The sequence below is a fragment of the Engraulis encrasicolus genome, chromosome 22 (genome assembly GCF_034702125.1).
Source record: "Engraulis encrasicolus isolate BLACKSEA-1 chromosome 22, IST_EnEncr_1.0, whole genome shotgun sequence".
Lineage (NCBI taxonomy): Eukaryota > Metazoa > Chordata > Actinopteri > Clupeiformes > Engraulidae > Engraulis > Engraulis encrasicolus.
This window is the reverse complement of record NC_085878.1, coordinates 5,586,518-5,729,017: the sequence shown is the minus strand read 5'-3', so window position 1 is coordinate 5,729,017 and position 142,500 is coordinate 5,586,518. Positions and strand designations below refer to the sequence as shown.

The window sequence follows — 142,500 nt, the reverse complement described above, 5'->3', positions numbered from 1 at the left end:
GTGTGTGTGTGTGTGTGTGTGTGTGTGTGTGTGTGTGTGTGTGTGTGTGTGTGTGTGTGTGCATGTATTTGTGTGTTTGTGTGTGTGTGTGTGTGTGTGTGTGTGTGTGTGTGTGTGTGTGTGTGTGTGTGTGTGTGTGTGTGTGTGTGTGTGTGTCTGTGTGTGTGTGTGTGACTAATGTTTCATATTTCTTTTATGTCCCTGGATTCATATAGAGTGCATTAGCATTCCACCTGTGTGGGTTGTCTGGAGACGCTCGCCACCGAGAATTTTATGATGTGAAGATGAACTCAAGCACAGGCTGAGGAGAGAGAGAGAGAGAGAGAGAGAGAGAGAGAGAGAGAGAGAGAGAGAGAGAGAGAGAGAGAGAGAGAGAGAGAGAGAAAGAGAAAGAGAGATGAGAGATAGTATCACAGAGACAAACCAAGGCTGCATCTGACTCCATGGCATGCAATGCTTTGTTGGAGCTGGCATTGATGACTCTCTTGACTCTCTGTGTGCATACCAACTAACCCTGTTCAAAACTATCAATGGCAGGTCCTCCTCTGTACACGAACACCGAGAACACATCACAGAACCTCCTCCTCCTTGACTTCAAGCAGACCTATTAATATCCAGCTTTGCTCAACACCACAAGTGTCAATATCGGTGTCAGGAAAGTCGTGGAGCCTCTTACTGCAGCAGATGGGCCCTGTCGACAGCCCTATTTTCTCTTTGCGGGAAACACTCAGCTACATCTTAACAACATTGCCATGACATTGCAAGGGGTCATAGGTAATGCATTAATACCTGGTCACAACCATGGTTTTCTAAGTGAGAAGTCCGCACACTTAAAATTCTTTTATTATTTAATGGCTGGATTACGTTTCGACTTCAATAGTCTTCATCAGGTCCTCAGAGAAGGTTCTCACTTCGAAAACTACAGTTGGCCTTCGTCCTGCACCTTTTCCTGGAATGTGCACAATCCTCAACTTCAACACTACCATTCAACACTTGTGTTAAGGGGTTACAAAAAACCTTGCCCTGTGTTCCTTCTGCCTTATATAGCACAGGGCATTTCATATATTAACTGATCTACTGATTCATGTCATTGGTAGGAATATTGAAAGAGGTAATGGTTGGATTACTGCTAAATGTGTGATGGCGTTGTCATTGGGATGCTCTGATTTAGTGATGTGTCGGTCACAAACCGTTCGGCTCTAAGACTGAAAGTCTCTTTGAAGTGAACGACAGGAACCGGCTCTGCAATGGGAGCCGTTTTGGGATTTTTTTGGGAGCTGTTTTTGTTTTTTTGTTTGTTTTGTCCTTCCCTCCCCCTCCCTCTCATTGTGTGTATCCTCTAAAAGTGCCAGTGGATAGAGCAGGTGTTACAGACACACTCACAGCGATCAGAAATGCATAGTATGTATTAATACCTTTTTAATTTACTTTGCATTTGGGTATGTTGGGTCATGATTAACGACTGATTATGATAAAAGTGTTGTTCATAAAGGCTTTTACACACTATACACTGCCCAAAGTGCTTCACCATGTCAATAATGAAACAAAATGTTGTAAAATAAAATTTAAAAAAAATAATTATTAATTATGTAAACATATATATAGGGAGCCGAAAGAGCCGGCTCTCCATAGTAAGAAGAGCCAATAGAACCGCATCTCAAAGAAGAGACGAAAATCCCATCACTACTCTGATTGTCACACCAGCGGCACACACAATGCCTATGGTACATCCTTTACCTATTGTAGGAACTTGCCTTACCTATTGGCTAGTGGTGTGGATCGTCAATGATCTCACGATTCAATCCAATTACGATCCGGAGGGTAACGATTCGATTCGATCCGAGCCGATCCGATTCAACGATGCATTGCGATGCGCAGGGACGGAGCACAAGTTTGTGACGGGGTTATGTCGAGGTCCTCTACCCATACGCTATGCTTGATGTTACAAACGTCTAGCCTAATTGTCTGTTATTGTTCACAACATTCGCACCCCACCAGCCAAACATTAATAGTATTGTAATGTGCAATTAAAGAAAAAGAAAGAGGCGACTGTGTGTGGGCGCAACCGCAGCCAACAGTAATTCGTTTGTCAACCACCTTATCCAAATCGACCTCAATAGAGCTCGAAAGTGACGTCACTTCCCCCGATTTCATGGGACCTCAACGGCGTTTTTAGCCGAAAATCGTAGCATGTAATCCAATGGCAGTATTAAAATGGCATTTCGATCCCCTTCGAGTTGTGCCACGAGCTCCATATATGTTGTTTCTGATATTTTTGCCTAATTTTTCGTATGAACCCCTAAACTTTTTAGAAAGCTGTGTTTCTTCACATTTTTCATGCCGACGGCCTCGGAACAAAACATTGATACTTCTGCTTGAATAATCTTTATCTATCCTCTTAAACAGCATATTTGGAGCCCAGCGCATATCATGACTGAGATCAGAAGATATTTACTCGCTACCATGTTGTTAGATGGTCAACTGAGGTCCCGTGAAACGCGGAACTAAGGGGCGGGACTTTCGAGCTCTATGCCCTCCTCCCATAGATTACTAACACATTCTATACCTCCTCCATATCCGAGATAACTGTCCGACCAAGACGCGCGGCCCCGATCGTTGTCCGAAACAGATTCATTTTAAACTGCCAGCCTTCTCGTCGATAGGCTAGAATGGTTCCGCTTTGCCAAGGGTGAAACTTGGGGAGACATGTGGAAACGGCCTGGGATCACTGCGTGCATATTGGCTATTCAATTAATGTGATGAAGGATGGTCAAACTTTAGATGCTGCATGCCACGAAAGGGGCAATTTTTCGGGAGCAGCTAGGTAAAATGTTTAGGGGTCGTCGGGAGGGAGGAACTGAACAGTTGTCAAATAACTTGGGCCCTACTTGACTATGTCCTGAAATCGGCAACGGCGATATAGCCTACACACTGGCCCAGAATATGTAGCCTAGCCTATCTGCTGAATAGCCACTGCGCAGGGCTAACCACCACATAAATGCATTTCACGAGCTTGTTAGTTCAATGCTATTTGCCAAAGTTGGTTGGTGCACCAATGCGTTAAAAAGGATTCATGGGGGAACAACGCATAATACAAAAAACCCACAAAGCCTACCTTGGCGCTTAACCCATTATTGTCTTACCTTAAGTTGTCTTATTTCAACGAAGCTTGTTTGATATAATCAACGTAGATCCATGCAAACAAATATTTGACTGCCGCATGCCTTCACGTCGCGACCATTATAGACACCTACTAGACACCTGACCTGACTTCAGCCATTCGTTAGTCTCGCCCCCCTCCTACCGGCAAAGCTGCGCTAGAGGTTACATTTCGAGGGCAGAGCCAGAGGGGCGTAAGTGGCATTTTAGCTCTAGTTCTAATGCAAACACGAGCGCGGAGAGCTTTAACTGAACCGTGTGATGAACAGCATCACCTGTTTTAGGCTATAATTTATTAATCCCGAGGGAAATCAAGGACAATATAGGCCTATAGATATTTTGTAAATGCATGGGTCTACTTTGTGTTATTATTCAGTGTCTCTTCTGGAGGTCGGTATCTTAATTTGCAAATATTTGGTGCCAGTTTCTCAACCTAAGATGGATGCAATAAGAAAAGTAACCAGATGTCAGTAAAACGCCTGCGAATTATTCCATGTGATCGACTCGAAAAATGAAACCAAGCCGTGTTATCCCATTCGTCCACAACGGGGGAAATTAAACACGTCACCCATCATTGAAAAGCATGGGCACCAAGGGCAAAACTTTGATTTTGACAGGGAACACAAAAGTGCTCCAAGACAAAGATCCTAGAAGCTTTTTTGCATTATCAATCATAGGTTCATGTCATGCAGATGTAGGGCTGCCTATGAATATGGTCATTGATCCACGTCGATTTATAAGCACGAGCGGTGCTGTCCCCTATTTGTTTCAAACGTGTATGACGTGCAATGTCGATTTAATGTCACGCTTTCAAAGACGTTGATTATTGAGAAGGGAGAACGAGACACGGAATAGGTTCGAGGTAGGCCTAGGTGAAATTAATGTGGAGAGCACGGTCTATGAATATGGTCACTGATCCACGTTGATAAGCACGAGCGGTGCTGTCCCCATAGCCTATTTGTTTCAAAAATGTATGACGCGCAATTCCGATTTAATGTCACGCTTTCAAAGACGTTGATTATTGGGAGAACGGAGAACGAGACACGGAATAGGTTAGAGGTTGATGAAATTCATGTGGAGAGAGAGAAAGAGAGAGAGAGAGAGTGGGCAGCACCAACCCTTTCGATGTAGTGATGCACGCGCAACCGAAATTGAAAGAAAAGACAGGGAGGGAGGAGAGGCATAATGGGAGGCGAGGGTATGATTATTTTAAATTTATTAATACACCGAATCGATCCGGCTTGTGGCCGAATCGATGCTGGATCTTCAATGCCCTGGATCGCGATCCTTTGCCGCATCGATTACTTTTGACGGCCCTACTATTGGCTGTAGTTTTACTCTACATTCAGACCGGTACCCTCCGTTGGTGGTTCACGGAAGGCGTGTGTGGCGAAATGGGGGTTGCATTTTCATGTGCACCAGTGGTTCTCTACCTTTTTTGAACAAGCGCCCCCGTTGACCTCATAATACGCCTTCCAATGCCCCCTTGACCTTATCATACGCCTGCTAACGCACCCAATAGTGTTCAGAAAGTCAAATGGACTAATGTCGACCAATGGCAACAGAACACCCACCCTCCTCAGCTGTATCCCTCTCAACACCTCCCTAGGGCTCCCTAACGTCCCCTGGGGGGCAGGGTTGCCAGATGAGACTGACAATTTCCAGCCCAAGAGATGCTCAAAACCCACCTGGAAACACTAAACCCTGCCCAATTTGAACTAAATTCTGTTTTCTATGGCCATACATTTGCAGAAAAACCTGCCCAAATGCCCCTTTTCCCTTTTTTAACCCGCAGATGGCCATCCCAAGCCGCCCAATCGGGTGGGAACCTGCCCAATCTGGCAACACTGCCTGGGGTGCTGTAGCACCCTTGTGAGAAACACCAATGTAACTGTAACACGGTGAGTATGCATCTTACATTCAAATACATTTACAGTGTTTCTCTTAACTCATTCAGTGCCAGCCATTTTTAAATTCAGACCGGGGGGTTGCCAGGCTTTTTTCAACATTTGAATGTTTTTCAAGAGCCATAAAAATTTGAGTTCTTTGTCCATGTGAACAACAAACATACCAGGTCAACGTGTTGCCCCACTCCCATAAAAAAACGCAAATTACTTGATATCAAGTCTTTGGCACTGTGCCACACATTCTGAAAAGACTTGTTTTCAAGTCTATGGCACTCAAAGAGCTACGTACCATGGGTGCACTTGGTAATATTTTCAGAATTTTTTGAGACCTAAGTGCGCGGGCTCCTGTTGATTTGACGTGGAATGACCCCAATGTACACGGTCTGATTGGCGAATGGATCCATCAAAGTTGAAAATTCTGAACTGAAAGTGACAGCCATGCAATGTGGTGTGGTGATGCAGAAAGTTTGGGCGAGACCTGGATAGTGTAGTGTGTCTGCGCTGCACAGAGTTCAGCTCCTCTCCTCTCCTCTCCTCTGTTTTGTTCTCTCTCCTCCCATCTCCTGTAATTATGCATCCTCCATACACATAGTACACACCCAGACACATATACTGTACATGCACACAAGCACACACACGTACACACATACGCACATGAATGCACACACACACACATACACACACACACACGCACACACACAGGCACACATACACACATACACACAGACACAGACACACGCAAACACATACACACACACACACACACACACACACACACACACACACACACACACACACACACATACACACACACACACACACACGCACGCACACATGCACGCATGCACACACAAACGCACACACACGCACACACACGCACACACACACTTACCACCATAACCCCCAAGCCCTATTCCCCTTCACTGCCTTTTGTGTTTAGGCTGTCTGCCCATCTCCAGCTGCTGCTCTTGCCTCTGCCTGCCCCCACAGCCTCCACCACCACTTCTTATCGGAGAAGCTCCTCCACACACCCTCCGCCCCCGCCTCCCTCTCTCTCTCCCCTCTACCTCCCTCCATCCCTTTCTATCTCTCTCTGCCTCCCACCATTCCACACTCTTACTCTCCCTGCCTCCCTCTTTCTCTCCTCTGCCTCCCACCCTCTCTCCATCCCTCTCTATCTCTGCCTGCCTCCCACCATTCATCCCTCGTTCTCTCCCTCCCTCCCTCTCTCTCCTCTACCTCCCTCCATCCCTTTCTATCTCTCCCTGCCTCCCACTTTCTCTCCCTGCCTCCATCTCTCTCTCCCCTCTACCTCTCTCCATCCCTTTCTATCTCTCTCTGCCTCCCAACATCTCTCCCTTCCTCTTTCTCTCCCTGCCTCCCCCTCTCTCTCTCTCTCCTCTGCCTCCCTCCATCCCTCTCTATCTCTCTCTGCCTCCCACCATTTCTCCCTCTTTCTCTCCCTGCCTCCCTCTCTCTCTCCCCTCTACCTCCCTCCATCCCTTTCTATCTCTCTCTCTGCCACCTAACATTCCCCCCCCCCTCTCTCTCTCCCTCCATCCCTGCCCCTCTCTCCATCCCTTCCTCTTTCCCTCCCTCCCTCCCTCTCTCCCTACCACCAACCTAAGCATTTAATGGGATGCTGTATTAAGAGGATATTAATTTGTTTCCATTTTCAAGCATTTATTAAAGAAGGGCCCCAAGCTGGCCAGAGGCTATTAACAAATCCTCTTTAATTTCATTTGAGTCCCCCATGCCTGCGCTGGCTGCCGCCGCCGGACCCCTCCAGACCTCCGTCCCTCCATCCCGCCATCCACAGAAATATTTTATGGACGTTAGGGTGTTGTATTGCAGAGAAGGGATATTAAGGGTTTTAATCGAAAAAACCAAGTCTAATAAATAAAAAAAATGACTCATTGGGCAAAAATAACCATATTTTGATGTCATTTTGTTGTGGCAGTAAAAGAAATACAGTGTGCAAATCTTCTTTAGTAGCAGAGTGGTCCAAGTTCCTGTTGTAGCAGATTCTGATTGCCCTGTGTGGCAGCGCCGTTGGAGACCTTGGAAGAAAGAACAATTGAAACTTGAGAAAAGCATCATCACAAACAAGCCTCCTTTGATTAAAAAAAACCCATCAATTCAAATATTTTGATTAGCTTGCTAGCATATCAGGTGCTGAACTCTGCTTCACAAAACCATCAGATAGAAGAAGAAAAATATTCTCCCTGTGATGAGGAGGCAGTGAGGTGGCACGCGACTATTGTTGGAGGTTTTACATTGCAATCCCATGATCCCTTGTCTGCGTGCCCATCTGGCTGGCATAAGCCTATCAAATTAAGCCACCTCTAGCTGCCTCCTCTCCATGCCCACCCCATACCCAGGGTCGGATTAACGCACAGGCCAGATATGGTTGAAGCCTAGGGGACCCCACTTTCCAGGGTCCCCCCTGAAAGTGAAAAAGTGTAGAATTGTGACAATACACAATATTGACACTCATCTGTCATGTTCAGTGCAGTTGGTTTACATGGTACCCTTAATTCCTAGCTCCTAATTATGACACTGTCTATGTAAATTTCCCACAAAATTTGCCTGCCGGGGGCCCCAAAGCAGCCTGTAGCCTAGGGGCCCTAGGCCATCTTAATCCGGCCCTGCCCATACCCACCACCAGGACCGTAACCAGACATTTTCAAATAACGAGGTGAGGTCAAGCACTGCGTGCTGTAATGTAAACCGTACATTTAGAATGCTTGAAACAGAGATTCTTTAAGTAGGCCTATAGAGATATGCCAACATAATAGATTTCTATGGGCACCTAACATGACCAGGTTCCGGTCTGCCTAAAGGGACGTGTCATAATGCTCCTAGCATTGAATAGAACAGTCCTCAGGTCTGCCTAGGTCTGCCTAAAGAGGGATTCCCCCCCAATAATAGAACCCGGAAACAATGGGCCAATGGAGCCTCTCTCTCTCTACTCTCTCTGCTTGAAATACTTCAGTCAAACTCTGAAGTTTGTTTTTATTAATCACTGCCTTGAGGATAAATGGGGGTCTTGTGTACAGAGTGAATTTATCATTGTTGATCATATATCAATTTTCATCATAGATACATTTTACATTACTGAAAAAAATACAGAGGACATGAGTTGACCTCTGTGTCCTCAATGGCAGTTACGGCCATGCCCACCCCATACCCTGGGGGCAGTCGTGGCCTAGTGGTTAGAGAGTTGGTCTGTCAATCTAGGGGTTGCCAGTTCAAATCCCCCCTGACCTCTCCCCACACCTCCATCCATGACTGAAGTGCCCTTGAGCAAGGCACCTAACCCCACATTGCTCCAGGGACTGTAACCAATGCCCTGAAAAATAATAGTTGTAAGTCGCTTTGAACAAATGAAAGCGTGCAATGTATAATGCCCTCCGCCACCCGCTGAGTGGGCTCTGCTGGCCTGGCAGATGCCCACCCCATACCCACCACATGCCCTCCGCCACCCGCTGAGTGGGCTCTGCTGGCCTAGCAGATGCTGCTGACCACCAGGGGACCCAGAGCACTGCAGGGTGCCCAAAGAGACGAGTGTTAGTGCACTAAGTGTCCACACCATTAAACTCATCCACTCAGCTCCCTCACAGGCCACTGAATAAAAGTCAAACCAACTAAACCTTACTCACTTGGTGAATGACACTAAGGCTGAATTCTAAATGTTCACCCGCTCACAATATTGTAGGCCTCGGTAATGCACTCTGCACATGGTTCCTGTCCAAATAAACTGAATAAACTTACTGCACTGTAAGGGGCTAAGCAATGCATTTCAGACTACAAGTACATACAGTATGAATAGCATGTGAAATGTGAAAGCTATTGAAAATACAAGCTTTTCCAATAAAACAATTGTGTTTCAATTTGATGTGCTGGCTAGATATGTAAAGAACTAAAAATCTCATACAGTGTCCCTTTAACTGACATCATAGAGTCATAAAGTTTTTTTGTCTTCATTCTTGTTTTGTCAAATCGCTGGCTGTGCAACCTATTCCCCGGTTATGGCCACCGTTGGGTTGGTTGACTTTGAAATGACCATGCCTCCCACAAGTGATATAGGCAGAGATACTGGATAAGGCCGTTTACAAAGTAGGGCGGTAAAGCATCGCGGGACGGAAGCGATTTTTTACCGGGGTTGGTGAATATACATGGAAACATATCTGTCCTTCCACACCAACCGGCGGTAGTAGGGCGTCATTGGCGCAGGAGCCGGCTCTGCTCCGCGCTGCATTTGGAAAATAGAACTCGAACGTATTTTTTCACGCCGGCGACCGGCAGTTTCCCATTCAAACGAATGGCAAAGTAGCGTGCTAGCTTTAGCTGTGGAGGGGATTTTGAATTGGACTGCCCGCGCACGCTGACGCTGTCAGTGTGAAGAGTAGAACACACCTGCCCAAACTAAGCAGAAATACCTAATTCGTCTCGCTTCTGTTCCTTGGTATGTCTGACGCCTAATACTCCTACAATCTCTTATATAGGTCGCATGACTTCACCAAGATACCTGTGCCAGATAACAACAAAGTCCACATATGATAACATCCCCCACCCCCCCACCCCCCGACTCCCAAGTTCTTTTCAGCTAATTCTCAATGCCTTGATTTTATGGCTGTAAGGGACAATACTATATATTACATTTTCACTCTCCATTCAATGTGATATACAGTATATCCAGAATTCATGCTGCCCATTCACTAATGTTACCTTTTTCATGAATACTTACCACCAGCATCAAATTCTAAGTATTCATTATGACTGGAAAAATTGCACTTTTCATACATGAAAAGGAGGATCTTCTCGATGGTCGGCCATGTTGAATTTTCAAAAATAGCCAAATTTTAGCTGCAAAAATGACTCTACTTGGACCATACTATAAAATATTTGTTTATTACTTAGAAAACTTTCATGTAAAGATCAAATTTGGCAATTGGCAGCCCAGTTTCAATTAGCAGCATAGTTGCAGTACCATTTTTGACCATTTCCTGCACAGTGTCCCTTTAATGTTATTATTATTATATTATACTGCGCATCTGGCACGTGCTTCCACAGAGGCCATCTTAAAGGTGGGGTTGCAGGTATGACATCACGTTGGGGGTCGTGACGTCGTCCCCCAGGATTCTAAGGTTCTACATAGACTCCTATGAGCCTGCGGAACCCCCAACGTGATGTCATGATAGTACATTTTCCTGCAACCCCACCTTTAAATAGTGCATGGTACACCAATACAATACAAGTAAAGGTCTTATTGATTTCTGGCACTAATGTATGATTAAGTAAAGGTAATTCATGCATGTTTTACTCTTGGTATAACCAGTGGTCGAGTTGTAAAATCAAACCAGAGGGGGTGGTCAGAGATGTATTCTGATTATTGGTGGTTCTGGGGTTTCTGGGGAAGTTAAAAAGTGCAATTTTAACACTATATGTGATGAAGGGAGGTCTGTTTTAGAGGGGGATGATTTTTGACCATTTTCATGAAGGGGGATGATTTTAGGCCATGTTCATTGTAGGGGGGATGGCATCCCCCCACTTCCCCCCACAACTCGAGCCCTGGGTATAATTGCATGAAGTTTTTTCAGCCGATGAAAAACTGTTGGGACATGCTGTAATGTTTAGGTGATGAACAAAAATCCTAGTCTTCAAAAAATGATGGGGTCTGAATGAGCTTTTTCAGACACAAGAACCATCCTGTGAAGTGGGTCACGCACAATAAATATTCGAAAGTGGTGAACACACAGTGTACTACAGATGCTAAAGGTGCACACACACGCATACTCTCGCATATTGGCACACACACACACTCATGCACACGCACACACACGCACACTCTCGCATATTCGCACACACACTCATGCACACGCACACACAAACGCACACACAAACGCACACGCACACACACACACACACACACGCATACGCACATGCACACACGCACACACACACACAGACACACACACACACACTCACAAACGCACACGCACACACACACTTACAAACGCACACGCACACACATGCATACGCACATACCCACACGCACACGCACAAACAAAAACATGTACAAAAAAGGTGCACCAGAACAACACCATTTATATTGCACTGATGCAATCCTCACCATGAAATTGTAAACGGCCTGGATAACCACACACACACACACACACACACACACACACACACACACACACACACACACACACACACACACACACACACACACACACACACACAGACACACACACACACACACACACACACACACACACACACACACACACACACACACACACACACACACACACACACACACACACACACACACTAAGCCTACACTACACTACACAGACAATCAAATTACCAGGGCCAACTTTGCAAAAACATAAACCAAAAAACTGTCCCCCTGGGCGAAATCTGTGCTGCAGAAAGGAGCAGAGGTCTACTGCCAGTCATTCCTGGCCAAATCACTCGCTGTCCACGTTCTTTATCAAATTCCGCCCCGAGGACCGCTGACAAGTAGAGAAATGAGGAAATTGACCTCGTGCTCAGAGACAATTGGGAGGAGCAGGGAAGCAGGGAGGGTGGTGGTGTGTGTGTGTGTGGGGGGGGGGGGTAGGTAGGGTGGCAAAGGGATTGGTGTCACACATGGCCGTAGTTACATTTGAGGCTACCGAGGTCCGGACCTCGCCTATCGTGAGAGGTTTTTTTAATTATTATTATTATTTTAACGGCAAATATGACCAACTGAAACACACAAAAACATCTATAAACCTTTTTGAAGCGTCCTTCGCAAACTGTGGTTAACATCCATGTGCTATGTGTTCTAGTTTTGCCTTTGTGTTTTCTGTTTTTGAGAGTAAACAAGATTGATTAATATCGCAAGTGGTGCGACTCGTGGGAGAGAACGCAACTCAGCCGACATCGCAAGTGTTTGGTCGCGTTCGTGACAGAGCATTGCGCAAAGCAAAATTACCATGCTTTCTGGTTGGAAAAATGCATTGAAATGGCAAAGTGTGCGTGTGCAGCCTGCGCAGTAATGTGCCGTTACGAACGCGCCCATTAAGCACGCGCTTGGTGAGATCCCCGCTATCAGAAAGCCCGCGCTTGATGAGATCTCCGCTGACAGAAAGCCAACCGTTGTATAGCCTACATAAAGCTCATGCGTAACAAGTAGGCTATGGTGTCTTAAAAAGCCATTTGAGTCATTATTTTAAGAAGGCCGGCTGCTGCATCAGTTGCTGCATAAAAGGTAAAAGCAGGATATCCGTGAAAGGTAATTGATTGTAAATTGGAAAGCATGTGATAAACACTGACAGAGGAGGTCACCGGAACATCTTCAGGTGTGGATATTTTCCTGTTAATTTGGACAAGTGCCAAGACTATCGACGTTGCCACGTCTTCGTCAGAGTCAATCGCAGTAAAATATCCACACCTGAAGAGGCTCCCGTGACTACTGTGTCTGCATAGCCGTGACGCATCAGATGGCTCAGGAGCGCGGAGGATAGGCTACTTTTCTTTCTCGTTGAAAGACTTTTGTCCTCTGCGCTTGTGAAGAACTATAACAAGTAAATAAAAACAAAACGTTTGGTGCGACTCTAGGAAGAAAAAAGTTTACTCCAAAATAGGTGGTTTGCACTACAGAGATATAGCTATCCCTGTATCTTTGGAGGAAAACAGCTGAAGTGTAATTTCATTGGGAGAAAAATATGAATGGCTGAGCAACTTGCCATCTGAGGATGTAGCTTATTGTGCAACTTCAGGGTCAAGCCTTAGTTTCCTTTCAAAGGGCTTTACTGGGAGGATGCTGTTTATAATAAAAGAGGCATGATACCAAAGCATAGTCATTCAAAGGGAATAGGCTGAGTTGGCTGAAAACTACAACATATTTATTGTTATACATGTCTACATATTTACTATTTCACATTAGGCCTATACATTCATAGAGGAGGGCCCTATATATAGGCCTGTGTAGCCTATATTTATTTATTTTATGAATTAATTTTTAATTTATATTTTATATTAATAATACAATTTCGCGAGCGCTTCGCGTGCGCATCATGGACCTCGGCTACTTCACATGGCTGGCTACGGCCATGGTGTCACAGGCCCAGGGCGAAGAAGAGGGGGCTAAGAACTGGGTGCTCATTACAGCATATTGCATGAATTGGTTGGAGGGGCCCTTGTAGATAACTTTGTCCAGGGCCAGTCCAAATCTGCCAGCAGCCCCGGGCCTTGTGCACAGAAACAATGGAGAAGAGGAGGAGGATATACTATACGAAGCGCGCTAGGCTAGTGAGTGGCAAAGGGTTTGGCGTCACGGGCCCAGGGCGAAGAGGGGGCTACAGGAAGAACTGGGAACTCATTATATTGCATGAATTGGTTGGAGGGGCCCTTTTATATGACTTTGTCCAGGGCTGGTCCAAAGCTGCCAGCAGCCCCAGGCCTTGTGCACAGAGACAATGGAGAGGAGGGAGGAGGATATATTGTGCGAAGCGCGCTAGGCTAGGCAGATTGGAGTGAGTGGAGCGACCATCAGAGCAGCAGCCACTGTAATGGCTTCTTAGTCAAGGGTCATGAGACGCATATAGCCTCAGCCACACACACACACACACACACACACACACACACACACACACACACACACACACACACACACACACACACACACACACACACACACACACATAAACAGGGAAGTTGACAGGGGAGGACAAGGGGGTCAGTTGTCCAGGCCCAGAGAGAGGGGGGGGGAGGCAGAATTGGTTTTTCATTACATTGTATCTATTTGGTGGAGGGACCCTTACATGATTTTGTCCTGGGCCCAACCAAAGCTATCAGCGGCTCTGCACACACACACACACACACACACACACACACACACACACACACACACACACACACACACACACACACACACACACACACACACACACACACACACACCAGGTAGTCAGACACTATAGGCATGTTTGTCACTATAACCGTCAATTTCAAATCCACTTGCCAGTTGCCAACCAGAAAATGATAAACCTTACATGGGGGAGAAATGCTCTTGGGGTAATGTTAGCACAGTTTATGGGATGACAATGTTTGTGAGGCTCAAAGGAAAACTTTTCGTGCAACGTTAAAAAGAAAAAAAAACGAAGAGAACAAAAAAAAGGCCTCTGCATGGCATTCAATTACATGCATGCCCACCTTGAGACGGCGTCGGATTGATTTCATGTGTGCCGCTGTCTTCTCGATCAGCATCGTATAAGCCTTTTAGAAGTGCTATGGTGCCTGTGTTCCACACCGACACGCCTATCGGACCAAAACGAATCACTTTAGTTCAGATAGCAGCCTCGTCAGTCACCACATATACTGTACTGTACTGTAGATTGCAGGGGTGCATTTCTGGAAAGCGTAGTTGCTAACTATGTCGGCTACTTTGTTGGTTGCAATGCAATTTCCCATTGGCAACTACCGAAGTTGCTAACTGCTAACAACTGCTTTCCAGAAATGCACCCCTGAGTTGTACAAAATAGAAGTAAAAGCAGAGATTCTTTAAGTATATAGAGATATGCCATCGTAATAGGTTGCTATGGGCACCTAACATGACCAGGTTCCGGTCTGCCTAAAGGGGCGTGTCATAATACTCCTAGCATTGAATAGAACAGTCCTCAGGTCTGCCTAGGTCTGCCTAAAGGGGGATTTACCCCCCCCCCCCCCCCCCCCAATAATAGAACCCGGAAACAATGGGCCAATGGAACCTCTCTCTCTTTACTCTCTCTGGTAAAAGTAAGTTGCAGTTCTAATTACAACACTAGTGGTATGATGTTACATTTTTACATCTAGAGTACTTCTACTTCTACTACTTCTTCTTCTACTTTATTTTATGTATTATTATTATTATTATTATTTTTACCTTGTGTTTTATCTTAATGTTTGAAATGTTCTTTGACTCTAATTTATTTCCTTCTTTCTTCCCTGTTTCCTTTCATTTTGCATTTGTTAATTTTGTGAAGCACATTGAGTTGCACCTGTGTATGATATGCGCTATGCAAATGAACTTGCCTTGCCTTACTTTATACAACTGAAAGTCAACAGTCTGCGTGTACAGTCTGTGCTGTATGTGACATTGACTGCATCACGCACACAGGCTACGGGACACTGGCAATCATGGCCGGGTCCTCAATCATGGCTGGATTGGCATATGGCAGTATTTGGTGTTTCAACTGGTGGGTCGCGACCCAAAAGTGGGTCGCTGAGGGGTCATGGGTGGGTCGCTGAGCTGTGGTGTAAAAAAATCGTAATTCATTGATTCACTAAAAAAAAAAAACGAAAAAACATCCAACTTTTCATGCAACAATTCACCACTTTTATTTTGATAGGCGATTGAACTCGTGTCATCTGTCGCCATAGATTAAATCAGAATGTTTTTGCAAGATAGTAGCGTGCAACCAGTCATGCGAGTGTTGCTAAAAAAATTGGGTCACGACTGAATGAGAGTGGAAAATGGTGGGTCCCAAGACTGTTCCAGTTGAGAACCACTGGCATATGGTATACAAGGCATTTGCCCGGTGGAGTGTTGATGATTTTGGATAAATGCCAATAGTGTCAAACCTCATGCTGCTACAGCAGGCCAATCAAAAATTCAGATTCACCATATAAATGAAGCATTTTCTATTTTGGTCCCTGTCCAGCCCTGTTTTCAGTCCATTTCTGTCAGTTTTACTCATATCTAGCAAACATGATTTCAGTAGCAAATCCGGGAGATTTGTTAGGTGGCGGCTAAACAATTGTGAAATGAAAGAGAACGCCCACCTGGGAAACTCCCATTGTATAGTTGTGACACAATAAGCACACTAGAGCACACTTTGCTCATTGCACACAACCACAGGACCTTCAAGACTGATCATTTGCATAACAAATCACATCTTCAGAAAATTACCGGATCAATTAATATGCAGACTGAGGCAAACCATGGTATCGAGAATGTCATGTGCTCCTTCTTCCTGAGCTCGCTAATTAGCTCATCGATCTGGCTTACGTAAAAGTTGTTCTGGTTTAGTGAATTGGTTGGAACAAATAGCTATGTGACAAGATTTGTATTGCCTGAACGCAAGATGTCAGCCACTGCAAATATTGAACAAATTATGTAGACCAATATGTGGAACACCACCTCTTCTTGTCATCAGCCTGCACTGCAGCTGTTTCAATGTGTACAGGCCACATAGTAGAATACAGCCGAGTAGTGTAGAGTCGAGTTAACTAGAGTAGAGAGTAGAATAGAGTAGAACAGAGTAGAGTAGAATAGAGTAGCTTTATTAATCCCAAAGTAAAATGTAATAATATTATATAAAATATAATATTAATTTCATAACAGATTAAAAAACACCACACATTTAAAGGTACACTGTGTGAGATTATTAGTTGTTTATTTCCAGAATTCATGCTACCCATTCACTAATGTTACCTTTTTCATGAATACTTACCACCACCATCAAATTCTAAGTATTCATTATGACTGGAAAAAAATACTTTCCATACATGAAAAGGGGGATCTTCCCCATGGTCCGCCATTTTGAATTTCCAGAAATAGCTATTTTTAGCTGCAAAAATGACTGTACTTGGGCCATACTCGAAAATATTAGCTTATTACTTAGTTAGCTTTCATGAAAAGATCGCATTTGGCAATGGGCAGCCCAGTTCCAATGAGCAGCATAGTTGCAGTACCTTTTTTGACCATTTCCTGCACAGTGTCCCTTTAAACACAGCCAAACATACGGTACTGTATGCAGTGATGCTGAAGAGAGGATGCAGTAGCTTACGCTACATGATGGAGGGAGCTGTTCAGATGCTTCAGGTTCCCTGTGTAATCCCATTTGCCACCATTACAGGAATGCCATGCGAGACGGTCCAGATGTCTGAAGTGGCCGGCCGGCGCTCCTGAGGGCCCATAATCCCTTTATCCCTCATTATCGGGCCTGCTGATCTGCAGACCTGCCAGTAGGCAGAGGCGATTCTAGGGTAAGTTAGGGCCCCAAGCAGAAAATTCAAAAGAAGGAACATTCACAACAAATCGCCACTATTGTAGTTTAATCCATTTTGTCCTAAGGCCTTTTTTGGAAAGGGTGCCCTCTTCCTATTAAATCCTACATATCTCAGCCACCGAAGCACAAACAAACATGAAATGAGTTACATTTAAAGCCCAAGACCATCCCCTTGCATTGTAATGTGTTCATTCAGCTTTAACATACCCACATAGTTAATAAAACAGCTAACATCTCAAAATCCTGAAAACCCTTTATATGTGTCTCCAGGACACGATGGGTTAATAAAGCCTTAGCTGTAATTCACTATGTATAGGCTTGGGGGCCCCAAGCGGCTGCCTGCCTTGCCTGGTGGCAAGATGCACCTCTGCCAGTAGGGCTGCAGGACTGTTGGCCTCCACACCACACCACACCATGCCAGCAGTAGCAGTAGCAGAAGTGGAAGGACCACACTGTATAGTATAAAATGTCAGGTAACACTTTATTTTAGGGATACATCTATTAGCACTAATACATACAATATTGATGCCTTAGTAAGTAACTTGTAAGGCATGTACTAAGCAAAATCAGACAGTTGTTAGACATTTATTCGCAAATGTCTTGTTCATGCACAATAAGGGATTTATTACCAATATAACCTTAGTAAGGACCTAGTAGAAAATGTCACAAGTTTACCAGCTGTCTCAGAATTCCAAGTTAATTGAAATACTTACCGTGCGGAGTCGGACAGATCGCTGGAAGAGCTAAAAACGCTGCAGAGTCCCGTCTGGAAAGCACAGGCAGGGACGCTGACAGCTTTGGCTGGGCCCGGGACAAAATCGAAAGAAAGGGCCCTCCCATCAATACATATAAGGGACCACAGATGTAAACTATAGCTTCTAACTAACTCTGGTACTAGATTCTGTCTTGTACATGGTCCCTGTCAAAAAAGCAATAAACTAAACTAAACTAAACTAAACTAAACTAAACTATAATGCAATGATGAACTACAGTAGTTCTGGGCCCCACCTTTGCCTGGGACCGGTACAGCAGACCCCTTTGTCTCTCCCTGTCGGCTCCCCTGAGCACAGGTCAGGGGCGATGAACGCAGCAAACGATTCAACCTAAAGCGTTCGATCAGGGAGAGCGACCAACCGAAGCTCGTGTTTAGAAAATGTGAATATTCCATTGGCTGCCGTCTGCTGGCGCTGAGCTGATTACATATTTTTAGCTGAAGTTCAAGTTTTCTTTTAACGCTTTTGATGCCTTCGAAGCTAGAAATGCTTTTGCAGCTTTTGACCCTTCTGCCGCTTGCTCTTCCATTCTAAGTAAATTACTTCTGCCCCATTCCTCGCGTTCAACGCCGGTCTGCTTGCACGGTTATTGTAAGTTGTGTGACGCTTTGAATTGCAGCTTTGTGTTCAAACAACACAATTTACAAAAAAGATGCTACATGCTACAGTGATCCATTGACTTTCACTAGCTTAGCGACATGCTCCCTCTTTTAACTTGTCTTAAAGCAAGACAACAGCTTACATGAAAAATAAGACACTTTACCACCTTTATAAACCCTGGCCAACGATTTTAACTGTATTAAGCCCCAAAATAGTGGCATACCCCCTTAAGGAAGAAAAATCCGCACTCACAAACTGTGTCTCATTATTTATTTATATTACCACCATGTCCAAAAAGCAAACGCGTTTCGGCTATCAAGCCTTCATCAGTGCGTGGTACCACAATGAAGGCTTAATAGCCGAAACACGTTTGCTTTTTGGACATGGTGGTAATATTAATAAATAATGAGACGCAGTTTGTGAGTGTGGATTTTTCTTCCTTAAGTTGATACATTTTATTGCGCACCCAAAGACTTTCGTTTTTTCCAAGAAGTTGAGCGCGTCCTTTGCCAAAACTTGAAACCAGCCCAGCCCAGCCCAGCCCAGCTTACTTCCACTCATTGGGGCTGGATGGAGACTATTCAAAAAAACGCATGACTGGACACTCTTTTGCCCTCGTGTCACAAACATTGGCACCAGTAGACAGTCTATAATTACATCACTGCTGTCACTCAGTCCAGTCCAACCCAGTCCAACCCAGCCCAGCTCAGCTCACTTATTCACAGTTGGGGCTGGGTGGAGATTTCGCTTTTCTCCAATTGACTACATAACTTTTGCCCCTGTGTCACAAACATTGGCACCAGCGAAAAGCCTACTACCACCTCACAACTCCCTATAGTCCAGCCTGGTCCAGCTCGGACCAGATCAAAAAACCACCACTCATTCACATTTGAGGCTAGATGGAGACTATTCAAAAACTGCATGGCCAGACAATCCTTTGACACCAGGGTGAATGGGAAGGGGAACGTGTGCCTGTTTCTCTCGTCTCCTCTTTCTTTCTCATTCTATTGTACTTGTTTACTTGCTTCCCCAGGCACCAGGCCCATTGGCACCACAAAAGAAATAGCCTGCCGTCACCACACAAGAGCCCAAGCGCAAGCCAGACCAATCCCTTCACTCAGTACTCATTCACTCACTCAGGTCCCGAAATTAACACCAGCCAACCGGCCAAATGCTGGTGAAAATTCAGTTTGGCTGGTGGACAAGTTCAACTTACTAGCCACTTTGACCCATTAGTGAGTGTGTGTTTGGCCAGTAAGATTAACATCTACAAGCTGTGTTGGCTGGTGGTGAAAAAAGCTAATATAATAAAGTTGGCTATATATTACCATCACATGCTGAGGGGACCTTAACTAGTTTTGGCAAAGGACGCGCTCAACTTCTTGGAAAAACGAAAGTCTTTGGGTGCGCGATAAAATGTATCAACTTAAGGAAGAAAAATCCGCACTCACAAACTGCGTCTCATTATTTATTTGTATTACCACCATGTCCAAAAAGCAAACGCGTTTCGGCTATCAAGCCTTCATCAGTGCGTGGCGCACTGATGAAGGCTTGATAGCCGATACGCGTTTGCTTTTTGGACATGGTGGTAATCTAAATAAATAATGGGACCTTAACTAGAACTTTACGAATTACAGTACTGTACAAGGTTGACTAATAATTACAACATTGTGTTAAAATTCAAAAACTGCCATAGGCCTACCATTAGGTAGGTTTTTTTAAGTTTGAATTGATTTGTCCTATGTTAGGCTATATAAAAAGACACTAACATTTCAGACTGATCAAATTAATCTGACTGATTAAATTTCCAATGGCTATAGCCAGGTGTTTTCCTAAAGGACAGGACAGTCTTGAGTGGTTTCTCTCCTATATGCTAAAATGTAAACAGTTTAATAGGGAAAAAACCCATCTCTTTTCCTCTGCTTTAAAGCTGTGTTGGACTCATACGGTGACAATATGAAAGCAAAACATGCATTTGCATTGAATTCTGCTGCAAATACGACACCCCTATTCAATTTAAAAGCTTCCAAGCACTCACGGGAGGTGGGAAGGGCTGACATGGAAGCGCCCCATAAATTGCATTGCAATTTTTCATCTCATCTATTGTTTGGATTTAAAGCGTTCAGCGCACTCGCCACTTGTAAACACCCAGCCACTCACTCCCCCGCGTATCCATTACAGCGCAAGCCCATGTCCATTTGCTCCCCCACCCCACCCCACCACCACCACCACCACCACCACCACCAACACCAACAACACCACAAGATGCACACAGCTCCCCCACTCCCTCCTGAAATGCTCCCTTCTAAGTTGTCTAATCATATCTGGGGTGTATTTCTCAAAACCGAAGTTGCTTACTACATTAGCTACTTCGTCGTTTTCAATACATTTTCCCATTGGCAACTACCAAAGTTGCTAACAGGCTAACAACCTCTCTTTTGAGAAATTCACCCCTGAGATGTAAAGTCCGGATGCCCCCCCCCCCTTACCACCACTACCACCACTTCACATTTCCTCCTGTTGGTGACAAATACGTATCGCAGGCCTACAGTACATCCTGAGTAAAAGCATGGCCCTCCTGAGATGCGTAATCATGTGGAGATTATTAGGTTGTGAGAGGAGAGGGGGAGGGCCAACATGGAGGATGGAACAGGAGAAAGACATTAAAAGCAACCTTTCATTCAGGTGGCACCGGCGGGACTGGAAAGGCCAAGCAGGCGGTGCGCACGTGTGCACAAACTCTCACACACATACACACAGACACACACATACACACACACACACACACACACACACACACACACACAGAAAAACACAAACACACACACAGACACACACACAGACACACACACACACACAGAAAAACACAAACACACACACACACACACACACACACACACACACACACACACACACACACACACACACACACACACACACACACACACACACACATACACACACACACACACAAATGACTCAAGGGTGGGTAATACATCCTTTCCAAGGAGGTATTCATTTTATTCAAAGACAAAGAGAAGGACTCCAAACAGCTTACGTAAGCAACTTATGGGTTGCCACGTTTGAATGTCGTTTCATTTTATCTAGGCGTACTTGCATTTCTTTTTTCTTTTTTTAATTAATTTATTGTTTTCATTGTTAGTTTTATTTACAGGATTCGGCCCCACTCGAGAGGAATCATTTCAACTTATAAAACAAAATGAAGAAATTGCAAAAGCAATAGACAACATATTTCCTTAGGCTAATAAGTTGATTTAATAAATCTTGACAGTTATTTCATCTACATGTATATTCAACAGTCTTGACTGTGGAAGCGGCCTGTTCGCCTCAGGACTCTGACAGGAAGGTCTTTATGAATGCTGTAAACCAGAAAAATCTTCTGTTTACCTCCAAGCCCACCATAGTTCAGAGTTAATGTCTCCTTTATCCATCAAATAGGTATGAATATATATTTTAAAATACACATGTTCCTGTTTCGCTCCTGTCCTCCAGATCCTCCCTCTCCTGTTGGATTTGCGGGCCGTGGCGAGGGGGGCTTTAGGACTAAGCTCGCTCTACAAAGCCATTCGTTTGTCTGAAATATGGTAATCCACAGACTTATCCGTGACTACATCAAGCACCCAGGAACCCGGCTGGAGTAGGCACACAGCAGACATCAGCATGGAGAGAGGTAGAGAGAGAGAGAGAGGTAGAGAAAGAGAGAGCGAGCAAGAGAGAGAGAGAGAGAGAGAGAGAGGTAGAGGTAGAGAAAGAGAGCGAGCAAGAGAGAGACAGAGAGAGAGCTAGAACTAGAGAGAGAGAGAGATCGAGAGAGAGAGAGAGAGAGAGGTAGAGAAAGAGAGAGAGAGAGCAAAAGAGAGAGCTAGAGATAAAGAGAGAGAGCGGTAGAGAAAGAGAGAGTGAGCAAGAGAGAGCCAGAGAGAGAGAGAGAGAGAGTTAGAGATAAAGATAGAGAGGTAGAGAAAGAGAGAGCGAGAAAGAGAGAGACAGAGAGAGAGAGAGAGAGTTAGAGATAAAGATAGAGAGGTAGAGAAAGAGAGAGCGAGCAAGAGAGAGACAGAGAGAGCTAGAGATAAAGAGAGAGAGGGAGAGAAAGAGAGAGAGAGAGAGAGCAAGAGAGAGAGCTAGAGATAAAGAGAGAGAGAGAGGTAGAGAAAGAGAGAGCTAGCAAGAGAGAGACAGAGAGAGAGCTAGAGATAGAGCGAGCAAGAGAGAGGGATATAGAGAGAGTGTGTGTGTGTGTGTGTGTGTGTGAGAGAGAGAGAGAGAGAGAGAGAGAGAGAGAGAGAGAGAGAGAGGGAGAGGGAGAGGGAGAGAGAGAGCGTCTGGCTGCTCTGTGTAACTTCATCAGTGCCACTTCAGCCTTAGGCACGTGTTCAGTAGGCTATATGGCAGAGCAGGCCTGCCAGGAGCAGGTATAGTCAGGAGAGATAGACAGGGAGGTGGAGAAACAAAGTACAATAGAGAGAGGGGAGGGGGGAGGCAGAGACAGAGACATACAAAGGTTTTATTTTTACCATTGGAACAGCAGACACACATACACAAACTAAAGGTGCAGTGTATAGGATGGTCTTTTGATTAATATTTACTAAATAATAAATTGATATTTACTACTATGACCAAATCAGAGTGTTTTGCAGCTATGAAAAGTACATTTTTTTCAGTCATAATGAATACCTAGAAATTGATGCTGGTGGTAGGCTATAGGCCTACTTGTAGGAGCGGGAAAGGATCTGCACACTGCTTGCAACTTGTGTAAGATGACTGAAGAAGATCTATGATCGAAATGTTGCTCCAAATAAATTAAGTCTTTTGCAAGCAGTGTGCAGATCCTTTCCCGCTCCTACATGTTTTTTGATTTGGCACCTGCTGATGCTTTTTTGCTGGATGTGCAAACGCTTTCCACTACGCAGTATAGGCCTACTTACCTGAGAAAAAAAGGTATTTCTGAACTGGCAGCATGAATTCTGGAAAGAAAAAATGCATACACGTAAAATGTATAAACATACATACACAGAGTACCTTCTAATAATAGCACTATTGGATGGAGTAAATGGAGTGGCATACTTGCCGCACTCAATAACAGTGTGGGTAAGAAGGAAGAATTTGGGAATTTGGGCAATCATTAAACAGTGGAAGTCTTTATCACCCCCGCCGAGAGACAGATGATGCTTCCACACATCTAGGCGAGAAGATAAATGCTTTGTGCAGTGAGGTGTGTATCGTGCCCGACAAATGATGGATTTACAGTCATCTGTCAGTAGGGGTGTATGTGGGGTATCAACTAGTGGATCTGAACGCAGGCTGAGTTTTAAAAGCACTAGAGGTTGACGACTGCGTCACTAAAAATACTTGGATTATTAAAAGGTTTTTAAAGGTTATGAAAAGCTATTTAGAAGCCTAGAAGGCTTTTAATTGGTGGCACACACCGGTATTGGCACAGACTGTTTAAAAGGAAATATTATATTATTTTTCTTAAAGGTGCATTGTGAAGAACGGTGGCCAGATTAGGTAAAGTACGGTATGCTGCAGATTGAAACTGTGCTGCCTATGGCCAGATTTGATCGTGTCATTCATAATTTCTAAATAATACATTCATATTTACTAGTATTCCCAAAGTATAGTAAGTTTTACTAATAAAAATGTCTATAGCTGGAAATTCAAAATGAAGGACATGGACAAGATCCACCTTTTCATGTATGAAAACTGCAATTTTCCCAGTCTTTTCCCCAACTTCGAATTTGATGGTAGTGGTAAGTATTCATGAAAAAGGTAATCTATGTGAAAGTGCAGCTTGAATTCTGAAATAAGCTGCTAAAAACATTACACAGTGCACCTTTAAAAAGAGAACAGGCATATGATACAAGACTTTGGCCAACAACCACAACAACAGCAAATCAGTTAGTTCCCATCTAATCAGCTACAGCACCGTATATCGACATTTTGGAACTTTTCAAAATGTGTGGTTTTGGTCTGCTGGTGTACCAGTTGGCATAGGCTTAATGTGTTTTATTGTGTGAATATGTTCTTTGACAATGTTATTGTTCCAAGTTTTTAGTGGCTTTGTTTCATTTTCAGTGACGTTTCAGTGATGTTCCTGCACATATAAAAATGAAGACGTTTTGGTGACACTATACTTGACACCAGGCATGTACGAAATTCCGAATGGAAAGAATTTCAATTCAAAATAATGCCATAATACGAACACTAGGTGGTGCCATTACCTTGAATTTCTTTGAATTTAAGCTACACCACCCATTGAAAGTACATAGAACACCACCACCTAGTGTTCGTATTATGGCATTACTTTGAATGGAAATTCTTTCCATTCTGAATTTTGCACAAGCCTGCTTGACACTGGCATCATACGCATGACATGAGTCATGACAGTGTCATAACATTGTCAAAACAGTGTCATGAGACAGTCGTGGACCAGCCATAAACATTGGGCCCTTCTCAAAACCTAGGACAGTGCACTTCCAAGTGTATCAGCCTAATTATAGTCACACCCAGTGAGTGGATACGCGTTATTAGTCACACCCAGTGATTGGATATTCCGTAGAGTTCACCAAAGAGTATCCAATCACTGGGCGTGATTGGGCTGATACACTTGGAAGTGCACTGTCCTAGGTTTTGAGAAGGATGTCAGTTTCATAAACCTTTTAGGGTCATGACAAGTTTGGGCTGTATTTGCTATAATCGAATGTCACTTAATTGCAACAAGTCATAAAATGACTGTGCCACAATAATGTTATGACTGCATGAATGGCGTGATGTGTTACGACCTTTTTTGGGGAAAACATTGGGGGGGAAGCCAATGCAAGTCAATTGGTGGTGTTGGGAAAGAATAAATGAAAGACCATTACCTGTAGACTAGCGTTGTTCACGCTCAACACACCGAAAACGTGTTGTGTTGCCGGCTGTTCAAATAATAGGCAAACTGCTGTGACTGAAGCATGGACTGTGTTCATTAGGCTAGCCGATGTAGCATGTAAGTTACGTGTAATGAGACATTCGGTTAGTTTTCTCCAAAAAATGAGCGTAATGCACATTCACGAGCAAAATACCCAGATGGCCGTTCATGCATACGTATGACGCCGGTGTCGAGTAACCCTTTTATCATTACATCAGCAGCCTAATAAGATTCGTTTCATGCTTTTCAGTATTCCTGACACAAAATCTTTTGACTGACTCAGGGCAAATAAATTAATGTTTTATTCTGCACTTGGATTGTTGACTTGAGTAATATTAAAGCGAAATGACAATCCACAAATTCATTAAAGTGATTTTTGGATAACATATTCAGCATTTTGGTGTCAGGCTGATGTGCCCTGACCTTGTATGGGAGAGTGGAATGGGCAGTTTACTATTTGTCATTTCAACATCAAAACGAATTTTTGACACCCCCACAACTCAACACAGCACAGCACTACGTCCATCCCCCACAATCCCCTTCACTTCCTATTTGCTCCTTTTGTTTTCTTAGCTTCTGTTCTGAGCGGTGTTTTTTTTCCCGCCCCCGATGAAATTTAACTGCTAATGAGATTACCACTCTCCTTGCTTTTAAGAGAACAAAATTGAATTCACTGAGCACACTAGAAGAGGGCACAGTTTGATCTTGCCACTTTTTTAACACTGATGTGGACAGTCAAGGTTATTTTCCCCTTAATTGAGCATGCAGTGTTAGCAGATTGTGGAGCAGAATTGTGACGAAGCAACAGCACCCCTCGGCATCTCTCTGTCTCTCTCTCTGTCTCTCTGTCTCTCTGTCTCTCTCTCTCTCTCTGTCTCTCTGTCTCTCTCTCTCTCTCCGTCCACATACCACCAAAATTGCTTTCTGTTCAATTTCCTTTTCTAAAAGCTTCCAAAGTGACCATAGGACACTATTATCTTTAATGTGTCCATTATCAACATCATCGTCATCATCATAAGCATCATACAGCAAAGAGAGAACAGTAGAATCTAGAGCGTGCTGCGTACATTTGTACTGTTATCTTTGAGGGAGAGGGCTGTGATGGTACACTATGCTGAACGGAGTCATCTGAGGTGAATGCCTTCCCAGGTGAAAAAGTGGTTCAATTTAGTACAATAAAAGTATGACTGAAGTGTACTTAGCATGTTAAAAGTGCACTCGTGCTTTTTGTGCTACGAAAAAGTATGTTTACAATATGCTTATTTAAAGTGTACTTAAAATTAGATGTAATTAAGTTGCTCTCAAAGAAAGTACACTTAGCGAACCATACTTCAAGTGGACTTCGAAGATGTTTGGCTAAAGTGTATTTAGAGGAATATACTAATAGTGTTCTAATAGTGAACTTACTAAAAGTGTATTTTTTAATAACATATTGCAATTGTACTTTTTTAAAGTGCAATATGATTACACTTCACCCAAATGTCTTTGAAGTGTGATTTTCTATAGTGCGCTTTAAAGTAAATCGTTTTAACATATTGCAAGTACACTTTTTCTAAGTGCACCATGATTGTACTTCACCCAAATATCTTCAAAGTGTCACAGGTGGGGCGCGCGTTTGCTGGCCGCGCCCACTTTGATACTACTACCCTAGGAGTTCACTGCACAACACCAAAAACCAAGACACAAGATCCAGTTTTCGTTCTATTTATTTACCACCACTGGATTAAAAGTCAAAGGGGTAGGCCTAGTTGTCTCTGTCCATTACCCACGGGGGAACCCACCCACGCCCAAGTCTGAAGTCTCCAATGGAATGCTTGGACAGTCCAGCCACCAAGTCCATCCGTGCGGGGGTTGCGAGGTGAATTACACTGCAACGGGGGCATGGCACACACGTTCAATCGGGAGCAGCTGGCGGTGATGAGAAGCGATGGGAGTTCTTCTGCGTAGGCCCGGAATAGCTGGTTGGTCTTCAGCAGTCTTGGGTGCGAGCGAGAGGAAAAGAGAGAGCGAGAGAGCGAGAGAGAGAGAGCGGCGCACTCACGGGGGCCACAGTAACCAGGCGAATACGAGTCACTCATCTTCACGGTGGGGTGCATGTCCGTCTCACCCCTTTCCATCGAGGCAGGTTCACCTGGCCGTCACTCTGATTGCGGACTCCTTCTGGGCACTATGCCAGTCGCGCTCTCCTCCGAGCTGCCAGTTTGCCTTCTGATCCATAGGATCGCGTCCACTTCTCATCCAACTTCTCGTCCCTTTCGCCTGGCTCTGTCCGGTTACCGGTGTCCGACGTCTCCCATCTTGCCGCTCCACTCTCGCCTCTCTCTCCCCTCAGGATGGCATTCTCGCAGTCATCTCTCCTTGCGGCTTCCTCCTCACAGTCTAGTTTCTTGCCGTTTAAAACTCACCAACCCACGTGCACCAATCACCTCCATCCTCCTCACCTGCGCTCCATTATCCTAATCATGCTCCAGGTGCATTACGTTGGGAATGAATGACATCTAGTTTTCGGTTCACTTGGGCCTCAATTCGGTTCAATTGGGCCTCAAAGTGCATTTACCCATAATGCATCATCATGCATGTCCCATCATGCAATCCACTTCTTGGAGGTAAATTTCTCAAACAGAAAGCCATTCATCCTGAAGGAATATTTTTGGTTTGCATGAAAATATTGCTCATTGTTATATTCTGTGTTTATTGTAGGGGTTTTTAAAATTTAAATTGGTACACAAAAAATGACCATGTTCCCACCGTCATTATGATGGTCACGTATATGTTCTGGTATATATAGGCTCACACTTCCTACAGTGTCAAAGTTGGAGGTAAGTTGTGTCTAATTGTTCACACATTGAATGCTGTGTCACCATGAATCATCAATCCAAGTAATCAGTTGCAGGAAGTAGGAGCAAGATTGAAAGAAAGTGAATTGTGTACCTGAAATCTCTGTAACAATGCAATGATTGTAAATGTCAGTCATGCGAAGCATGCATACTGTAACACTACTGTGACTGTGTGTAATGTACAAGCTCTGAGAACCAGCATGAATTGTAATATTACATTTATATTATTTCATGTACTTGGGAGTGTACTGTAAATACACTTCAAGCATACCTGTTATATATTTACAATACTTCATATGATATACTTTTTACAGACTTAAAATGTTCCAATGTAGTACAAAGAAGCATGAAGTTAATATACTTTTATTGAACTTCTAGTAACAATAAAATGTTATAGAAGTGTACTCAAGCACACTCTTAATGCCATACGAATGCATGAAAAGCGTGTTTGGAGCATACTTTCAAAAGTATGCTTGTAGTGCACTTAAAGTTGTTCAAAAGCGGTGCCAATTTAGCATCCTCAGTGTGCTGCAAGTGTGCTAACGTACTGCTTTAGTAGTGCTTCAGCGCACTAAACGTGCAATGAAGCGCACTTTAAATCGCCGAAAATAGTACACTTTGTACTAAGTACGGACAAAAAAAGTACACTTTAAGTATATGGGTTTTTCACCTGGGTTCTCTTGGACTCAAGCAGAACAAGTGTGACTAATAACATTGGGACTATTCAAAGAATTCTATCTATTCCAGGTTGAACATTAAGCGTCAGCATACACTTCAGACTTCCGACAGCAATCTTCTCCAGAAGACTGAGATAGAGATAAACTGAGAGAGAGAGACGGGGAGAGAGAGAGAGAGAGAGAGAGAGAGAGAAATAGGCAGACAGACAGACAGACAGACAGAGAACAGACAGACAGAGAAAGCGACAGAGACAGACAGACACAAACACACACAGACAGATAGACTGAGAGACAGAAAGACAGATGCAGAGCAATAGGTAGATGGAAATGCAAGAGAGAGGAAAAATGAATTTGTATGCATGAAAGTAAGAAGAAAACAGAAAGGGGGAAAATGTTCAGTCTAGACAGACTTTTCCACGCTCCTCGCTTAATCTCTGTATTTTTTCTGTCCAACCTAACATAAGGTTTACCCATGGCTTTGCCCCCACACTGGCTACGTTCACTATAGCAGTGGTTCTCAACTGAAAGTCTTGGGACCCACCATTTTCCACTGTCATTCGGTCGCGACCCAATTTTTTTTTGCGACACTCGAATGACTCGTTGCACGCTACTATCTTGCATAAACATTCTGATTTTACTGAAATGACACCAGTTCAATCGCCTATCAAAATAAAAGTTGTATATTGTTGGATGAAGTTGGATGTTTTTTGGGCTTTTTTTTAGCGAATCAATGAATTACGATTTTTTTTTACACCACGGCTCCGTGACCCACCCATGACCCCTCCACGACCCACCAGTTGAGAAACACTGCACTAAGGCCTCTAACCACCCACTTCCCCCACCCCCTTCACGCTCCCTCCAAAGCGACCTTGGCTCCCATTAAAGGGACACTGTGTGAGATTTTGAGTTGTTTATTTCCAGAATTCATGCTACCCATTCACTAATGTTACCTTTTTCATAAATACTTACCACCACTATCAAAAAATACACTATAGAAAATATGAGTTTATTACTAAGTAAACTTTCATGAAGAGATCAAATTTGGCAATGGGCAGCCCAGTTTCAATGAGCAGCATAGTTGCAGTACCTTTTTTGACCATTTCTTGCACAGTGTCCCTTTAAAGGTGGCATATAAAATTAAGTAATGATTATGGTGTCTTCATGACGGAACGGGACAGCATATCTTCTCCGTGGCATCCTCATGACTGGACAAGACCCAATCTCTTCTCCATGGTGATTTCATGGTGTCTCCATGGTGTCTTCATATCTTCTCCGTGGTATCTTGGTGACACAGCATCTCTTCTCCATGGTGTCTTAGTGACATAGCATCTCTTCTCTGTGGTGTCTTGGTGACATAGCATCTCTTCTCTGTGGTGTCTTGATGACATAGCATCTCTTCCCCATGGTGTCTTGATGAAATAGCATTTCTTCTCCATGCTGTCTTGGTGATGGGATAGCATCTCTTCTCCATGCTGTCTTGGTGATGGGATGGCATTTCTGGTGATGGGACGGCATCTCATCTCCATGGTGTCTTGATGACATTGCATCTTTTCTCCATGGCGTCTTGGTGAAATAGCATTTCTTCTCCATGCTGTCTTGGTGATGGGATAGCATCTCTTCTCCATGCTGTCTTTGTGACGGAACGGCATTTCTTGTCCGTGGTGTCTTGGTGACATAGCATGTCTTCTCCATGGTGTCTTCGTGACGGGATGGCATTTCTTGTCCATGGTATCTTGGTGACATAGCATGTCTTCTCCGTCGTATCTTGGTGACATAGCATGTCTTCTCCATGGTATCTTGGTGACACAGCATCTCTTGTCTGTGGTATCTTGGTGACGGGACGGCATCTCTTGTCCGTGGGGTCTTCGTGACATTGCATCTCTTGTCCGTGGTGTCTTCGTGAAATAGCATGTCTTCTCCATGCTGTCTTTTTGATGGGATAGCATTGGTGTCTTCGTGACGGAACGGCATTTCTTCTCCATGGTGTCTTCGTGACGGGACGGCATTTCTTGTCCATGGTGTCTTCGTGACGGGATGGCATTTCTTGTCCATGGTGTCTTCGTGACGGGACGGCATTTCTTCTCCATGGTGTCTTCGTGACGGGATGGCATTTCTTGTCCATGGTGTCTTGGTGGCATTTCTTATGGTGTCTTCGTGACGGGACGGCACTTCTTGTCCAGGGTGTCTTCGTGACGGGACGGCATTTCTTGTCCATGGTGTCTTGGTGACGGGATGGCACTTCTTGTCCTGCTTTGCTAGTGGCTCATCTGACTTGCTGACTGGCTCTCTGCCCAGTCCCCGTTTCTGCTCACAGACTGTCAGCCGCAACGAATGTGGACAGTGGGTACACTCATTCTCAGCATTTTTTGTCCTTTCTTTCTTCCTTTCTCTGTTTTTTTTTCTTCTTTTTTCTTTTTTTTTCTCTCTCCTAGGCGGACGAAAAGGACAGAGTTTCTCTTGGAGTCCCACTAGGCGAAAGTGAGGCCTGCTACCGTACATTTGGATCTCAGTTTCACTCAGCTGTCGCTCCTGTAATGGTCCGACTGTAAAGTTGGTGTGACAACATCACACTTGGTTAGGGGGGATGGATGTCTTCTTTCTTTTTCTAAAGTAGAGGTGGCTGAAACGACTGCTGAGACGACTCTGCCTCTGGATGTTTGGCCACAGCTCTCCAGGGGCTGGACTGGGCAAGAAATAGGGCCCGGGCACTTTTGTCTTAAAGGGGCCCCTCATAATTAGCCGCGCAGTACTGACTCAACGATGTGCCCCGCACCCTGGTGGGCCCTTATTTTCAGAAATGCTATAAAAAAAAGTTAAAATTGCGGGGCCCACCGGGAAATGCCCGCTATGCCAGATGGCCAGTGCATCCCTACAGCTCTCTGCAGAGTTGAGTTGACCTTCCCTCTGCGTTGAGAGAAGAGATGAGATGTCGTTCCCTAACAGGGGCAAGACTCACTGGGGTGAGAGATCAAATAAATACATGCCCCTGCGGCCTTGTCACATTACACGTTATCATTTAGTCTAGAAAAGTGGTGCAAGTTGTTTTCACGTCAGAAAATGACATTGTTCTGTAGTGACAACTCAAACTCAGAAGCAAGTGTGTGTGACAAGTGTCTTTATATCACTTCTTTATCGCTACATTAAAGTCATGTTTACACATATGTAGATACTGTATGTAGATATATATATATATATATATATCTTCAAAAGCTGACCTTTATTCATTTGTTTTAGAATTTCATTTACATGTATATACGTAAATAAGGCATTGACAATAATCTCTCTCTCTCTCTCACACACACACACACACACACACACACACACACACACACACACACACACACACACACACACACACACACACACACACACACACACACACACATACACAACAAACTAACATACTCACGCATGAATTTACAATTTCTCTGACACATTCACTCACAACACACACACACACAACAGTTTTCAAACAAACGCACTGATATAGACATGTAAAACACACACACACACACACACACACACACACACACACACACACACACACACACACACACACACACACACACACACACACACACACACACACACACACACACATACACACATCGGTGGTCATACAAGTGAAGTGAAGTGGTGTAGAGTCTGTATACAAGGTGCAAGAGTAAAGTGCCAGAGGCATGGTGAAGACATGTTCATGTTCATGTCCTCCAGTGACCTTGGAATGTTCGTGTGGTTTACTTCAGTGTGTTGAAGAGTCTGATGGCTTGTGGAAAGAAGCTGTTACTCTGTCTACCTGGTGGTAGAATGGAGAACAGTCTGTGTGCTGGATGAGTTGTGTCTTTGATGATGTCCATTGCCCTATAGCAGTGCTTCTCAAACATTTTCAGACCATGGACCACTTTGTCCCTCCAGAAATGTTAGGGGACCACCTGTCAACTGAATTGACAGTTGACACGTAGTACTAATTTGACACTGCTAATTTCGATGCTGGTCACCTTACTTTTTATTCACATTTCAAGCCTGTCTTATTGTGGTGAAAATATGACTTCAGTTAACCCTAGCTAATGTTATAACTATAGCCTACTGCTAGTTTGTCTTGGAAAAGAAGAAGTCCCCTCGCGGACCATCTGAGCCCTGTTGCGGACCACCAGTGGTCCCCGGACCACACTTTGAGAATCACTGCCCTATAGGAACAGTGTGAAGTGTACAGTTCCTGAATGGCTGGTAGGGGTGATCAGATGATCTTTTCTGGCCTCCTCACCACCCTCTGAATAGAGTTGGGTAGAGATAGACAGATTTGTACACACTCAATAAATAGCTCAAGGACACAGTATATCATTTTAAGACAACTGAGGCAACTTTCCATAATGCTTTCGTCCAACTCCAAGTAAATTCAACTCCAATTAGCTTAAATGCATTTTTTAAGTGTCACTCATAAGTATTGAGTATCGTGTGTGTGTGTGTGTGTGTGTGTGTGTGTGTGTGTGTGTGTGTGTGTGTGTGTGTGTGTGTGTGTGTGTGTGTGTGTGTGTGTGTGTGTGTGTGTGTGTGTGTGTGTGTGCGTGCGTGCGTGCGTGCGTGTGTCTTCTTTTTTATATGCCTGTCCAACCCAAACTGCTGCAGGATGTTTTGAAGGGAAATCACACATTTTCAAAGAGACCTGACCGCATTAAAATAGCAAGCTGGAGGGGAGAAAAACACGTCTCTACACTGATAACCAAATTTCTTTAGTCTGAGTCCACCTGTTTTCACAAAGTGCTGCAAACACTTTTGTTTTCACTGAAAAGTTCTGTGAACCAAAATTATAAAGAATGTAGGCCTATTACAGGGATTAAAGCAAAAAAAAGTAATCTGACTGAACTTTTTTACCGGTTAGGCACCCGATCGAGTATCACTCCGTAACCCTACGAAAACCAATGTAGCCAGGCTCTGCCCTCATGACGAAACATACATGCAAGGAATGGTGCCAGAGCCAGCGGCATAGGCAGACGGGGCAGTCGCCTAGAGCAGAATAGGCCTATGTCTTGAGGGCGCCAGTAATACCAAAAAGTGCCACAAAATCAGAACTTCAACCAACATAAATCTTTACACTTCACATGAACAATGAATATTCATTATACACTCAGTAGACCTATATAGACTCAGTATGAGTGTACCTGTAGGTACTAGATCAGATGTGCTCAATCAGATGTAGGCCTACAATGCTATGTTTACAGATGCCAATTTCTAAATACAAAAAAAGGAAAGAGGGCGGGCAGGCCTAGGCCGCTCACCAGATTGACTAGAACTGGCCGAGAATGGAGGGATAATGGATACTATATCAGACTGCAAAGATTGAACTGAAATTTGGGGCATGTTTTGGTTATTTCCTCTTATTTCTACCCATTGTTTATGAATTGTTCACAACATCATGCAGAATGGATTCACAATGAATGCTGCTTCAAAATGGTAGCTGATCTCACAGAATTATTGACTTGGAATTGCAATGTGTTGATACAGTGAGTGATCCCATTATGGGGTTTTTTGTTGTAGTAGTAGGCTATATTTTGTCTTTCACATTAGAATGGGCAAACACTGTTCTGGTGAAAGCACTGGTGTGCATTGCTTGCAGTTGTATTTCTGACATTTAAAAAGCCCTGATCATAGCATTCAGAGGGAGAAAACTAGCTTTAATTATTTGTATGTTTTTCACCCTTAGGCCTTTTTCAGTATTCATCCTGTTACAAATAACTTGTTGGCGTTTACAAACAGGGTGCGGTATGTCTACCTCTGTGTTCTACCGTTTTGAAAACTACTGGCTACTTTTTTGCTTCTCGATGTGCGGTGCCAAGCACACGCTTACCATTGATTTAAAAAACGTCCCCGATTCTTCCTATGCGCACGTGTTCTACAAGCTGACAGGACGCAGCAGACACGACAGTCACAGACATACGTCTATCGTTTACAAAAGTAACACACTTTCCCAAGCTTGTCGCGCAGCTTTCCACTCGAATCAAGGCAAATCACCCACCCATCAGTCCTGAGTGCGCAGTGCGCAAATAGGCTAGAACTGAACTCAAACGAAACGCATAGTCCGAGAAGATGGGCACAGACATTGAGCCTCTCAAAAACAAGCGCACACACAACTGTTGCTGCTGCACACTATTCCAGTTAGCAGAAATAGCGTCACACAGTAACAAGCCTTGAAAGTGAAACAAACGTCGAAACGGCATTTATCGACCATGAGTCCAACCATCAGAACACTGCTTCCCAGAACAAGACGTGGCATAAATTGGCTCTGCCAGGGATAGCCTATCCGTGACCCAAATGCAACCCATGTTTAACTTATTTCTTGAATATATCGGCAACAACAAAGTTAATCGGTAACACTTTATAATAATGTTCCTTAGTAAAGACTCAGTAAATAATTAACTAATGATGAATAAAACATTAACAAATGTTTTTATTATTAACTAAGCTTTATTAATGCTTTATAAGATATCTACAAATGATATCTGCAAGATTTTACACACCTTATAACAGAGTATTTTATTCATTTACAAGCAACTTGTAAATGTTTCATAAATATAAAATATTAACAAAGCATTTCCTAGTCATTTACAAGCATTTGTTTACATTTCCTAGTCATTTACAAACGTTTGTTAATGTTTTGTTCATCAATAGTTAATTATTTATTAAGTCTTTATAATGCTTTTTTGCATCCATTATTCTAAAGTGTTACCAGTGAATCTGATATGAGTACAGATGAGACTGTGAATTATCCGCTGTCAAAAAGACAACTAGCTCTACACGCAGCCAGTCAAACGCGCTAAACTATGAGGATGAAACGCATGGTAGGCTATCCTAGTTAGCTGCCATAGTCGTCCCATTGGGGCTATGAATAATGCTAGTAAGAGTCACAATGCTTAAAAGGCAAACCCTTCATGAAAAGGACATCATACGCAGTCGAAGTAAACTATTCTTTTTTTTTTCTAAATGTCTGCCACTGCAGGTGCAATGATATGGAAACGTCACTGCACTTTATACATTGTATTACAATTATTTTCTTTTCTGCCATCAGCAACAATTTTGGCTATTTATTTTTTTTAATCTCTCGCGCTGCGCTGCCACAGAATTGTTGACCGCTCGTGTAGGCCTACTTTTTTTTGGAACACGGAAGAACAGGGGATGACCCAAAACTAGGCTACTGATGAGTGAATGTTGTATCACACCGCCAATGGTGGAGTGTATAACTACATCCGTACACCAAACACACCTCGTCCCCTTCTCATGACCAGGAGTGCTCTCGATTTGAGTTCAGTTGGAAAGTAAAAAATGTAAATTAATTGACATAAATTATACGGACGGAAATCAGTCCAAACGAAAATCCAGTTGACGGAATTCCGTCGTAGCGACGGAAAACTTTAATCCCTGCTATTATACAGACCAGTGAATCTTTAGCAGGGAAAATACGTTTATACACTATAGTGCCTTCTGAAGTTGTTGAGACTTTGTCCAACATACATGTATGTAGGCCTATATTAAATATTACAATATGATTTGCTTGTATGCATGTATGCATTCTACATATTGGAAGCCACATAGAAAACGGAATGGTTCACAAGTCAATTGAGAGAAATGTGTGTGTACTTATTAGAATAACCGGTGTAACAAATATGTAATATGAATGTATGAATGTTGTACTTGACAATATCATGAATTTACTTCAACTACCTCTTTATACACCTCTGGACTAAGACAAGTGTTGCAATGAAAGCACAATGTGACTCCGCCTTGTAGGACAGATTAAAGGGGCGGGAAATCACTTTCAAGCACCTATCCTGCCATCTCCATTTAACATGTTACATTTGTCCATGGTATGGTGACATTTTTTACTAAGTCTCACTGTCCTTGCATAATTACGATACAGGCTTACTTTTAATGGTATTGTATTGTATTGTATTGTATTGTGTTGTATTATATATTATACAGTATGCTAGTGTAATGCTTTTCAGCATCGGAAACATTTGTTTGGGAGAAATGCTCAGGGCAAACACTGGCCCCACCCCACACAATGGTTGTCAGGGAGGGAACATGATGCTACGGGTTGTCTCGCGTCTCACACAAGCACACACGGTTTCTGCCGCTTGAACTCTATGTCACCTCTAGGTGCTGTCCTTGGTGTTGCTGCTTCGGGCCACCAGTGTCTCTCTCTATTGCCTGCTCTTCTCACTCCCTCTCTCTCCCTCTGCTCTCGTCTCTCCATCCCTCCCCCCCTCTCTATCTCTCTCTCTCTCTCTCTCTTCTGCTCTCTCTACCCCCCTCTCTTAGTGTAGTTCTCTCTGGCCTGCTCTTCTCTCTCTCTCTCTCTCTCTCTGCTCCCTCTCTTCTATCTTGCCTGCTCTCCTCTTCTCTCCTTGTCTCCTTGCTGAGAGAAGTCATTAAAGGGAACATGACCAAGACCAAACTTGACCTCGGTGGCAAGCAAACCAATGTCAATATGAAAGTTTCAACCTCTGCATATGGCAGTAAAGAAATGCATTACGGAAATGAAACACTATGAAACACTTTATTTGTTAATTTGGGCTTAGGGATGCCTGCATTTCTCACCATCACTGACACTAACCCTAGATAGAATGATGGCGAGTTCAAAATGCGCGGCCCTGGTTACATTCTATCCATGGCGGAGTGATTATTAGGTGTGATGAGTCTCCGGGGATGATGTCCACCTAGACATCATCCTCCTTACCGACACGTAGAATGCCAGTAGAACGCATCTCATCCAATCAGATATCGCAAAATAAATTGACCGGATCTAACTATTGTATAATACTATATAATAACTATGTTATTGGATTTAAAGTTCCACTTCAGAATCTGTGATGGCCAGTGTTCTAAACAAAATTAAGACAGACTTGACCACAACAAGTCCAAAAGTCATGTATGGGAAGACCAGAGTCCGAGTCCAAGACAAGTCAGAGAGTTCAACTTCTAGCGAGTCCAAGACAAGCCCAACTCCACAGAAGTCTGGACTTGTCTGAACTTGAATACCACAGCCCTGCTTGAGAAAATGCAATTTGAAAAGAAGAAAGCCTGCTAGAGGCACAGCGATAGGACACAGTGGTTTATACAGTATAATCTGATATTTGTCTATCCTAATTTATTTGCGAAAAGTGCCAGATATAGTTCTATTTGGGGCTATTATTTGAATAGTGACACCACCCAAGAAAACCAGAGACTTGGGTTTGATTGAAATCATACCCAGGCTCCAGCTGTAAACAATGAACAAAACATAACATTTCAACAAAGCATAATGGTTTACAAAGCATAATGGCTTTGACAGCATCTATGGACAGACCATGCAAAAACGAACGGCTCATTTTGTCTGCTTTTAGATTATTTATGTAACATCAAGCAGCTAATTTCTGGCAAAAAGAACAGATAATAGAGACAAACACAACAATATACAACACAGAAAAGGGTTTGAAGGAATTGCATTTTAATTCAACATGTTTTTTGGCTGCTGTCACTGAGATTGTCAGTAAGCTTACTGACAACTTTTAACTTGCAGATGATATTTATACTGCTGCTTGCTTCTAAAAAGTGACCGACTTTGAGGTTTTTTAGTCGCTACACCACATGGAAACTCAAAGCACCCGTGGGAGGACAACTTTGGGTCATGCTCTCGCCAAAAGCAGAAAGATGTGCGGTGTACTGACGTAGAAGCTATACAAGCCTTCCGGAATAAGACAGGCCTGCCTGTGTCCGCTATCAGGCCTCTGGTTAGCTAGGAAAGGAGGAAATGACATGTCTTTCCAGCACCAGCGTTTCACCTTGGAGAGCAGCAGTGTTTACGAGAGGAAACATGCCATAGGCCTTTAAGGCTGCTAGAGGAGAGCTGATGTGACAGAGCAAGCAGAGCAGAGACAATGAAATCGCAGAGTGCAGCAAAAGTGCTAAAGAGTGTAACTAGTTTAAGAGCAACACATTTCTTTATCATTCAATTATAAGTGTAAATTTATGTCAGGGCATAATTGTATTTTTTATATTGAGATACTGAAAATAGAAAAAATGCTAATTCACTGCTCAATTAGGCCTACTATCTATCGCTGCGTGCTTTGCATGTTACATGATTTTGCATTTTACATGAATCAAGTTAAATCAGTAATGCTCCTTTGCAAGTTCAACTATTTGGGGAGCCTATTCTGGTTATCAGGCTACATTTTAGTGAAATGTTTGTAACAAACAATAACAGCACACACACAAAAAAAAACTTCAGCAGGTTCTGGTGGGGTGGGGTGGGCTGCTTAGTTGGACGTCCACCAAAAAAGTGAATTTTCTAATCAGACATGAGGGCTGTAATCCAGCGTAAGCGGCTGGATAAACGGTGGAAATCAGCCTGTCCAGTATTCTCTGCCTGCTGCCCTGCGGTTAACCCCTGGCACCGGTAGCAGGAGCACGCTGCCAAAGCGCCGTGCTGTGGTGGCTTTGAAATCCATGCCCTGCACCCTCTTAGAAAGGTCAGAAATGAATACACCACACCAGCACCCACATTGCACATCAGCAAGCTGAGACCCAGCCTACACCACCCCCACCCAGAGAGAGAATGAGAGAATGAGATGATCAGACAGGCACAGACTGACAGACAAGGGCACAGACGTGCATTTTCCTCTTCCTTTTTTTTAAACACCTGTCTATAAACCACAATGCGCAAAACGCAACGGAGGCAGTGTACCCATACAGTGTGCACTGTTGAACAACTGATGGCCTGAAAGCCCTCCGTAAATCTCTGTTCAATTATCATTGCCTTACACGTTATATCATCATCTGATCTCATTGCTCTCGACTTCTCTGGTATTCCTTCCTTCTGTATGAAATAAGTACCCGGGTAAATAGAGGGTATAGTGGGACCATGCTTTTACACAGCTCACAATTACAAGATAATGTTCTTTTTTACACATTTTCATTTTTATTTTACTCAGTCATGTTATGTAATATAGGGGCCTTCATTTCAGCTTCGACAAAATTAAGTGTAGGTATTATCATTGACATTCTTACAAGCCAAACAAAAAAATATTAAGGGTCTGCAACAGTCTTTTTACATATCAAGATTTATCTTACTCTCTAAAGTATTCATCCCCCCATATCTACTGTATATGCCACCCATCCATATATAAAGAGTTCAGATGCAAAAACCCCTAAGTGCCTTTTCAGAAAATAATCTTAATTCATTTTTATTTAATACAAAGCTATCGAAATTGCATATTTTTCATTTTATTTATGTAATATAACTATTTATATGTATTATCAAGTACATGAATGTAAACCAAACCAACAACAGGGTTCTCTAAAAATATAGAAGTGCAGGTCTTCAGAAATGGAGTTAGGGGGTTTTGCATCTGAACTCTTCATATTCAGTTTACTCTCCAAACATACCTCCCTTCTATTCAATTACAGCCTACTGTTCTTGACATGCAGTCTACTGTATCTCAAGACGTATGGCATCAGCCATGCCACTTGACAGGCAAGTCTTTTTCTTCTCAGAAGTCTGACGTGCTGCCAGTGACTGGTCGCCTGGTTAAATGCTGGCTCTGGAGTGACATTTATATGACTTGTCTGCCTTTGGCAAGTTTTCTATGTCATGTACAATCTTGCAATCAGATGACAGCTGACAAGACAGCACGTGCAGTCCACAGAATTACTCTCTAAGGCCCAGTTGCATGCATGTGTGTTTATTGTGCATGTACGTGAGTAAACTAAAGATTAAAAAAAAATACTGGAAATCTTTTCATTTGCCCTTGAAGAAGCCACACTCACTCTACCGTTCAGGAAACTGTTGTTCCCAGCTCTCCCTGCTTCCTTTAGTGTCGATACCAGAGCACTGAACACTGTACTGTGAGACTCTCTCTAAATCTCAGAAATACCATCGCGATGACTAATCCTCTCCTACTTACTGTGCAAATGAGGAGAGAAAGATGTCAGCAACTATCTGGTCTCTATTGACAGGATTTGGGCTAAGAGGAGATTACGGCGCGGTTGGCGTGGCGATGATCAAGATGAGGAGGGACTTTCGAAACGTGATGTCACACTGCCCCCTTCAGGCCACCACACGCAGGAACTGAAAACATAACAGGGCCCAGGAGAACATTCTCTATGTCACAAGTATTCTCTCTCTCTCTCTCCCCCCCCCCCCCCCCCCCCCCCCCCCCCCTCTCTCTCTCTCTCTCTCTCTCTCTCTCTCTCCTCCCCCCCCCCTCTCTCTCTCTCTCTCTCTCTCTCTCTCTCTCTCTCTCTCTCTCTCTCTCTCTCTCTTCATGTGCTGTTCAAAAACCCACAAAGAATTTTGCAAAAGCTACAATGCTTAAAAATGCAAAAGGCACATTTGGATTCTCTCTCTCTCTCTCTCTCTCTCTCTCTCTCTCTCTCTCTCTCTCTCTCTCTCTCTCTGTTCAGAGAGTGGTGCTGCATAGGAGTGTCGCGAGCATTGCTGGAGTATGACGCCTCTTGATACTGTTTCTCTCTCTCTCTCTCTCTCTCTCTCTCTCTCTCTCTCTCTCTCTCTCTTTCTCTCTCTCTCACCCACACACACAGTCTCTCTCCTTCTCTCTCTCTCTCTATAAGTCACACACAGGCTGGTGTCGTCACACGTCCTCCTGATTTTGTCTTTTTTGTCTCTGAAGCTGTGGATGCCCAGGCAAACTGTCCTGATGGACATTCTCTCTCTCTCTCTCTCTCTGCTGCGGTCACTTACACAATCTTGCTCCCAGGGCCCTCCACTGTGACACCAAGTGTCAAGTGAACTTCTCGGCTTCCCAGGCAGGAAGCACGACCTGTCTCTCACAATCACATCAAAATAGTGAGCCTGGCTTCTGCATCACCCTCAAAACGTTTCCTCCTTTAATAATGAAGTAGGCCATTCATTCGAACGAAGGCTTCCATTTTACAGTACACAGCCGGAGCCTGCCTGCCCCGTCCTGACTGCTTGTGATGTTGCATGGGATTTCCTGTTCAAGTCAAGCTTATTTCTTGCTGTTCCTCTGGTTACGTTACAGTACAGTACAGTGGTTCCCAAGCTTTTTCAGCTGGAACCTCCTTTTGCACATAAAAATAATTTTGTGACCTCTAACCCCCCATAGGTGTACAGACACCAACAATAAACAGGCATGCAAGATGTAGACATATTGACCTAGTCAGACACAGCCCTGTTATAAATTAGCTGTTACCAGCAATGGCTACAGGTAAGTCCTAATGTAAAGCCCCTGTGCACTGTCATAGTGGTGTACAGTACATGTGTACTTACGTAGTGTACTAAAGCTTTTCATTGACTACAGCAGTGGTTCTCAACTGGAACAGTCCTGGAGCCCACCATTTTCCACTCTCATTCGGTCGCGACCCAATTTTTTTAGCGCTCAAGTCAATTCAATGCAATTCTCAAAATGTAACCAAGACTCGAATTACTGGTTGTACGCTATCTATCTCGCATAAACATTCAGATTGTATGCCTATCAGGCTTGTACGAAATTTCGAATGGAAAGAATTTCAATTCAAAGTAATGCCATAATACGAACACTAGGTGGTGGTGTTGTATGTACTTTCAATGGGTGGTGTAGATTAAATTCAAAGAAATTCAAGGTAATGGCACCACCTAGTGTTCATATTATGGCATTACTTTGAATTGAAATTCTCTCCATTCGGGATTTTGTACAAGCCTGATGCCTATCTATGACAACAGATGACACGGAGTTCAGTAAAATAAAAGTTGTAAATTGTTGCAGGAAAAGTTTGATTTTTTTTTTTTTTTAGAATAACGTTTTTTTTACACCAAGGCTCCGCGACCCACCCATGACCCCTCTGCGACCCAAAAGTGGGTCGCGACCCACCAGTTCAGAAACACTGGACTACAGTATATTTCCACAGCTGGAATGGAACACATAACACATATATGGATATTTTTGAAGCGAATTGATTTACGGGACTAAGATTTGTAACTTTTATATACACATATTGTGTTTTTAAATAAACAGATAAAAAAATATCGATATTTAAAAATATCTTCATATGTGTAAACATCACGTGAAGTAGCCTGGCTCTCGCGAGACCCCGAGTGCTTCGTGCATCTTCGTTACACTTCGTGAGCTCGCACAGGGGTCTGGTTCAGCCTTGTCGAGCCCGAAGTCCTCGAGTAGAAAATAAACGTGCCCCGACCATTGGATAATGTCAATGAGCCCGCCTCTATGCCTAGATCCAATCATCGTGGAGTGAGGTGTTGACGGGTATGACGTAGCATCTTGCGCGACAACACTGTAGTGCTGCTAGCACACCCCACAGTCAGTGGCTAACACAACAACTGCGGCCTGCATACTGTATGAACTCAGCGATTTCAAGTGTTACCAAAACTACCAAGCATTCATTCTTTGAAAGAGGAACAGAAAACAAGGAATTAGTTGGTGGCAAGAACGTTCTCGCTCTTCTCCCAATGATCCACTGAAGGAGAATGAGCAGGTCTACAGCGCAGCGATGTTCAGTCCTCAACTGTTTACAAGACCAACTTTAAGTGGGGATTTTAGTCGAGAGGTCTATGCCACATATAAATGGTGAGTGAAAACCTCTTGGTTGTTTCTAACGTGTTTTTGATGTGTGTGAAACTGACTGACATGGTAGGCTACAACTGTGAATGCCCCCATAGTGCCGGTAATTCAATATTGTACAAGCCTCATTTCCAGACCTCGCATGCTATGGTGACTGAATGCTGTTGAACATAATATTGTGCCAAGCACATTCAGACCAATTTGTTTATGCTAAGTTCGTGTTAAATTAAATGTACTATCCCCCGTGGTCGCTGTCAATGCAGCATGTCCCAAAACGTCTGCATGTGAGAGATGGAATGTTTATTTCACGACGACATTCTGACTTCAAACTCACCACGATGGCTTCCCCACAGATCTATACATATTGATATAGGTCTGTGGGCTTCCCCTTTTCACTTCTTGCCCTAGTTGTTAACCTGTTTCGATGGTAAAGACTAAACTAATCACAGATTTTGCATGGTTAAGACTTAAGAGACCCACTTCGCGTGGAAACAGAATTAACACAAGAGGGTACTGGAATAAAAACAGGCTGTGAGGCTTGTCACTCACCAGCTACTGGCAAGGACCCCAACTCTCCCTGTCAGCAGTAAATTTATAACAAAGTAATAGTAGCCTACTGAGCCTTAAATAGGTATGAATTAAAATGCAGATACTAGGCCTATAGAGTCTTTAGAATTACAGTTGCCTTGTTTGCAGATTCTATTTTAACATTATGTGTGTCGTTTTCAGGTAGGCACGTCATGGCATTGGCAGCGTCTGCTGGGATTGTCATCACAGACCGGGTCATCCAGCTGCTACACATGTACAGTGGAAATTGAATTAGGCTCTTCCCTCACTTGTACTGTTGTAAACCATCAAATGAACACTCTAGGTAGACAAGACAGTGAGTTCAGTAATGGCTGGCACACAGGGCATGTGCACCACAAGTTTGGAGCCAACCAGGTCATACGTTTTGCACCTACCACAATTCCATTTCTTTGGTCTTCTGTGTTGAGCCGGTTTCAAAATTCGCCTGTACAACCACATGCGTATAGTCAGAATCTACACTACACTACCCCACCAAGATCTAGACGTTACTGAAAAGTTGGAAATGTTATCAGGGTCTGCTGACAGCTGTACAGAATATGTGTACTTAAATACCAGACGTGCCACTTTCATTATACAAAGCCTAATGAGGCAGCAGTCAACCACAGTCCTTACATTTGACATCAGTTACAAATAACCTATGGTTTTAAGGTACTTCATGCTACTGGTTGTGAGTGAGGCTTTTTGTGACTGACTCTCCCTAATGACAGATTCATAGACATAATGGAACATGTAACACAGCATTAGTTCAGAATCTAACCATCATCCATTGGGAACAAAGAAGTGGAATCTTGTCACAATATCGAATCGAATATTGAACAACAAATGGTGTAAATAATGGTGTACACAAGTAATTGGAACAAATGTAAATACAATTTTATTGTGAAAAGAAAACACTGTCTTTTTTTCTCAATGTACAGTAATGAAAGTGTAAATAATGACAAATAAGATATCAATTTATATATACACATTCTTTTTTCTTTTAAATATTGGTTACTGGCAATGCAGGAAACATAGCTTACAAAATGTAGCGTTCTTGGTGATAGGTGATGTATTGTACAAAATGAAAACTCAGATGGTGACACACTCCTGAAATGTTGTAAGTTCTTTAAGGAAAATGCCTTGACATCTTGTTCTGATATTTTGAAAGGCATGGAATCTGTGAGGGGATGTGCTGGGTCCTCTATGCTGTCGTTTCTTCATACACCTCCTGGCGTCAGACACAGGGAAATGAAGTATAAGAAGTATATTAGACAAACATTTCAGAAGGTTATGTGTGACAATTGTGGCTACATACAAGGTTTTGAACAAAAATAACACAGGAATTGATTGCAACACCTTTTAAAATATTTCTAGGTGACTTAAAGTTCATTAACAACAGGGTAGGCTACTTACTCTGTGTACAGAGTATTTTCCACCCACATGTTGCATTACTGCCCTTGTACATCACTTTGATCAAAAGCGTCTGTCAACTGTAATGTTATGAGGAGGAGTACAGTCTCTTAATGTAGAAATTAATGTAGGTTTAGGTGGATAGGGGTGCAGGACAGCACATATACTTTTCAGTTACTCTTACTAAGAATTCAAACATGTAACATTGGACACCTTCCAAGGCCACAGGTACAGGTGAGGTCAACAAGGGTCCTATTTACCTTGATAATAAGGTTATCAGTCATTTCACATTCCCACCCTGATGAAAAAAACTAATTGTTTACACAAATGGGTTTTACACCCCTTAACAATACGGCTTTGCTTGCTTCAGTAATGTACTCTTTGCCTCTGCCCTACCAATCAGTGGTGGACGAAGTACACCAGTTATGTACTTGAGTAAAAGTACAGTTACCTTGCATTGAGAACTACTCAAGTAAAAGTGAAAGTATTCACCTCACTTTTTTACTTGAGTAGAAGTACAAAAGTATCTGCCGTCAAAAATACTTAAGTACTAAAAGTAAAAAGTAAAAACTTAAAAATGAAGCATTTGGTGCAATTTTAATATTTAAGCGTTGTAGGCCTAGTTTGGTCATATCTAATTAAATATCCACTGATTTGCATAGGCTATACCAACATGTTAGAACTAGGCCATAACAGGCCTCAGAAACACTGTGGAGTAAGTCCATGGATGTTATAGCATCAGAAGTTCATTTTCACCTCTCTAAACATTTAATACTACCTAACCCTAACATGCCCAAAAGAACGCATGAAAGGGCTATTAATATTAAGAATGGTTAGGCTGAAATTGATTATATATGCCTATTAGAACAACTACTACAATACCCCCCAGCCGTAGGCCTACAGTCCAGTATAGGCCTACTTATTTGTGACAGCAAGGAGTTAGAGTAGTAGCCAATAAAGTAGGCCTACTTTATGTTTTATTTTTGTTATAAATATGTTTTTTGTAGACCTCTTCTTCTTCTTCTTCTTCTTCTTCTTATTATTATTATTATTATGTAGTGTTTGGTTATGTTAAGGTTGGCTTAGGCCTATGTATGGACAAACAGATTTCTTGCGATTCTAAGCTACCTTTAAAGATAGGAACATCTTCATATACTTGTAATGGTCTCTATTTGCTAGATGCCAATGATTTGCAATAGCCTACTTGATACAACTTAATTGGAACACTTATCTGTCTGATCATGAAACATCCTTTTGTGACTGTGCACATCACTGGGCCAATATTTAGCCAAAGTCCACTTTTTTCTCATTTTGTTTTACTTTGTTACTGTTGTTTTTTTACAACCTCACTTTGGTGGTATTGCCAGAGCTTTTCATATCCACTGTAGCCTACTGACCTGACTTAAGGGAAAGGATACATGTTGCAAGGATACATATAGCCTCACTTTGCAACATATGGTGGGCATGGCAATCCTCATGTAAAGATACAAACCCTTCACACAAGCCTCTTTTCCATAAAGCTGAAGCAAATCTTTTTTTTGGTGACAGGGGAGTCTATTAGACAAGTAATTGATATCCCCAACTACTTCAGAAAATACTGCAATGGATTGAGGGGAAAGAATGCTAGTAGGCTATCTATCACGGAGTTGTGCGCCTGGATGGAAGCAGCATAGGAATCCTGCCTACTTGACCCAAGAAACCAACACGCTACAAAAGCGGCAATTATGTGACTCTATTGTAAGCCATAACACAGATATAGCACAGTAAGTCAAATAAGCAGTAGGGCCATAGTATCAATTCGCTGATTATTCAGTTCAAATGCGAAGCCTATCTGACAAATTTCATCTTGTCAGGCGAGTGCAGCCTGCGAGCTAAACCTCTCCCCCCTCACACAACGAATACGACGTGCAGATTAATACACTCTAACAACATTATTGTCGCCTGCTTTATTGTTTTGCTGTGCTTTCCGCATGTTACTAGAAAGTACCGTTTCTCCTTATTTCAATTCGTCTCGCAAGTCGCAACAGTGGACACATCAGCGGTCTTGCTCTGCAGCTCTCCTTAAAACTGTACAGTAGAGCGTGTTGTCACGTGACACATTACAACCAATCACAATGGCGAATCTCTGAGTCTGCCAATCGGATTCAGTTTCACTCTCTTCACACAAGAAATCTCAGATTTCATTTGACCAGGGCAAGAAAAATGAATTAATTCACCTGGCGTGTATCATAAAAAAGGAACGAGTAAGGAACGACTGTTTCTGTAAATGTAACGAAGTGAAAGTACTAAATTTCGCTTTGAAATGTAGTGAAGTAAAAGTATAAATACTTGAGTAAAGTATGAAAGTATGAAAATGTTACTTAAGTACAGTAACGAATTACATTTACTTCGTTACTGTCCACCACTGCTACCAATGGATGTAGTAAATCAGACATACCTTATATAACCGTGGCTCTTGGGTTACCTAATAATGGAGAGAGAGAGAGAGAGAGAGAGAGAGAGAGAAAAAATCACCATTGATCAATTCACAATGGCACAGTGTGTGTGTGTGTGTGTGTGTCCCAGCTTATGACGGTGAGCACGATTAACTTCGTCGTCCGATCAACTAGGGATGGTCACCTACAACTTCTCGAAGTGCTTAGCACACTCAAGAATTGACCACAGCTGAAGTGTTTGAGAATACAATCGCGCACAATAACAACGGAAAAAGTGCGACGGCATGCTCGTCTCGTCGAACCGTAATGCAGTTTCCAAAGTGTATAGCGTATTAATAGAAACGCCCCATCCTGTCTTGTCTGACGTGAACAGCTCTTCATCATGCCATCCAAGTTAATCGGACCCGGAGTTAATCGTGCACACCGGGAGTAGTTAATGCTGGCTGGCAATTTTTGTCGGAATAACATTTTATCGGTAATCATTTTCAGCGAAATACACATACTTGATTAAGTTGTATTCATCAACACATGTCACATTGGTTGTGCAGGCAAGCAGACGTCCATTTTGTCTGCAATATTTATCACCCCGTCAGAAACTGACAAACCCATGCCCATGATGTGTTCACTAAAAGAAAATATAGCCATTTCAAGACATCTAACTTACCATATCTTTGTTGTGATTTATCTGATGCAAACGATGGCACCAAATGAGTAGGCGCAGAGGTAGTCTAACAAGTAGGCGGTCCTCCTCCATTGGTGCTAGGGGCTGGTAGCATGCCGCTGTTTGGACAGTGCAGACAGAGTATTCGTGCACTATGTCGGATTGCCAACCAAAATCCACCGATGCCTTGTGTATTTTGTAACCGTCAGTGGTCAGATGTCGGACACAGGTGGCATACCACAGGCGGCTTGCCGTTCAAACGCCACCAATGATCCACTATACACATGCTAGCTGGACTGGAACTACTGTCAACATGCTAACTGCTCTGTTGTGGCTTCTATCGCGCGTCGCAGACAACTACGTCACGGCCCGTTTCGATGTGATTGGTTGAAGTAGTACGTCACTGTTACCTAATTTCTCCAATCACGTTCGAGCTTTTTTTGAATACACCCACGGGCTAGAACAGCAAGGTTACCACCATAATTCCAGATGGATGACAATCCATCTGCGCGAGAGTCAGGTTACACGTGAAGGTGGTGGTTGTGTAGTCACACAGTTCAGCAACCAATGAGCATTGTTGTTGTTCCTTTGCTGGTATGGAAAGGTCACCAATTAACATGGGCATCATTTTTTTAGTTATGGGTTTGGTCTCCTAATGTCAGTCCTGCTGCAAGGGAATAGTCGTAGTCACTTAATGTGCGCCGTACCTCCAGTGGGACGCTGTAATAGTCATTGAAAGTTAACTACTATAGTACTGCACAACTATGACACAACACAGGCCCTTTAGTAATGCACCACGACTAGGTCATTACCATACTGGTAACAATAAATTTATAAAGCCGCTTCTTAAGGGGTTAAGAGACTTGTTATTTTTATTTATTTTTTAAGGAGCATTTGTGCCTTTATTTGATATAGGACAATGTGAGCTGGTGACAGGAAGTGAGGGGGAGAGGATTGGGAAATTACCATTCCTCAGGCTGGAATCGAACCTGGGTCCCCGGCGTTAACAGCCAATGCCCTAAGCAGTGTTGCCAGATTGGGCGGGTGCCCGCTACTTAGGATGAGCGCCTGCGGGTAAAAATCGGAAAAATTGGCCATTTGGCGTTTTTTTCAGCCGTTTTGGGGCCCATAGAAGTCAATGTAATTTGTTGAATTTGGGCGGAATTTACGCATTTTGGCGGTTTTTGAGAAGCTTTTGGGCGGGATTTGGTCAGACACATCAGGCAACACTGGCCCTAAGCGCATTAGTCACGGCTGGTGCCAAATTGTTGTTGTGTTGTCGATGGGGGCAGCATATTGGTGCTAAGCAGTGTTGAATATGTAAATGCACTGGTTAGTTTTAATTGCAGGGCATGGGGAGCAGAGTCCTGCTGTCCTTAAAAGGAAAAACAACAAAAAAGGAAAAAATATCCCTCAGCCAGGGCTGGACTGGCCATCTGGCATAAAGGGCATTTCCTGGTGGGCCCTGCACCCTCGTGGGCCCCTATTTTCGGAAATGTAAAAAATCTGAAAAGCGGGGCCCAACAGTGAGTCAGTACTGCGCCGCTAATTATGAGGGGCCCCTTTAAGCCAAAAGTGCCCGGGCCCTAGTTCTCCCCCAGTCCAGCCTTGTCCTCAGCTGTTATACTAAACTGCCTGACACAACCTCAGCAGCCGCCACCTAATGTGACATTTTCATGCCCTGATTTTCACAGGAGCTCTTTTCCTTTTTTTCCTGCTGCTTTTCATTTATGCAGATTGCACCATATGTTTCAATAGTCTCAATCAAAGGTCCTGACTTTGATGCCTAATTGGCCCGCCTCCACCTGCGTTCCTTTCCTCAATTGCCTGTTGATTTCAGAAAGAATCGATGTCAGGCAAGCTGGGAAAATGGGACCCATGAGATATGGGGCCGTTTCGTTAGCCCGCTAGTCCGCTAGTGCCATGGCATTCTCTCGGTGGCGTGCCTCACCTCAAACAGGGATAATCCCACTCATTAAGTCCACATTCATGGCTCAGAGTAGGGCTGCACGATTAATCGAAAATAATCGAAAATCGTGATAAATTAGTGAAATCGAAGTCAGAATTTTAATCGTGATTTCATCGTGGCAATAGTGACCTCCCTTTGAGAGCGTCCTTGAAGCCAGAACATACTGACAGGCTGGTGTTTCTGGCCAGAGATCTGTCCAATAGGTTTCATGCTATTGCCTTTACATAATTATTACAATTCATTTTATTTTGCTCATTCCGTATATAGTTCATTCTTGGTTATATTTCATCTTGTTATAATTTTCAAAAAAATCTGCAAAAAATCAATAATCATGATTAATAATCGTGAATACGATTTTGACCAAAATAATCATGATTATTTTTTATTTTCAATATCGTGCAGCCCTAGCTCAGAGCCCCCTACCCCACCACCGAAGCAGCGGAGCACAGCACACAGTGCACGGCCGTGGCATTCTCTGATTTGGCCTAGATGAAGGAAGCAGCTCGCTTGGCCTCGATGACAGTAATCATGGCAAAGCATACGAGCAGCTTTTTAGACCACAGGGGTGGTGTTTTCAGGAAGTTTTGCAAAATAAATAACAGCAGCAAGCCGCAAGGGACAGCACATTATGTAGAGTCAGTCCAATATGTATTTGATCCTACCGGTTTGCCCACTAATAAAGACATGATCAGTCTATAAATTTATGATAATATGTATTCAAACATGGAGAGACAGAATATCAAAAAGAAATTCCAGAGAATAACTTAAAATAATATATTTTAATTTATTTGTATTTAATTTAGGCAAATAAGTATTTGACCCCTCTAGCTAAAGAAGATAAAGTGCTTTGTGGCAAAGTCCTAGTTGTCTAGCACTGAGGTCAGATGCTTCTTTTAGGTGATGACGATGTTTGTGCATATAGTAGAAAATATTTTTGCCCATTTTTCTTTGCACATTATCTCTAAAACATGAATAGTTTGTGGCTGTAGCTTGGTAAATGGGAGGTTCAGTTCTCTCCATATAATTACTAGGGTTAATATTTGGAGACTGTCTAGGCCACTTCACGACTTTAATATGCTTCTTATTGAGCCACTCCTTCGTTGCTTTGACTGTATGTTGCGTATTATTGTCATGTTGGTAGATCAAAAAATGGCCCACCCTTCAGTGTAGTGGTGGAGGGAAGGAAGTTTGCACTCAGGATTGCACATTACATGTCTCCCTCCATCCATTCGTTGACGATGTGAAGTTGTCCTGTGGCCAGACAAACACCCTCAAACCATAATGATACCACTTTCATGCATGATGGTGAGGAGGGTGTCCTTGGGATCACAGACAACAGAACTCTTTCTCAAAACACATTGAATTGTGATAATGCCAAACAGCTTGATTTTGGTTTCATCTGACTACAGCACCTCCTTATCATATCCTAAACCAGTCTGATGTCCGTTGGCAAACCTCAAGTGGGACTGCACAGGTTCCTTCTGAAGTAAAGGTACCACGTGTGCACTACAGGATTTTAAACCTCTGTGGCATTAAGTGCTACCAGTAGTTTTCTCAGTGATTTTGGTCCCAGTAGCTTTGACATCATTGCCTAGTTCATCCCGTACAGCTCTAGAGTGATTTCTTTCTGTTCTCATGATTATCAAATCCCTACAAAAGGTCAAATCTTGTATAGAACCCCAGACAGGCTGATGGATAGTCATTTTGTATTCCTCACATTTTGGAAGAAATGCATCAAGAGCTGGGTAATTTATACTCAGTCTCTTTCTTCTGGCTTTGCAGCCCATTTAATCTTTTAATCTTTTGTGTCCCTGTTATCATTTGACCACTCTTTGGTCTTTCCCATGCTGGTGAGGTTGGAGTGTGACTGATTCACTCATACTATGGACTGATTCTGCTGATTCAATGTGTCTTTTATGCATGTTAGTATGTACAGGTGTCTTTAATTCAGATGACAAGTTGATCGGAAGTGCCCATCTGGTCTGTGGGCCCGGAACTGTAATCAGTTGGCAGGGGATCAAATACTTATTTTGCTCGATGAAATGGAAATAAATTAATATATATTCTCTTCAGTTAACTTCTGTATTTTCTTTTTGATATTCTGTCTCTCCATATTAGAATAGATATTATCATAACATTTATTGACTGATCATGTCTTTGTTAGTAGGCAAACCAACAAAATCAGCAAGGGATCAAATACACATTGGACTCACTGTATGTTAGCCAGAGCTTGCTTTCTTGCTCTGTAGCCTTAAAGTTATAGTTGAAGTTGAAATAATGTCTTATTTGTTAATTGATTTGATTTGTTTGTTAGCCAATTTCAGGGTTTGTTTCAGTTGCAACTTCAGTGCTGTCTGTTTACTTTATCTGCTTCATTTTGGTATCAAGGGGAGACGCACGTGACACTAAAGCTGTACTAGACAATTGTCAATGTTTCTTCTGAGATGAGTAGGCTACCTGAAAATATATTAAGTCATGAAAAGTCCCACCTCCCCACATGCAATGTTTTTTCTTATGGCACCCTGCTTGTCATTACTGATCAGTAGGGATGGTACAACAGACGATAGACAGCTCACTGACATCATAAGAGCGCAGTACGGCATGGCCGCAAGTGGAGTCATTTTCTTCTTTTCAGTACTGGCGGCATGGTTAAGTGCAATGCCACTACTGTCAACAGCTGTCGAATTGTCTCGAAATGAAAAGGGATTAAAAGGGAGGTCATCAGTGTTTGTTTCAATCTTTCTTTACATTGAAACTTTACATTTTGAGTCTGCATCTGGCTTAAATAGATTGGTGTGAGATTTTAATGAAATCCTATGGAGAGTATCATGATCTGTTTCAGTAGTCACAGTGCATGTTGACATGCATGTTTCTTTAGGTGTAATTCAGATTTCCATTGTTGACGGCATTCATGCATCCCCAAACTATGTCAGTCCCACTACCATGCTTGACTAGCCAAATTATATACTTCTTTGTAAAACTCACTTGTTTACCACCACACATGCTTGACGCCATATAAAGCAAATTTGATTATCTTGGTCTCAAGAGAGATGAACAGACCAAGGATGTGAAGTATAGCATATGTGTGATCTAGGGGGAAATGCGAGGTGGATCGGAAAATAGGTTTGATCCATTCCAGTCCATTACAGCGCAGTCAAAAATGTTCACTTTTTTAGCCCTATGAGCTGCCCGGTAGGGGCGGAGACTTAGGTGCCCCATACCAGGCCCCATACCACAAATGGCTAATCCTAATCCGCACAAGTGAAAAATGAATGGGTGTCAATGGAATTTCTATTATATATTTTTTAGATTTTTAAAAAAATGTATTGCTCTGAAATATTAATATTCAGTTCGGAGCTAGAAATAATAAGACCTAGACCTTCTGTAAAACTAGACACCTGAAAGATTTGACAATACAAGATTTGTGACTGGAAATTGCAGTAGCAATGTATTTAGCATATGGGCTCCCTTTTCCATTCCATACATTTTCCAACATGAGAGACTTACAGACGCTCACCAACTAGTGGACACTAAATAGGAACTGCAGTATGCATGCAAAGGTAACTAGCTACAATGAGATCCAATCAGACTGAATCTTCTCCCTGTATTCTAATTTCTCTGCTCATACTCATGAACGGCCATCCGGGTACTTTGCTCATAAATGTGTGTTATGCCCTTTATAGGGGAAATCAAACCGAATGCCTCATCAACTTACATGCTACATTGGCCAGCCTAAATGAACACAGTCCATGCTTCAGCCACGGCTGTTTGGCTATATTATTTGAACAACACAACACGTTTTCAGCATGTTGCGCGTGAACAATGCTAGTCTACAGGTCGGTATCTTTTGTTTATTAAACCCCAACATCACCAATTGACTTGCATGGGCTGTTTTCCCCCACAAATGGGCATAACGCACATGGAAAACGTCACGCCGTTCATGAGTATAGGCTGCGTCACAGCCAGTTTACAACCGCCCCACTCGCTATTCAACCCATGCCTGCAGATCACATAGGGGTGCTGTCGAGCGCTTAATGCATTGTAAGTAATTATAATGTGCATTATAATTTGTTATAAATGCTCTCATAATATAGATATGGGCTTGATAGAAAGTGTAACCAAAATATCAATAAGACTTTAAAAATCCTTTGCATAGGTATTCTCTAAGTTATCAACATATAAGTTGAAATCTCCTGATACAATCACACTTTCATACTTCACATAAACTCCTCCTCTAAGAAGAGTGGTGCGGAAAGTCTTAAAGTCTAGAAATAGTCAATAACAGTATGTCAGAAGAAAATTTTAGAACTTCAGCTAAGTATTCAAAGGATGAAAAGTCACCAAGTGCGGCCTTTTGACATTGAAACAGTGCCTTGAAAATGATTCCTATCCAACCTCCTTGTTTATTCTGTCTTTCTGTGCTAATGAAATTAAAGTGTGGGGGAGTTGTTTTTATAAGGGTAATAGAGCTAGGTGATTTTTTCCAGCCAGGTTTCAGTTAAAAGTTAAAAACAAAATCAAGGTTGTGGGTACAGATAAAATCATTATGAAAGGCTAACTTGACAGTGAGCATTGGAGTCATTTCCACTGATGCATTCTGAGTTTTCTGAGATTTGCCAAGTTTTCCCTTTTGGAGGAATGTATATGAGTCCTCGCTTAGTTGTCAAAATAGAGATATTGTCCACGGGTCCCCTTATCTGCTCATTTTCAAAACTACCATTACTATGTTGGCAGGGACCCAATTCCTGGTCAGAGCATGTGGATTTCATTTGCAGCAAAGTTCAGCAGAGAATACACTTTCTGAGAAATCTGAAATCCATCCTTTGGTGCCAGAAGATTTTACACCAATTCTTCACTTCCACCATCCAAAGTGTTCTACAATATGGAGGGGTAGTCTGGTTCTGTGGCCTCTCAGTCCAATTGAAAAACAAAATATTCAGACTGCTGAACATTTACTCCAAACTGGTAGGCCACACCCTGGAGGGACATTTCTTGGAAAGTTGCCCGGAACATACGCTCAGAATGGTGGACAAGATTGCTCTGGACCCTTTGCATGTGTTACAGTATGAGCTCCTCCCTTCTGGAAGACGTTTCAGAATGCCCCGCTGTCAAAAACTTAAATACAAACACTCTTTTCTCCCTCATTCTATAGCATTGCTTAACAAAAGGGGAGAACAGTAGACAATTTTTAGTAAATTAATTTTAGTAGGTTAACTTAACTAGTAACTAATTAACTTTTTTAGTAACTTTTAGTGACTTTTGTTTAGTAACTTTAAATTTAGTAACTTTTTAATGTTATTGGACTGTGCTACCCTAACAGCTTATGGACCTAGATGACTAGACTCTATAGGCCTAATTGTGTTTTGTGTGTATTTAATGTGCGTTTACATGTGGATTGTGTCATGCAAGACAAATTTCTATGCAAACAGACAACAAAAGTTTATCTTATCTTATATCAGACTGTGCTTTCAACTGCTGATGCTGCTTGGGGGCAGGGCATCGGGACGTGACTACCACAAGACTGAGTTTTATTATTTTACACTTGGACTTTGAACATGAAAACATTAAAGAAAAGGTTTTAAAACAATATCAATAAAATCTCATTGACTTGAATTCCCTGTTCTGTTATTTCGTTTCCCTGCCACATTCCTGTAGTCCTTTGGTTGCCTGGTCACGGGCAGGAATATTGCTTACAAAAAAACAGGTCACACCCATGTGGCAGCAGGCCGAAACAGGACCGTGTGACAATTGTCTTGAAACTGATTCAAGAAGGCCCCTCACAAGCCTCCAAACTTGATCAGCAGTGGCTAACAGCATTCTGAAAGGACAAAACTGTGGTAATGTGCAGTGCCATAACCAAAGGTGTCTCTAGTGTACCTTGGGCAACACTAGAAGATGACGTTGCGAGACAGGTAAGAAACTTCGACATTTGATTTTGTTTGTTTAAAATTAATTCAGAAAATGTATGCAACACAAATCAAGTCGGCTTTGTCAACTTCTTGACATGCCATGATGTAAAGAATGACACTCCACTTTCATAAAGAGGGATGTGCGTGCATTTCAGGCAAACTGAAGTAAAGAAGACTACGAGAACAAGATAAACAAATTTGCTTTAGATGGTGTCACAAGCATGTGTAGTAAACAAGTGAGTTTTACCAGAAAAATTGTCAAGAATGGTAGTGGGACTGACATGGTTTTGGGCTGCATGAATGCCGTCAACATTGGAAAGCTGGATTTCACCTTAAGAAACATGCATGTCATGTACATACTTGCACTGCAACTACTGAAGCAGATCATGATACTCTATTGGATTTCACTCAAATCTCACATGAGGAGGAAGAGAGCTTGCACACCAATAGTTGCCCATGCAGGAAAGGTGTTTAATCCATCAACTTAAAACAAAAATAAAATAAAGTGTTACCAAGTGGGGGTGCATTACAAACGTTTCTGTCATCAGACCTTCATCAGTGCAAACCATACATTATAAACAAGACGGATGTGTATTTATAGTAGGCCTATGTGTCTAATAGGCGCCATGCGTGTCAATCAACCTACTCACCAACCTACCTGAACTCAAATCTCACAAACATCTATTTTTGCCAGGTGCAGACTCAAAATGTAAAAGTTCAATGTAAGGAAAGGATGAAAAGCACGGGGGGCAATCGCTATTCCGACATACCGCTATTCCGACATACCGCTATTCCGACAGCCGACATACCGTAAGGTTAGGGTTAGGGTTAGGGTTAGGGTCAGGGTTAGGGTTAGGGTTAGGGTAACTGTATGCACTCTCCCTAAACTTAGTAAAAGCTGAGCAACGTAGCACAAACCAAAGAAATTGCATAACTCGCGCCGGTATTCCGACAATAGACATCAATGTCGGAATAGCGACATGTCGGAATAGCGCCACGTAACCGAAAAGCACATGAACCTTCCTTTAAATTCCTTTTCATTCCGTGATGTTTCTGGCCAACACGGCCCCTTCTCACTCTCTACAGGATTTTAAACTGGGGTGTAGCCTACTCACTTTGTGGGCACATGTTCAAACATTAACAGCTGCATTTAGAAGTTTTGAATTAACAGCAAGTTGAAGCTTATAAGGTTATACATGTTATAAATTGGTTACTTATCATTGTGTCAAAGTGAAATTTATCAAATGTTGTCCTATGAAAAGAAATACTTACAAATCTGCAAACATGTGAGGGTTGTACTCACTCACATACCTCAGAATACTTAAGAATTTTAATTATCACTCATTTAACCCGAGGCAGTGTGTTTCTTAGTAGTTTATTCTAGGTAATAGAGGAAAGAAATGAAACACTTCTGGAATAACAACATGGGATGACTGACAGCTAGCCCATTATGACAGATACTGTATATCACTAAAATGGATGTAGAACTCAATTGCATATAGGCTAGTTAAACATGGTAGAGCAAAATTGCATTGAGTGAATGAACTAACTGAACTTGTCACTGGAGGTAACCTTGAAGGTATAGATAAAGGTTAAAAGCAAAAAATGTGTACTGCTTATTGTGATGCATGTAGTTTTTCAGTCAGATAGGCTGGCGAATCTCTCCCATGGGCCTCAGTTCTGGGGAATAGTTATTTCGAGGGTTTTTTTTATTTAAAATGTGGGTATGTTAGAGCTGAATGAACACAGTCTAATGCAAAATGAGGGTCCTAAAAGCAACTTATTTCATGTGTGTAAGTTATGTGCTTGGGAGGCTGAGATATTTAGGATTTAATAGGCAGAGGGCACCCTTCCCCAAAAAGGGCTTAGGCTAAAATGGGGTAAGAAACAACTTGTATGTGCTCTCACCAACTTTTGCACTGACGGTAAGAGACAGAGTATCGTTGAACTTCCTGTGACCCTTAGGTACATGCAGTGGGTTTCTCACACGCTGGAGGCTGGGTGCCACGCTTGGCATCAGTGTAGGCCTTAATTTTTGACTGGCACTGGTTACCCCTGTGACATATGTCAGTGTCAGTAGACGTGGGCACAGGAGAGTACAGTAGAGTAGAGTAGAGTAGAGAGTAGAGCATCATGTATTAATCCTGAGTGAAATTAAGGTGTCCAGTAACATACATACATAAATACAGAAAATAAATACAAATACATTACACACATCATTGCACATATATTCACCAGACAGCACATGCTTACATAAATTTAGCCAGGTTCGTCCTTGAGCTTCGGGAGTCCACAGACGAGTCAGTCAGGAAGGCTAACGCCAGGGTCCCGACTGGCCGCAAGTTGAATGCCCAGACCAAGGTCGACCAAGCTGTAAGCCGGCTGCAGCACAAGGAAATCATTGGCAGAGTGCAGGTAGGCCAGGCCATAGAATGGGGAGATGCACCAAGATTTTGGTCCAAGGCCCACCGCAAGGAAAGGAATGAGATGGTGGTGGCGAAGGTGACGAGGATGGAGGAAGACCGCTACAAGATCAAGGCTGTGTCTCAGGGACGGCAGGGAAGCTGGACAATCTGGGAGGGAATCTCAAACAGGAACATCATTGGTCAGACGTATGGAAGATCCCATAGGCAAGAGCTCAGCTTTCTTATACGCTCAACCTATGACACGCTTCCCTGTCCTCGGAACCTCCACTAGTGGTTTGGAAATGAGGAATGTTGCGTACTCTGCAATGCTCCCAATGTAAGCCTCCAGCATATCTTGTCAGGCTGCAAAATCACGCTATCACAAGGCCGCTACAGATGGCGCCACGACCAGGTCTTGAGAAAGCCAGCCGAAGTATTGGAGGAGTGCAAACAGGATAGCAGAATTCTATCGCCGACAGGGGACTCCGCCGTCTTTGTCGCGGAAGGAGGGATCAGAAGCATCAGGTAAAGAGAAACATCAAGGGCCTTCAGTCCCAGCCAGGATTGGAGCATGACAGTCGACTTGGACAGGACCACTAGATCTCTCCGGCCAGACATAGTGGCGTGGTCCACAAAGGCAAGAGCGGTGTCCCTCATTGAGCTCACCGTGCCAATGGAGGAAGGGATCGAGGCTGCCTTTGAGTGAAAAAAGGCCAAGTACTCTGAGCTGGCTGCTGAGTGCCTGGAGGAGTGCCAATGGAGGTTGGATGCAGAGGCTTCATGGGGTTGTCGACTGTACGCCTCCTAAAGGATGTGGGATTCCACAAAGGAACTGGCAAAGGAGGCAGAGAAAGGGAGGTTTTGGCTCTGGCTGCGGAGGAAGGACAGAAACTGGGGGAAGAACACCTAACCCCCAAACAGCAGATGCAGGGAACAGCAAGCCTATCTTCCAATCGCCTTGCGCATTCGGCACCTTTCACTCAGCACTGTTGCCGCCCCAGCTACCAACACACCCGAGCACAGCTGCTAGGAAGGGGTTAAAGCCAGCAGCCAACGAACACCAAACAGCTCAACTGCCTCACAAACAACTCATCAGTAATCATCTGCCTCAACTGTCAAGTGGTTTTTTTTTTAATGCTTATCAAATGTATGGAACATTTGTATTATTGGTGTAAGAGAGAGGAGGAAAGCTGTACGCTAGGAGCAGATGTGAAGTGAGCTGGCCACTCACCGCGGGCCCACCAGCTGGAGCGGGTGTTGTGGTTCAGGGCTGAAACACCCAGAGAAGGTTGGACACCACCTGATGACATCTGCTTCTGGCGTAAGGCTACAGCTACCAGCTAACTGTGTGTCCTGTGGTGTTGAACAACTGGATGGCCCTGGGGACACAGGACACTTCGTAACCTGCCTGTCTTGCATGGGATGGCACGGAGCACGGAATCCATAGCTGAACAAGCTTCTCTGGTTGTCAAAGACTGGGTGCAGAGGGTGATTGTAAATGTCCATTATAGAGTCGACAACAGTGAGAGCATATTGTGTTTTTCAGGTGGACGAAGTCTTGGAGCCTTTCCATCTTGCACCAGAGAAGCTGAAAGAGATGTCCAGACTGCTTGAAGAGAGCTTCCAGAAAGGACTGAGCAAGGACACACATGACGTTGCCGAAGTCAAGATGCTACCGACACACATCAGGAATATCCCAACTGGCACAGGTGCCTCATGTTGTATTGTAAAAACTAAAACGGCAACAATTTGTGTTATTTGCTGACACTACTTACCATCTAGTTGACCTTGCGTGCAACTTGCACCACCTTCTTACTCTCCTGGTAGAAGTTCAGAGTTAATCTCTAAAATCACCTAAACTGGTAGAACTAGTTATATCTCTTGGATTGTACTGCATACTAGAGATGCACCAGATCCTGATTTTTAGGATCCTGCCGTATACCGGATCCACTGCTTAAGATCCTGCCAGACCCGGATCCTGTGAAAAACCCTATTATTCTGCCGGATCCTGAACGGAATCTTGGATCTGGTGCATCTCTATATTAAGATAATGCAGCATAAACTGAGGAATAATTGACAGATTTATACTTGGATGGCAGTGGTCTAAACTGGACTCATGGTCTATACTGGACCAATGTCCTGTTCTTTCAGAGACTGGAGACTTCCTTGCTCTGGATCTGGGTGGAACTAATGTCCGTGTGCTGCATGTGCGCTTAGAGGACAACGTGCAGAGCGTGCTGTACAAGAAGCGAGGACCTATTCCAGAAGATATATGGACAGGAGAACCAAAAGAGGAGGTGTGTGTGTGTGTGTGTGTGTGTGTGTGTGTGTGTGTGTGTGTGTGTGTGTGTGTGTGTGTGTGTGTGTGTGTGTGTGTGTGTGTGTGTGTGTGTGTGTGCTTTCAGTAGGTGTTTGAACCTCCAATAGCTGCCTTATTAACCAGACGTTTCCTGAAGTTGCAGATCAGATGGGCAAAACAATCAGGAATCTTTTCTCCCTCTTCTTTACAAAACTCCTCAGCAAGGTTTCTGATGTCTGGGGTGAATAACTTTCTTGAGGTCATACCATATCATGTCAATTGTTTTTTTGTCAGGGCTTTGACTGGTATTCCAAGTGTATTTTATTGGTATGAAGCCATTCTCAAGTCCATTTCCTAAAACATGGGTTGTCGTCCTGTTTAAGCACTCATCCTCTTGTGCACTTCAACCACAGTATGTGTCAGACTGCCTCGTGTTTTTCTGTATAAAGAAACTGGGGCACCAAGGTATCCCATATAGGAGCCCTATCTCTGTCATTTCGTGAAGTTTTCACGAAAAAAATAACTTTAATTTTCGTGGTGCATTCACGTTATTGCCCGTTTTTCGTGGTTGGGCAACGAAATGCTGCCTATTCATTTGAATTGCCCGACTGGTGCCTAGCGACTCGTGGTCGGTATTTTCAGCTCATCTTGTTGCTATGGTTATCCAAGCGTCTGCAGGGGTGGGGAGGGGGTGCTGACAGAACACTGCTGATACACTCGGGACTCACTAATTCAACGCCCTTTCGGTACTTACGCCTTATGTCATACGACCCTAAACCTAACCCTAACCTTAAACCTAAACCTAAACCTAACCTTAACCCCAAACCTAAACCTAAACCTAAACCCAACCCTAACCCTAACCCTAAATTGCTTGTTTGAAATGTTTGATTACCATGTGACGGTACCGAAAGGGCGTCAAACTAGTGGGTCGCTAGGCAGCAGTCGGGCAATTCAAATGAATAGGCAGCGTTTCGTTGCCCAACCACGAAAAACGGGCAATAACGTGAATGCACCACGAAAATTTAAGTTATTTTTTTTGTGAATACTTCACGAAATGACAGAGATACGTTTGCATATAGGCTAATGATCTTCCAGCCACCATACTTAACAGTGGAGATGGGGTTTTGGTGAAGGTGTGATTCTCCAATTGTCCTTCAGACATGACATTGTGTTCTCCTAAACAATTCAACTTCCTAGGTCAACAGAGTATTTAGCAGTAATTCTGTGAAGCATATAAATGCTTTTTTTTTTTTTTTTTACAAACCTCACACGTATAGCAATATTTATTTGACAGAAACCCCATTCTTTTTGGCAGAATGATGAACCCCATTGATGTATAATTTTTGTCAGTATTGTAGATATGTCAATGGATATTGCGACATGTTCTAGTGATTAGAACTAGAACTAAAGATTATTTGGAGTATTTTTTGCAGGGAGATTACCCATTTGGAAAGAAGCAACATCGCAAAATGCTTTCTCTAACCATGCATTTGTGAACATCAAGAGTTTTCGAAATGGTTTTGTAAGCTTTTAGAGATGTAGAGGTGTTCAGAGAAATATAGACAAGGCACTTGCTACATTTTCATGATGGTTTTATTTCTGAATGATAAATTCAGAATTAAATAGTTCGGAATTAAAGTTATTTTCCGTCGAGTTTACATTGTACTGTCATATAATTCCGAATAAAAGTCTGGGGATGAGAAAGCATTTTGAAATGACAGATCGTTGCATGTGCTGGGCAAGCAAAATTTGACATAGAGGCATGGTCGCCAAGCTCCATTAGCTCCATGTTCTACCGGGAGAGCTGGTAATTGGTAGTATATATGTTAGAAAAACTATCGAGCACTTGCTATTCTTTCCTTTTGCCACTTGTGTATTTACATATGCCTCCCTCTTTTGAGAATGTTTACTTATGGTAAATAATAATATGATAAAATTGAAATGTCTGGGTGGAATTATTAGTTATACACTGTTTGTTCCATCCTGGGATTTACAGAAAGATCAGACCATGTTTTATGGCCACTTTTGACAGGAATTTCTAAGGGTGTGCAAACATTTTCCTCCGACTACATTTTTGGGTGTGGGTATGTGAAGGAATATCATGTATATACTGACTATGCATATGTCTGTGTTGACTAATGTTGACCATGTGTTTTTTTCCAATGTAGGTTTTTAATCATATAGCAGATTTTATGGCAGAGTCCCTTAATAAATTAAAACCCAAAGAAAAGGTTCTTCCTCTTGGGTTCTCCTGCTCTTTCCCCTGTGAGCCGTCAACTATAAATAAGGTCTGTTGCTGCCTGCTTTTAATAATACTTGAACCATTTGAAATGTTTAAATGAAATGTGTTTGTGTCCATAGATGTGAAATGTGTTTGTGTCCATTGATGTGAAATGTGTTAAGCCAATGCTCACCTAGAAACCTACATGTTCCTATGCAGCAGGGGTGTCAAACTCAAATCCACAGTGGGCCAAACTCAAAATCTCAATATATACTAAAATAAAATGGCCTGAAATAGTGCATGCACAGACCTACTACTTCATGCTAATTTCACGAAAAACTCACATCATATGGTAGTTCAAATATGCCTACACATACGCTGTTTCACTGTATATAAGGGTCAATGGCATTTTAGTAGATGGACATGATAGGGTTGTGCAACAACGGCTAATGCCACTGTGCAGCCCATGGGGCAGGGAACTTGAACAATTTTGACTGGGCTGTAATGGACTGATCAAACCTATATATCCACCCCACATCCCCCCCTAGATCACACATGCTGCACCTGAGAATTAATGATAGCCAATGGTGTCATTGTCGACTCCACTTGTCAAGCGTTTTGTGAGTTGTGTGCATGCAAAAATATGTAAATATTTGGACTACACAACACAAGTCGCATGTCTGACGTTGTAGCCACTTCAGCCGCGGTGCAGCAGTAGGGATGGCTGTGCACCTTCAATCCGTTCACGTCAAATAGCCTACCTGAGGCGCACGTTGTAGTTTCTTACCCAGTTTTGCACAAAAGCTAAAATAACCTCTCTTGCTTGTCGAAAATGAGGGGTCTTACGACGGCAATACAAAGCTTTAAAAATCACTGTTATCATATAGTGAAATCCAGAGCACATGCCAAACGGAATCAGGATTTAGCTTGACTCCCATTCAAAATTCAAAAAAGTAGAAGGGCTTGACTTAGGTGCCCAATTGTAGTCTATGGGTTATCTAAGTGGTTGTGTGGTTATCTAAGAAGCATACTCATTGCAGTACATCCAGTAATTGGTGCTTTTTATGACCCAGAGAAATTATGCCTTTAAAGATTATGCAAAATAGCTATAAAATAGCTTTAAATTGCATGTCCTAATGAATTAACAGGTTGGGGATGAATAGTGAAGGAAAAAAACATTTTGAAGAGCTACCCTGAATACTGCAAAACATGCATTCGTTCCCAGTGTGAAAGCACAGACGTATTGATTAAATATAGTGAATAAAATCCTTTTTTTAACACTTTTTGTGTAATTTGTATCGCACATATACTTTATATATATTTAAACATGAAAATGGACAATAATTGATTTTAAATAAGCATTTTAATCATGTCCTCTAGCTTTCACTAAGCCCTGTTACCTTAGCACATTGCCGCTCTGAACTTTTTGGGATTTTCTCCAGTCACAGATTCAAGTTACATCCTTTCTGTCATTCTGAAGGACATGGGGAAATCAAACCTAATGTTCTCTGATGATCTGGTCAATATTTTTTGCAAAAAAAGCCAAGAGTGGTCAGCCCTGTTACTTAAATTATGTCCCTTTGACTTTTTTGTTGATTTAAACTTTTAAAAAAGCCTTTTTTGGGTTACATAACAGCAAAGTGCCAATTCACCTTGCATTGATGTCTTAACCTCCACAGTGCTACATTTCATATTTTTGACAAATAATTGCTAAAAACGCATTCCTATTGAAATTCCTATTTATTCAACTCATTCCTGTTACCAAGTTCCTGTTTTTTTTAGTTTACTCAAATATGTTCATTTTGGAGAAATGTACAAGTTATTTAAAGTAAACAACAGTCATTTTATATTAAATAAAGTACATTGCAGGATGAAATCAGAGGTGATGATTCATCTTTCTTTCAAAATTCGTCTTTACATACCCACGTATTTTGGTAACAGGACCGAGGACATCACTTTTAGGGGTTTTGTAAAAAGAAAAAATATATTTAGGGTTAAAGGGACACTGTGAGATTTTTAGTTGTTTTTCAGAATGTATGCTGCCCATTCACTAATGTTACCTTTTTCATGAATTACCACCACCATCAAATTCTAAGTATTCATTATGACTGGGAAAATTGCACTTTTCATACATGAAAAGGGGGATCTTCTCCATGCTTCGCCATTTTGAATTTCCAAAAATAACCATTTCTAGCTGCAAAAAAGACTCTACTTGGACCATACTAGAAAATATTTGTTTATTACTTCGAAAACTTTCATGTAAAGATCAAATTTGGCAATCGGCGGCCCAGTTTCAATGAGCAGCAAAGTTGCAGTACCCTTTTTGACCATTTCCTGCACAGTGTCCCTTTAAAGATGGCACTGTACCTTTTTAAGGTGTGGGCAGGAGCAGTGGTTGCACCACTTGATGTCTGAGCCCAAAAACCCCTCACGTTTACATGATACATTTTAATTCAGAATTAACTCAATTTAATTTTGAATTTAGCTCTATTCCACTTTGAAAACGTCATGCAAACTCTTTCAGAATTAGATGAAAGAACAAAGTAAACTCGGCAGAACAATTTAATTCGGAATTAAAAACAGCATGTAATCTTAGTCATTGTCCCATTAATGGGAGATATGACTACGATGACCTTGTATAGTATTACACTGGCCTGGGCCTTCACATAAAACATATGACGTACAACAGACTGGCCAGTGCATCACAGTGAAGTGCGGAGTCTGGGGGCAGAAGCAACAAAGTAGCTTCTTGCACTGAATGGTTGTACGTACATAGTACTGTCCTATTGCGTACTCATTTCTGCACCCTCATCTTTATGTGGTTCTAACTGTATTTTGTAATTCATGAAATACCCATGTTCACTCCTGCTTTTGGTGTTGTGACTCTCTTCTTTCAATGTGTGTGTGTGTGTGTGTGTGTGTGTGTGTGTGTGTGTGTGTGTGTGTGTGTGTGTGTGTGTGTGTGTGTGTGTGTGTGTGTGTGTGTGTAGGCCATTTTGAAAGGATGGTCAGGGAAGTTAGGTTTGGATGTGGTACAGCAGCTGAAGAATGCCATTATGAAGAAAGAAAAGAGCGAAGAAGTCAACTTGTGTCAGAACTACGCAATAGAACCGGTTGCCGTACTGAACGATACAGTGGGAACTATGATGAGTTGTGCTTACCAGGACCAGGACCAGTCATGTGTGATTGGCATGATCATCGGTAAGCACATGTTCCTTAACTTCCTACCAGGAGATGTAATTATATTATTATTCACAGGGCTTATCAAAATTCTGTTGGAAAATTATTCATTTTGTTTAGATAATGTAATTGTCAGAATGTATACACCGGATTGTGCGAGAACTTCAACAGGTACTATTTAAAGAGACACAGGCCTATGGTACATTGAACACTGTTTTCAAGGTAACAAATGCCTGTGTCTCTTTTAATAGTGTCTCTTTTCATCAAGCCAATGTGTAGACAGCTTTGGCCTGGCCTTGGCCTGTCCATACAGGTACATACACAATGGTATGGCGTGTTGCAGTGTAACGTTTCACGCTGTTTGGACATACAATACTGAAGATATTAGTTTAACAAAATGTTCACTTGCGGCATTTCTGCCGTGTGTCGCCATGGAATCAACAGTGCACCCAACATTCTATATGTAATTGTTGAAGTCCACGGCTGGCAGTTGACATTGCAATCACCTGGTAGCGAATGAAACATTCCATTTTTAGCAATGAGGCGCAATAGACACAAACCACACACCTACTACACACTTCGCGTATGCGGTCACATTTGGCACAATTTTTCTAATATCTAATCTAATAAGAAACTTTTTTCTGTTCTGTCTGTTCCATGCACAACTCCCTCCCGCACCACTCCGCCAAATGATCTGTAAATTGGAGGGTGTGACAGTGGCACGGTGATTTGCAGTGCAAAGTTTGTAATGTCCGGGTCATTAAATTAAATACCGAAGAGAATAATTAAACAAATTCATTGTGTTTTGCTGAGCGCCACAAACCTACAGTACGTGCTACACAAGACCTCCATGTGCTTAAAACTTGTGTCATTCGTTACTGAACACTGTCATTCGAACACTGAACTTGCTTGCTCCCTCTCCCTCCATTCGCTGACAGTCTACCTGCCAGTTTCAAATTTCTGAATGTTTGACTGAGCTACTCAAGTTCACATGCGCTAAGCCTATAAGCGAGGAGCATCTTTTTCATATATATTTAGTTTTATGGGTGGAGGGATGTTAAGAAAGGGAAAGTTAGTGCAATTAGTTAGACAGCACACTCACATGTCCACAACACACAGGGGCAATGCCTAACCTCTGAACCTGTAAGGGTTGGGGTCAGGGGTCTGAGTGGAATGGCACCTGGGGAAGACTTTCCTTCAGAAAAGCTGGCACCGCGTGTGGAGCCGGGAGTGGCTAGCATTGTAAGCAGGCCTGCTGAGGAGTAAAGACTGGCCAGGTGCTTGTGAACGGTCTCATGCCGCATGTGGAGTGTATGGAGTATCTGGGATATTATGTACTTTGTGTGGGATTTTCCCCACGGACCCTGAACGATTGAGATAGCTTGAGTGGAGTTGGTCGTCTCCGGGAGAGATGTCGCTTGAGCTCGCCGGGTGACCTATAAACTGTTCTCCCGACACTCCATGCCAACATTAGCTTTCGTACATGCCTACTGACATGTTTTTCCACACGTAGCGAGTTAGGCAAGGATCTCTAACTTCCTAACATTCTAAAACTCAATTTACGTGTAAAAGAGAGGCCAAAACCAATATGTTTTGAAAAATATCCATATACCTGTAAATCAATGTTAGCTAAGTCAGAGACAAGAGTGGTCTGAATTTATTTTAGATTCATGGGTTTATCCTGCCCTCTGGGAATTCAGCAGATAGGTCATCACATTTTTGTCACACTATAAGCTATAGCCAGATAGGCAATGCTGTATTTTTTTTAAGCAATAATAATAATAAAAAATCTTGGACTTGTCATCATGGTAGGCACTGGCACCAATGCCTGCTACATGGAGGAGATGAGTAACGTGGAACACATTCAAGGGGACGAAGGAGAGATGTGCATCAACACTGAATGGGCCAGCTTTGGGGACAATGGGTGTCTGCAAGACATACAGACGAAGTTCGATAAGGATCTTGATGGCTCGTCCAACAGTAAAGGTTGCTTCATGTACGTACGTGTAAGCCATTCCCTTTTAAATGTCTTGATTATTTCAGTCAGTATTGATATCACAATATTTGTAGACAATATTTCTTTAAAAGACAAAGAATTGTGCTTAACAATTCACAACCCCCCCCCTTCAACAGAGTGAGTGGAGGGCCATGGAGAAACACACAGTGGTGTTCTCCATGAGTGCTGGGTAGCAAGTCTGCTCTGTGCTCGCAATGGCTCAAGTGGAGGAGAATGTATTGTGCTTAGCATAACCTACCTTTTGGCAGTATAGACAAATGAAAAAAATATTGTTTCAACTCGATATTATGAAATTTGCCATTGTTTGACAGCAATATTGATATCACGATTAGGGTGACCAGACGTCCCAGTTTAACCGAGACAGTCACAGTCCTGGTTTGGAGTTGTGTGTCCCAGACCCAAAACTTGTCCTTTAGTCACGCACAAAGTGTCCTGGTTTCAGACTTCAAAAATCTGGTCCCCCTAATCACGATATAAATTTGATTTATTGCACAGCCCTACCCTTTGGGAGACTATGGGGAAGTCAGGTCCATTTAGACACCAGACTTCACCTCACTTTGTTGCACTGGTTTGCATTGATAACCATATTGAAGATTTTTGGTGATAATTTATGATGAAATAAAGTGGTGATGAATGGTAGCTTGAATACGCCTCCGAAAGGTTTTATGGTTTTATGTACATAAAAATTAAACATTGAAGCCATAAAGAATACTTACTACAGAATACATACTGTAAATCATTCATGAAAAAGGACTAGCCTGTGAACTGCTAGAAGCTTTGAGAATGAACACCAACATTTTCATAATTTTAAATTGTGTGTGTGTGTGTGTGTAGATTTGAAAAGATGATCAGTGGCATGTATCTGGGTGAGCTGACTCGATTGCTTCTGGTAGACATGGCTGAGAAGAAACTACTCTTTGGGGGCGAAGTGTCAAAAGCTTTGTCAGAAAGGGACAGATTTCAGACCAGTTACATTTCTGACATTGAAAGGTGAGTGTCTTATGTCCTCCTATGACACTCTCTGCCTTTAGTTTTCCAAGTACATCAAGTATAGGCCCATGAAATACAAAAAAAAGTTTTAGGATATCTCATGTATAATACACTCGTCTCCAAAAGAGTTGTCGCCTATCCATCTGTTTGGAATAACAGCTAATAACCTGACTTTCAATTAATCACTTGGCTTCAAAAGTCACTCATATGAAAGCTACAACCCTACCGAATGAAAATGTATGTACAAAAATAAATTTCATGCACCAACGAAAGATTGACCCTTTATTGAACACAGACAGGGCAGATTTTCACAAGACAAAAGTTTTGTCGCCTATCGAACATAATGTGAAAATGAGCAGATAAGTCACTTCAAAACACTTCAAAAACGTAGATTGGGTGTCATACTTAATCACTGAATCACTCTGGCCTTAAACTTAAACTTTGGCCTTAGGTGTATGTTTAGGGTCATTGTAATCATGGAAAGCAACACAATGAAAATCAGTGGAGTTCAATGAGAGATGGTGACATATTCGCTATTCATAGAGTAATACATGTTTAACTTCATGATTTAATCAATGATAAAAGCCCTCAAACACCTGCAGCATGCATGCAGCTCCTCATAAGAGCTGTATCTGTACCATGTTTCACTTTATGCACCATTTCTCTTTTTTCATATTCTTCATCTCCAACACCATATAGTTTTGATGCTATCAGTTCTAAAATGGCTGATCTTGGGATCTTGACTTCAGAGTATGAGTCCCATTAGCCTTCATTTTTGTCAGAATTAGGCCTGACATACTCTTGGCTGGCTTTTTTGAGACAGGACAGTGGGAGAGACTTCTTTGGTGTTAAAGGTGAAGAATTTGGAAAAAATACATGGTGCCTAAAGTCAAACATGGGAGGGATACAGCTCTTATGTGGAGCTGCATGCATGCTGCTGGTGTGTGAGGGCTTTTATCATTGATTACATCATTAAGTTAAAAATGTATTGCTCTACGAATAGCAAAGATGTCACCATCTCTCATTGAACTCCATTGATTTTCATTATGTTGCTTTCCATGATTACAATGACCCTAAACATACACCTAAGGCCAAAGTTGATTTTCTGGAGAGGTGTGAGTGAATCAGTGATTAAGTATGACACCCGATCTGCGTATTTGAAGTGTTTTGAAGTGACTTATCTGCTCATTTTCACATTATGTTCGATAGGCGACAAAACTTTTGTCTTGTCAAAATCTGCCCTGTCTGTGTTCATTAAAGGATCAATCTTTCTTTGGTGCATGAAAATTATTTTTGTACATTCATTTTCATTCGAGAGGGTTGTAGCTTTCATATGAGTGACTTCTGAAGCCAAGTGATTAATTGAAAGTCAGGTTATTAGCTGTTATTCCAAACAGATGGGTAGGCGACAACTCTTTTGGAGGCGAGTGTATAGTGCACTGTAAGCTCCATTGTCTGCTTGTCTGAAGCTTTTATTTTTTGTCTTTCTGTTGTTGATTGTAAGGGAGAACACTGGTCTTCAACGTGCGCAGCAGATTCTTACTGGTCTGGGACTCTCTTCAAAGCCAGAGGATTGCGAGATTGTGCGGCGGGTCTGTGAAACCATCTCTAGCCGCTCAGCACACCTGTGTGGTGCAGCCTTGGCCACCATAGTCAAGCGCATTCACAACAACCGTGGACTGAGCCAGATCACTGTTGGGGTGGATGGCTCTGTTTACAGGAACCACCCATAGTAAGCTCTTTTTTTATTTTTTGGAGGTTTTCAACTTTATTTAGACAGGACAATGAAGAGTGGGACAGGAAGCAAGTGGGAGAGAGAGACGGGGGAGGATCGGGAATTGACCTTGGGTCAGGAATCGAACCCGAGTCCCTGGCATAACAGTGCAGTGCCCATTTCTGCTACGGAGGGGCAGTAAGCTCTTTTACACCATGCAGGGTGACCAGTGTTTTAAGTTGTTTATGTAGATTTTTTTTCCTTTTTTAAAAAAAACGTATTTAGTCCACCAATTGCAACTGATGAATACAACTTGAAATATATATATTTTAAAGAATATCGTCATACGCTCCAAATATCGCAGGATTTAAATAATTAGGAGGAGAAACACAGGCAGAATAATTAATAGCACATGGCTGCACAATGTTTTTATATGTCCTAATCTTTTATGCCTTTCTTTTTGTGGATATGCTGTCTTTTGTGAGATGTCTGTTTTGTCTTTATGTCCCTGTATGTGTGTCCTATGTGTGTCCTATGTAGTGCGTTTGCGTCTTTGCTGCTTTCTTGGCTAGGACTCACTTGGAATAGAGGCAATTGCCTCAATGTGACTACCCTAGTCAAATACGTAAGGGAGAAATAAATAAACAATAAGAGAGAATAAAGGAGAAATAAATAAACAATAAGAGCAAGCAAACTCAAAGTGATATGAGTAGCATTGCCAAATAGAAGACTTCATCTCTAAGAACTATTATGCTGTTCCTGTAATTTTGTAATATTTCAATGTCATTTCAAATAACCCTGTCCCCTTATGTTTCCAAGTTACAGAGACAGACTTGGAGAAATGGTAAAGATGTTGGCACCACCAAACTGCATCGTGAGGTACGCAACAACAGAAGATGCCAGTGGCAAAGGAGCTGCTGTGGTGGCAGCCATGGCCAAGAGACTCGGAAAGAAAAAATCAATAGAGCTACCAGTCAGTTTCAAAGCATGAAGATGTAGAACTCCTCAGAATTGGACCCAGCTTACTTCAAACAGCATACATTGCTCTTACATGTACTGTATATTGCATATCACAGGCTCCAAAACACACAGAATGACGTGTTATTATTCTTGTGGGGAATGGTGGATTTGACATAACCAACTTTATTACCAGACATAACCAACTTTATTACCAGACTGTTTTTAACTACCCCCCCCCCCCCAAGTAGGCTAATGAATAGGCCTATAATAAAAATGTGAGTAGACCTAGGCCTAATGAAAAATGTGAAGCTTTGTCCTAACTTGTCCTGTTAACGAGGTAAACTTGTAAAATAATAAAGATGAAAGGTCATATTTACAGTGCTGATGTCATTCTAAATTCTGAATAACGCCTACGCTACCTTTGATTTAACTCCATCCTGAGGACTGAAGTTTCATGACTTTCTTTTCATTATGGAATTCATTATTAAATTAAAGCAAGAACGTTTGAGAGGCTTGATGTCTTTTAGGCCTACTGTTTATGACTTATTCTGCATGCAGCAATGCAATTCTGATTAAAGGTAGGCCTACAATGTGCAGGAAATGGTCAAAAAAGTTAGGCTACTGCAACTATGTTGCTCATTGAAACCGGGCTTCCTGTTGCCACATTTGATCTTTTCAAGTTAACTAAGTAGGCTAATAGGCCTAAACTAATATTATCTAGTTAACTAATATGACCCAAGTAGGCCTACTGTCATTTTTGCAGCTAAAAATGGCTATTTCTGGAAATTAAAAATGGCTGACCATGGAGAAGATCCCCCTTTTCACGTGTGTATTTTTTTTTACAGTCATAATATAGGCCTAGGCCTATAGGCCCTTAGAATTTGATGGTGGTGGTAACTTCATGAAAAAGGTAACATTAGTGAGTAGGATGAATTCTGGAAATAAACTAAAAATCTTACACAGTGTACCCTTAAGACTGGTTAATTAAGCATATTTTTAAATGACTGTTTCTGCCACACTGATCATAATTTTGAAATTTGCAAAGAGGATGGGGTGAGCATTGATAGAATAAGTGTGGCCCAACCACGAAAAACGGGGCATTATCGTACGGCACCACGAACGTTATAGATTAGGCCTAGGCAGGCGGTGTTCACTCACGGAACTAGCTACTAGACACAACTGGCTAACCCTAATCCTACCTAAGTGCAAAATGAATGGGTGTCAATGGAGTTTTCTGCCATTGTAATTTTTGTGATTTTTTAAAATAATTTTTTGTCATGAAATATTAATATTAAGTTCGAAGCTAGAAATAATAAGACCCCATTTGAGTAGCGTTTCGATTATTTTGCACCATTAGATTATTATATACTGGGTCACAAAGCTCAATTTTTATGGGGCCAAACCCATAAACATTAGCGGGATGCTAGCGAGTACAGGTTGAAATCTTCTAACCTGCTGTAAAACTACACCTGAACGATTTGTCAATACAGCCTATTGTTAAAGTGTTTATGAAACGAAAACAAAGTAAAGGAATTTGACCATTTCCAGGACAGATTCTGAAAGTTCTAAGCCTTGTGAATAAAATGGGATATTGTCTGGGTGATATTTTGTCCTAAAAGTTATGTTAAAACGTTCCCAAAAAGTGTTTTTTTGGTGACATGCAAATTTTATGCAAATGATATGCGTGACATAGAAGGGGTGAGTTCACCTCATTCCACCTTGTTCAGATCAATGGCGGCTAGTACCAAAACAAAGCGCAGTGTCAAGCAGTGTGTTGCTGGAGGGTCGAACGGTGCCAGCTGCAAAAATGGCTACTTGACAGAAGGAATATCTTTGCACAAGTTCCCTTCTGTGAAGAATGATGGAACTGTGGCCGACAAGGAGAAGGCTAAATCAAGCTAGGGCTCTGTGGATCCAATGCGTGGTTTTGAAGCAAGCTCTTGGTCACTGTTGTGCTCGGCACATTTCCACCCCTTGTGCTTCACCACAAATGTGGAGGTCGCGGGCATGGTTGGACTGAAGAGAATGCTATTGCCTCAAGCAGTTCCAACAATATACATCGCCGGCGGGCAGACTGAAACTGCCCCTGTAACTGCTCGGGCACGAAGACAGGTGAGTGCACTGCTTTGCTTTAGGCTACTCGTTTTACCTTGTCCATCTGCTTTGTATGTTGTTTTCAGGAAAGGGTAATGCACATTACATGCCAAACCGATGCGAATGCTCTCGGAATATGCACTTTTTTATTAATTGCCATTCAACTGGTCAATAAATTGGCATCAGCGTGGTGCTCTCAGTCGAGGACAGCCAACTCACAGATTGGGCTACTCAGGGCTTTTTCTGAACGGGGAAATAGGGGCGCTCCACCCTCATACCTCCGTGGGTGCACCCTCATACTTTTATATTTATATATATATATATTTGAGCGCCCCTTATAAATTTCTCATTCATGTGGGGGAACACCCCCCTTCACCCCCTGTAACCTGCCATGATGCTCCCTCATGCCAAAAAATCCTAGAAAAAGTCCTGCTACTGCTTAGCGAATAAACAGAGATGCACATAGCGTAGGCCTACTTTGAAGCGTTGATTGTTTGTTTTTAGTATTGTGGTGCACGTGTGGCTGACTTTTGGACACACCTCGTCCTCAGAGTCCGGCTGAGGGACACGCGACACCTGTGACTTTGAGCACAAAAAAATAATAATAATGATAAACGCTAAAAATATGCTGAGGACTCAGGCTATATAGGGCGTTTTTCCAACAGCCTAATACCTCAGTTTTTTCTCTAGTTGATGATATTTTTGCATGTAGCCTACATGCATTTCAATCACACTATATCGCGCAATTGAATCAAAATACCCCCCATTTGTCAACAAATACACACGCCATGTCATCTGTCGGTCATGGCAAAGCGCCCTTAGCAACCGTAACCATAAACAAAACGAACTGTCAGGCTATGTCAACAATCGTCACTTTGCCTGTCAGACATGTCACTTTCTGCAGATGTATCAGTGCCTCTGAAATAGATTTGTGCTGCTGTTTTTTTTTTCTCATGAGGTTGGATGTGTGGTTTCTCGACACGCTGATGTTTGTATCAGAATTTTGGTTCCTTTATAAGATGTGGGTCCATCAAATGTGTGTTGTTTTCTCAGATCGCCATACTAGCAAACCAGGGACTCCCCTCTATGATGTCACAGCCCAGCTCATTAGTCACACCAAATTTCACAGAATTCACACTTTGAGTTGCCATTTTCACAAGTTCCTCCAGGATGATTGGGTTCAAAGTCTCATCGATGCTATCAGAAAAAACAAGGCTTTAATGGGAATGACCGTTTGTTTTCGTTTCATAAACACTTTAGACAACAGTTATAGTGCTTACCAGGAATGTTTTGTTGATAATATTTGTGACTGGAAATCGCAGTAGCAATTTTAGCATATAGGTTCCCCTTTCCATTCCATACATTTTTCCCACATGAAGGACTGACCTACGCTCGCCAACTAGTGGACACTCTGTAGTTACTGCAGTAAGCATGCAAAGCTAACTGGCTACAATGGGAACCAATCAGACTGAACCTTCTCCCTGTTAGAGATTCTCTGGCCTAGGCCTATAATAGATCGGCGATTCGTGGCCACGTGACGACATAGCGTGCGATACACTTGTCTACAATCGGTTGGGCTTTAATGACTGATTGAAATGGAAATTGGATTGAAAACGGATTGAAATTAGGATGACATCCATGTCATGTCTGTGCCTTCTGTCTGGAGGGAACCTCCCAAAGTTGCGATTTGAAATAGCAAACTTAACTGCAAACGGCATTTTAAAAACTAGAAAGTTCGTGTAAAGCTGGTGGCAGCTAATCTAGCCTACAATAATTTTGGAGTGCTCATGGGCAGCCTCGCTCTGTTACTCTGTGACGACTGGTTTGGACTTGCAGTCCCGTACAAAATTCCATCATGATCGATTGCTCTGGACTGAAAATCTGGAGACACATGTGGGGCTAATCTAAACACACACCGGTAGACACAAACCATTCTACATGCTTTAACATGGAAAGTAAGTATGAACAACAGTGTGATATTTGATTTCTTTACCTTGACAAATTAGAAATGGTATGTAGTAAGTAGACTTGACTCTATTAGGAGAATGCCTGGTAGCGAACATGCTGGCTAAAAACCTGAGGGATGCAAACTGTAATTTCAATGTTCAGACCTAGGACGTGGATAGTAAACAGATTAATAGTAGCTGTAATACCATATGTTTCTAGAATACAAACCATATCATATGGCCCCCTTCTTGCGTTGTGTTATTTCAGTTGATGTGCAGTCGAAGTTACCATCTGACCATGTGGATATTATCGGGGTACAAGTAAGTACGGTTTGCAAAAAGCTGCCCATGTTTACCTTTTTTACCATCCCGTAGGCTACCGTACAAACTGAGTGACAACACATTTTGTGGCGGAGCTAGGGTTGCCAACTGTCAATGAAAAAAATACGGGACACTTCATCATGCCGGGGGTCTGGGTGTTTCTCCGGAGGCCCATTCTCTGCCCTAGAACTAAATGTTGTACAATTATATTCTACTATTCCTTCCTGTGTTCTCTCTTCTCCAACATTCGTCATGGGACCTGAGTTACATCAGTCCAAGACATCAAGATGAGTTTGGTACACATTGCCATCACTGAGGTCTACATGTAAAGAAAATCTTGAATGCATTGCTGTCATTTATGACTTTTGCATGTATTTGTCTCACACACACACACACACACACACACACACACACACACACACACACACACACACACACACACACACACACACACACAATGGTATTGTTGTTACTATCACAATAATACATAACTTACAAAAAACTTTCAATGTTTCATGGGTTTATTGAATCAATTAACTATTCATTTTATAGTTTCCCAATCCGCTCAGGGGATGCTGTGGGTGTCCATTAACTGCTGCTGTTGTTGTTGTTGTTCTGTTCAGTCTCAGGGGTCCAAACAGGCAGATCTGTTCACCAAGACCTTCCTGAAGAGAACCCTGCCCCAGAACAAGAATGACCAGGAGTTCTTGATCCACAAGGCAGTTGTGCTTGAGCACCATAAAGCGAAAAAGGCCAAGGAGAAGAGGAAGAAGGCTAAGGGCCTCAACGCGAAGGAAAGGAGAGCAATGAAGGTCTTTCAAATCAAACCAGAGCACCAGAAGTTAGTATGCATCCATAGTATGCATCCATCCAATAGCATCTATTGAACTTCATTTTATTGTCACCGTAGACAAGTTATGTACAATGTTAAGTATTACAATATTATTATTGTTGTAAAATATTACAATACCGTGTGTCTTGTCAGCATGAGCTCCTATGATGGAGTGTGACCATCACTATCACTAGTGTCAGGCTGTCATCATGCTTTAGCGTATGTATCGCACGCTATAGCACTATAGTGCATTCAGCGTGTTGGTGCGACGCCTTTTGAAGTTAAAGCATGATCCTCAACGCAACGGTAAAGCGCTGTCATGCACTTTTGACACGTGACGAGGTTTGCACAGTTTTCGGCGATTTTGTTTTGCCACAGCTTATTTCTGTTACTAAACGCAAATATGATTTGCTGTGCCCTAACCAAAACCATCCCTAAACCTAAACTGTCAGTGAAGCAATGTTTCTGCTGCTTTAATTTGACCAAGAACCGCAACATTAGGCGAATTTCTAGTTAAATTGTGCCTAAACCAAAACCATCCCTAAACCAAACCTGTCGCAGGGCGTTGTGGAGCACACTTGAACTTGTAAAGGCGTATTGCACACACGGGATAGTGGGTTCAAATCAGCGTGTCATCTATACGCAATGCATGATGACATGTTGCTAGTGTTGTGGGTGTGTTCTGACTGACACCCCAACAAGCCTGGCTCTTTGGTGTAGCAGTCAGAGCCCCAGTTTACTACCCCAGAAGGTGTGGGTTCGAGTCCTGACTGGGCAGCTGTACTCCCCTTCGCTACAAAAGGTGTCACAAGTGGGATGGCTACCGTGAGGCCATCGGACGTGCACCCATTGTGTGTGAGCCGTAATTCTTTGTGAGGGACCTCCAGGGATTGGTCACACTGGTGCGAGGCACCCCAGTGATGGGTGAAGCATAAATGATGGGGCACACTGGATGGGTAGCTGGGACACCATGAATGTGCGTGTGCTTCCCAAAGGGTGGGAAAGGCTATGTGATGGAGTGTCCATCACTAGTGTTGTGGGTGTAGTGTACAGGTGGACCTGTAATACCATATCGCCAACCCAGCCATGCTTGCATGCACAGACATAGTGCGTCTGCACGCAAATCGTTTTCAAAAGATATTGTGTTTAATACCAGTCGATTTTTCATCTTTTGCTCTGCATTCACTCAAAAAAACATTGAATCAGCCTCACATTATGACATTCTCATGCTGCCATTGATTTGCTGTGAAACAATTAGGACAATCATATACAGTTTTTCCGTGAATTATTTTTAATGGAGATATGCACTTTAAAACATGGGCATGAGGCTGGGACTGGATGTTGATTCCTGCCGATCGAACACGCACACGGCACGCAGCCTGTTCAGTGTGAAAAGGACAACTAAACACGCAACCTCTCATGCATACACTAACCCCCATCCCTGTCCACCTGCACGTACACCAGAGCATCGTATATGAGGGTGAGATAAAGCAGGCAGGTTCTTTTCCGGTATCCACTTTACGTCGGGTGAACGCCCCTTTAGGAGACCTTCGATTAGGAGACCTTCGGAGTCTTGAGGTAGAGAATAAATGGAGTCCCCTTAGCGCTGTAGATGGCGGTAGCGCACGTCTTGTGCAAACACCACGAAAAGAGAAGAAGAAGGAGGGACAACGCCCCCTTAGGAGACCAAGTTTTGAGCAAATGCTTTTGCATTGAGTGGGCGTGTTTCGATTCCTCTTATTATATATCCAACCTCTTTGCGTACACCTTTGTTTGTGAAAGAGGCCTTGTCATTGAAGGATAAACTGGATGATGTCCATGTAATATAAATTCTCTCTCTCTCTCTCTCTCTCCCCCTTCAGATACAGCCTCTTTCTACCACTACATGAGTTATGGAAGCAGTACATCCGAGATCTGTGCAATGGACTAACATCAGCAAGGTGAATACTTAAATCAGATAAGCAAATATTTGAATTTCCCGTCAGTTGCTTTATTGATGAACTGCTGAATACTGACATATGTATTTTTTTTACTGTGTTCTTTCCAGCAATCCACAAATGATTCAGCAGAAGTTTTTGAAGGCTGATCTCCACGGTGCCGTATTAACAGGTGGGGAGTTAGGATCGATTCATACTGACTGGATATCATAATAACCATGTCTGTCCGTCCGTCCGTCCGTCCGTCTGCCCATCCCAATTGATTTGTCGATAACTCCCATCATGAATTTGTCTGGCGGCAAAGGCCATACTCAATGGTAATAGAAGCATTCTAGTAAGCTTTCATCAGACAGGTGCGTCTGGCGTGTGACTTTGGCCCAGTTTATCATTGATAGTGCTTGTTCTGACCATTTGTATTTCATGGGGATTCCATCCCTTATCAGCCTTATTCAACTCAAATACCTGTGTGAAGATGACCCCCCTCAGACCCAAAATGCTGAAATAACACTGCAGACTGTATGTGCTATGTTTGTGCTGGATAGTGCTGTAAACATTTTAGTTTTCACAGTCGATTGAGACTACTTTGGAGAAATTTTGGACATGGAGGGGGGGGGGGGGGCTGCGTGACGTCACAGGTCAGAAAAATGTATTGGAGTATTGGAGTATTTACATTACTCAAAAGTCTTAATAGCACAAACATTTTTTTTACAGCACTATCCGGCACAAACATACGGCACATACAATACATAGTACATACAAACACGGACAACACAATGTTCATCCTTGTTGTTAGAATGTGATGTCAGACGGAATGCAGAACAAAACATTCACAAACATGTGTGCTCCTGATTGATTAATGTCAGTTCAAAGTGGTGAGATTGACTTGACTGACTGGATATTGTTACTTGAAAATAGACAAAAATAAACTTGTTAAAATGTGTGGGACCATCAGTTGTGTTGTGTGGAAGTGAGGTTGATAGAGAGCTTGCATCGCTGTTGGACAACGGCTAGAATTTATATTTTTGTTAAGCACACATAATTATATACGAGTTCATACACACTTTTGATGCCGTCCTCGAGAATCTACAATGTACCTTAAATAGACAGTGCATTGAGAATTTGTGTCCAAACCTTTGGCCTGTACTGTATATCAATGCTGATTTTCTTTCTTTCTTTTTTTAACAGTTGTGCGATCTAAATGCCCCTCATACGTGGGTGCTACAGGCATCCTTGTTCAGGAGATGAAGCATGTATTTAAAATCATCACAAAAGAAGATAAACTAAAAGGTGGGTACTGCGTTTTATTGTTAAATAATCATATTGAAAACAATATACTGGTTAGCTGGTCTTCTGTCTAGCATTGCTGACTGTACATTTAACGTTATTGTTAAATGTCAACATCAGTTCTTTCTGATCTATGGATTTTGTGAGATTCAACAAAGTATATACTACAGTTATGTACTAAAGTGTGTGTGTGTGTGTGTGTGTGTGTGTGTGTGTGTGTGTGTGTGTGTGTGTGTGTGTGTGTGTGTGTGTGTGTGTGTGTGTGTGTGTGTGTGTGTGTGTGTGCGCGCGTGTGCGTGCGTGCGTGCCTGCGTCACAAATGCACTGATGTTCCAGCACAGTCTTCTACACATCTGAACTGAGTTCAGTTCAGTTCAATTTTATTGGTACTGCTTATAGCAATAGTTTTTAACAACCTTATAGCAATCAGCAGTCACAGACTACATTTTGTCTACATGTACATATTTACTGCTCCAGGCCTTTTTATTAGAATAGCATGAAAAAGTTGATTTATTTCCATAATTCCATCAATAATGTTAAACTGTCATGGATTGTAGATTCATGGCCCAGTTTTTTAACTATTCCAATCATTAATTTTTTTCTTTTTATATACGTCGGCCTTCCAGCTCAAAAAAAAAAAAGTGAATTGGGGAATTCGCATCATTAGAATATTGGGTAACACTTTATTTTAGGGATACATCTATTAGCACTAATACATACAATATTAATGCCTGTGTAAGTAACTTGCAAGGCATGTACTAAGCAAAATAAGACAGTTGTTAGACATTTATTCGCAAATGTCTTGTTCTTGCACAATAAGGGATTTATTACCAATATAACCTTAGTAAGGACCTAGTAGACCTAGATTTCTATTTATGAGTAAGCTGTAAGGGCCAACATCTAATGTGTATAAGCTCCTGGTAAACTGTGTGAAGCTCCTGATAAACCCTGAACAGTGTGAAAACAGATGTGGAATAAGGGTCCCTATTCTAAAGTGATGGATTGGTCACCCCAGATTGCTTAGGGCTCCCGCACTACCTAGGGCCCCAACTCTACCCTGTATGATACTGTAGGAAAGGCCCACCTTACAGATGAGGCCTCTGGTTTAAAGGTTGTCTCTTGTCCCCCTGCCGTAGTGATTCCCAAGAGGAACAGTGTTTTCGGCGTGGAAATTGACGGCTTCATCTCTCATATCTACGGCAGCAAATTTGAGATGCGCTCCAGCGAACGCTCAGCAAAGAAGTTTAAAGCTAAAGGGACTATTGACTTATGATGAAGAGGAGCTAACCACAAGCACACCTCCCTGTTTTGAATGAGGATTTGCTTGTCATTGCCCATGGATGGATTTCCTCACATGAAAAGCTTAGAGCGGTCATTGCTTTATTGGGGGAAAATGGAAGGAATCTCGTTTTGTGGATGTTGTTCATACCGGGTATTAAGACATTTTTTTTAACTGCTGGTGTAAATTCACACACAGTACTGCTGGGCTCCTCCCGAATGGAGTTTCTGATTATTTCTGGCCCACCGCCTGTGGCTCCCTCTTTATATTATAACTGTACTGTTGTTTTCTACATTTTGACCACAAGGGGGATCACTGCACATGTTTTGTATAAAAACTCATTTTTCTTTGTACTGTACATAGTTTGAGATGGACCGTGTTTTTCATTTTGTTTTATTTTGGACGTTTGACATGGAATGATTATTTTATTTCAATAAATGTCCATTTTTTTAAAAAGCAACAATTGTCAGCTGGTTGGCTGTTCACATACCTATACAAAGCCAGTACCAATATTGGTGGGGGTCTTGGTTTTGAAAATCAAAAAAGCCCTGTAATCTTTATACCTACAAACTTAATGAGGTGATTTCATGAATTAGTTCTAATAATAGTTATCTGATGATGTGGGTGCTTCCAGAATCAAGAATCCTTGTTCAGAAGCTGTTGTTGGATTGAGGACCGCTTTATAGCAAGTGAAAAAGAAAATTAAAGAAAAAAACTGCTGAAATGTGGCTAGATGCCGTTATTTGAGCCTTGTCTGAATATCTGCATTTTGAGAATTACCACTGAACTGTACGTCAGCAAGTGGTTCATGGTGAAAATCCCCAGGAGCCCTGTGGCCATTGGCAGGCTGTTGACGCTTGGCCACACCCTGGTCACGATCCTCGGTGTGGGAAGTATTTGTCACCATCGTCATCCCCATTGGCAGGCAGGTTGCCTTTGATGGCTGATGTCACGTGGGCTTTCCCCAGAAACGGGCAACGGCTCTTGCTTTTGTTTGTTTTTTTTTTCTCCTCATGATACCACTTCAAGTTAAAACTGATACTCAAATAGGAAATAAGGAAAGTGGTGATTTTCTCTGCCCTGGTCTTTGATTGTTGACTTACTGGTATGTGGACGGGGCTGGAGTGTAAAGTGACTGAACCTAAAAGTGACTTTAAAAAAAAGAGATCTGCTATGTCTACCCTCCAACTGTGCAACTGTAGATAGCCGTTGGACAGCCAGCCACACGTGTCTTTAAGACAGCAAAAGGAAGGAAGAGGGAGGGACGGAGACCTGAAGTAACCAACCAACCAAAAGAGAAAAAGGCCAAGTTGCAACACCTAGCAGTCTTGTGTGATGTTGTCATTTTACAAGTGAAGTCTCTGGTTTTCAATCCAATCCTGCCATTTACAAGAATAGGCTTTTCTCAAGCTGCAGCACTGGAAATAGCACATGTTACACACAGGCCTATTTGGAACGATGCCATGACCAGTGTTGGGCAGTAATGCACTACAAAAGTAATAATTACTGTAAGGCATTACTTTTTGCTGTAATGCAGTAATGTAAGGCATTACAGGGTAAAAATCTGTAATATTTTCTTAGTTACACTGCTAAATAACTTAAGTTACAATGCATTACAATGGCCTGGATGTTATTGGTATTCAGTGTGATGGGTCAGAAAGAAGCTATTCCTGAACCTGGTAGTTTTGGTCTGCATGCTGCCAAAACACCTCCTGGATGGGAGGTGAAAAAGTCATGGATAATGAGCTTGATTTACAACATAATAAATTGCCAGATCCATATTTAGGCCTAGTTCTTATGGTGAAAGTAACTAAATTAGTGCCAAATAACGGTAATGCCTTGCCTTTTAAATATAGTAATATTGTAGTGTAAGGGATTATTTTGAAAAGACAGTGACGTGTCATCTGTAATGCATTACAGTTTTTGAGTAACTTGTCCAACACTGGCCATGACCCATTGAAAAAGGGTCACCTCATGGCCTCAGATACATCATTATTGGAACGTAGGCAGGGGCCTAAATTAACTTTTTACAACACCAGCCAAAACGGCTAGTAGATGTTAATCTTACCAGCCAAACAAACACTCACTAATGGGTCAAAGTGGCTAGTAAGTTGGTCCTTTCTACCAGCCACACTTAAATTACACCAGCATTTGGCCCGTTGGCTGGTGTTAATTTAGAGCCCTGAACGCAGGTCTAATAAATGCTGCCAGTGGTACTGCCGGGTCTCAAATACATGTAGTTATTTGGGATGACCAGAAACAGTTTTTTTGTTTTGTTTTATTTTTCGCTGTTATCCTACTTTATCTTACGCGCCTTGTAATTTTATAATATTCTCTGTGCAGTGAAATTCGAAAACTATGGCGAAACCCAGGAATACACACAGAAATAGGCCTTCATGTCAACCTGTGTCTTATCTGTTTTCTTGAAGTGCAGTGCTTTGTTTTTCAGAGAACTCGCTGACTGAGACACTGGAACTCCCCCTAACTAACGCAACAGGAACAACTGGTCTGACTTGCCTATAAGAGGCCACCTGCCACTCTGCTGTCACACAACACACTGGGGACAGAGACGAGGAGCTGCCACTTGTACCTCAAGCACTGGAAGAAGAGCTTTGGTTTTCAGGACACAATCGTATATACATCACAATCTTAAAAAAAAACCAACAGAATTTAATTTCTGCCACAGTCGCTTCTTCAGAGCATCAGCAAGGTATTTCCATATTAATTGTTTCGATTGTTTGTTTTGTCTGATTTTGTAGAATTAACATTTATGACAAAGCTTTGCGGAAGGATGTCTTGAGACTAAATCCATATATTTGTGCTGGATTGATTTGTTCGTATTTCATTTCCCTCTCTCAAAACATCTTTTGGGGTGTGGCGTGCTTGGGGCAATTCTGACTACGGTAGTTATTCACTGAAGTACAACAGATGAATTCTGAGTGTAGGCGGCTACATTTATAAAGGCAACACGGCACACTGTTTACTCTGGATAAAATTATAAAAAATTATGGAAAAGTAAGAACGAGGTAATGAATTTTGTGCTGATTTATTTAGGCCTATTTATTTATTTCATTATTATTTTGTTTTTTTCTTGCATGATGAACCAGATGTCATTCGAGCGGGAGAACAGGCAGCGGATCCAGACGGTGGAAAAGTACTTTGGGGCGTCGGGCAAACCTCTCGTGAAGGAAGGCCGCGTGCTGGTGGGGGAGGGGAAACTCCTGAAGATGAGCCGGCGGGGCCCCAAGCCCAAGATGTTCTTCCTCTTCAACGACGTCCTGGTGTACGGCAGCATCGTCATCCCCGGCCGGCTCTACAAGAGGCAGCAGGTGATCCCGCTGAACGTGGTAGAGCTGGAGGACCTGGAAGACGGCCTGGGCATGGCCAACCAGTGGCTGCTGCTGACCCCCAGCAAGTCCTTCACCGTGGCGGCCGTGTCTGCTGAGGAGAAGGGGGCCTGGATGGGTCACATCAACCAGTGCATCAGCAAGCTGGACCTCAACGGCGGCGGGAAGAAGAACAAGAGCGATCTGGCTTTCGCCGCGGCCTGGATCCCCGACCGGGCGTCCGCCATATGCATGCGCTGCGCCGAGCGCTTCAGTGTCACGAACCGCCGCCACCACTGCCGGCGCTGCGGCTTCATCGTCTGCGACGGCTGCTCCAAGGGCCGGGCCGTGCTGGAGAACATCTCCAGCAAGCCGGTGCGCGTCTGCACGCTGTGCGTGTCCACCATGGAGGCGGAGCGGGGGTCGCCGGACAGCCTGGCCCAGGGCAAGTCGTCCGGGAGCAAGAAGAAGGACCACTGGAAGAGGGACTCTGTGGAGGACAAGGTGCCCACTAGGTCACATGACGAGGAGGAGTCCAGCGACGAGTTTGAGGAGCAAGAGCAAGACGAGAGCCATGCCCCAATCCAGTGGGAACAAGACAGCGCCTGGTCCCCGTATTGCTATTTTAACCCTGATCATGAAAAACCATGTTCAGCAATTGCTTGAGAACACTGAAGAAGGCGAGTGGAGGTGACTCGATGCAAGGGGCCGAGCTATAGGGAGGAGGCAAGCAGGGCCTTTGCCCCTGGGCCCAGGGCCCTCCCGTATTGATGGTGGGGTCCTACCATAACGTTGGCAGGTTGTGTGGGGGGACACTATCATTGTTTCACCCTGGGGCCCTGCGTTCAATGTTTCCGCCACTGACACAAAGAGACTACTGTAGCCTGTTTTCAATAATATCTCACATTGTTAACAGAGGTTAGTTGCAATGATATGTAATGGGTTGACAATGTGTAGTATTTTAAATTTTTATTTTATTGTTGATGGGTCATTTTTAATGTTTGTGAATTGTTTATACATTTTCTCAACATCTACAGGATGAAAACTGACACTTGCACTTTATTACGTGATCAATAAAATCTGTAACTCAAACACATTTGGTCTATAATTATGTAACGAAAGTGATATCAAACACTCTACATCATTTTTAGTTAGGCTATCACATGACGCATAATGTATCTAACAAAGTGTTTACACGCTGACGCAGAAACTGGCGTCATGAACTATTGTTAACGCAGGTTTAAATAGCTCACCCTTTTCCAGAGAGCGATTGGTTTGTCCTTAGAAAGACTTAATGGAAGATTCCATGTTCAAAGCCCACTCTCTCTCAACTAGTAGAACTTCATTCCAGTTCTTTACAGAGGACATAATCAAGATTCGTATCTGTCATCAGTGTCACAGTAACTTGTGTGTACAGTGGATATAAATGGCCTACACGTGCCCATTCAAGTGCCAGGTTTTGTGGCAATTAACTTTTTCCATATATGACCTACAATCTGAACAAACCTGAAACCTTAAGAAGAGTAGGCAAATATTGCCACAGACTTGTACCCCTAAAGACTTAGTGCTGTAATAAAAGCCACTTTACGCTTAAATTCCAGAATATCAATCCTATCTCTTCAAAATGTGAAGATTATTTGTGAATTCATAGTTGGATTCATTCATGTACCAAGGATGACCACAGCACCAATATTTTTAATAGATTTATGAGAAAAGATGGTTTTATAATAGCATTATCCAAACTATACTGTACAATATCTCATATGATAGGCCTACTGTATCTAACAATACATGTGAACACATTTATTTAGGAACAGGCAACACGAGACTAATATTGACACAAACTAAAGGAAGAAAGCTTAAACAATTCCAGAAAACAAGAAAAAATGTGACTAGTCCTCACTGAAGATCGGAGGACTCTGTGTCAAAAAGCTTTCCCACACAATTCCAACTCATAGAACCTCACTCCAATTCTGGTTACAGTACACAGTCAACCAGTCAAACAATCTGTCATCACATTGACACAGTGAATCATGCGTGCTGTTGCTAATGAAAGCCAGTGTTCCTGTTACATTGACGATTACTGTATACACCAATGCATATGCAATGGAAACTTACACCAGTCGCTATTTGTTTGTAGGTACGCACACTGTACAGCATAGCACAGGTAACAAGTGACACAACCAAACAATACATTACTGATTGTTTTGTCATGTAATTGTACGCATGCTAGATGACATTGAAAGCAGAGGTTCTTTAAAAAAAAAAAAGCTTGACCGAGTTAAAGGTTTGCCATGTAGACTATTCATTTCCCTTATACTCTTCAAACTGTTAATTTTCAACCAATGTGCCATTTTTCCTGGCTGAAGTCGTCTGCTAAGGGATATCAGCTGATTGAATGAGCTGTAGTATAAAACTTACTTTTTGATCCCAGAATGATCACCTGTGACTATAAGTTTATTTATTTTTTAAATTACACTTAATGTTTTAAAAGATATATCAGCTATACTAGGCCTACTGAATTAATATCGCTATTGAACCCTACTGGAGAAGCAGACTTGAAAATCTTATCAAATCATTGTGGGTAGTGAATTGAGAGTAGAAATAGTTCACAGGCTGTCAACCATAAGTTGACTTGGTGTTAGTGAGAAGTACTAAGCTGCAAAGCCATTCACACACATCAGCCACATGCTTGCAGTTTTCAGCACCACTAGCTCAGCTTGCTCCCTGCTGGCTGCTGCAAGGCAAGCTTTCTTCTCACACTTTGGTCAAGTCTTTCTTTCTCATATGACAATGACCCAGTAACAAATGCACACTGAATGAAGGTAATTGTAGGCCTACACAACTTGTATACAAAAAAGTGTTTAAGTAAAGTAGCCAATAGTATTAGTGCAGCACAGTATATTCACATTGAGGATATTCAAGCATTGCTGTTTGCTTTTTATCATGGTGCAAATGCAAACACCATGCATCATGCCTCTTGTACATGATTAACAGAGTTTGAATTTTAGTCAGGGCTGTAGACCGTTTTGGCCGGGCCCAGGACAAAGTCAACGTCAAACTCAGGCCTGGCTAAATTTGGGGATTGGGTGTTTAAAATGTAAGTATTTTGAGTATTTTAAGCATGTGTTTACATAAACAGAGTTAACTCTGCAGTCCCATCTCTTTGGTCTTTGATGGCATGTAATCACGTGTTCTAGTCAGCATGGAACCTGTACATTATGTGCTTTCAGACATACTGTTTCTCCTGCAGTCTGCAGGTGGACTGGCAATCTGACGTACAGGACATTCCCCGGTGGTCTGATGGTTTAGGGTCAAACATTTAAAAGAATTCTCTGACTAAGGCACTCCAAATTATATTGTCTTTATTAATATGACAAGTCCTACATCGATATCCAGGTCCTTCTTAGAAACTGTTGCTATCACACCCTCAGAACTTTATGCAGTAATACGTTTTATTTGCCCATCATTTCACTGTCATCTCTTCATGAACGCTGAAACGTTTCTCAAATGAAAAATATCCTACTGCATGACATTTTGAGGGTGCGACTGCAGCTGTTTTAATAAAGCAACCTATTCGACCGATGTGCGCTCCTCACAGTCTGCGTTCAATAGACTTCTTAGGAACTGGCCCACAATTCAGAGGTGGTCGTGCAAAATTGTCCCGGCCTTGTTTTTTATGTCTCATTCCAGCCCTGGCTGCAAATGCATCACAGTCGCTTACTGTCAAACAGGACTGCAGCACACAAACCACAAGTACACAGTGTTCACATGCTGCAGCTGTGCTGGATAGAAAAATGTTGTCATACTCCTTTGCTTTCTACCAGAGAAGTCATACACAGTCAACTGTTCCTGCGCGTCATTACAAAGTAGACGTAAAGGAAACACGGGCATTGGATTTTGAGTGCTGCCGCTTGGGGTTCTCCCTGTGTCCTTGGTGCTCATCGGATTTAAAGGACAACTTCCAACTGCCAATTTCAATATGCTGTTGTATTGCTCACGCTACCCTTGACTTGTCACTACCGAGTGATGCAGCATTTTTTCAAGTCAGCCCTTTCCGAGATCTGAGCTATTCAAATGGGGGCAGGTTTTGTTTACATTCAAAAAATGTTAACATAGGCCTGCTCCAAATATTATCCCAAAAGGTATCACTGTTTATTAGTTGTCTGCTGATGTTACAAAACCTTTTGGATGTTATTGGGAATAAATTAAGATTAAAAAAAAAAATGTGAACATACACCTTCCCCATTACAATGACCAGGATCTCTGGAAAAAAAATCTCAGGTACTGACAAGTCCAGGGTAGTGTGAGCATTATAACTGCATGTTGAAATTGGTAGAAGTTACCCTTTCACGATAAAAAAAGACATGCTGGAAGATCAACGCTTCAAATGGGATGACCTCAACCTCGTTTGACATTTTGAGCAGTGAATGAAATATCAAATTATACTGTAAATTTATATTTTTGGAAGAATAATGGGGAAAGAGTGCTGGGTAGTGATGCCACTGCAAGTGATCTTTGATTCATCATGAAAGAGGTGACACAAGAGAGGAGATGGAACTACAGTATTCAGATGGCAAATTTAATTATTGAAATTAAAAAAAAGAATTGACACACTATTGTAAACTAGAGCACAGTAAAAAAAAACAGACCATGATGATGTGTCATGACAACAATAACAAGGAGTCCATTTTGAAGGATAACAAAGGAACATTATAAATATAAAAACCCGTCAAGCAAGATAGCTTCATCGCCCGTGAAGAACTTCACCAGCACCTTGTGCTGCATGTTCACCGGCACCTCACTGCTGCCCTCTGCTGCTCAGTCTCCATACTTCACTTCAGCTCTCAGCTCATTGGTGACGAAGTTGAGAAGCATAGCCACCACCTGCTGCTGCAGTGCCCCATTGGCCATGACCAGGGCGCTCAGCTGCGCAGCATCGGTCCAGCTCAGCGAGGTGAGCAAAGGCATGATGGCCGAAGACAGCTTCTCTCGATGGTGAGGAGGCAGCTCCAGAAGGATCTGTGGCAGGGGCTTAAACTGCCCACTGGTCATCCAGCAGCCCAGCAGACCACCCACCGCACCCCCTGTTAAAAGGTCAAAGGTCAAAGTCAGATACCCTGAGGAAGGCTGCATGGCTGATACATGTTGGTGTTTTCTGGTAGCCCCCTAAATAATCTGTTTTTAAGGTCTGAGTGCCTAGAGTTCAGTGGACACCAGAATAATAAAATCTATCAGCTATTGGACAGTTAGGGCGGCAAACACTCCATCCATCATAAACTCAACTGCCGTTTGCCCCTCACCCACTCCCAGCAGGTGCCTTCAGCTGATTTTACAGTGTGCATGTAGGAAGCAGGAGTAGGCTACTTTTGACCACGTTGTACTTTCAATCAGAACTGAATAGCACGTCCTGATGCACTGATGTACTACGCTCAAAAATACTGAATGACACCAAGATATCGCAAAACACACCCACTCAATGCAAAAGTGTGTGCTCAAGTTGGGTCTCCTAAGGGGGCGTTGTCCTCTACTTCTTCTTTTCTTTTGGAGGTGTTTGTGCAAGACGTGCGCTACCGCCATCTACAGCGCTAAGGGGACTTCATTGATTCTCAACCTCGGACTCCGAAGGTCTCCTAACCGAAGGTCTCCTAAGGGGGCGTTCACCAGACATAAAGTGGATACCGGAAAAGAAACAAAATGACGCTTCTTGTTAGATCCACTATCTTTGCTACGCTGTTACAAAGAACCTCGGTCAGTTTGGAGGAACACAATAAAGATTCTCCAAAGAACCTATGTGATGAATTGGGTTGGAAGAACCAAAAAAATGTTTTGACGGTTCACAGAGGGTGAATTCTTATTTGAAGGTTCTCTATAGAACCCAGGAATGCAAAGGTTCTCTGAGGAACCCTTTGACTGGCAAACATAAAATATTACACACCGAGGAAGTAGGGGTGGGCGATATGGGCAAAAAAAATTATCTCGATAAGTTTTAGAATTTTCACGATAACGATAATTTGACGATAATTTCCAAAAACACTTGCAAAAACCAGTAGGGCCTATTTCAGGGGGGGGGTAATCAATGTGTTTGAATTGTACTGTATGGGAATTTGGCAGGGCAGGGCAAGTAAAGCAGATCATTTGTAGGCCTATGTAGCCTAAACTGCATGTTAACAAGAGGTCTGCATAAATGATGGCATGTCTACACTAGACTACATCACAAAGCATGGCAGTATAACAAAGCTACACATTTATGCTGTCTATTATTTGTGCATGATTCCACATTTCCGCATTTGTGTTGTAACTGGGGAGGGACAGAGAGTTGGGAGAAATGCTGTGCTGAAGAGCTTTTGAATTTAATAACATGCATATGCTCTGGTCTGTAAAGTAATACTTCATCACTTGGCATGAAAACATATCCATGTAAATAAAAAATAGTTTTATAATGTATTGCTTATGATTCTGTTATATGACAGCCATTTTTGACTGGAAACAGTGCATGGATAGGAAACTAGGGCAGCTGCAAATTGCATGTGTTGAATTTCACACATTGTAATTTAACTCACTGCGCCAGTCTAACTTAACAGTACTTGTCCACCTAAGCAGTTATGCCATCTATACATGCAGGTGGGTGTTTGAGTGGTGAGTAACAGCCACTAATAGTTGTAGAGAACAACATTGCTTAGCCTAGTTCGCTAACTAGCATGCTAACTAGCGATTTCTCAGACCAGAGACAAAGCTATTTATCTTCCTACCTATTTGGCTTCTCATAATCACAGATGGTTGCTAAGTAAAGCACATAGTTTCAAAACGCCCTCAGCATCATGCAATGGCTGGTTTAGTGGTTGAATTCCTCATGTAAATCCACCATTTAGATCACAGCAACTCTCCTCCACTGCCCAGCAGCAGCAGTGCTGTCTGCTGTGCACGAGTGACATGTACATTTCTCTCTCCCTGTCTGGCAAAACGCTGCAGCCCGCCCCCCTCAGCACTGTCTGCTCATTGGTTCACAGACTTTATTCTCCAGTTCACAATAACATTACTATTGGCTGAAAGGCTTGGCTGTCGTCGCTGTCTGAATGAGTCCTGTCACAGCGCTTTTGTTGATTTTAGCGACTTCATTAAAATATCTCGATATTGCAAAATTACTCATCGTCAAAACAACATTTACGATAATTTCGCAGACGGTATATATCGCCCACCCTTACGAGGAAGGCAGAACACCTAAATGCTTCTCTGTAATAATAAAAAGTTGATGCATGGTGTGATCTTTTCTTACTTTTCAGTCATTAAATGTGTCATCTGTGGGACGGTAAGGCTACGTAGGTCAGCAAATACACTATTCAATCCATGTGTAGACATTATTAACTTATCTGTTTGCCCCTCACCCCTCCCAATAACTTCTAATATCTGTCTTCAAGTGATTTTCCAGGGTGCAATGTAACCTTTAAGACTAGGCAAATAGTCTATTAGTTATGCGGCCTATGAATGTCTCTCAGCCTTTGAACTGTACATCTGTACAAAACACATTGTGAAAAAAGTTAGGTTACTGAAAAGAAAAAGTTAAAAACTAAACAACTTTAGCCTACCTACAGCCAGCCCTGGGGGGGCTCCTAGTAGTCCTCCTATGAATGCTGTTCCCCCTGTAACGGCAGCTCCTTTGGCTGAGTTCTTCACAGCTACTGTAATCTGTTGGTTTGCTGACAGGTCACAGCACAGACGCATGACATCGTCCATTCGGGAGGGCATCTTGCCTTGGTTGACTGAGGACCTCTACTGTTATTCCAGCTGTCAATGATAGGGTTGGGTAGTCAAATTAAAACCTTTATATCGTCCTGTAACACGCCATCAGTAATCACAGCAGAAAAATTTGCATACAGTTGACCTACCCACGCACGGCCGACCAGTAGCCGAATAGGCCAGTTTGGCCCGAAATAAATGTGAATTTCTCACTGATCTCCACCTGAATCGAATGAATGAAGAAATGGTGTCTGCTTTGACTAATACACTACCACCCAAACAATGGAATGTTATCATACAGTATTTTAGTGGCCATAGCATCAATCAATCAATCAAAATTACTTATGTACCACATTATCACACATGTCATTCAATGTGCTAAAGAGTAGAGAAAGAGAAAAGATAAGAAAAAGAAGCTACAGTAAATTGTGCTACAGCTAGATATACCAAAGGCAGGCGAGAATAAAGATGTTTCATTTCTTTTTAAAACAAGATAGTGTCTGGGCAGGTCTCATTTGGACAGGAAGCATGGTTCCAGCATTTTGCAGCATTATGACTAAATGCCATTTCACCCTGTCTGATTCTGAAGACCTAGGACATCTATTAGGATGATATTGTTCAAGCATATGTATGCCTAAGCTTAATGACTTATTACTATCAGAAGAGTTTTAAACGCAGCTCTAAATCTCACTGGTACTGAAGTGCACTATACTGAAGTGATGTGGTCTCTTTTCTTTGTTTTAGTTAGAATTCTTGCTGCAGCGTTTAGGATTAAGATAGGCATATCATATGTAAACATTCACAGGACAGCAGTAGGCCTACACCCTTGCACTCAATTTTAGTTGCAATAACCTTACCAGACGTTTCGTGTTGCAGATCAGATGGGCAAAACAATCAGGATGAACCTTGCCTCCCTCTTCCAATTGCGCAACAATTTACGCGCGACAGGCACCTGTTGTTTTAAAACAGATATGCAATGTAGGCTATAAGACGGACGCGGCGCGTAGCAAAACCAAATTACTCATTATCCAAATAATTTAGAAGAAAATTAACCATGACCACTTACCAGTTTGTGAATGTTTACTCAATCAAATTCACTTTTGTGACACCGACTCTGTGGTTCTCCACATTGTTTCCGTAGCCTACTCTTACATTCAGTTTCGATACGCCTCGTCAACACTGTCGGAGATCTTATCAAGTTCAGACTCTGAAATATCTACAGCTCTTCTATCATGTGTTATAGCCTAGACATGCACACATACTATAGTAGCTTCAAATAGAGGTAATTTTAAACTGTCGATTATGAAAGTGGAGAGATGTTTAAATTTTATATCAACTAAATGGGAATAAGGTAATCTTTAACAAAGGCATATTAAAGACACTGAAATGCAAAAACGTATGAATTTGTAAACATAGGCCTATTGTACTTTTTTGTATCCTAGTGTGTGCCAGTAATGGTTTGATAACTTTTATTACAATAGGATCCATTATCAGTAGCCTATTGGCAGTTTAATGTTAGATAGTTTTGTGGAGAGAGAGAGAGAGAGAGAGAGAGAGAGAGAGAGAGAGTGTGTAAACACCTTTAAACTCACTGTGTGTAGAAATGTATTAGGTCTAAAAGCTGTCAGTTCACACGTAGGACAAAGCCACATCATGTTGACCCAGATGACTGTTTCCTCTTAGTGCAACCATAGATGCAACTTAGGTCAGGACCGGTTTTCTCACACCCACTACACAACAGAAACTATAGCAAATATCTACAGCTCAGATCATTTCGATTAGGCAATTTAGAAACTAAATGTCAGTGCATTAAAGTATGATGTGTATAAGTAAGATGATAAAATATGATATGTATTAAATAGTGTTTAATCCAGGCCAGAAGTGCAGCGTGTCACTCCATGTGGTCACATGATGTCCATTATATTATTCACATAAGCATCGTCCCTCCTGTATGCTTTCACTTTGTCATGTGGTTTGCCGGTGCAGCACGTTACAAACGTATGATTCACAGCATTGTCATACAGGACTGCAGCACAAGCCACAAGCAGACGTGTGTGGATGCAGCTGCTGTCATTGTCTACATCATGGTTCCCAAACTGGGGGCCACAGACAGAAAGGACTTTTCATAACAATGGGGAAACCACAAGTTAATAGTTAACATGATTCCATAAATTGATTAGTAACAGCATTCATTTCAGTGGCAAATAAATGCATTTCATTCATATTAAAATGTAGCAATATTAATGGACAAACAAATGTCTGGACAAACATGAGGGGATTGCAAAAAAAAGTCTGAGTGTAAATGGGGTTCTCGGCAGAAAAAGTTTGGGAACCACTGGCCTACAAAAACTCATGAAGTGAGGAGGACAGAAACTGTTGTCTTCAAATAGCAGATTTAATTCATCACTTACAATGGACTCAGCATCAGTACATGAATGGTATGGCATATACAGTACAGGAGTACATTTACTACAGACTTCATTAAATACAGACAGTGTGAATGCACTGTAGATAACTTCAATACAAATACCTGTAAAAACATCAAACTCATCCCCGATCCCCTTGCTTACAATCCTACTGGATTGACAAGCCACTGACTACTAGACAGTGTTGAATGCACTGTATTTACAATGCTGAGGCAACACAAGGCACTGACACTGACAAGGCACCTGAAGTTTCAGCTTACTTCTCATATTCTGTTTGCATAGGATGTTGCATTATTGTTCTTATTGTATATCTTCTTCGAGATGATTCATTTCGCCATGTCAACCGATTGCATAGTATCCATGAGGCAGTTTTTACGCGCATATGCAGAATCCCGATGACTGTGGCTATGTCTCAAATGACACACTTTTGTCAGTGCACTGACAGTCAGTGCACAGTGCACACAGTGCACTGAGGTCTTTAGTGCATAGTGTCGTGAAAAAATTTGAGCACTATGCACTGTGCCCTCGCTGGAAGTGACGGCTGAGCATGGCATTAGCTCGCCAAAATATGAGTTGGCTACTGTTTACAATGCACAGCGTCTGGTGCTTGTATTTCCGTGTCCTTCACCCCAAAGGACAACAGTCACACGTACAATACTTTGGTTGGCATGAAAAGGTTGGTGTCCCATCAACATTACTTACAGAATTAGGAGACTGTTGACCAAACTCTTCTACTGAACTGAATGCCACATTTCCTCCGTGTCATTGTCAACATGGCCGCCATTTAGTGCGTGCAGTGTCCATCATGCAAGCACTGCATTTCCCCGCCATTGTTAGGGGATCATCCTGGCACTTTCAGTGCACTGGCTCAACTGAAGTATTCAGCGTGAGCGCCCTAGGCACTGAAAAACAGTGCCCGAAGTGCACAAGTGCGGCATTTGAGACACGGCCTGTGTGTATACAGTACATCACTGATGCTGCCTACACCCAGAAAACACATACACTTACACGCCACTTTATTAGACATTCATGTCTTAAGTTGATGCATTGACACACATTTCTAATTTAACAAATGACATGATGGCAACTCAATGCATTTGGACACGTAGACATGGTCAAAATGATCTGCAGCAGCAGTTCAAACCGAGCATGAGAATGGGGGAGAAAGGTGATTAAAGTGACTTTGAACGGGGCATGGTTGTCGGTGCCAGGCGGGCTGGTTTGACTAATTTAGAAACTGCTGAACTCCTGGGATATTCACACACAACCATCTCCAGGGTTTACGGAGAATGGGCCAAAAAAAGAGGAAATATTGAGAGGTCATGAGTTCAGTACAAAAATGTCTTGTTGTAGCCAGAGGTCAGAGGAGTATGACCAAATTCATTTCAGTTGATAGAAAGACAATAGTAGCTCAAATAATCATTCGTAAGAACTGAGGTATACATCAGAGCATGTCTGAACACAAAGCATGTCTAACCTTGAGGCAAATGAGCCACAGCATCAGAAGACCACACCAGCTACCACTTCTGTCAGGAAACTGAGACTACGATTTGCATGGGCTCATCAAAATCAGACAACAGAATTTAGAAAAAATGTTGCCTGGTCTGATGAGTCTTGATTTCTGCTGCAACATTGGCATGATATGGTCAGTCAGAGATATCAAAAAGTGGAGAAGACGCGCTCACACTATCGCCTAAATAGGCTACTTAACAATTCTTAACTGGGTGCTGAATCCCACAAAAACTTGAATGAATAAATGAAGCGAAGGACAAACGCCATTACACGCTGAAGAAGGGCTCTGCTCGAAACGTTCGTGGGCGAATAAACAAAGAAGAAATCTGAAGAGTGCTGTCCTTCGCTTCATTTATTCAGAGTCAGAGATATGTCAACAAAATGAAAACATGGATACAGTCACGGGCAGTCATGGGTGAGCGGTTAGGGCGTCAGACTTGCATCCCAGAGGTTGCCGGTTCGACTCCCGACCCGCCAGGTTGGTGGGGGGAGTAATCAACCAGTGCTCTCCCCCATCCTCCTCCATGACTGAGGTACCCTGAGCATGGTACCGTCCCACCGCACTGCTCCCCATGGGGCGCCACTGAGGGCTGCCCCCTTGCACGGGTGAGGCATAAATGCAATTTCGTTGTGTGCAGTGTGCAGTGTTCACTTGTGTGCTGTGGAGTGCTGTGTCACAATGACAATGGGAGTTGGAGTTTCCCAATGGGCTTTCACTTTGGAGTTTCCCAATGGGCTTTCATCCTGCCTTACATCAATGGCTTAGGCTAGTGGTATAATGATGTAGGGCAGGGGTTCCCAACCTTTTCCAACTTGGGGCCCACTTCAAGTTTTCACAAATGTCAGGGGCCCACCTCTGACTCAATAAACAACAAAATTCAAATGAATCAATGGCGACACACATAAAATTATGATTTTGATTTTTAGGAAATTATTTCAAGGCCCACTTGGAATACCTTCAGGGCCCACCAGTGGGCCACAGTTTGAGAATCACTGGCGTAGGGATATTCTCTTGCGACAAATTAGTCAGCTAAGAACGAATTGATCTTTGTTTGAATGTCACAGCCTACCCGAGTATTGCTGCAGGCAGTTAAGGCAGTTCTGAAGGCAAAAGAGGGTCCAACCCTGTCCTAAGAAGATGTACCTAACAACGCGGCCAGGGAGTGTAGGTTCTTTCACATTGCATTTCCCAGGAGCGTAACCTCAAGTATTAATCTTCCAATAGAAAATCCTTGCATTGTATCTAGACAAACCTGCCACGATATGTAGCTGTTGATCTGCAGTCTCCAAGACAGTTGATAATTCTACCTTGATACATTGACAAGTCAGGCCTCCTTGTGTGTGTTATTAGTCATGTTATTAGTTATTAGTCAAATAAGACAACCTTTTCTCCTCCTAGAAGGGAATGTGCACCTTGTAGATCACAGTGAGCACATGATGTGTCATAGGAACATTCAAGAAGGCATTTTGTGTTCATCACCAAAAATAAACAAACAAAAACAAAATCTTCTGAAAACATTATTCATCATTGTCCTCTCAGGAGCAGTGTATAAAAACCTGTTCTGTAAGTGAAGTCGTCATCATGGGTTCTTTCTAATATGCGGACTCCCATCCTCCCTTCACTTGCCTCCTTGTGGCCTCGTCACTGACAACAGAATTGTATTTCAACATCTTGCAAAAGCTCAATTCTAATGTCATTTTCTCATTTGCAATCAGGATGGTGAATGAAGAACAGTCCCCCAAAAGTTGTTGTGGCTAGGCTGACAGCGGAGATGCTTTATTGTTTTCTCCACAGAGGCAGGGCGTCAGCAAAACCAACATGAGGCTACAGGCACAGGCCGAGGACGGGAGTCCGCATATTGGAAAGCACAGCATGTGTGCGTTCCAATATGTGACCTTGCTTCCTCCACTTGTGCTTGTGGCCTCGTACCAGGAAGTAATATGTCATGATGACATCACTGACAGTATTTCAATATCTTGCAAAAGCTGAACTGTGAAGTCATTTTTTCATTTGTGAACTGGATGGTGAATGAAGAATAATCACCCAAAAATTGTTGTGGCTAGGCTGACAGCAGGGAAACCTAATTGTTTGCTCCATAGAGGCGGGGCATCAGCAAAACGTGAGGCCACAAGCACAAGTGGAGGACGCAAGGTCGCACATTGGAATGCATATCATGTCTTCCAGGGAGGGGCGTCACGCATGTTCACCTGCCTGCACCCAGGCATGCACCAGGGCAGCCTGCCTGCCAGCACCCAGGCAAGTGCTGCCCCCTTGTGCTCAGTCTCCATAGCGCACCTCAGCCCTCAGCTCCTTGGTGATGTAGTTGAGGAGAGTGGCGGTGACTTGCTGCTGGAGCGTGGCGTTCCCCATCACCAACGCAATGAGCTGGGCAACATCAGTCCAGTCCAGCGAGCTGAGCACCGACATGACGTCCTTGAAGAGCTTCTCCTGCTGATGGGGAGGCAGCTCCAGCAGGATCTGTGGCAGGGGCTTAAACTGCCCACTGGTCAGCCAGCAGCCCAGCAGACCACCCACCGCACCCCCTGTTCAAAGGTCAAAAGGTCAAAGTCAGAAAACGTGAGGATGGCTGTGTGGCTGACACACATTGCTCCCCCCCCCCTGGATATTAAAATCTTTTGTAAATCAACTGAGTGCCTACAGTTGAGGCAAAGTCAGTAACCTCATGAAGGCTGTGTTTTTGTCACTCCCTGGATAATAAAACCATTTGTAAATCAACTGAGTGGCTAGAGTTGAGGCACTCAGTTGACACCAATATAAATATCATTCATAAAATGTCATCATCAGTTCGACCACTTGGACATGGACTAAATGGTGTATAGACTGCATTTTATGTACAAGTAGCAGCTTTCCACTCCTTCGAGCAGTCAAAGCGCTTACATTGTATTCCTCACATTCACCTTCTCACACTCCCATTCACTCACTGGTGGCATTGGTGGCACTCACTCTGCAACCAGGGTTCGAACCTGCAACCTTCTGGTTGCCAAACAGGCTCCTCTACCGACCCACCCAGGGGGGCAGGATTTGGCTGGTTAGCTTCGCCGATTAGCAAGTCGCCATTTTCGCACATTCACTTCGCTCATGATATTTGGTGGGTACGCGAGTTTAGTGTTGGGTGCACAGACCTTTACAGGTCTGTGGTTGGGCACCTCAATGCGTCCAATGCCCGTCTTCCATATAGCTTTCTGGTCAGTCATTAACGTGGCACATAATTGGCTGAGTAAACTGTCGGCGGAAATAACTCCATTTTGGAAGCTGAAACAACGTTCAATTTTGGCTGAATTCACTAGCCTAGCATTTCCCATTGAAATGACTGGAGGCAGGACTTATTCACTCTCTCCAGTTCTTATACTACCTCCATGGACCCACCACCGCCCCGTTATTAATTTAGTGTTTAGAATGGCAACGACTGAGTCATTTTAGTAAAGGTCCAGTGTAATGTCATAGTAGTGTAATAGTATGGTAGTAATGTCTTTTCAAACTATTAGAGTATTCCACTGGCGGAGCGGCGGTCATTGAGGCTATGCATAACATATGGTATGGGTACAGTGGGATAGGATAGAAAAGGAGAGAATATGTTTTGGGCACAGAGTCTGAAAATTCACATCAAGTTATCAACACAATAGACAACAACAACAAAACAAAACATCAAAAAACATCAAACATGCAAGACTGGACCCAACACAAAACAAATAAACATCTATAGCCTGCCTACCTCTGATCCAAGTTGATTCACATATATTTTGCTTACTGTAGAATATGGTAATCTTGCATGTTTACAACATTTACAACACAGTTCCAACACATGTAACTTATCTGAGTATCCAGTAGACCTGTGTACTTGTCTTACAATCAGCTGACTCTGATCTGCTTGGATCACGTTTGCGGTGGGTCCTTGTTATGTGTTTAGTGTTTTTCAGTAACAACACAATTTATCCATCTCATTAGGTACAATGGAGTAAATGGTAGCCATGTTATATCATGTGCTGGTGTTGTACTTACAACGTGAATTTACTTCTACCTTTCAGACCTCTGGGGCCTATACTAAGTGGGTCAGGATAAGTGGTGGTTAAGTTAAGAGGTAAATCATCTAATAGAAGAACCTGGAGTCCTCATTTGTGAAAAGTGAAAAAAGTGAAAAAAAGTGAAAGTGAAAGTGAAAAAAAAAAAAAAGTGAAAGCCCATTGGGAAACTCCAAACTCCCATTGTCATTGTGACACAGCACTCCACAGCACACAAGTGAACACTGCACACTGCACACAACGAAATTGCATTTATGCCTCACCCGTGCAAGGGGGCAGCCCTCAGTGGCGCCCCATGGGGAGCAGTGCGGTGGGACGGTACCATGCTCAGGGTACCTCAGTCATGGAGGAGGATGGGGGAGAGCACTGGTTGATTACTCCCCCCACCAACCTGGCGGGTCGGGAGTCGAACCGGCAACCTCTGGGATGCAAGTCTGACACCCTAACCGCTCACCCATGACTGCCCTTTTTTTATTTATTATTATTTTTATTTTTATTTTATTTTTCTGAAGAAAAGCTCTTGTATTAGATAATTTACCTCTTAACTTAACCTTAACTTATCCTGAACCAGCTTTGTAGTATAGGCCTCTGATGTTTAACCATACACGGGTCCAGGGAGCTGCATCATGGATGTAAATATTACAGTACATGTGATGAGAACTTCAGATACCTTTCATCCAACCACATGCCAATACAAAACAACATTCATTACATTACACATGAAATAATAATAAGGTGGCATAAAGTCCCCCCAACACACAGACACACACAGACACACACACACACACACACACACACACACACACACACACACACACACACACACACACACACACACACACACACACACACACACACACACCTTACTCTCCTGTCTTTACAGACACATTGATAGGGATAAAGGAGATGATGGACCTGTGCTCTTAAATTGCCCAGCATCACACACTCAAATTATGTTATTATTACTGATCTTAATGCAACTGGTCTAAAATCCTTATTTTCTTTTGGGCATGACTCTTTTGGAACAGGAATTATTGTTGACTTTTTTCCAACTCAGTGGATATGGCATGCTGAAGCACTGGGCACCGGGGTACCGAAAGTTCACAAGCAAAATCATGTAAGATTAGTGGGGAGGTCCTGTCTGATCCACTTGCCTTTCTAGTGCGCAAAGCCCTGAATGCATTCATGGATGTGTCAACTATTATATTAACACCAACACCACAGGAAATAGTTACTAGCTGGGCTCTGTCCTCCCCGGTAGTTCTCTTAGCAACAGCAGAGAGAGTAGAAAGAGAGAGGTTCTGTTGGCCGATTGTTTCCGGGTTCTATTATTGCAGGGGGGAGGGGGGGGGGGGTAAATCCCCCTTTAGGCAGATCTAGGCAGACCTAAGGACTGATCTATTCAATGCTAGGAGAATTATGACACGCCCCTTTAGGCAGACCGGAACCTGTTCATGTTAGGTGCCCATAGCAACCTATTACATTGGCATATCTCTATATACTTAAAGAATCTCAGACCAACAGTCCTTGTGTAGGGTACAACAACTCTGTGGCGTAGGACAGCTGATTTGCACAGAAAACAGTGCCCCTTTTGTAAGGCTTCTATTAATGTCAATGTCTACCACCATTGTCTAAGTCAGTACTTTCACTGTGATTCATAAAATGAACACTATGACCTCAGTGGTATATGGAGAGAAGACTTTGGCCCTTCCCTGCCCCGATGATATCAGTACTGTACTGTGCAAGCTTGATTATAATTTATCTGCCATTCCTTGCTTGAGTGAGCAGTTGTGTTTGTACTCAACCGCTCCTGAGTTCCAGTTTTGGTGGTATACAACTACCCTTAATGCCATGTTGCTGTATTTATGAGCATACAGAGGAAAAAAAATCAATAAGTCAACACTTGGGAGAATGAGATCAATTCACTCTATCGAGTAGTGTTGCAGTGGGCTAAAAAGTGATGAATGAAATTGAATTTCATAATGAGTGTATTTGGTCCAACTATCTGTTGAATTAACATAATATCTACACTACGCACAATTCACCACAGTAGGCCTATGCCCAAGAAACAGGCAACATTCTGGAGCCATTTATCCCAGCACAGTGAAGCAATTCCACCCAACTGCGCGCACTGTATGTAGTTTGCGTATACAGTATCTCATTATCACATCAAGTATCAAACTGTTGAAAATAATTAAATAAATAAACAAACCCAGTTACCTACAGCCAGCCCTGGGGGGCCTGCTAGTAGTCCTCCAATGAAGGCCGTGCCTCCTGCGACGGCAGCACCTTTGGTAGAGTTCTTTACTGCTACTTTAATCTGTTGGTTTGCTGACAGGTCACAGCATAAACGCATGACATCGTCCATTCGGGAGGGCATCTTGCCTTGGAGGATTGTCGACGCCTTGGCTATTAAGGATAACACGATACCAAACTGTTAGAAGCCTGAACATGTATCAGCTCAATATACAATAATATATACACAATACAATAATAACATTTCATTCCATCCATGATAGTTCTTTGAGTGGAACGCTTTCCTACCTTTGACCTGGACTGGCGCATTATTTCGTGCGCTACGATAAATATGTCACCACAGTTTATGTCGTTAGGTTGAGGCTTTGTCCGTTGTATTTACAGAAATCTGTACTTCTATGTAGAGCGCGAGCGATTTACAAATGACATGCCTCAAAAAGTAGGTCTGACGGGGGTCGCCAAACTTTACGCACAATATCTAAGAGCCATATAAGTGTTGTCGCCCGTCAGAGGGCACTGAATCAGAATACAAACATACAAAATACCAAGGCCTCGAGATACAAGCTAGTTTGGTCAGACAGATTTGCTTTTAAGTCGCTATATAGTTCTGAACTGCTCCCGTTGGCAGCAGTCACTTATTCAAAGCGCATGCCTCTGCTCTGTTCTACTTACCGACTGATCAATAGGCTTATTTACTTCAAGTTCACCGAAATCACAAAGTTGATAGTTTCCTTAGTGTAACTTTTACATTCAGTTTCGAGACGCCATGACAACGCAATGACTTGTGGGAACATGTCAACTTTTGGCGACTGCGTTCCCTGATTTCCGATAAAGGCGCATTACATAACATTTGAGCCGAGAGGACACATTCGACAGTTCAGACTTCATCTTTATGTTGTTATCAATGGGCTGCAACCTAAAACACGTAGGCCTAATTCGTGAAACTATGACACAATAAAAGGGTAATCTTATTACATAAACATCTTCAATTAATTTGGCGTAAAACCATAATATTGCATGTTTCAGCTGCAAAGATTACGAAAGGCTGGTGTTTTGAAATTATGTGAAAAGTCAGTTCAGATACACGACACCAAACTTGTACGTAAACAGGAAAGAATTTAAGGCTTCATTTTGGAAACTCCACCCATTGGGGTGGGTTAGCCGTGACGTTCTTGTAATAGGGCTGGGTCTTCAGATGATAAACAAACCTGCGTAGAACATTTCAACACAAAAACAAAAGTGGTACGAGCAAGCTACGCTTTCCAGAATATCCATGAAAATCGGTTTTATTCGATCTACATAAAAGGTAGGTGTCAAGCATGAGCATGTGAATTCATGCGAACTCCGATCATGACGTTAATGTAGACTATTTCACAGAGTTGATGTCTCTTTGTTCTCGTTCCCATTCCTGTTGTTGCATGTCTGAATACCTTTAACACTTGAAAGTACTACAACATTGTGACCTCCTTAAATTCTTCAATCACCTTATAGCATGTTCCATGCCTACTTGATTGAATTATTTTAGAATCTAACCAAATGCGCAATATGTCCAACACACTTATCGACCGTCATGACTCTTCCTGCCTTTGCTTCTTTTGCTTTGTTCAAATGAAATAGATTAAATTGTTTTAATAATGCTTGTTTGACGGGTGTAAACATTGTAGTTTAAATAAGGTCAGTCTGCCACCGCTGATCGCTCCTTCCTGTTCAGTGCTTGCCAAAACTTGGCCCTCGACAGCAGTTCAGCTGACGATGACAACTCTTGTACTCTCTCCAAGCTCCTTCTATTTCAATAGCCTGCGTGCATCATTGACAGTAATAGCAAGCCATGCGTAGAATTGTGCTGTGTGCCGCTGCCTTTCAAATTTGTAAGACATATTGCTTGAACACTACATGGACTGGTGTGCATTAATGCACAGAATATACTCAATCTGTTGTTAAACACCCATTCTTTAGTGTTGTCATACACAGTACACACTGCTAATGTGGATTGGTCAATTTAATTAAACACTATCAACAATGACTTTAAAAATGGAAAGACATTTGAGTAGGCGATTGAAATACACTGCGGGTGCTTCAAGGGGCACCAAACCAAAGGCCCGTGTTTATGCCAAGAGCTGTTATCGCTCCAGACATCAGCAGCGATGTAGGCCTACGTGCATTCAGTCATAATTACCCAGGGTGCCATATCATATGCAGCTCGACGTGTTCTTTCCATTTGTGATTTGTGCGTGCCTGTCTCGGGTATGAGAAGGGGGTGAGACTAGGGTGAGAGACGTGCCAGCCAGACCCCAAACAACGTGTAAGACTTTCTTAAGCCTGTAGATGGCGATGTAACACCTTTCCTATGGTAATTGCAGAGTTTCGTCAGAGGAGGCACTCTGGTCCCTGCAAGGATGATTGGAAAGTTACTCTCCCATATCCTTGGCAACATGGAGGAGGATGTGATTATGAAAGGCAATGGGGTTCAGGATGAGAACGATGAGGACCTACTGGAGTATGATGACGGAGAATGGATTGTAATCAACATGCACGGTGAGCCAAATGTAACATTGCTGCACAGTACACATAAATGTACCCTGTACTGTTTGTGTTTACTGCAACATTTCTTTCAAGTATCTCGGCCTTGTTTTTCACCACATTCATGACTTGTGTTTACTGCAACATTTCCTTCACATTTCTAGGCCTAGTTTTTAACCACATGCATGACTTGTCTTCCAGAAAGCTCATCTGCTGAGGTGGACCCTCTGGAAAACCTTCTGATTGAGCATCCCAGCATGTCAGTGTACAAGATGGTGCTGTCGAGGGCCGAAGAGGAGGAGGAGGAGGAGGAAGAGGAAGACCTCGCATCAGATGAGGAGGGAGAGGAGGCTCCCAGGTGAGTCGACAGGGCAGATGTATTTATCAGTGATAAAGATGAACATAGCCTACGGCAGGGTTTCCCAAACTGGGCCCTGGGGGTGCGTAGCCTGCCACAAGGGGGTGCGCGAGCTGTATTGAGCAATGACAGATACAGTATGTGTGTTTTAATACAGCATTTGAAAATTGAGTAGTTTTTAATTGTATGGTTGAAGAAACATCAAGTCTGTAGAGGATTCCCTAAATGACTCTGCAGAATGTGAAATAATTTGTACAGTGAAGCCATATTTGAGTGGCCATCAGACAGCACACCAAAACATTCGCTTAGGGGTGCGCGAACCACAGTGAAATGTACAAGGGGGTGTGCACTGCGCAAGGAAAAAAGTTTGGGAACCACTGGCCTACGGTATACTCTCATTACTTAGTGCTCCCAATAGAGGGTTGGGCCGTAGCGACATAATGCATCGAATGCAAAATGGTTTCACAAATGTTGGTAAAAGGTAGTTACCCATAATTATGGACAATTAATTCACTGTCACCTAATAATTAAAGCAGGATCTTAATGCTTTAATGTCGAACATTTCAGTTGAGGTCTGGGAAAAGCTTGAGTGAATGGTCCTCAGACCTAAAAAGAGAGGAATATATAGAAGAGTGCTGATGTGTTCTAATAAGGAATATAAAATGGGTTTTGAGAGCTGCAGCGTTAATCTTAAACTCTTTGTGTATGTGGTCTTTGGTAGAAAAAAATACTGTAGATAATATGAATGAGTATGGAAAATCCGAGGCTTCCAAAAATCATTAAGAATCATAACAGTCAATGGGTTCATCAGGACCAGGTCAAACTTTTTTTAAAAAAAGGGGCTCTATGTAGGATTAAAACGATGACTCGCGACCACTTTCACGGTCTGTCCACTGAGAACCCAAAATGTAACTTTTTGACAGAGCAGTCCGCTATGAGTGTTGTGGGAAACACACTTCAGTAACTTCTCATACGAAAAATTGTTTTACATACCGTATTCAGATTTGTATCAACTGCTGGCATTTTGTGATGAAAAACATTCTCACAGCGAGCTTATTTAAACAGCGTTTTTGTCATGACAGTGTCGATTTTTCGGACACTACGCAAACTACGTCATCCTACATTGTGCCCCTTTAACAATCAAGTATGATCTCGTCTATTTATCCATTTATGATTTTCATCTTTACAAATATTTATAATTTAGTTTTTCATCAGTGGATTGATTGACAAAGATAGCTTATACTGTGTATTACAAGATGTATTTGGGGCATACTGTAGCGATTTCAGTGATATAGGAAGAAGTATTGTCTATGTAAATGTCCTGCCCGGGGGAAAAAATGGAAAACACAACTACATTTTATTTGCCTTTCCTCATGTAATCTCCCAAAAAGTAAGAAGACAAATGATTGGTTAGCGTAAACAAACTTAAGGTTAGAGTAGGGGAAATTGAATATAGGTCCCCTTTAGGCTGTTTAGAAAATGCAGACGGATATTTTTGTGCAAAGCACCAGAGAGAAAGCGGTTATCACGACCATGAATCAAACAGGTGTTTGTCCATGTCAGAGTACATACTGTATCATCTGAACTAGATCCGTGCTAAGAGTGGCCCTACCGCACTTCGAGGCAGCTCAGCATGTCTGTGCTAGCCGGTGTCTATTTGCAGACCCACGTTTACAGAAAGCTAAGCCGGTGGCTTTTCTGTAATAATGCAGCGGTTCTATCTTTGTAGGCCTGTGCCCTTTAAACGCCACCTGCTGTGGAGGCTGGCTGGGTGGGGGAGCCCCTTGGCGTTGGGACCGGCGGGCACGCTACCCGTGCAGTGTGGCAAGTCCCAGGTGGAGCGCCGAAAGTTGTCTCGCAGCGCCCTCCAGAGGCAGAACCTGGCAAGGATTCGCTTCTCCGCCAGCGACAGGCGCTATGGGTTCTTCAAGCAGCCATGCCACCGCCTGTACAACTACTAAGCTCTACTTGGAGGAGCTGGAGCCATGCGCTCTCCCCTCTCCTTACAACGGCTACCGGAATAATGACCTTCAGAACTCTCTTCTGACCTTGATCACAGCAAGTAGACCATAGTTATATTGATATGAGCGTTTCTGCTTTATTGTATGAGGAGATGATACATAGTGTTTTTAAGATAATTTTCAGTGCTTTTTGTTGAGAGAAGAAACGTTGTGTGATGTGGTTGCAAATTCAGTCACTCAGTTACCCGTTTTGAGTGACAGACGTAATTTACAGTGACTGAATGTTATCTGAAAGACTGCATAATATAGATCCTCTTTTTGGTATATTTGGGTAAGTTGGATACAGATCATTTAGTTGATGCACTCAGAGTTAAGAAAACAGTGTAATGCATTTCTCTCAATGACTAAAAACAAAACAATGTGTGATGTATAAGTTGTAAGTATGTTCCTTTTGAATGTAGTAGTAATGTGTGACTATTGCTGAAACCACTGTACTCTCCAAGTGTGCTACAAAGGTATTTCACTGTTAAAACTGTTAATTTGTTGTTTGCCCTAAAATGGTTGCTTTTTATGACTAAGCCTTTGCCAATCCTGTAAATATTCGTGAATACCGTGATTTTGTATTATGAAGTATATATTTGATAAAACACCTTCCAGGAAAAAAAGAGTAAAATATTTGTATGTTTTCATAACCTATTTGTATTGTCTTCTATTACACCTTCACAAATCCACTCTAAACAACGTCAGAATAACACTAAAATCAGCTGTGATCTGGAGCATGGACTCACTCAGATGACTGGGTGGATTTCAATATGCTGACTTCTGTCCTCCCTGCGCTCACTTGCTTGCTTGTGACCTCATAATGACATCACTGACAACAGAAAATTAATTCAATATCTTGCAAAAGCACGATTCTATTGTTATTTGCTCATTTGCAATCGGGGTGGTGAATGAAGAACAATCCCCCAAAAATTGTTGTGGCTAGGTTGACAGCGGGGGAGCTTTATTGTATTCTCCATGGACAGGGGTGTCAGCAACATGCGAGGCCACAAGCACAAGTGGGGGACAGAAGTCTGCATATTGGAATGTACCCTCTGTCACTTACAGAAATACTATCGTTGTGTTTCACTTCCTGAGGTCAGCCACCTTATCCATGAACCTGTTCACCCTATCAGGCTCCAGTGCGTTGGCCCAGTAGCCTCCTCTCTTGAAGTGAGAGCCGATGATCATGGCGTTAGCATCCAGGTAGTGCTGCACATTCTCCTGGGTCACCCCCGAACCGATCAGCACGGGGATGTTCACAGCCTCAGAGACCTCTGAAAGAAAGTCAAAAGAAGAGCGTCAGGAAGGAGTTGAGAGTATAAGTTTTCCTAACCAAGAGGGTATTTTCCAGGAAGCTGGTTAAGGGATAAACCTGGCTAAATGCACCTACAGAAAGTGGTAAAATCTAATAATAAATAGCCTGCAGGCCTCATTTAATAATGAAAATTAGGACCTCAGCTATGTTATTGGATACTTAACCACTATCTCAAGGTCAACTTAACCTGGTTTACTACTGTGCCACCTTCTTGGAATACACCTCAAGACATTGTACATTAGCAAAGTTACGTCTTTGTTTTGAAAACAATAGTAACAAAAACATGTGACTATCCTCTCTCCACTTGCTTAGGAGTCAACATACACAACATGGGCCTATACTACAAAACTGGTTCCGGATAAGTTAATGTTAAGTTAAGAGGTAAATCATCTAATAGAAGAGCCTGCAGTTCTCACTTTCTTAAGAGAAGCTCTTGTATTAGGTGATTTACCTCTTAACTTTAACCTTAACTTAACTTATCCTGAACCAGCTTTGTAGTATAGGCCCCATGCCTACTTAATACCTGACTGTTGATCCTTACCATGAAACAACAACAACACAAAGCATTATGGTCAAGCCCCTGGCGCTCGGTGTGGTGTGTGCTTTGCTTATTCAGTCAGATTGAGTTTTAAACTGGCAGCTCCCATCCATCCCGTCCCCCAGCTGACCATGCATCCCTCCCCTTCTCCTCTCTCTCTATGGGGGAGACAGGCGGACACAGGCACAGGCAGCCTTCCAAACTCGGCAGCAGGGCTGGGTCTCTCTCTCTCTCTCTCTCTCTCTCTCTCTCTCTCTCTCTCTCTCTCTCTCTCTCTCTCTCTCTCTCTCTCCTCCATGCCTGTGTTGTTTACAACCCGTGCCGTGCTCACCAGCCATCTGGAAGCGGGATTTAAAAATAGCCGGCAATGTTGGTGTCTATATTAGCTATGGAGCGGGCCTGTAGAGGGGGAATAAGGCAAGGCAAGGAGGGGATATGAGGACTGGAGAAGGTGGAGGGAGGAAGGGAGTGCGATGGATGTATGCCCATGGCTGCCTTTCGCTATCTCGCTCTCTCTGGGACCAGGCTGTCCAGCATCTCATCTCCCCAGACTGGGCTGATCTTCGGAGGGCCAGTGAGCCCACTTGTACGTGTATAAGGCCTTGGCGGGTAGAGAGCCCTTTGGGGGGCAAAGCTATAACCTGAAGTACTGGTGGGCTCCAAATCATCCAAATTAGTCATCACAACAGACAGCATGTGGAGATGGCATTAAGAACGTAATTACACTAGTCTAGTACACTTTATTTGGACACACACAGAGGCCCGGTTGGATCAGTGTTGGAAAACACTGTCAATCCACACAAGAAAGGGCATGCAGGACGTTTGGGAGTGGCTTTGCCGTATCTGAGCGAGTGAGTGACGGACAGAGACAGGTAGAGGAACATTCCTAATAAATTAGACAATCCATTTGACATGGGAAACATGATGGAATGGGAAGTACTGATGTAGCATGGGGGGAAAGAAGAAAAAACAAAAACTGGCATAGTGCTGGCTACTTTAACCCATTGATGCCTAAATCACCTGCAAAAAACGCCTGCTGAATGCCTAAGCCATTGTTGGGAAAGTTGCCCTCAGCCTATAAAAACTTAAATATCTTAGCCTCAGATGCACATAAAACATGAAATAAGTTTCATTTAAACCCAAAGACCATCATCTTGCATAAACATGTGTTCATTCAGCTGTAACACACCCACATTTTTATTTTAAAAAAGCTAAAATCTCAAGAGCCTGAATGCAGCACATGTGTCTCCAGTCACCAAAGGTCAAACAACATGTATGAGTCATCAGGCTGAAGTGGGTTAAGTGAGCCATCCTGCCTTCAAACCACAACCACCAACCACCTGTTCTAATGTTTATGGACATTAAATTCTTAAATAGCATTTTAGTGACTGTACATAACCTACATTGGGTAGGCAAGCACAGTCATGTACTACTTATTCAGTCAAAGAGAGCCATGGGTGCTAGTGTACTGACAGCACTGTATCCACTACCCTACAAAGCCAAAAGACAGCAAGTAGTATATGTTTTTGCCAATGATGATTTTGTACCGGAAATTGTATTCCCAACACCCTGTCTTGTGACGAAATCTATTCTTTCTTCCTATGAATAAAGTAAACACAAACAACGGTACTATACCAGTCACACACGAGGAACACTGTTCTGCATACTGTTTTGGAGGCCAATCCTTTCAAGATGGCTGGCTTTCAAGGTGGCTGCCCAACCTTTGGAATCGATGGTTGCCACGGAGTTCCACACATTTTGTTGACTTCAAAAGGTATTTTCACAGTCTCAGTGATTACCTAGTTACTTCAGTTTGGGTCTGGGTACCAGTGATAACTTTTAATAACTGCTCATCACTGCTTAACACTCTTTATTCAACGTTCTGGTAAAGATCTGTCTTCTGAACTAACCACAGGCCAAACAAAAAGTGCTAACTGAGTGCATTTTACCCTGCAAGCTTTAGATTTCCTCACTTTGCAGCCTTCTTGCAAGTTACATTGTGGTGTCTGACATAAAAAAGAAATGCAACTTCCACTAGAATCACATCATCTGCTTTGTAGCCTACTGTAAGCTTTGGGAATGGACAGATGGCCTGTCATTAACAATTCAAAAGCAAAAAAAAAAAAACACCCAAAAACTAAAGCTAAAGTAGCCAAATCTCAGTCACGTTGAATCCATCATTTTGACAACCATCTTTTTTTATTCATTAGATGATGTACTGCCCTAAAAACATTGCCTTTAAAAATAACAGATGAAATTTGATAACTGTGAATACAGTGTATTTACTACACTTGCAACAGTACAGTTACAGCTGTGGAAAGCACCACACTGTCAGTCGGTGGTGTATTTCTGAAATGTGCAAGGCCTCAAATGTCACTTGATCCCTGAGTCTCCTGTACATTTATCACTGTGTTGATGACCTTAGTCCAACCTCTGCCTGTCTGCAGGGTAACTGTAACATAGTAGCGCGTGTGCCTTTCAGACTTAGAGACACACATACAGGACTTGGCAGACCAGGGTTGCTATGTGAACTGCAAACACATAGAGGTCAGGACACAACTGAAATCCAGTTGGTTCCCCCTGGTGACAGGCCTCTCTCCTCCTGGATATGACAGACCTCTCTGCAGATTTCTTTAAAAAAAATATATATATATATTTGGTCTTTTTTACTTTATTTACGATAGGACAGTGAAGGTGGACAGGAAGCAAGCGGGGGAGAGAGAGATGGGGAAGGGCCGGCAAAGGACCCGGGCCGGAAATCGAACCCGGGTCAGCCGCATGGTAGACGAGTGCCCTGCCGGTGGGCCACGGAAGGGCCCTCTCTGCGCATTTCATGCGGAGGTAAAGGCCGTTATTTATGTGTAACAACATATGGCAAATGGTTAAGCCCGTTAGAGAGAATGAAATCCACTATGGTCAGATCAGATGTCTCAAAAGTAAAAGTAAAAAGTAAATTCATGGTGACAGTACAACACTAGCACATGAAATGGCAAATAAAGTACTTTGACATGCACCATTTACTCCATTGTACCTAATGAGATAGACTGTGTTGTTACTAAAAAAACACTAGATACCTAAGAAGGACCCACCACAAACTTGATCCAACCAGTGCAGATTCAGCTGATCGTAAGACAAGAACACAGGTCTCCTGATTACTCTGAAACATTACTTGTGTTGGAAGGAAACTGTTCCTTTTTTTACTTTTACTTTTGACACCTCTAATTATTGAGGTATTACACAACTTCTGTGTCATCATTCAGAGTCTACACACTTGGGTTTCTTTGAAGTGACCTGCAGATCTCCAGCTCACAGAGTGCTGTTAATATACAGGTACAGTAGGTGCTAAAATGGGTTAAAGGGGTATGCCACTATTTTGGGGCTTAATACAGTTAAAATCGTTGGCTGGGGTTTATAAAGGTGGTAAAGTGTCAAAGAGGGAATATGTCGCTAAGCTAGTGAAAGTCAATGGATCCATGTAGCATGCTACACGGATGCATTGACTTTCACTAGCTTAGCGACATGCTCCCTCTTTTAACTTGTCTTAACGCAAGACAACGGCTTACATGAAAAATAAGACACTTTACCACCTTTATAAACCCCAGCCAACGATTTTAACTGTATTAAGCTCCAAAATAGTGGCATACCCCTTTAAGCTACAGCGCTTTTCCCATAGCGTTCCTCTGACCAATTGGACAGTGGCTGAATCTCTATTAATTTCTCTGTCCTTGTTTGTTCCTTGGTTTTGTTCCTTGGTTCAACTTCTCACCCCTACTCTTTTCCCTCATTCAATATCCCGATGGCAAATAAACAAGCAACTTCTGAATTACATTTTTGCAAGATATTGAAGAAAAACAGATTGTATTGAGACATCCTTGATGGCGTCAGTCCTCAAGGTATGAGGCCAGAGAGGAGACAACAGGAGGAACGAATTCAGAGGCACGCTGCACGCATGCTTCACGAGAGGACGTGACTCACCCCTGAGTTCGGCAGGATTGGCCTCCGCCCCAGTGGCTGTCCCTGTGACGATGAGCCCATCTGAGAGGAAAAACTCGGCTGCCTTGGCAGTCTCCACAACACTCACGTCTGCCGTGATTGAGTGAGAGCTGAAACACAGTGTGTGTCACACAACGTCTGTATTTGATTGGCATGCTGCTACAGCGTACTTGTACTTGATTATGTTGCTGCACTCTGCACATTCTTTTTTTTTTTTTTAAGTATTTTTTTGGGGGGCTTTTTGGCCTTTATTATTACAGGACAGTGTGAGAGTAGACAGGAAACGATTGGGAGAGAGAGAGGGGGCAGGGCAGGGAAAGGACCCCGGCCGGATTCAAACCGGGGTCCCCGTGGGCAATGTAAGCCCAAATGTGGGGGGCTTAGCGCACTGCGTCACAGCGCCCCCTATACACATTCTTTTAATGCTACTCTAAGAATGTAAAATCAAAATGACAACCTGGGACCCAATGATGGCAAGGGTATCGGAAAAGCCAGGTACCTGTGAAATAGTAAGGGTGTGACGGCTAAGGGAGCGCAATGGACACTGTTTATGTACAGCACCCAGTGTGAAGTGCAGGGCTTGAAATTAACTTTTTCGCCCACAGGCCATTGTGGCTAGTGGTTTTCCAGAGTCACTAGCCATTCAGGTATTCCACTAGCCACAGATTTTATAGGCCTATGTTTTTTTTTCTTTATCCTGATAGTGTACGTCTAACCTCAGAAGATAAGGTGCTGAATATAGCGTTCTATATGAAACAAATAGAAATAGAGTTATTGACCTTTTTCTTGCATTTAAATACAAATAATTGATACACAAGGGGCAAACAACAAAATATAGGCTAATATATGATACGTGGTGTATGTCATACCAAGGAATAACCTGCCAGCCAAATTGGCTAGTGACACTGTAAGTATTACTAGCCACAGCCAAGTTTTACCAGCATTTGCACCATGAGCTCGCACAAGTTTCACACACGTAGCACATCAAATGTGTGGTGTGGGGAGAAGGGTGGGGAGAAGGAGTTTGAACAGTGGTGTAGTCTACTTTTTTATGGTGGGTATACTGTATATTTGAGCATTTTTTGAAGTGGGTATACAAACGTATTTGTGCTATTCAAAATAATGGATAAATCAATTTTAAGTGGGTATACTGAAATCCGTGAAATTTAGAAGTGGGTATACTCCGTATACCCGCGTTCTACGTAGACTACACCACTGAGTTTGAAGTGGGGTACATTGCAAACTTTTTAGGGTATGGGACAGACATCAGACAGACGTCTACACAGACATCAGTGAACTCTTGGCCAACCAGTTCAAGGGTGCATCACCGCTGTGGTGGTATGCAGTAGAGGATGACATTTTTCAGGAATTCCCGTGGGTCCCGCGTGTCCTGCGGGATTCCCGCGGGATGGGAGTCAAAATTTTAAAGATGAGCAGGAGCGGGAATAAATATGAATGGGAGCGGGCAGGAGCGGGAATAAAAATGAATGAGAGCGGGAATGCTTGCTTATTTTTTCATTAAAAAAGCCTATGAAACGGGAGTGGGATTGATTTTGAGTGGGAGTGGGCAGGATTGGGAGACATTCTTTTCAGGACGGGACGGGATGGTATTTGTTTCTTTTACTCCACTCTGGGACGGGACGGGATGGGATTTTTTTTCTGGGACCGGGATCGGATGGGAGTGAAAATCCACTCCTGTGTCATGCTCCAGTATGCAGACCCTTGCAATGAACATCAACGTCTGCAAACGCATTGATTCTGCGAGAGTTTGACATCATGACATACGTTGAGTGCGTTACAATATGCAACCTTGCCTCCTCCCCTTGTGCTTGTTTCCTCGTACCAGGAAGTACAAACGTAATATGTCATGATGACATCACTGACAACAGCATTATATTTCAATATCTTGCAAAAGCTCAGTTGTAAAGTCTTTTTCTCATTTGCAATTGGGATGGTGAATGAAAAACAGTCCCCTAAAAAGTTGTTGTGGCTAGGCTGACAGCTGGGAAACTTTATCGTTTTCTCCACGGAGGATGGGCCAGGAGGTGGGGCGAGGACACGAGCACAAGTGGAGGAGGCAAGGTCGCATATTGTAACGCACTCGTTGTGTCTTCGTCACAGCATGGGTTCTTTCCAACAAGTGAACTCCCATCCTCCTCAGCCTGCGCTTGTGGCCTCGTGTTTCACTGACACCCTGCCTCTGCGAAGAAAACAAAGTTTCCCCACGGTCAGCCTAGCCACAACAACTTATTGGGGACTATGCTTCATTCACCTAGCCTGGGCGAATAGCCGACCGTTGACTCCGTCAATCAGTCTGGCAAAAGCCATGAGGAATCCGTCTCCGTGGACGATGGGAGATGGTCTGATCTTACTCTATCATTTAAATTAATTGAAGTTCCAAACTCAAATTAAAACCCATATTGTGCTTTATTAGCATGCCTGTTACGTTATAGCGTCGCAAAAGCATACAAATAACAAAACGAAAGTGTGAATATAGTTACCTTAACCAATCAGTAACAGAGCTCGCGGGTGAGTTCTACGTCACCACTCTCAACTGTTTGCTGATTGGCGAAACACTGAGAGAACCGAGCTCGAGGCTTTTGCCAGACGATGTGCGGAGCCAAAATCTTTGGGTGGAGTACAGAGGATGGCGTCGCGAGGCTATCATTCACCATCCCGGTTGCAATAGAGAAAATGACATTAGAATTGCGCTTTTGCAAGTTATTGAAATACAATAGTGATGACAGTGACGTCATCACGAGGCCACAAGCAGGCAAGGGAGCAAAGGAGGATGGGAGTCAGTATATAAGAACATTTCCAGTCCAGAAGGCATTGCTGTCTGTCTGCACATGTAGACGTTACGCAAAGTAAAATGTGTCTGGTGATTACATTACACCAAGCAGGTGCTTTTATCCAAAGCATTTCACAATTCAACAAAACAATCAAGCTCATCCTAAAGACAATAAAACATTAGCACATTTACCTATGCTTTTTCTTAATGTCAGTGAAGATCTGGATATGGTCCGCTCCTATTTTCTTCCGATAACGTAAAAGATTGCCGGCACAGGCATTCAGTAGTCCCTCATCAGCAACATGGGAAAATACGTATCCCTCTGCCCTGATAAAATCCAAACCTAAGTCATAAAAAAAGATATAGCATTAGTAGTTCTTACTGTGGGTTACAAAATACCTCACAGCACAGCACATTTCTCACAGATTTTTTTTTCCCTCTCACTTTTTCTAATGGGAGCTCACTTCAGGTGCTGTTTCCACATAGCTGGATATTTTTATATGTGGATATTTTTTTCTCCTGGTTGCATTGGTTTTGCATTGGTTTTGGCCTCCTGTTTCCACTAGCAGATATTTAAAATCCAGGAGAAAAAAAAGCAGGAGAAAAAAATATCCTGTTTAGGGGTCTGAAACGCATTTGTTACAATGGAGGATTTATTTTTATCCACATGTTGCGTTTACACCTGAACAGGAGAAAAAAATACACTGCTAAAAAAATATCCTGCTACGTGGAAACAGCACCTCAGTCTTGCCTGGCTCTTGCACGACCTCTGTAGTGTCGGGGCAGAGCCATACAGAAGGGAGAGTTACGCGATTGGAGGACCAGGAATTAAATGGCAGCCCCGCCTTTCAGCGAGATTAGGTTGTTCCTAAAGCGGCTGTCTGTCCATAGACTCAACATAGAACCACCACATAACAGCCAAAAATAAGGACTAACGAACTATACTGCGGGGTAATCCCCACAAATATGTAAACCATCAACTGTCTCGGTGGTGATAATCACAACAGTTTTACCATCTGTGATGTTTATCTGAAGTTATTACTACGAACAGCAAGTCTTGTCATATTCCCTGCATTGCATCGCATTGCATTTGCTGTGTGCTACGCCCACTACTAGGAACTAACATTCGCAATGCTGAGCAGTACTGAGAAGCTAAAACAGCTCATTTTGCTAATTAGGAAATCGGCCTTAGCACACAGCGGAGATTGCCCGACTCTCCCCTCTGTATGGCTCTGTGTCAGGGCTCCAGAGCTACACACTCACACACAAAGGTCTGGTAAGAACCAGGCTAATTTCAGTCAACGGGCACGATCGCGATGAAGCAGTGCTGCTTTTGCTAGGCGGTGGGCATGCGCACTTTGCCAGTTTGATGCATTCTGGTTTGATGCATTCTGGTTCTGGTTAAGAATGCATCAAACTGGCAAAGTGTGCATGCCCACTGCCTAGCAAAAGCAGGACTGCTTCATCACGATGGTGCCCGTTGACTGAAATTAGTTACCAGAAATTGGTTACCAGAATGCATCAAACTGGCACAGTGTGCATGCCCACTGCCTAGCAAAAGCAGCACTGCTTCATCACGATCGTGCCCAAAATCTCTACAAACCCTACTGTCAAAATCTCCTCCAGGCAAATATTTCAACCAGGTGATCCTCATTAGGGAACGAAAACTGATCAGGTGGTAATTGAGATTTTTTTAACGAGCTGATCTCCATTACAACTGATCAGGTGGTAATCAAGTTAATCAGTAAATTGCCTGTATAAGCAGCTGGAATACAGGAGGCCTAAACTTTATCTTTATCTTAGGGTGCTGTTTACACATAGCTGGATATTTTTATATGTGGATGTTTTTTTCTCCTGGTTGTATTGGTTTTGCATTGGTGTTGGACTTCCGTTTCCACGTAGCAGATATTTAAAATCCAGGTATAAAAAGCAGGAGAAAAAAAAAATCCTGTTTAGGGGGCTGAAACGCATTTGTTACAATGGAGGATTTATTTTTATCCACATGTTGCCTTTACACCTCAACAGGAGAAAAAAAATACCCTGCTAAAAAAATATCCTGCTACGTGGAAACAGCACCTTATACTGCTAATTGAGAGAAGTGCATAAATATCTATTATGACAAGAAATGACATAAGGGACACCAGATGGAAAGCCTCTGTGCCATAATCTGGCACGTTTGCATTTCTGTACGTGTACATACTGTTCATCAATGTGTAAAATTGAAAGAAAAAATGTCTGCACACTTAAATCCCCTTGGTGTTCTTTTTAATAATAGGCCAAGCTTTCGGTCTACTGACCTTCCTCAGGGCTCAAGCTGTCGGTCAACAGTTTTTGTTTGGCACCTTTTAATCGAGAGTGCGGTGTGATCCGGCTAAACACTGAAAAATAAAAGTAAAAGTAAGTAAGGGGGACAATCCTGACCTGAAGCAAGGGCTATAGCCAACGCTGATTCATTGGCGGCAGACAGGACTTGCACTCCAAGTGGCATGGATGGGCAGAGGCGTCGTACCTCAGCACAGATGGCAGTCATGCTGGCACAGATCTCTGGTCCAATGTCGAATGTGTACGGAATGTCATGCATATTCTCAATAATCAATCCGTCCTACACAGGAGGCACAGACAATGCAGATGTAAATATGTAACCATGGTAATGGGTGCATAACCTAGGCCTACTGTTGGTTGGCTACAGAAGCCACCTTTTGGGACAGACTGAATTAGGCCTACTTGCCTCAGTCAGGATGAACTAGGCCTACTAGTACTAAGAGGAACTATTTAGCCAGGTAGGCCTTCTTTGAATCCCCCACAACAAAATGAACACATTTTCAGTAAACCATAGCCTACACCAAGTGTGACCTACTTTCAAATGTTATTTCCCTGATCACCCTAACTACTCTGCTATTAACATGTTACATTGCCTCAACAATTGGGAGCTAGCTATGGAGAGATTGCATTAGCTTACGAGGCCAGCCCTTTGGTAAATTTCCACTTCACGACAGGCCTCCTGGGTTATCTCAGACAGGGGTGCAGTGTTCAAAGGAGTGCCTGTTGAAAAGTAATGAAAAACAGGCTAAACATTGTAGTCACTGGGATACATTCAAAGGCACGACTACATTCAACAACTTCATGCCTACCTGGGAGAGCCCGAACATGAATCATGCCTATGACGGATGATTTAACTTTGCCGAAAAGATTTACAAACTTCATTGTCAACTTTCAATCAACAAGTGTAGGCTAGCCTGTAGAGACAATCACGTGACTGGGCAAAGTTTGTTTAGGTGGGACTATTGATCACCTATGACAATGAAGTCATGTGTGCTGTTGATATGGCTTTGATTCAGGGCTTGTATAAAACCTGAAAACATCCACCCAACCAGCAAATGATATCCTTTGGTTTATCATATCAAAAAAAATCTAGAGGCTGCTTTTGACTGTCGTCATCAGCTGCATATTTGCATAAATGGGGAGCTCCCATTTAACGACAAAAAATGACCTACTTGACGTTTTTGGCAATGTGACATCCCTAACGGTCAAAAGTACTTGCTGTGAGGCTTCTATTTTCAACAAAATTAAAAACAAACAATGAAAGATCGACGTTTTTTCAAGAAAACATCTCTTTTGTTTACTTCTATGTTCCACTAGCCACGCGGTGGTGAAGGCAGTTCCGGATTCCTGGTACCGCCCTCCCATCCGTCAGCTGCTTCACCACGCCTCCTTTTTTGCCGGCAAACTAGGAAAAATGTTTCCCCCCTATATCGTTATTTAACACCTAATTTGATGATGGATCGTGGTGTAAATATTTGACAGATACCCGATTGACACACGTATTTGACTTTTTGTTCATGATTTGGGATGTTAAAGGAACTGAACGAGTCTTCCCTCACATTTTTAAATCACCCGCTCTGACGACCCATTTTCTGTGGCTGCGTAGACCGGGCCAGTTTATAAGACGAGGCGCAAACTTCTCGCGCCAGCTCAGAACAAGCAACCAAGCCACTGAGCACATTGGGACTGGATTGTGTGGTGCTAACAAAAGCTACGGGTCCTTTTTCTATTTATAATGTTGTTCTGAGACTTTTCCCCACATTTTGACAATACATCTTATACGCCCAGGATTACTTCAAGAGAGCATCACTTTGAGGTAACACTCATTGCTTCCTATTTTCTTTCAGCCTCGTCTGGGCTGCTATAGTGTTGAATCGGGGTTTTCAGTTTGCAAATGCGAGCATGTGAAAATCCTTTTACTTGGACATCGATGTGACTAAAATAAGTCGAATTGTTGAATGTGAAAGGAATATTTGTAGGGATGGGTCTTTGGCTCGGCCATTTTCTGAACCCTGTTTCACTTACTACTGAGAGGGAAGTTCTCCTAAGTTTTATAATGGTTGCCTAAGGTTTCAGGGAACACGCGTTCAGCAGTATTGAAGCTTACACCTTATCATGCTTTTAATGCTGTTTCTGGCCCATTACGTGCGGTATTTTGAACAGTTGCCCTTCTTTAACATTGTGTATCTTTCCACTTCCCCGCGCCCAGAGCCTTGCGTCTGTGCGTAACTTTGTGCTTTGTGAATGGTGATGTGGTGGGGGTTGGGAGACGTGTGTATTTTAAAATACACGAAAATTGATTAATTCGACCTTCTGTGTCCACAGGCTCTCCGTTTTCTAAAATACAAGACTTGGGAATATAATGCCAAGGAAAGGGTACGTTTCCATTTCCTTGACTTTGATTCTTGTGTGCTGAGGAGGTGCAGCTGTGAACTTAACTTCTAGCCATCTGGCTAGGCTAGTGTATCCACGATTGTGCTAGTGTTTAGATTTGCATACCATATTTTAATCAATATTCCTTCCTACTAATACAACAGGCAAACGACTGAAACAGACCTCACAGTTGATGTCCCCAAGCTGAATGCAACGCGATCACGAAAAAGGAAGGCAGATGTTGCTATTGTAAGTATGGCCTTTCAGGAAGGGGCACTTTTTTTTCTATAAGCCTTGGTTTGTTGTGTGGTCGCATGGAATTGCGAACAGCTTGTTTAGATCCTGTCCAGTCACTTATTTTGTGTTTGCTAAACATTCCTGACCCTTGGATATACTCCTTTTTATTCTCAGCATTTACAAGATCCAGATGAAGAGGTGGTGGAAATGACCAAAAAGAAACAATGTGGAGGCCAGGTAAGAGACCAGGAGGAGCTGGTAGAGTGAATATGGTAATGCGGCCAGGCTTTCTAAGATTGACCTTAAAAGTTTGCCCACAGCCTAAACAAAACGCTAAGTAATGCAGACGGGCACACTGCTAATGCCCTCTGTATAGGTGTGTAACAACAGGATGTGGTAGGTAGTTTTAACATGGTGTTGGCATCATTGATGTCATGCATCGTGTGTGTGTGTGTGTGTGTGTGTGTGTGTGTGTGTGTGTGTGTGTGTGTGTGTGTGTGTGTGTGTGTGTGTGTGTGTGTGTGTGTGTGTGCGTGTGTTCAGACCTGTCCCTGCTGCCAGGGCATTTTTGTTGTGGCTCAGAGGCTCATGGCAGGCAGAGGTAGATGTTTATGTTTTGGCGTTTTTGTTCACTGATTGTCCTCATGCATAGCTCCCTTTCTCATCCTCCTTTTCTTTCCTGTCTGCACACCACAGGCATGTTGGAATCCTGACGTCGCGTACACAAACCCTTGCCAGAGGATCCCCACACCAGACGAGGAAGTGGAGAAGGTTACCGCCAGCCATGTGGGGTTCACAGACTGTCATTTCAGAAATATCCTCGTCACTCCTACGAGGGCATCCCCTCTTCCAAGCCTTCGGTATGTCTTTGGGTTAGCTGGATGGAACTGGATAGCAATGCAACCTACATCTCTAGTCCTAATACTGATGGGAATGATGGCTCCTAGCCTGTGACTTTTACACCCTATCAGTATAAGCTTAAGTTGTTCAATAGGTTTTCGTTCATCCATCCAAATGTGTTTTTTACACCAGAAACGGTGTGTCAATCAGTTGGATCACTGGCGGCAAGCATTTAGTCACACTTTGCTGTGTGTGTTTATTTGCAGTTGGGCAAGCAAAGATGATGTCTGGAACAATCTTTTGAAGAAGGATGAGGCCTACATCCATGATATCCATGTCATGGATCGGCATCCTAGCCTCCAGCCGAAGATGAGGGCGATCCTGCTGGATTGGCTGATGGAGGTATGTGTTCTAATCTAATGAATGAACAGCACTAGCAAACAAGCCCACTGGGGTGGCACAAGGTCATTTGGCTACAGATATCAACCAGCCTCACCACACCTTTAGCATTTAACAAGTGTATGGCCGCTATCCAGTACTCTACAGGCAGGTTGATGAATGTATGCTTGAACTTCTCTTGGGTCATGTGCACCTGTGGCAGAAAAACGGCACACTTGCCGATCAGTGCCCTGCATCTTCTTTGGAACAGTGTTCCTGTGAGACGATCATCATTCCAGGCCCTTTCATTCATGACACACACCAAATAGAACATCTAAACATTCAAAATGTCTGTCTGTTGCTAGGTGAATGTGTTGGACCCTTTTTTCTCATTTGTGGCTTGACCGTGACGCATATGAATGGTTTCTCAGAGAATGTCACCTTACACATTGCAAAATGGTAGACCTCTTTTCTTCATTCCCCATGAAGAAAAGTATGTTTGCAATGGTAGATTTAGCCTGTCCCAGTTCACTGGTATGCCTCTGCATGGCGCCAGGCTTGTGATATTTATACACCCTCGTCTCATTCCCAGGTATGTGAAGTATATAAGCTACACCGGGAAACATTTTATCTGGCCCAGGACTACTTTGATCGATTCATGGCCACACAAACCAACGTGCTTAAAAGCACATTGCAGCTCATCGGTATCTCGGCTCTCTTTATCGCTGCTAAGATGGAGGTAAGCGTCTTGCTCACTTGAGTTGCATGTGTGGTATTTCGTGTAGCATGATTAAACAAACATGAACTTTGCTCTTTTCAGATTGAGATTGTTTCAATGTAGGTGAATTCTCATTACACTGACGTGCCCTGTCCACCCTCTTGTGTTTTCAATAGGAAATTTACCCTCCCAAGCTCCACCAGTTTGCATATGTTACTGATGGGGCCTGCATGGAAGAGGAGATTCTGGCCATGGAGATGATCATCATGAAGGTAAATTGATATTGCCAACGTGGTTTAACAACAATCTAGATATACTTGTACATGTATGCATCAGGACTCTGAATTGACACCAGTCAACTGGCCAGATGCTGGTGAAATTTCAGTTTCGCTGGTATAAAAGGCAAATGTACTAGCCAATCTGACTCATTACCGCAGAAATACACCAGCGGCGATCTGAGGGAGTCGAGCGATGGAAGTAATTGACTTTGTAATGAGTCGCGCGACAAAAGCGATTCTGGAGACTAGAGCGATTTGCGCGATGAGCGCGACAGTTTGAAGTTGAAATCTTTTCAACTTTCTATGACGCGGTTCGGCGACAAGCCGCGACAGCCAATGACTGTATAGAGGTCAGTGACCACAGCCAATGGGAATGCTTGAATGCTTTGCCTTCTGCCTGTACGGACATACTGTAGTCTCCTCAATCGCTCGTATCGCTTGCTGCTGCACTCTGTTGCTTGAATCGCATCGCGCCTGGTCTATTTGCGCGGTTAGGAGTGTGTGCTTGGCTAGTAAAATCAATATGTACTAGCCATTCTGGCTGGTGATGAAGTTAATTCAGAGCCCTGCTATGTATGCATGTCTGTCTGTGTGTTTCTGCCCTTCGTCATGCTTAGTAGTGTTATTGTGGCTTTCCTTCCTATGCCTCTGATTTTTTTTAACGTCACCTTGTGATGCTATGTTTGTATGTCCTGTCTTTCTTTAAATGACTTAGCACAGTGATCCAAAACAAGTTTCAGTGTTAACCTGCACAATTTGTGACATGAAGGGAGAGGGCGGCCCTTTTAAACGGCAATAATGAAGCACTGACACCTTCATATTAAAATGGTTCACCACTTCCCAGGTAACCGACTCTCCTTACTCGCTGGGATATTACCTCTCCTGTTTTGGCTGCGTGAAGAACACTTTGGTTCTGTGTATACTTTTATGAGGCAGACAGGCAAAAATGCACGACAAACTTAAAATGACAAACAAGCACAAAATGGCTGTAGGCCGGCCTACATCGGCCTGATGGTGGTATGATATGCTACACGTATGCCACACTGTACACACCATTGAGCGATCCAGAAATAACATGGGAACAAAATCGGGTAACAAGTTGGTTGGGATTCCATAGAACTAGTCTCATCTTCTCGGCGTCCTTGCGGCGTCCATGCCCGCGTCTTGCTCGTCGTTGGTGACATTGCGAGCTCGGATGCCGCCCTCTGCCGGCGTCTCCGCGGCTCCTCCGTCCATAGAACTTCACCGGCTTGTTCGGCTGCCTCCTTCAGCCGAGCTCGCCCCCCACGACGGGAGGCTCTGGATTTTCATATCCCGTCATGGCCTTTTCATCGCCGCCCCCGCCGTGGGCTTCCATATTTCTCCACTAATGTGAACGCTCCATACCGTCATGATTTATGGACAGAAAAAGAACTTTCCATTGCTGTTGTGTTTTAGTCTCTGTATGTCTTTGAATGTCATGTTTTTGTTTTATGTTACATGCTCTGTAAAGCGTCTTTGGGTATTTAGAAAAGCGCTATACAAATTTGATTTATTATTATTATCTTCTCTATACTCACACCTTTTCTCTGTCTTTCCACCAGGAGCTGAACTGGAGCCTCAGCCCCTTGACGCCTGTGTCGTGGCTGAACATCTATATGCAGGTGGCCTACCTGAAGACAGAGGAAGTTCTCATTCCCCAGTACCCAGAGACGACATTTGTACAGATTACAGAGGTATGTTTGCATTTGGATTCTCCCCTTCTCAAACCTTTTCAGGTCTGAACAGCACCTTTTCAAGTGACAAAAGTTAGCGGAACAAAAAGAACTGCTGTATGGACAGATCACAGCGGTATAGCTGATGAAGAAAGGCTGACGATGGATGAAAGAGGGGGGAGAAGGGAGCGGTTTTTAGTTTCTATGTGTTTGTAATATGTTTGGGGGCTTGTTTTCAGTGTCTGTGTGTACTTGTACCAGCTGAGTTTCTTACACTGTTTCTCTTCGTCCCCTCCTCCCCACCTTTAAAGGTTTTGAATTTTTTGGAATGTATTGATGTTAAGAAGCGTATTTAGTCTCTTAATGTATACAGTTGTTTCCTTTTTTTAAAAAATGTGATGTTTTTTTCTCTATCTGTATTGGCCATGATATAGCCATAGCTGCTGAAATGGCAATAAATGTAAACAATTAATCACTCGATCGTCTCCTCCTCTTGCCAGCTATTGGACCTGTGCACATTGGACATTAAAAGTCTGGAGTTCTCCAGCGGTCTCCTCGCTGCCTCAGCCCTGTTTCACTTTTCTTCTCTGGAGCTAGTGGAGAAAGTTTCAGGTAAACATTATACATCTGCCTCTCCTTTACCTCTCCTTTTAAATCCATCTCTAACAATGTTGTTTTTTTCCCAATTGTTAAGCACTTTGAGTTACATGCCTTGTATGATACAGTGCTATACAAATGCAATTATTATTATTACAAATTATTATTATTATTATTATATACAGTGCAGTGGTGGGATTGAATATTTTAGGGGGTACTACGTTTGGTCCCTTAACAGTGTGTGTGTGTACTAACTTTGCTGCAAGTGACACTTTTTGGAATAGTGTAACATTCAGAAAATGAACAGGACTTGAGTTTTTCAGAGTGTTCTCCTTTTCTGCAAATGACATATTGCCACTTTGGTATTCTATGAAGGCTAACTCGAAGTGATGTACAGCTTTTTAGTTTGGCACTGACACTTTTCTTTCTTTGTCTGTGTCTGTCTCTCTGTCTCTCTCTCTGTCTGTCTCTCTCTGTCTGTCTCTGTCTGTCTCTGTGTGTCTCTGTCTCTTCTCTCTCTCTCTCTCTCTCTGCAGGGCTGAAGTGGAGTGAGTTGGAGAAGTGTGTAAAGTGGATGGTGCCGTTCGCCATGTCCATAAGGGAGATGGGCAACAGCGGCCTCAAGACCTTCAAAGGGGTCGCGCCTGAAGACATGCACAACATTCAGACTCATGCGGCCTATCTGGACTGGCTGGTGAGCATCCATCTGTCTTTGTGTGTGGCCTCAGAGCATATCATAGAACAGTGTTTCCTCAACCTTTTTTTAGGCGAGGCACCCCAAACCAACAAGCCGTAACATGGCATTGCATCCGATACCACACAAGCTTAGAAAAGTAACACATTTGCAGACGTCACACGACCTACGTTCGAAGTTGCAGCTGATTGGGGCGACCTATATTTCCTTTATTGTGTGTGAATGGCAGATGAAAGATTCCACTGACTAGCATTAACTTATCAATTTAGACAAATATGTATTATATTACATAATTTATTTATCAGCCACGTTTCCGCGGCACCCCAGGATGCCCCGACACCCCTGTTGAGAAACACTGTCATAGAACATCAGTGGGGGACCTTTCTGTCCGGAGAGCCGTTTGCGGCGCTTGAGGCCATTTTATCCGGCCCCCGAGAAAATGTCAATGTTTTGCAGCTTCACATGAAATATGACACTTTGAAAAGGAATCTTAGAAATGACAATTGCAATACAATTAAGTTATATTCAGGGGACCTAGACAAGGCATGGTCTGTTTTAAAGGTGGCTGCCTTCAATGTAGACCTAAAGTGCAGGGGGAAATCCTGTTTTTTGTACATGGTACGGCCCTCGGAGTAATTTGAAGTGGCCCCTCGAATGAAAAAGGTTCCCCACCCCTGTCATAGAACTTCGGTGGGGGGCCTATGGCTTGGGGGCCGTTTACAGCCCGTGAGGCCATCTTATCCAGCCCTTGATATCATTTTAACGTTATGCCGTTCCACAAGAAATGACATGTAAAGCAATCTTACAAATTGCATTTGCAATACAATGAAGTTATATTTTCAGGGGCCTAGCGAAGGTGGGGTCTGTTGTTAAAAAAAATGGGCTGTCTTCTATCTAGGCCTTAAGTGCAGAGGGAAATCCTGGTTTGTGTTCATAGTACTGCCCTTGGAGGATTTAATTTAAAGAATTGAAGTGGCCCTTTGAATGAAAATGGCTCCTCACCTCTTGTCATAGAATGATGTTGGTTTGATTGTTGTGAATTGACTGTTTGGGTTTGTTGCTCTTGCACTCTAACTTGACTGGACATTTTGTGTTTCTTGTTTTTAGGGTAAGGTGTACACGTATCAGACGGTGGACCTAGAGCGAAGCCAGAGCTCACCTGTTCCCTCCGGGGTTCTCACGCCTCCCCCCAGCAGTGAGAAGCCTGACGGGGCAACACCCTGAACAGAAACCCCACCCCGCCCCCAACTAGTTTATAAAATGGTGGACCAAAATTGTGGGAGGTGCCTAAATGAACTGCTGATGGTTCCGTGCATGAAACTCATCAACTCACACAAGGTTGCCACCTAAAATGTGCACAGGACTTTAAATCCAGTTTCTATTCTATCAGACTTGAATTGGCTCCTGTTGGGAGTTCCTTTTTTATTGCTTTTTTGTCAATTGATTTCTGTTTTTTTAATGGAAATTTTTAATTGATTACACAACGGAAAGGATGCATTGTAAAGTAACTCCAGGCTGTACCCTCTCTGCCAAGGAACATTTAAAAGAAAAAAAACAAATCAGAGTTGCTAAAAAGCTCTGACTGCTGCTAGAAACGAGGGGTAGGATACAGACAGATGGACGAATGCAGAAGACCCTGCTCGGATTTTGGCTGGCTGGGTGGCTGTGTGTTTGGGGCGGGTTTTGAGTTGCGCGTTGGCCCATGCTGCCTCACTGCCATTTTGGACTTTGGAGATACGGCCTGGCCAGCAGGTTGCTGCAGAGACCCCCACCCCCAAGTGGACCAGCGGCCAAGCCCCAGAGCAGAGGAAAACGCCAGCTTCAGAAGCTTAGACTGTGGTCTCTTATTTAACTTTGACTCGTACGGAAGGCCTCTCAACCTCCCCACCCCTACCTTCTTCCCCCACGAGACAGAATTTACCAAAATGAACAATTTATTTTCATTTGTGTTTTTTGTTTTGTTTTTATTATTATTTTAAACATGACATGCTGCTACTTTTGTGTACTGTTTTTAAATAAAGGCTCTGTCGCAAGACAGCACTTATGTTTTAATCTAGTGTGTGAGACATTCTGTTTTCAACAAGGTTTTGTTTTCAGCGGCTCCAGAAATGGTTTGAAATGTTCATGTTTCATGCGAAACTAACACTACCACAAACCTTTCTAGTGTGGTTAAGATTGGAGTCGCATGTTACAGTAGACTCTGAAGTAGAAGTGATTCAGTCTTGTGATGGTTGTCAATTTCTTTTCTTTTTTATAAGCTTGAAACTTGGCACCCCTCCCAAATTACATCTATATTTTTCATGTGAAACTCACTTGTTTTGATTCAACCCATTTGTGTGACACCCAAAATCCGGTGATGTGGAGATTTACGAGGAACTTTTCGTTTTAGTTATTATTCCCACTGTATGCGAATGTCACAAAATGGTTGTTTGCATGGCAGGTCCTGTAATGGCTGTCTGTAATGGAGTCGAGGCCGACACACAGTGCCCTCTGCTTGTGGTCTTGGGCTTTGTATGTGTTATGCTTGTGAAGGGGAAGGGAGTCATGAACATGGGATACTGTTCCACTAGGTGTCAGTGTGATGCTGTCTGTGTCTGTCAAAGGCAGCACGCCACGCCATGCCATGCAGCAGCCTGTGGAGAAGAGAAGAGAAGGGAGAGTGGGGTGTCAGGCAGTGCAGGCAGAGAGGGAGAGAGAGGTTCCATTGGCCCATTGTTTCCGGGTTCTATTATTGGGGGGGGAAATCCCCCTCTAGGCAGACCTGAGGACTGTTCTATTCAATGCTAGGAGTATTATCACACGCCCCATTTAGGCAGACTGGAACCTGGTCACGTTAGGTGCCCATAGAAACCTATTATGTTGGCATATCTCTATACTTAAAGAATCTCTGGTACAGGCTAGGCAGGGATTGAGGTGTGTTGGAAACTGGTGATTTCCTCGACAGATGCTGCTGAGACAGGCCTAATTCATTACATTATGCTCTAGCTAGTGCGCCCCACCGCCGATGTAATGCCTCCACTTGGCAAAGGGGATTCAGATTCATTCTGAGCCGATGAGAGTTGTTCCTATATCAGTCTAATGTGTAAACAATATGTCCTGACAAAGATATCCCTCCTGGCCTGGCCAGTAACTCATTTGACCTGTCTACCTGAGTGTCCGAAGTGTCATGTGATTAATTGTTGCTTTTGACATGAGGGTTGGAATATGGATGATTTGCGAAATTATCTCAAGGCTACGGCCATGTGCAGGAGGACCCCCTCCCCAAGTGTTAATTACAGAGGGCCATATTGTGCCATCGTGTCACCCACCCAGACTCAAAGATGGCCGCCACGCCGCTAGACGGGTCTGCCCAGGATTCTATTCTCCAGTGTGTGATTCCCTCCTCAACACCTCTCAAAAAATATCCATCCACCACCGTGGATGTGTGTCTGGTCATACATCACCGGTCAGACGAGGGAGAGGGAAGGACGCAAGCACCTTAAGGCAGACCAATCATGGCTCCAAGCCTTTGTCAGTTTGTGTTAACATAAAAGAACATAAAGCAGTGTGCCACTATGGAGGAGTGATTTGGCGGTCAGTATTGTTGGCGGGGGGAGGGGAAGTGAGGGGGGGGTCGAGGGTGGTATAGGGCCCCCCTCTCCAGACAAGCCCCGGGGGCAGGGGGGTCCTCAGGCAGGCAGGCAGGCAGGCAGCAGTCGGAACAGCTGTTATGCGCTCAATGGCCCCTTTTGTTCCCTCCCCCACCCTGTCGCACAGACGCTAGTGGCAGCAGCAGGTGCCCATTGGCCGAGGGCCCAGCCTTGCACCGCCAGAAGTCACACCTAGTCAGGGGGGCAATGCTCGGCAACTGCCACTCAAAGTCACCCGGAGAAATGGGCCACCGGCAACGCATACACACACAGTACAAGTAGTCGCTTGGCTTTCACACAAGGCAAGGCAAAGCCCAGCTCAGGCCATGTGTGTTTGTGTGTGTGTGTGGCTTCAGTACGATTTAATCTAATCAAACCACAATCAGTGAAGTTCTGGACCCTGTTCTGATTTTGGAGCTTGATATATGACAGGGGAAGTGGTGTAGCATACTGAAGTGATGCTGTTTACATTTGTTGAAATTGGACAACATTGTTTACTCAGAAGTGATTAATAGCTATTGTTTGGGATATGAAGTAATCTTTTCACCCTTGTGTTCATAGTATGTGCCCAGTGTCTTGCTACCACTGCGCTGTGGGCTAGGGTACGTGCATGGGTGTAATTTGTGGTGTGGATGGTGGGGACATGTCCATATCACTTTTTTTTTTTTTAAGTATTTTTTTGGGGGGTTTCAGCCTTTATTATTTTTTTGTGAGACAGGATAGTGGAGGAGAGACATGAAGTGAGATGGGAGAGAGAGATGGGGAAGGACCAGCAAAGGACCCGAACCGGGAATCGAACTCGGGTCGGCCGAGTGGCAAACGTGTGCCCTACCATATCAGCGACGGTAGGGCCATGTCCATTATCACTTTTGAAATAAACCTAGCTTGTCCCCACCTCTTTTTTCAGAAACGCAACACAAACATAGCATATCCGGACAATTTGACCAAACCAACACCTTCAACTTCAGATCTACTGAAAGAAACTGTTTATAATAAATGTATGTTCTGAGTAGGGTATGCTACACAGTGTACTACACTACTAATACTATTATACTATTATAGAATTTCCTTAATTTCCCCCTGGGGATCAATAAAATTACATAATATTCATAATATTCTCAGGCATTAGGTGTGTGTTCTTTTTAACACTGTTGACAGTAAGTGTATCTTCACTAATTATACACTGCTAGCCTTGTGGAAAAAATCCACAGATACTTGAAAGTTGATAATCCAACCAGTTAACAGGGTTGTGTAAATGTGGTGTCGTTTTGCACAACTTTCACCCGAGCACAGGCGATGAAGTGTCATCGCATTTCAGCACACACTGATCCAGAGCAGAGGTCATAAAAACTGTTCTTGGCAGATTGAATGGAACAATCTTCACCTAAGTGTCGAATTCCCCTGGCTACTTTATGAACCCCAACCCCTTACTACACTGACCTGATGGTCAAGGGAGGAGTGTGGGGCAGACACAACACATTTGCTTTTTTTTTTCTTCTTTTAGTTGCAAAGGCATATTGTGCATCACGTCTTGTTGCAAATGCATATTGCACATTACGTATGGTTGCAAATGCATATCGCGCTTCACATGTCTCACATGGTTTGACGGTAGGCCTACTTGGAATATGGTGGTCTTATATAAGACAATTATTAATGTGCACACATATGTCTAGATTGTCAGTATAACTCAATTAAAATTAAAGTAAAAATGCAGAATCATAAACAGTTACTCCACTTGGGATTAAACTATTATGGATATGCAGCAAAAGGATAAAAGCTAAAAACAGCTGCGTGTTCTAAACCACTTAAAATAAAATAATATATTGTTGTTGCACACTTGTTGAAATGTAGCTAAATATAACAGAATAGAATTCTAGTTTGTACATAGGCTTACATAAGTTATTTTGACTCAAGCAAACTGAATGTGCTTTCAATGACCTTTTACCTTTCATTGAGTAGGTCTATTTTATATTAAATGTGGGAAATATAATATAATATAATATAATATAATATAATATAATATAATATAATATAATATAATATAATATAATATAATATCAAAAATAGTTCTCAACTTCTTGAGCTTTTGCTCTGGTGTTTCTCCATGAAGTAGCTCAAAGGTCTGCAGCTGTCATCTGAAGCTGTCAAATGGCCCTGACTTTATTCAAACCACGTGGCTGCCAGAGTTGACCATGTTTACACATGTGACACCATAACCACGCCCATCAATATTTCACACCCACGGGGGCGGAGCTGGATGTTTATGTGCCACACCCCCGTTTCAGAGGCTTGAATCACAGCCCCTCCTCCAATGAAGTTCCGTGCTTGAATGCATAGGCTGCAGTGTTGTGGGCTGTCACAAAATGTCAAAGCCAGCCCATAAGCCGATGTGCCTACGTAAATGACGCTGGCGAAATCTCATAGGTTGTCCGAAGAACATAAATAACTTCCTCAAAGGACTGCATATTTTCCATAAAACGCGGGAGAGACGATATTACGACTCACATTTTCCACTATTTCCCCTACTTTGTTAGATGTGAGTTTATTTTCAGAAGCCAACCAAGATGTAAATTTTGTTTTGATGCAATGGTAAGTAGTACAAACTGTAAATAAGACACACGTTTTACTAAACATTGCAGGCTACGAAGGAAAGGTATTTTGGATTTGGAGTGTGTTGTGGGAAACCGGATGAACACATGAAGAGACTAGGCAGCGGGAAAGAAACGCAGCAGATTTCCCGCGAAACTGGGTCAAAAGAATTCGCTGTGCAGGTTATGCATACAATTATCTGAAGGGGAGTCTGCTGCACCCCCTCTATTATATCCATTGTCTACTGCTGCCCTACATCGAGTTCATTGTAGGTCATGCCTTAGATTTGTGGATGCTTCCTAACGTGTATACCACAAAATGCACACAAGGGCACAACCCAAACTAACATGGGCAAAACAGCTGTAAAGCAAAATATAGCCTTGTGTCTGGAAATAAAACGCCTATGGTTAAGATGGCAGGACGGACGACGTGGGAGGAAATTAAAATAAGTTGCTTACAACGACAGTATGAACAACACATAGGCCTACATTAGCTGCTGAGAACGTTAATATTAGATAATAGATAGCGAAATAGATTAAAACATGTATAGTTATGCAGGTACTTAGGACTAAATCTTGTTGAAGTCGAAGAAGAACAAGAAGAAGAAGAAGAAGAAGAAGAAGAAGAAGAAACTAAAAGAAACTCACATGGGTACAGTGGAATATTGGTGTAACAACTGTAGGCCTATAGTTACATAGTAATATGTTGTTACATCCTGAATGTCTGCTGATACTTCTACATAGGCTACACCAGAGAGAGTAGAGAGAGAGGTTCCATTGGCCCATTGTTTCCGGGTTCTATTATTGCAAGGGGGGGGATCCCCCTTTAGGCAGACCTAGGCAGACCTAAGGACTGTTCTATTCAATGCTAGGAGTATTATGACAAGCCCCTTTAGGCAGACCGGAGCCTGGTCATGTTAGGTGCCCATAGCAACCTATTACATTGGCATATCTCTATATACTTAAAGAATCTCTGGCTACACCTTTGATGACTTCTGGATGATAATTTGAACACAAGCCCATCACAGACAAGAATTTCGGCTCCCTGTGAAACTGTTGGGGGAACCATTTCTGACACAGCTGTCTGATCTGATAACAGCTTCTGTTCTGTGTACTTCCTGTGTGTGGCTAAAGTGATGGCCAAACTTGCCTCAAATGTGCATTGGAGTACTCACCCTCAATCTAGGCCCTACTGCCTACTGCCCATGAGTTCTTGGACAGACGTCAATGTCCAAAACTCATTGGCAAAGGTCCTAGCCAGTGGCGGAACAAGTGTACACAGGGCCCCAGGGCAAAACATAGATATGGCCCCCTAGGCAGCTTGCAAAAGTCATAACAGGTCCTAGCTGACACAAAAGGCCCTGGTACCACATCACCCCCTATTCTCCAACAGCTTCGCAAAATCTTCCTCCTCACCTACAAATCTCCTCATAGACTCCATAGACCCTCTCCCCAATAGACCCTCTCTCGCTGTGGAGCAGTGCGCTAAGTCCCCCACATTTGGGCTTTCATTGCCCACGGGGACCCCGGTTTGTTTCCCAGACCTGCCCCAGCCCTGCCCCAGTAGGCGAGCAAGCGAGAAGCTAGTGTGTACGCCGCTTTACATCCCCTGAGGTCCATGCGGCTCTCTTCCCAGGGCTGGCTGACCATTCCTTACAGCAGGGGTGGGGAACCTTTTTCAGTCCAGGGGCCACTTCAAATTCCTCCAAGGGCCGTACTATGAACACAAACTAGGATTTCCCCCTGCTCTTTAGGCCTACTATATTGAAGGCAGCCACCTTCAAAACAGACTCTACCTTCTCGAGGTCCCCTGAATATAACTTAATTGTATTGCAAAGATAATGTCTAAGATTCCTTTACAAAATATGTCATATTTCTTGTGAAGCAGCCTAAGATCGATAAAACGGCCCTCGAGACATAGGTTCCCCAACCCTGCCTTACAGCATACTCGGAGCCATCAGCGGTGACACAGAGCCTTCTATCTAGCTACCCCCACCCACTCACTTGACCTGTTTAAAAAGTTCCTCAAATCACAGCTGCTTATACACGTATAGAGGCTGTCCCACTGTCCTCATTACCATCCCTTGGTACTTTGGGGGGCACTATATCAAACAAATGTGTCATATCTTCATCATCATTATTATTATTAAATACGCAACTAATGAATAGACAACTAAACAACATATTATTTTTATTTTTATTTTTATTTTTATTATTATTATTATTGTTATTATTGTTATAATATTATTATTAATTTGATGCGTACATGTGCTACAGATTGATTTGGGATCAATCAATAAAGTCCATTCCTCCATGCATCCATCCACCCATCTACCCACCCACTTATCCAGTTGAATGCCAAAGAATGCCATTCCAAAACTAGGAAAATGTACTTCCTCCTCCGTCTTCCCTCACAGTGGGAGTCTTCCATCTCAACACTGTGTCAACTTGTTTCTGGTTGCTTATTACCAGGCTATTCCCATCTGGGAGACTCCGCTACTTGTAAACAAGTTGCTACAGTACGTGTACTAGCTTTGATGTTTCTGATATTTTTTTCCGCTTCCTCCCAATATTTTATTTATCAGCTGTGTTCGTGATTTTTCTATATAAAGCAAGGGTACAGCGATGGCAAATGAAACCTACTCCCTTCCCGCCACCACTTGACAGCTGTGCTGTTTTTGCTAGCGTTGCTAGGTAACCAAAATCTTTGCCACTTTCTTGTTCCCATTGATTAGCGGTAGCAGAGTTTTGCATTCCTCTATTTGTCCTTAGTGTGTTTGCTTGCGGTTTTCCGCTTAGCCTGTTTGGTCAGGGGGATTTAAATTAATAATGGTGTTTTGTGCAAAGCATATGTTCAATGTCAATATTCATTTCACGAGTCCAAATACTGAGCCCCCAAAAGTGGGAAATCAATTGGTATGTTGTATCGCTCTCTTGCTCTCTCTCTCTCTCTCTCTCTCTCTCTCTCTCTCTCTCTCTCTCTCTCTCTCTCTCTCTCTCTCTCTCTCTCTCTTCCTCTTTGTCTGTTTGTCTGTGTTTATGTGTGTGTGTACAGACCATGTGTACAGGATAGATTTAATTCGATATTTTATGTCATCGTTGTAATCCTGTAGGCCTACAAGAAAGGTCAAGCTTTGCTTGTGTTTTTTTGTTTTTTGCTTCTCAATGTGGGGAGGAAACATGGGTACAGTATGCTAACTAATTCAAGTATTCAAACCTTTCTGAACGTGAGAGTTGTGTTTTTAAACTGTAAAACAGTTTTTCTAAAACCATTTCCGTACCTACTAACAGGGTGAAATGCACTTCCCACGTTGATAATTCTAACTGTTAGGGAGTCCGAAAAAGAACACTAGGCCTAATTGATGCTGATGTAGCCCCTTAATGCACACCGTACCTCCAGTGGCACGCTCTAGTCACTGAACAGTTAACTACCATAGTACTACAATACTATGACATAACGCAGGGCCTTTAGTAATGCACTATGACTTAGGATAGGATGATAGGATGAGCCTTTATTGTCTCTTCTAGAGAGAAATTTGGTATGGGCACAGAGAGTCTAAGCGTTTACACAGAACACATATCAACACATTAGACAAACACAAAAAACACACTTAACATGCAGGACTGAACCACAAAACATGTAAACATGTAGCCTACATCCAAACATGCACATATACACACAATTATATCATACCATGACTCTTTCACCCCCCCCCCCCACACACACACACACACACACACACACTCCCCAATTCAATAGACCTAGAACATTTACACAAAAAATAATCCTGAGTATACAACCTTAGCAGCGTGGAACCCACACACATACACATACACACCTACCTACTATTGAGCAATCTAATAGACCAAGGAACCACTGAAAATTTAAACCTGTTTGTCTTGCAATTAGGTAGCCTATATCTTCTACCTGATGGTAACAGTTCATATTCACCATGCAAGATATGCTCCTGGTCCTCTGCGATTGTCTGTCCCTGCCTCATCACTGATTCATCAAATAAAACCTGAAGTGATGTGGGAGGGGGCATGCCCATAATTTTCCCTGCTCTTTTTATGAGGGTTTGTAGTTGGGCCTTCAATTTAACAGACAAGTTCCCAAACCATACTGTGATGCCATATCTAATAATGGATTCAATTGATGCTCTGTAAAAAGCCATCATTATGTCTTTGTCGATCCCAAACACTCTCAGCCTTCTCAAAAAATGAAGACGCTGACTGATCCTTGAACATAAAAACTCAACCTGCTGGCCCCATTTTAGGTCAGAGTCAAATAAAATACTTGGTCATTGCCATTCTGGTAACAGCAAATTTATAACGCCGTGTCTTAACAGGCATGGTCTCCATGAATAGTCACACGAGCTCTGCCTTTCACCCTGAATCTGACTCTGCCTGTGCACCTGACTCTGGCCTGATGTAGCCCCGCTTCCTTTCCAGGCTCTTGTGTGGCCAGGGATTGCTCTTCATACAACTACTTTGGCTCCCAGTATCACCTCTCCTGCACCACGGCAGCCTTCAAGCAGGTCAGCTACACACAGGCCCCTCACAGGCAAGGTTTCCAGTGCCCTGTGTAATGTGAAAGCCCAACTTAGGAAACTCCAACTCCCATTGTCATTGTGACACAGCACTCCACAGCACAGGTGCCTCAGTCATGGAGGAGGATGGGTGAGAGCACTGGTTAATTACTCCCCTCATCAACCTGGCAGGTCGGGAGTCGAACCGGCAACCTTTGGGCTACAAGTCTGTCACCCTAACCGCTTACCCTTGACTGCCCTAATGTTTGGTATGGTATGGTATGGTGTGGTATGGGAAGCAGGTCTGGCAACGTGATGGCTTGAAAGTGATGGCTTGAAAAAGTTAAAATGCATTACGTACATATGGAATTGTCAGCACCTGTAGGCACAGCAGTCTGAGCGTAGCCCCTTGATGCGCGCCGTACCTCCAGTGGCACGCTGTAATAGTCATTGAAATGTAACTACCATAGCACTACAATACTATGACACAACACAGGCCCTTTAGTAATGCACCACAACTTGGTCATTACCATACTGGCAACAGCAAATGTTTAAAGCTGTGTCTTAAGGGGTTAAGTAGACACCAAACTGTCTTGAAAAGTTATTGTGCATTACACACATTTTGTTATTGGCACGGGTGGCAGTGAGAGTGTGCCGAGCAATGCCTGACAGTGTTCCATTGGTGTAGGCCCCGTGTAGCCAGGCCACGCTCTCCTAGTGACGCAACAACACCTTTGGCATTGCTTCTTAGTCAGGCCAAGAGCAATGTAAATATAATTTCTCATCGCCCGAAAAATTTGGAATTCCACCCACTTTGTCGGAAAGCAAACAACCAGTAGCAAACCAAGGGAGGCGGGTCAACCATGCCATTTGGGAAATGTTAATTGTTATGCTCTTGGTCAGACCAAGTCTCGAAGAGATTTGACAGTCGATGATAATCAGGCTAGGCCCCATGGCCTGTGGGTCTCTCTCTCTCTCTCTCTCTCTCTCTCTCTCTCTCTCTCTCTCTCTCTCTCTCTCTCTCTCTCTCTCTCTCTCTCTTTCTCTCTCTCTTTCTCCCTTTCTGCCTTTTCTTTTTATCATGCCAGTTATAGGTTCTGAGGTTATACAGACATTTTTAATCACCATTTTTGGTTTATTAACATTGAGTCAGTCACAAACTACCCCACCTGAATAATTCCCTATCTGGCCTTACCTTCTTCTCTTTGGATGACTAGATGTTACGCACAGTTGGACCTCATCCCCAGACCCAGCTCGATGTGATAGCAGCACGTCCTAAGAGACATCTGACCATAGCTCCCTCTGCTGTTTGAAAAGAGGGGCTGCATCCATATGATGATACCGTTTCATAAATGTAAGTACACCCTTCATATTATAGAAAAGACTATTTCATATTCTGGATTATTGTGTATATCACTATATAAGCTGTATACACTAATTACAAGACTATTGCCTACATTTCCTTTCTGAAAAGCAGCAATTGTACTTGCTTTTGGGAGATACATAATATGTGCAGAATAGCATGATAAATGCAGTATAAAAAAAACTAGGGCTGGGACTCGATAAAGATTTTTAATCAAATTAATCTGTAGGCTTTGAATAAATTAATCGAATTAAATTAATCGCATTTAAATAGCATTTAAATATCTGACTTGTAAACAGTGAAAAGTATTTTTTTCACATGGATTTTGAATAATGACAATAAATAAGCTTAATCTAAAAATATTGTTCATTTTTAAAAGAAGAGAGAACTCTTCTCAATTTCAGCAGGCTGTTCACCATGAGGCAAAATACTGCCCTCCACACTGGTCTAATCCAGAACTATGTAGCTATATTATAGTGCGATTAAAATGAGTTATTTTTTTTAATCGCTTAAATTTTTGTGTGATTAATGAATCAAAATGAATGTATTAATGTCCCAGCCCTAAAAAAAACCCAACACCATCACCACCACCAACAAAACAACTCTGCATGGCTGATGCTGTTTGTTTGTTTGTTTGTTTGTTTACATTTATGGCCATCTATGCAGCTGTGGCTATTTCATGGCATGGCTGATGCTGTTCTGGCATAGATATTTCACAGTTTGTTTTTAAGTATTTTTTTTCAATTATTGGTAATATTGGTCTTAAACTGACGTAGTTATGCAGTATCATTGCACTTTTGACATTGTGGACAATGAGGTTGCAGATTAAATGGGCTCCAGGTAGGATTACAAGTTTTATTAATCACAGTCCTGAGTTAGCCGATGGTTACGTGAATCATTACTAAGTGAACGATGATTCTCGTGACCACTTCCACGGTCCGCTGTCAGAAAACCCCGAATGCAACTTTTTGACAGAGCGTTCCGAATGAGTGTTGTGGGAAATACTTTTCATACGAAAAATCGCTTTGCATACAGTATTCAGATACGTATCAACTGCTGGAATTCTGTGATGAAAAACATTCTCACATCGAGTTCATTTGAACAGCATTTTTTCATCACGGAGTAGATTTTGAGACAGGCATGCCACCGTCACCGCGCAAACGTCAACCTACCTTGTGCCCCTTTAAGGAGTACAATATGACACATTAATAATAACAATAAACTTCATTTCACAGACTCAAAGTCCAGATAAGAATATACAGTACACACACACACACACTCACACACACACACACACACACACACACACACACACACACACACACACACACACACACACACACACACACACACACACACACACACACACACACACACACACACGTATACATCATTGCATTAAAAAAAAAATCAGATTGGGGATAGGCCCACATACAGGTGTCTTCTCCAATGTTTCCAGACAGTATTTGAAGTCCTGAATAATTAAGGCTTCATGTAAGCACTTGGACCTACTATACCTTTCTGAGACTTTGTCTTCAGGTAAATGTAATTGATTTTTATTGTACTTAAGGGTTGGGTGCCTCACCCATGCCTATGTCTTTGTAATGTAAACAGTTATTTGTTCCGTTTTGGGTTTACCCAAATGGCTGTGTGCACCATCAAACACTCATTAGGCTTTTGTTTGTTTTGTTAACAGTGGTGTGTCAATACAGGGAAGAAGTAGGGTTTGTTTATTTCTAAATTAGCTAGAATACACAAGTAATAATCTGTGCAAACAAAGAGTACTGTAAAGAGCAAGGCAAGGCGCAATAAAGACAGAAACATTTCAATACAATATAAGTGTGTAAATGCTACCCCCTTGTGGCCAACTGGAGTAAGTGCAAATATAACATAGCAAGGGTTTATTTTCTGCCCTCTTTCTTCTCTCAGCTGTCTCTGGGCCCAGTTCCCAGTCTCTTAAAAGGGGTGTAGGGAGGGAATGGGGCATGTTGTGGGGTAGGGTCGTGCTGGGCTGGGTTGGGGTGGGGGTTGATTTCATGGCACATGATTGTTTAGTCGCAGCTCCTAAGGGGCTCTACTCTTTGCCTTTCAAGTCTCTTTCTCATCTGCCGCTGCGGTGTGAAGCACAACACTTTTGAGAAGACAGTACATATGCAAACGCAAGAGGCCATGGCACCAACTGTCCTGGAAATGTTCACATAAACATCACCTTTGATTATGGTGATACTTAAACCACAGAACTTGTCCAGAGAGCGTAGGATTTGATTAAAATGATAATTAGTGTTTGTGAATATTTTATACAGCTCGCAGTTGTAAACAGGAAAACCTGAAATATGAGCTCAACACTGGAACAGTTAACATCTGTTCAAGGCATCTTGGAACAGTGTTCATCTCTCTCTTGCGCTCTCTTTTTCTTTCTTTCTTTCTCTCTCTCTCTCTCTCTCTCTCTCTCTCTCTCTCTCTCTCTCTCTCTCTGTCACATGCACACACACACACACACACACACACACACACACACACACACACACACACACACACACACACACACACACACACACACACACACACACTCTGTCAAGCATACACACATGCACACACACACACACACACACACACACACACACACACACACACACACACACACACACACACACACACACACACACACAGACACGACACACACAAACACACACAGAGTCACACGCTCGGTGACATATATTATGTTGTGTGTTCATGTGTGCGCGTGCCAAAAAGAAGGCTGTTTCCTGTCGATTCCACTCCACGTACCCCGGCTTGCCTTTCCCATTGTGATGCCTTTAATTAAAGTGATTTTATTCACAGGCACACAGCTGGCATCGGCTACTTTCCATTAGGCACCCGAGTGGACGCCTCAGCTCGCTGGTGTAGTGTAGTGGGAGGACCCCGCGCTGGGCCCGCTTCCTGGGGAGCACAATGCTGGGTTTCATCTCCCTCATGACTTTTGTTGTGGTGTGTTTTGAATTTATTAATCATTGATTTTAATGTGCCGCCTCTCGACAGTGCAGTGGCAGCTAGCCCTAGTCGCACATTAATTAATTCCTCCCCTTATTATTATTTTTTTTTTGGTAGGTTTTTTTTTTTTTTTTTTTTAACAAAATGGCATTTAGAAACAATGTGAGGTCGGGCAGGCTTCCCTCTGACCTATAAAGGGAAAAGGCACTGACTGCGAAATGTCAAAATTTGCTTTTATTTGTTCTTCACCCCCGCCTTCTCCTCACTCGGATTCATTGGCTCTATTTTGTATAATTGATGGTGCCGATAGAAAAGAAGAAGAAAAAAAAAAACAGAGACTCTTCCCGTGGCATTAAAACACCAGTAAATATAGTTCATTTTTTTTCACCCCCACCCCAGTACAATCCAACTGTGAATATTCTGGGTCACACGGGAAGGAATCACTAATGCGAGATGTTCCCTTTTCTATGCACCTGCTTTGCATTTGGCTTCTCAAAGCAGTCGATTCCTCAAACAAAA

At 42.8% G+C, this 142,500-nt stretch overlaps 9 protein-coding genes across 13 annotated transcripts; 6 read left to right on the top strand and 3 right to left on the bottom strand.

Annotated features, from left to right (window-relative positions):
- Nucleotides 1–60,317: 60,317 nt before the first annotated feature.
- Nucleotides 60,318–63,577, top strand: LOC134439273 (hexokinase-2-like). Its single transcript, XM_063189175.1, has 3 exons — nt 60,318–60,569; nt 61,012–61,157; nt 63,563–63,577. Exons 1-3 carry the CDS (start codon nt 60,359–60,361, stop codon nt 63,575–63,577), a joined length of 372 nt encoding a protein of 123 aa, XP_063045245.1. The 5' UTR covers nt 60,318–60,358.
- A 2,859-nt stretch (nt 63,578–66,436) lies between these two features.
- LOC134439272 (hexokinase-2-like) lies at nt 66,437–72,466 on the top strand. The gene is made up of 5 exons (XM_063189174.1): nt 66,437–66,581; nt 68,373–68,556; nt 69,412–69,567; nt 71,072–71,299; nt 72,101–72,466. The coding sequence occupies exons 1-5, from the start codon at nt 66,437–66,439 to the stop codon at nt 72,270–72,272; spliced, it is 885 nt and encodes a 294-aa protein (XP_063045244.1). The 3' UTR covers nt 72,273–72,466.
- A 3,447-nt stretch (nt 72,467–75,913) lies between these two features.
- Nucleotides 75,914–82,075, top strand: pop4 (POP4 homolog, ribonuclease P/MRP subunit). The gene is made up of 7 exons (XM_063187849.1): nt 75,914–76,290; nt 76,550–76,602; nt 77,226–77,443; nt 79,297–79,374; nt 79,482–79,543; nt 80,557–80,658; nt 81,792–82,075. Exons 1-7 carry the CDS (start codon nt 76,284–76,286, stop codon nt 81,926–81,928), a joined length of 657 nt encoding a protein of 218 aa, XP_063043919.1. The 5' UTR covers nt 75,914–76,283; the 3' UTR covers nt 81,929–82,075.
- Nucleotides 82,076–84,323: 2,248 nt separating this feature from the next.
- plekhf1 (pleckstrin homology domain containing, family F (with FYVE domain) member 1) lies at nt 84,324–86,752 on the top strand. Its single transcript, XM_063187847.1, has 2 exons — nt 84,324–84,644; nt 85,042–86,752. Exon 2 carries the CDS (start codon nt 85,042–85,044, stop codon nt 85,924–85,926), a length of 885 nt encoding a protein of 294 aa, XP_063043917.1. The 5' UTR covers nt 84,324–84,644; the 3' UTR covers nt 85,927–86,752.
- A 3,012-nt stretch (nt 86,753–89,764) lies between these two features.
- LOC134439289 (protein C19orf12 homolog) lies at nt 89,765–94,438 on the bottom strand. Of its 3 annotated transcripts, XM_063189194.1 has the most exons (5): nt 94,064–94,438; nt 93,855–93,949; nt 93,147–93,220; nt 92,847–93,045; nt 89,765–90,347 (listed from the first exon to the last, which is right to left on the bottom strand). In XM_063189194.1, the coding sequence occupies exons 4-5, from the start codon at nt 93,004–93,006 to the stop codon at nt 90,082–90,084; spliced, it is 426 nt and encodes a 141-aa protein (XP_063045264.1). In that variant the 5' UTR covers nt 93,007–93,045; nt 93,147–93,220; nt 93,855–93,949; nt 94,064–94,438; the 3' UTR covers nt 89,765–90,081. The 3 variants fall into 3 exon arrangements, with proteins under 3 accessions (XP_063045264.1, XP_063045263.1, XP_063045262.1); XM_063189192.1 differs by lacking the exon at nt 93,147–93,220 and having other exon boundaries at nt 89,766–90,347; nt 94,064–94,436; XM_063189193.1 differs by lacking the exons at nt 93,147–93,220; nt 93,855–93,949.
- A 4,002-nt stretch (nt 94,439–98,440) lies between these two features.
- Nucleotides 98,441–109,317, bottom strand: LOC134438613 (protein C19orf12 homolog). 2 transcript variants are annotated; one of them, XM_063188221.1, is made up of 3 exons: nt 109,218–109,317; nt 103,197–103,385; nt 98,441–99,479 (listed from the first exon to the last, which is right to left on the bottom strand). In XM_063188221.1, exons 2-3 carry the CDS (start codon nt 103,354–103,356, stop codon nt 99,214–99,216), a joined length of 426 nt encoding a protein of 141 aa, XP_063044291.1. In that variant the 5' UTR covers nt 103,357–103,385; nt 109,218–109,317; the 3' UTR covers nt 98,441–99,213. The 2 variants fall into 2 exon arrangements, with proteins under 2 accessions (XP_063044291.1, XP_063044290.1); XM_063188220.1 differs by lacking the exon at nt 109,218–109,317 and adding an exon at nt 103,521–103,896.
- si:ch211-260e23.9 (uncharacterized protein LOC555795 homolog) lies at nt 104,422–108,763 on the top strand. The gene is made up of 4 exons (XM_063188218.1): nt 104,422–104,538; nt 105,593–105,767; nt 105,954–106,110; nt 107,840–108,763. The coding sequence occupies exons 2-4, from the start codon at nt 105,629–105,631 to the stop codon at nt 108,069–108,071; spliced, it is 528 nt and encodes a 175-aa protein (XP_063044288.1). The 5' UTR covers nt 104,422–104,538; nt 105,593–105,628; the 3' UTR covers nt 108,072–108,763.
- On the bottom strand, nt 108,499–120,452 carry zgc:162297 (uncharacterized protein LOC555865 homolog). Of its 2 annotated transcripts, none has more exons than XM_063188216.1 (6): nt 120,245–120,452; nt 119,710–119,792; nt 119,172–119,352; nt 116,943–117,093; nt 113,942–114,069; nt 108,499–109,387 (listed from the first exon to the last, which is right to left on the bottom strand). In XM_063188216.1, the coding sequence occupies exons 1-6, from the start codon at nt 120,435–120,437 to the stop codon at nt 109,197–109,199; spliced, it is 927 nt and encodes a 308-aa protein (XP_063044286.1). In that variant the 5' UTR covers nt 120,438–120,452; the 3' UTR covers nt 108,499–109,196. The 2 variants fall into 2 exon arrangements, with proteins under 2 accessions (XP_063044286.1, XP_063044287.1); XM_063188217.1 differs by lacking the exon at nt 120,245–120,452 and adding an exon at nt 119,882–120,231.
- Nucleotides 120,453–120,663: 211 nt separating this feature from the next.
- Nucleotides 120,664–128,933, top strand: ccne1 (cyclin E1). Its single transcript, XM_063188215.1, has 12 exons — nt 120,664–120,888; nt 121,398–121,448; nt 121,610–121,694; nt 121,857–121,919; nt 122,379–122,542; nt 122,789–122,924; nt 123,493–123,639; nt 123,795–123,890; nt 125,480–125,611; nt 126,091–126,202; nt 126,724–126,881; nt 127,989–128,933. Exons 2-12 carry the CDS (start codon nt 121,435–121,437, stop codon nt 128,103–128,105), a joined length of 1,224 nt encoding a protein of 407 aa, XP_063044285.1. The 5' UTR covers nt 120,664–120,888; nt 121,398–121,434; the 3' UTR covers nt 128,106–128,933.
- The last annotated feature ends 13,567 nt before the right edge of the window (nt 128,934–142,500 follow it).

What these genes read in the sequence shown, in the direction of transcription:
- LOC134439289 (XM_063189194.1), bottom strand. Translation starts at nt 93,006, where the DNA reads ATGCCCTCCCGAATGGACGATGTCATGCGTCTGTGCTGTGACCTGTCA. An exon ending in CCCCCCAGGGCTGGCTGTAG is followed by an intron (nt 90,348 to 92,846) that starts GTAGGCTAAAGT and finishes ACCTTTTAACAG; the next exon opens with GGGGTGCGGTGGGTGGTCTG.
- plekhf1 (XM_063187847.1), top strand. Translation starts at nt 85,042, where the DNA reads ATGTCATTCGAGCGGGAGAACAGGCAGCGGATCCAGACGGTGGAAAAG.
- zgc:162297 (XM_063188216.1), bottom strand. Translation starts at nt 120,437, where the DNA reads ATGGGAGGGCGGTACCAGGAATCCGGAACTGCCTTCACCACCGCGTGG. An exon ending in GGCTATAGCCCTTGCTTCAG is followed by an intron (nt 117,094 to 119,171) that starts GTCAGGATTGTC and finishes TTTATGACTTAG; the next exon opens with GTTTGGATTTTATCAGGGCA. An exon ending in GACATTAAGAAAAAGCATAG is followed by an intron (nt 114,070 to 116,942) that starts GTAAATGTGCTA and finishes ACTGTGTTTCAG; the next exon opens with CTCTCACTCAATCACGGCAG.
- LOC134438613 (XM_063188221.1), bottom strand. Translation starts at nt 103,356, where the DNA reads ATGCCCTCCCGAATGGACGATGTCATGCGTTTATGCTGTGACCTGTCA. An exon ending in CCCCCCAGGGCTGGCTGTAG is followed by an intron (nt 99,480 to 103,196) that starts GTAACTGGGTTT and finishes ACCTTTGAACAG; the next exon opens with GGGGTGCGGTGGGTGGTCTG.
- ccne1 (XM_063188215.1), top strand. An exon ending in TGGAGATGATCATCATGAAG is followed by an intron (nt 123,891 to 125,479) that starts GTAAATTGATAT and finishes TCTTTCCACCAG; the next exon opens with GAGCTGAACTGGAGCCTCAG. An exon ending in CGGCCTATCTGGACTGGCTG is followed by an intron (nt 126,882 to 127,988) that starts GTGAGCATCCAT and finishes TCTTGTTTTTAG; the next exon opens with GGTAAGGTGTACACGTATCA.
- si:ch211-260e23.9 (XM_063188218.1), top strand. Translation starts at nt 105,629, where the DNA reads ATGATTGGAAAGTTACTCTCCCATATCCTTGGCAACATGGAGGAGGAT. An exon ending in GATTGTAATCAACATGCACG is followed by an intron (nt 105,768 to 105,953) that starts GTGAGCCAAATG and finishes CTTGTCTTCCAG; the next exon opens with AAAGCTCATCTGCTGAGGTG. An exon ending in GAGGGAGAGGAGGCTCCCAG is followed by an intron (nt 106,111 to 107,839) that starts GTGAGTCGACAG and finishes CTATCTTTGTAG; the next exon opens with GCCTGTGCCCTTTAAACGCC.
- LOC134439272 (XM_063189174.1), top strand. Translation starts at nt 66,437, where the DNA reads ATGAAGAAAGAAAAGAGCGAAGAAGTCAACTTGTGTCAGAACTACGCA. An exon ending in TACATTTCTGACATTGAAAG is followed by an intron (nt 69,568 to 71,071) that starts GTGAGTGTCTTA and finishes GTTGATTGTAAG; the next exon opens with GGAGAACACTGGTCTTCAAC. An exon ending in GTTTACAGGAACCACCCATA is followed by an intron (nt 71,300 to 72,100) that starts GTAAGCTCTTTT and finishes TATGTTTCCAAG; the next exon opens with TTACAGAGACAGACTTGGAG.
- pop4 (XM_063187849.1), top strand. An exon ending in ATCAAACCAGAGCACCAGAA is followed by an intron (nt 77,444 to 79,296) that starts GTTAGTATGCAT and finishes CTCCCCCTTCAG; the next exon opens with ATACAGCCTCTTTCTACCAC. An exon ending in AAAAGAAGATAAACTAAAAG is followed by an intron (nt 80,659 to 81,791) that starts GTGGGTACTGCG and finishes CCCCTGCCGTAG; the next exon opens with TGATTCCCAAGAGGAACAGT.
- LOC134439273 (XM_063189175.1), top strand. Translation starts at nt 60,359, where the DNA reads ATGTCCATTATAGAGTCGACAACAGTGAGAGCATATTGTGTTTTTCAG. An exon ending in GAATATCCCAACTGGCACAG is followed by an intron (nt 60,570 to 61,011) that starts GTGCCTCATGTT and finishes CTGTTCTTTCAG; the next exon opens with AGACTGGAGACTTCCTTGCT.